This window comes from Platalea leucorodia (genome assembly GCF_965183815.1).
Source record: "Platalea leucorodia genome assembly, chromosome: 2".
Lineage (NCBI taxonomy): Eukaryota > Metazoa > Chordata > Aves > Pelecaniformes > Threskiornithidae > Platalea > Platalea leucorodia.
In genome coordinates this window covers 104,355,786-104,498,818 of record NC_138824.1, presented here as the reverse complement: position 1 = coordinate 104,498,818, position 143,033 = coordinate 104,355,786, and the positions used below count along the sequence as shown (strand labels likewise).

At 41.2% G+C, this 143,033-nt stretch overlaps 4 protein-coding genes and 1 long non-coding RNA gene across 12 annotated transcripts; 3 read left to right on the top strand and 2 right to left on the bottom strand.

Annotated features, from left to right (window-relative positions):
• Window positions 1-34,789: 34,789 nt before the first annotated feature.
• Window positions 34,790-44,532, bottom strand: MRPL39 (mitochondrial ribosomal protein L39). Of its 3 annotated transcripts, XM_082337887.1 has the most exons (11): window positions 44,461-44,532; window positions 43,769-43,975; window positions 43,282-43,421; window positions 42,707-42,806; window positions 42,006-42,073; window positions 40,573-40,685; window positions 38,275-38,340; window positions 36,916-37,069; window positions 35,928-35,975; window positions 35,293-35,355; window positions 34,790-34,927 (listed from the first exon to the last, which is right to left on the bottom strand). In XM_082337887.1, exons 1-10 carry the CDS (start codon window positions 44,510-44,512, stop codon window positions 35,302-35,304), a joined length of 1,002 nt encoding a protein of 333 aa, XP_082194013.1. In that variant the 5' UTR covers window positions 44,513-44,532; the 3' UTR covers window positions 34,790-34,927; window positions 35,293-35,301. The 3 variants fall into 3 exon arrangements, with proteins under 3 accessions (XP_082194013.1, XP_082194012.1, XP_082194014.1); XM_082337886.1 differs by lacking the exon at window positions 35,293-35,355; XM_082337888.1 differs by lacking the exons at window positions 35,293-35,355; window positions 44,461-44,532 and adding an exon at window positions 44,207-44,422.
• A 7,356-nt stretch (window positions 44,533-51,888) lies between these two features.
• JAM2 (junctional adhesion molecule 2) lies at window positions 51,889-90,266 on the top strand. Of its 2 annotated transcripts, XM_082333167.1 has the most exons (10): window positions 51,889-51,974; window positions 75,135-75,200; window positions 79,652-79,765; window positions 80,987-81,139; window positions 82,965-83,170; window positions 84,652-84,754; window positions 86,453-86,560; window positions 87,374-87,389; window positions 88,325-88,358; window positions 89,524-90,266. In XM_082333167.1, exons 1-10 carry the CDS (start codon window positions 51,920-51,922, stop codon window positions 89,554-89,556), a joined length of 888 nt encoding a protein of 295 aa, XP_082189293.1. In that variant the 5' UTR covers window positions 51,889-51,919; the 3' UTR covers window positions 89,557-90,266. The 2 variants fall into 2 exon arrangements, with proteins under 2 accessions (XP_082189293.1, XP_082189294.1); XM_082333168.1 differs by lacking the exon at window positions 75,135-75,200 and having other exon boundaries at window positions 51,912-51,974.
• A 462-nt stretch (window positions 90,267-90,728) lies between these two features.
• Window positions 90,729-95,485, bottom strand: ATP5PF (ATP synthase peripheral stalk subunit F6). 3 transcript variants are annotated; one of them, XM_082335549.1, is made up of 4 exons: window positions 95,381-95,485; window positions 94,402-94,590; window positions 93,039-93,163; window positions 90,729-90,852 (listed from the first exon to the last, which is right to left on the bottom strand). In XM_082335549.1, exons 2-4 carry the CDS (start codon window positions 94,569-94,571, stop codon window positions 90,824-90,826), a joined length of 324 nt encoding a protein of 107 aa, XP_082191675.1. In that variant the 5' UTR covers window positions 94,572-94,590; window positions 95,381-95,485; the 3' UTR covers window positions 90,729-90,823. The 3 variants fall into 3 exon arrangements, with proteins under 3 accessions (XP_082191675.1, XP_082191673.1, XP_082191674.1); XM_082335547.1 differs by lacking the exon at window positions 95,381-95,485 and adding an exon at window positions 95,109-95,171; XM_082335548.1 differs by lacking the exon at window positions 95,381-95,485 and adding an exon at window positions 94,960-95,100.
• Window positions 95,486-95,559: 74 nt separating this feature from the next.
• GABPA (GA binding protein transcription factor subunit alpha) lies at window positions 95,560-124,600 on the top strand. 3 transcript variants are annotated; one of them, XM_082335516.1, is made up of 11 exons: window positions 95,620-95,707; window positions 96,263-96,321; window positions 100,243-100,343; window positions 101,966-102,110; window positions 103,029-103,113; window positions 108,391-108,636; window positions 113,123-113,317; window positions 114,124-114,180; window positions 115,225-115,365; window positions 116,726-116,918; window positions 121,895-124,600. In XM_082335516.1, the coding sequence occupies exons 3-11, from the start codon at window positions 100,267-100,269 to the stop codon at window positions 122,121-122,123; spliced, it is 1,368 nt and encodes a 455-aa protein (XP_082191642.1). In that variant the 5' UTR covers window positions 95,620-95,707; window positions 96,263-96,321; window positions 100,243-100,266; the 3' UTR covers window positions 122,124-124,600. The 3 variants fall into 3 exon arrangements, with proteins under 3 accessions (XP_082191641.1, XP_082191642.1, XP_082191643.1); XM_082335515.1 differs by lacking the exon at window positions 96,263-96,321 and having other exon boundaries at window positions 95,560-95,707; XM_082335517.1 differs by lacking the exons at window positions 95,620-95,707; window positions 96,263-96,321; window positions 100,243-100,343; window positions 101,966-102,110 and adding an exon at window positions 107,906-108,004 and having other exon boundaries at window positions 103,052-103,113.
• A 1,899-nt stretch (window positions 124,601-126,499) lies between these two features.
• LOC309603700 lies at window positions 126,500-133,155 on the top strand. The gene is made up of 3 exons (XR_014230801.1): window positions 126,500-126,547; window positions 127,400-127,471; window positions 130,778-133,155. It is a non-coding gene; the product is annotated as an uncharacterized lncRNA (long non-coding RNA).
• The last annotated feature ends 9,878 nt before the right edge of the window (window positions 133,156-143,033 follow it).

The window sequence follows — 143,033 nt, the reverse complement described above, 5'->3', positions numbered from 1 at the left end:
ACTTCTTGGAACCAAAAAACACCTCCATCTTCTTAGAAGTGCTGGAATGGCAGTCACAAAGGCTGCTTTAAACAGCACTATTTTGATTCCTCTTTCTACTCCTTTCTTCCATGTGTCTTCTGTAGCATTCACACCTGATTGTTGAATTCTGAAAATTCTTCAGAAGCCAAACCTCCAGAGACAGTTCTGACAGTCTTCATAGTCACTGAAATGTTGAAAAGAGAGGCAACTAAATAGAATCATAAAATCACAGCATCATAAAATCATTTAGGTTGGAAAAGACTTTTAAGACCATCAAGTCCAACCGTTAACTTGGCACTGCCAAGTCCACCTCTAAGCCATGTCTCTAAGCACCACATCTACCCATCTTTAAATACCTCCAGGGATGGGGACTGAACCACTTCCCTGGGCAGACTCTTCCAGTGCCTGACTACCCTTTCGGTGATGAAATTTTTCCTCATATCCAATCTAAACCTCCTCTGGCACAACTTGAGGCCATTTCCTCTTGTCATATCACTTGTTACGTGGGAAAAGAGACTGACACCCACTTTTCTACAACCTCCTTTCAGACAGTTGTAGAGAGCGATAAGGTCTCCCCTCAGCCTCCTTTTCTCCAGGCTAAACAACCCCAGCTCCCCCAGCTGCTCCCGGTATGACCTGTTCTCTAGACCCTTCACCAGCTTCGTTGCCCTTCTTTGGACATGCTCCAGCACCTCAATGTCCTTCTTGTAGTGAGGGGCCCAAAACTGAACACAGTGTTCAAGGTGCAGCCTCACCAGTGCCGAGTAGAGGGGGACGATCACTTCCCTGGTCCTGCTGGCCACACTACTTCTGATACAAGCCAGGATGCCATTGGCCTTCTTGGCCACCTGAGCACACTGCTGGCTCATATTCAGCTGGCTGTCAACCAACACCCACAGCTCCTTTTCCACCAGGCAGCTCTCCAGCCACTCTTCCCCAAGCTTGTAGCGTTGCATGGGATTGTTGTGACTCAAGTGCAGGACCCAGCACTGAGCCTTGTTGAATCTCATGCAGTTGGCCTCGGGCCCATTGATCCAGCCTGTCCAGATCCCTCTGTAGAACCTTCCTACCCTCCAGCAGATCGACACTCCCACCTGTCCTGCTTTCAGCTGGGATAGAGTTAATTTTCTTCTTGGTAGCCGGTATGGGGCTGTGGTTTGGGTTTAGGATGAGAACAATGTCGATGATATACTGATGCTTTGGTTCTTGCTAAGTAGTGCTAAGTAGTTGCTAAGTGGCACTCACACTGGTCAAGGATTTTTCAGCTTCCCATGCTCTGCTGGGTGCACAAGAAGATGGGAGGGGGCACAGCCAGGACAGCTGACCCAGACTGGCCAATGGGCTATTCCATACCACATGATGTCATGCTCAGTATGTGAGCAGGGGGAGTTGGCCGGGGCGGGGGCAATGGTCGCTGCTTGGGGGACGTGCTGGGCATCAGTTGGCGGGTGGTGAGCAATTGTACAGTCTATCGCTTGCTTCGTATTATTATTGTACTATTATTACTTGTTATTATTATTATTGTTATTATTACTATTACTACTGTTCTATTTTTATTTTACTTTAGTTATTAAACTGTTCTTATCTCAACCCACGAGTTTTCCCCCTTTTGCCCTTCCGATTCTCTCCCCCATCCCACCGGTGGGGGAGTGAGCGAGCGGCTGCGTGGTGCTTAGTTGCCGGCTGGGGTTAAACCACAGCACCACCCAACTTGGAGTCATCTGCAAACTTACTGAGGGTGCACTTGATCCCTTCACCCAGACCATTGATAAAGATACTAAACAGGACTGGCCCCAGTCCCAAGCCCTGGGGAACACCACCTGTGACCGGCCGCCAACTGGGTTTAACTCCATTCACCACCACTCTTTGGGCCCGGCTGTCCAGCCAGTTTTTTACCCAGCGAAGATACACCCATCCAAGCCATGAGCAGCCAGTTTCTCCAGAAGAATGCTATGGGAAACGATGTCAAAGGCTTTGCTAAAGTCCAGGTAAACAGCATCCACAGCCTTTCCCTCATCCACTAAGCAGGTCACCTTGTCGTAGAAGGAGATCAGGTTAATCAAGCAGGACCTGCCTTTCATAAACCCATGCTGACTGGGCCTGATCACCTGGTTGTCCTGTACGTGCCATGTGATGGCACTCAAGATGATCTGCTCCATAACCTTCCCTGGCACTGAGGTCAGGCTGACAGGCCTGTAGTTCTCTGGATCCTCCTTCCGGCTGTTCTTGTAGATGGGCATTACATTTGTTAACCACCAGTCAACTGGGACCTCCCTGCTTAGCCAAGACTGCTGATAAATGATTGAAAGTGGCTTGGATAAATAAATCAAGGAGCCAAGACAGGTGAGATCATAAAGGTTTTCATCTATTTTGTTTCTGATGAAGAGAGAAAGGTTTGGAATAGAAGGAAAAAAAGAGGGTAGAGCCAATGAGGAAAGCAGTATTAAAGTAAGAAGTCGAGGATTACATGTAAGTAGTATCTCTGGCCATGAAATCTAGTAGAGGACTATTATTCGTTGTCCTGGAAGGTGAAAAAGCTTATGGAGGAGGGAACAGGCTGTACTGAAGGAATTGTTGGATTTCCTTCAAAAATGCTCAGCCGCAAAAGAACAAAGATGGAGGAACTGTGCACTAAGGGCTGAGTCAAGGCTCAGGATTAATGGGATAGTATCTTACACTGAGAGGAAGGCATGGAAATAAGAGAGAAAGGGAAAAGGAAAAGGTGAAGGGAATGAACATTTCTTCTACCGAAAGGATGTAAGAGCTGTCATGGGGTCACTAAGGATGATAGAAAAGTCCTCCATGTCCCCTGCTGGAGGTTTTGGAAAAATTGAGAAAAACAGATGTGGTACAAGATGAATGAACATGCAGCTTTGGCATTTGGACAGATATGCAGACATCGGGATTATCCAGAATAAGAGTAAGAGCTGGAGAAGAGGTGAAAATTTTCAAAATGTTTCTCAGCATTAAATAAAACCTATATATTTTGAAACAAGTGTCTTAGTGACACAGTAAGATGGACTCCCCCCATAATCAAAAATAAGGCACGGTCTGTGAAATAAGAGTCCATATTAAAAGAAATGCAGAAATAACAGTTGAAGGGGAAACTTTTTGCTTTTCTTGTGTGTGACAGTTGAGAGATGAATGCCACAGAAGATGAGTATTGTCAGTCAAGAAAGAGAAGGAAACCAGTTATGGACAGAGGCAAAGCAACAATTACAACAAAGGTTGGAGGAATATGTAGAACCTGTGGAGCTGGATGAATGGCTGGGAAAGTGAACGGTAATGATGGAGATAACAAAAAGGGAGTGTAAGCTGGGGGTGATACAATCCAATTCATGAAGTAGAAGTAGAAGTGACAGTGAGCATAATATGAAAGAGTTGGAGAAAAGTAAAGGAGAGAAGGAAGCTCAGAAGAAAAAAAAAATTAGGAGAAGAGGAAGATGGGAAATCAGCACAAGTTACTGTAATGAGAAGGGAAGTCAGAGGGAATTGCTTGCAGTGCAGTCTTTGCTTTTCTGCTGCACTAGTATGAAGACACCATTCCCACATATTGCACAGTGCAGTACCCCCACAGATTTGGACAGAGGGAACATGAATGAGGAGCAAAGTGAACACATCACCAGGCACACATTTAGGATGATAAAGTCCTGATCTTCACAAGTGGGCTGAGATCAGAAATATGCTGAGATGCAGAAATTCACTTACAAGCACTCTTTTAGAATTACCCTTGTTCAGTGGGAATCCCCATTCAATGTACAAAATCAACTGAGAATTGCCAGGATGAATCACAGCAGTGGTCCAACCTGTCCTAGCCAATACCAGACATGTTAGGTTCCAGAAACCTTGGGTGTAAGATAACTAAAAAATATATTGCTCTTTAAGTCACAGCCCTCATTTGCAGTTATTTCTGTATGTATTTTGATTAAAAGTCCCCTCTGTGTAAGCCATGTTGCTTCATCATAACTCTAAGATTGCAGTAAAAACACAGGGATACATTTATTTATAAATATATACCAAATGAATAATTCTTTTAAAATTGTTGCCTGTAGTCTGGTGGCAAACTTGATTTTGATATTTTTTTTTCTCTTTGTGGGAAAAGCACAAAGGTTCACAAAAATTCACAAACATTAACATAAGCAAATGTCAAGAGATGAAAGAGCAAAAAAGTACAATGAATCAGTATGACCACTGAACTGTACTCACATGCATCAAACAGTAAAACATCTCCACCCTGGGACACAAGAAACAGCTGGAATTATCAGGAAACTTAATGGCATGTAGGTATCCAGAGAAAATAATTGTTCTCTTATGAACACCACCTTCTCTCTCCACCTGTGATTTAATGGCCTTCAAATACCAAAAAATGACTCATTACAAGTGTATCTCCTAAGAAGGAAACAGACTACCAAACCAAAAATGAGATGCAAATGTCCTTTAGGTAATGGCATTTCTCAAACGTGTGTTACAAGGGATCTAAAAAATTATTTCACTGTCTTCTCCTGTGCACCACAGTGATCTCCATGAATCCTGCGGAAATTCAGGCTCTGATCCTGCAAAGAGATATACTCCACTTTAAACTTTTGAGTAGTCCTGCTGGAATTACTCTTTCACATGAAGTCAAGCACTGTTATCAGCATTTCTGTGACTAGAGAAAATAGTTTCCAAAGCTCATTAAGTATTTGTCAGAGAAGCATGTCGCTGAGTAGGATTCTGCCAGGGCACTAGGAACGAAAGGGAGATGTAGGCCACAAACAACCTAATGTCACCTTGAGGAGTACTCCACGAACACTGAATGTTACTGAAATACCTCATATTTTATCCAGATGTGCTCCTGGAATACAATAATTTGAAGTGTATTTGAGGAATTAAAAATGAACTAATAAAAAGAAGTCGTGAGAACACAGACAAGCAAGTTATCATTACTTTCACTACTCTCAATGCTTCACAAAAAGAGAATAGATGCACTCTCCTCTGACATATTAAACAGATCAGTTCCCATTTCTGTTTGCACAACAATTCACACTTCTGTTCTGCCAGGAAATACTGAAGGTTTAAGTCTCTGGTCATGCCTGACAATTTGCCTGCATACAAAACTGCCTAGTGAGTAGTAAGAAGTATGCTTTAAATACTGCTTTGGTTAAACCACTGTGAACACTCACGGGAACCCAGCGGGGGCAGCTGGGATATTATGCTAGAAATATAAACTCTGCTTTAAGTAAAATATGAGTATAACCATTACATTATGCAAAAGAAAATTTCTTAAATTTTGTGTCCCAGAACACCACAGAATGTATTTAGATCAGTATTGTTTTGAAGGCCCTAAGTCAACCCAATGAAATGTCACAGGCCTATCGCCCCAGCAAAAATGAAGGGAAGGCATCACTTTGTCCTCTGTGAGAGCAGAAGACAAGTTTGGGAGCTCACCTCTCCCCTGTGGTTGGTAAGAACCCTGAGTAATTTCATGTGAGTACATGAAGTTTCGGGATGGAAGGTGTAAAAGTGAGAGAAGTTTTAGATTTTCCTTGTAACGTTCCCAAGAGATATATCAAACAAACCCCACACCAATTTGTTTAATGAGATTTTCAGCTTAAAATGACTGCAGGCCACTGCAAAAATCAGATTCATTTCTTGAACAGAAAGGTGGAGAAGGAACATTTGTGTAAGACTCCATATCCTTGCGACTCAAAATAGTTTGTCATTCTGGGACCTGATTTTCAATTTTGTATAAAAGATATTACTTGAGTGTCAAGTTTAATAAAAAAAAAAAAAAAACACAGATGAGATTTTCTACTTCAAATAGAGAAATCTGTTTTAAAATCACTTATCTAGCTGTTGAGTTACTGGCTAATCGAAAATAAGTAATAGTTGTGTGCAAGAAAAAATAAGGTTACACAAGACTTTCTATTGAATTTAACAGTACGTTTTCACAATTTCTCTGAGTAAGTGCATATATCTTGCAAAGGTATGTATACAATATATATATTTCTTTATTCTTAGAAATAATTCAGACTCTCTGTCTTCATACCTTGGATCTAGCTTTCACTGAAGTAAATTCACACTGAAGCAAGCAGGAGTCTTCCACAGATACCACATTAGGATATATATGTGCGACCAGCATGAATGAATTCATTATTTCTCTCTGGTGAATCTTTATTAATTTTACATAATATTCAAACAAAATAAATACTTGCTACTTCTATGGTACATGCCCTATGGGCTTCAGCATTAAGAACACAAGACTTTAGTTAATACGTGTTTGAATAGCTAACTACATTTAAGAATCCGTTCAGCTAATGAAGTAACAATTATTTGTTGTTAATACCACATTCTATCCTGCAAGAAAATTGGCTTCCTACTCCATCAGTGTTCCATCTAATTATATACTCCAGATGATATTCTAGAATTTGCTTGCATTTAATTTTATTTTATGTATTTTCTAAGCAAATCTGCTCCAACTGAAAACTCTGGAGCTCTCGTACTGCTTTTAGAAAATTAGTGGAACATGTCCACTGTCCAAAAAGTTTTATTGTTGTGTTTTTAAATTAAATATTACACCTGTGCTTGGTATTTAGTTGACAAATTAACTTACCTAGTACCCTACCCCCACGGAGGAACTGAGCATCCCAAATTTCCACTAAAGCCATGATATAATTGACTGGAATGAAACGTCTTTCATTTTCATTGAGCTCAAATACAAAATCCTCTCACTGCACCAAGCCCTTATTGGTCTCCCCACTCCCCAAGTTTTGCTGAAATCCAAGTAAGACCCTTTTTTTTAAAAATAATTACTCTTTTTTTCCCTGTGCATGTGCATGTCTCAGAAGTCAGTCAGAATATAGTAATCTTGTTTCACATTGCAAATGTTGCGGTTAAAACACAGTCCTGTTTTGAAAAATCTGACAAATTAAGTGGCATTTCCTGTTTGAAAGAGGGGAGCAACAGAATCTTTCAGGAGCATGCAATGCTGGTGACATTCAAGTGAGGCAACTGCTTTCATGGCACAGTGCTCTGAGCCTAGTATATGGAGTAACTTTAGTCTACAGTTCAGAATGTAAGAAAAAGTATTTCCTGCACTCAAAATAATACAAATGTGTTCATGCAGACATTCAAACCAAATATCACCAGGTTCACGAATGAATTCAATTCTCCTGCAAGACCCTCATTTGCTGCCATAACAGAAAAAAACAGGCCGCCAAAATCTTGTGTCGTCAAGCAGCTTGCGGTGTTGCTGAAGCTGATGTCTATGGAGCACTGTTCAGGTGACACCCTCCTTTGGTTGAATCCTAAATTGAAAACTTTTGCCTTACCTATTTACCAGGAGGTAGGAATGCAACATTAGCGTAGGCCCTTAGATGCACATCTAAATAAAGGTATAAAGTGCACTTCTGCAAAGCTGTGACTCAATCCCTTCACTATCAGCTCTTTTTACCTGTGGCTTTGCTAGATCAGGGGAGTGGACAAGCAGGCAGTAAATCCAGTCTACTAACTTTAAACAGAACTGATCATCTGAATACGACAAGCCTTTAAGAACCAAATACGGTTATCAAAATTTGGACTTCTGCATATATATATCCACAGAAATCTTTCATGTTTAGATCAAGACAAATTTTCTTACATTGCACTCCATAAATAAGGAACTCATCAGTTAGCTATAGCCACTGCCTGCCAAGAATGCTCTCACAGTGCCAGAATATGTCCAGCCTGTCTCCGTATTTACAGTCTTTGGCAAATAGAGATCATTACAGGTACATTTGGTCAGATGATATATTTGAACCAGTTGTAAATAAAACTGCAAATTGATAAATTCCATTTAGGAGCTTTGATGAATGGATTTCAGATGTTTTCTCCTGAGATTTTTAATTTTTAATCATGGAATCTTATAGCTGTATTCAGATCATGTCACAGTAAATTCAGGTATTCATCTGCAACATCATATGTTAAAAATAAAGACAAATAAAAATTGAAACAGCAATTTCGTAAAGTAAATACACACCCTAAATCTTGTAGAATAACTCCACAAAAACTTTGCAATTGTGTTTATTTTGCTAGTGTTGGCAATCAGTACTGGATCTCGATCACTATAGCTATATAACCCCCTGCCTAAGGAAGATGCTGAGGTTAGTGCACTTCACTGTGCTTTTCTGGTTAACTTTTGACTTGGCCTGGGCTCTGTGAATAGGATTCACCTGAAGAAATGTAGTGTCTAGCCTAAGTAGACCTCAGCATCTGAGATAAAAGTATAAATTTTCTGTATAGTCATAGAGATAAATAGGTCTTCTAGGGTACAAATCATCTCCATCTAAAGTAGAAATCTAAAACAGACCAGATGAACTGTGTCCAAAAAAGTCTGTTTCTTCCCACTTACAGACCTTACAGTGAATCCACGGTAACTAACGCAGACACAAATGTCAATACATGAAAGTCCATCTTACATGAGATGAATCCCCTGTCAAAGGTCTAAAACTGCTTACATTCAAGCCCAAAGGGACTTCAGAATTGTCCTCCTCCTGTAGAAAGACCCAAGTCCATTAAAACGATTGTCCCTGGAATGTCCCTGGAATGTCCCTGGCAACAGTGGATTCCACTAACAGACTTGTTCACCTGCATGTGCAGCAAGTCTCGAGCAAGGACTGACCTTTCCCATTAACTGAAACCTCCTCAGTTCTAGTTTTCATGTGAAATAGTGATACCCTGCCCTATATCTGGCATGTCTTATCAGAACTTTCAAATATCCGGTAGCCTGTGCTGGCAAACATGCGGAAATCTGGGAGATCATCACCTGCAGCAGCAGGGCAAGTAAATTACTATAAAAATTACTTTATCAATCACCTAAACCATTAAAATTAGGTCAGCAGTAAACATAAGATAAAGCCATCCACCTGTCATATGACATACAGGAATTAAAAATACATGTGCCTTGACAAGCTGGTTTTTAAAATTCTGTTTTGAATGTGTGTTTTTTTCTAAGATAAAGCATCCAAGTGCCCAGGCAACAAATGTTATGCACAAAATTCTATGCAATAAGATAAATGGTGTTTCTGTAAGTAAATGAACACACATCCTTATACAGGAATTAAATTAAATCTAAAACAAGAATGAGTATGTAAGTTTATGAATAAGTGAAAGTACACAAAGTAAGGCATATGTAAACTTATCTTGTGTTATATGAATCATTCTTGACATACGACTGTAACGGCAGCCTTCATTAGAAAGGGGAACAGCAAAAACTTCTAAGAAATGAAGTAGGAATGCTTCCTAACGTTCAGCGGTTTGGCATTCTTTTTAAGAAGGTGAAGAAAGCATAAACAGAGCCTGCAGGCATTTCATGAGTCACTTCAGAAATTAAAAGTTTTGCGTATGAAGCTATGTCACTTGGAAAAGAGGATATGATATATATGTGGTGGGCATGAAAATACTAGATACATTTCTTGTTGTTAGTTGTGGGCTCTGCTTTATAAATGCTCATCTTTCAAAGGATGAAATTTCAGAGAAACAGGTAATATTTGATACCTGAAGGTCTTCATTTTATGCTGGAGTGTAGATACATCCTATAGAAAGGAAGTTGTCATTGGAGTTTTAGGGACTCGGGAAATAAGAGTGTGTACATGTGTGGTGTAACCACGTATGTCTTCTTGGATCATGAACTAATTTACAAATCTACTGATCCTCCAGCTGATGTTGTCTTATCTTTCCTGAAAATCATTCATAGATACATTCAGAGATACATTCTGAGAAGTGCCCGTATGGCATACAGTCATCTGGTGGCCTACTGCAAACACTGCCATAGGCTGGGGCGGAGAGGGGAGGGATATATCCATATGCATGTACACACTTATAACTATCTCATTCAAACCTCCAACAGCAAACTGAGCTACATCTTTACAGTGAAAGTCCTAGAAGAAACGGACTGTTATTTGCAACCAGCTTCCTCATCCCAAACCAGCTTCCCTCAGGTTGAGGGGTTTTACAGGTACTGGTCTGTCTCATCTCCTCCGACTAGATCATCCCTTTTCATCTCATCAGCACTGCTTTGGCAGCAAACTTTCTGGCCAGATGGGTGTTGTTGTGCACACTGAAAAGAACTGGAAAAATATGAACTGCTCTTTCAACCTCTCAGATAAATTTGCTACATTGAGATCCTCTAAGACATGGAAGTGTCATTCCAAAATGGTTTCTTTCATTGAGAAACATTTTTGAAATTTTTTTTCAGTTTTGGAACATTGGAAACATGACTGGTTATTCATAGCAATTTATCCCTTTGTGAGCATTGAATACACAGCAACATAGTTGTTTGATGTTTTAAATGATTAGAAGGGAATATTTCCCTCCTAAGTTCCACTTTGTGCTCAGTTGTCAACTACTGCATGGAGCTAAAGTGACAGAAGGAAATGTTTTGGCAGATACCAAATCTTCCTTGCTTTACTCTGCCACCTGTTCTTCCTGCAGGATACAAGAATGCAGGGAAAGGGAGGACAAGCTGAAAGAACGAAGTTGTGCAGTGGCTATGTTTTGCTGGGCAGAGCGCAGCACTGAAGTGTTGGGATATTAGGTTTTTCTTAGCAAACTCAGACTCAAGAATTCTGCAGTAACATCATACTTCCAGTTTTCACTTAGGGAAGCTTGCAAGCCCTCACAGTTGTGCACAAACACACTGAAAACATGATCCTAAAATGCAGAACACATGAAGGAACAGGAAAACCCATTTTACCACTTCTAAATCAATGTGCTGGTATTTTGCTTCTGAGTTCAGGTCTTTGCACTTGGAGACATCACATAGAGTTGGTAAAGAATCCTGCAACATAGTGCAATTTTATGATGACCATAAGCCTCGTGGAAACATTTCTGTTTCAAAAGACTTTCACTAAATAGCAAGCAGCATTCCACCTGGTTTCCTGCCAGCTCATCTCTCTGCTGTGAGCTCTGATCACTGAGGTTTGTGGCCCCAGAGTACCACTTCCCTCCCACTAGGACTGCCTCAGGACAAAACTGCCCCAAATTAAAGTAGGACTTTTAGGACGCCTTAGCAAAAGCTCCAGCAGCTCTGGAGGGCAAGAGAACCCTGCTCGACGAGGGTTTTCACGTTCACCACTATGGAGAGATGTATGGAATTTTTTCTGAAGCCAGACTTTCTCTGGCTCCTGGGCTTTTCACTTCATAGCAGGGATGTGCTCAGAAGGGCTTTCCAAGCACTCCTGGGTGCCAGAGACTCCCTCAGAGTTCAAATACCTACCTGCAGCCTGCCAGCTGCTGGGAGCAGTCCCCGATTAGCCCAGACCTCCAACCACATCACACTTGCCGAGTCTCACCTCCAGATTCACTTTGCGGGGGGCGCAATCGTGTGTGCCCGTGTTAGCCGCACTCAGGCTGATGAGTTAGTTTGAAAGTCTAATGGATCATTCACAGAACCAAGACCTACGTGGATACAGATATACTCTGCTGCATTGTCACACTGTTAGCCAGTTCATTAGGTATAATGCTACTTCCCTGTACATGTGTTTGCTGTTGAGTCAGGCTCTGGTCTGGGGTACTTTTCTTTGTTCTTCTCCAGTTCCGGAAATGTAGGAGGAAGAGATGGTCCAGATCCTACAGTTAACAGACACCAGTGTAATCTTATTTAACCCAACAACAGGACTGGCCATGTGAGGAAGTGCTCCTCACCTGAGCAAAACCACAGGGTATCCAGTCCTCAGTGCTACCATGTCCTTCTTTAAAAACAGAGCACGCTGTTACAAATGCAGCTGTAACTTTTTCTTGGTGCAGGATTGTGTTGCTCTCTTTCGAACAAGATAGATATATTCCTTCATTCCTCCTTCTAACAGAGAAGAAATCAGTTGAGGCTGTGACTCAAAGTAAAACTGTTGGCCCCATTGAAGATCACAGCCTCTCCTTTGAAGGCTATGTAAGATGTGACTTAATAACATGATTTTTAGGCACATAATTACTAGTCGGTTTCTCAAGACAACCTGATGCTGGTAACACATGCTGTCAGACCCTCGAGGTTTGATTAGTCTAATTCTTCCATTGCCACTTACAGAAAGTTGTGAGTAGGAGCCCTAGGGCTCCTTGTGGCACTGAAACACCCTCATATATAGCCTTCCCTGCAGCCACTAGCTTTCAGGGTGTCAACCTGAAAAACGGTAGACTTGATTTTTTCTTTTTTCTAAAGAGCTAAAATAGAATTATAGTTATAGTGATACTGATCATTCCCTACCCAATGAGTTTCTGCTCCCAGCTACAACTTAGTTTTAAGTGTGACACTGTCCCACCTAAAGTCCTTTCTCAGACGTGTGTTACCTCACTGAAACCAGCCCTCTCCACTCATTTTATTTATGTATTGCTTTGGTTTTACTTACCTATTCATACATTTCTTGAATGGAGAGTGCTTATAATTAATGAGAATTTTTAATTACTGTTATTCAGTAAATGAGTTATGCATTAAACTATTTAGTTGTTGTTACTATTGTTACTGCTGCTGCTGTTATTAATAAACCTTATTGACATGTATTAATAAACCTTACTGACATGTATTAATAAACCTTACTGACATTTAAAGAGAAAATGCAATTGTGTAACCATGCTTACAATATGTTTAGCAGATTTATATTCATAAAGTTATTCAGTTTTCCTAGGAACATACAAGAGAATAGAAGACATCCAAACATCTAATTTTTCATTCAACATCTCTCTCTCTCTGACATAAAGATACTTATTACCATATTACCAGGCAATCTTTTTTCTTTTTTCAATCTCATGTCTCTGTAGTGACAACCAGTGTTGTCATTAAGGGGATTCTGGGAAGGAAATATTCATCACTGAAAAAAGCACAAAATCCCATGTACTTTACAGAAAGAAAGATCATTGATTGGAGACTGAATTCTTCAGAAATTTCTGAACTTGTGCGTAGCTTGCAAAAATTCCCCACCCACATTATTCTTTTTGAAGCACACTCTCGCAGAGCTGCTCCTTCCATTTCTTGCCATAAAACTGTCAGCTGAGTGTTTCATGTTGTGATACAGCTCTCTATGTTACAGGAAATTGACCTAAGTAGTTTTCCTGTGAGTATAAAAGAAGCAGACAAAATCCATTAACCCTTTCAATAAATGATATATTTACACACTTGTAACCTTGCAGGTCTTAGAACAAAGAAAAACAGTCTCAATGGGGAAGAACAATGGTTGCAGGGAGGGTTTTTTTCTTTAAGAACCCTTTTTCTACTCATTGGGTAATTTTTTTTATTTATCCACAAAAGATATTTGCGGATGTTTTCATGACTGGCCCTTCTTTACAACATTGCTGTTTCTAACAGCTGCAAGATAATTTTTTTCATACTAAACATTAGAATACTCTCTCAGCCTAGAAAATAAACATCTGGTTTTCTTCTTGATTTGACAGCCTGGTATGTTGCTGTAAAACAGTTGTGCCATGAGCTCAGATCCAGCTCTAAATTTTCAACGTGTGGTAAGTATTTCTGATTTAGTTCTGGCTGAAACCTCTTGCTGGATTGGTAAAGTTATGCATACAGGGTGGTTTATCAAAACACCCACTCACTTAAAAGCATCCTAATATTTTACATGAATAAAATTTACTTTGCAGTCTAAACTGGAGAAGACAACAAAGAGACTCTCAGCTTAAACCATAATAAAAGGTGAGCAGGGATCTTAAACTCAAGATCCAAAACCCAAAATGCATATCGTTAATTCAATTTATCAGAAATTTTTGTCTACTACCTATGAATTTTTCATTCTTCTCCAAGAAATCCTTCATCTGTGCTATATTCTACAGTGAGCTGAACTCTGCTGTCAGAACCACTGAATAATATCAGCTTGGAAGGAACTTCATGCTACAAGACCACCTTATCTCACTGCATCTGACTATACTGCAAAGCAACTAAACAAAATCATTGAACGGGTACGCACATGCAGCTCAGAAAGGAACAGCATGAGAACCATCTTCAAAAGCAAAATAGGTCATATTTCAGGGAAAGGATTTTTGACCTTGAAGTGGTACTCACAAATAGCTGCAGATAGCCCCTAATTCAGATAAAATATTGCCAACTCTTCTCTTGTGAGGAAACATGAGGCTCACCTAGCCTATCTTTTGCTTTGTACTCAGTTTTATATTCTCCTAAATTCTGAACTGCAACTTCTCGCTGTTCTACTTCCCACTCTCTTGTTGAGGATATGCCCCCATGTACCTGTGGTATATCATAATTTTTCAGTAAGTTCAACAGTTAATGGCTATTGTTGAAGTCAGCTGTCCCTTAATCCAATTTCACATCTAAAACTATTTATCTTGGGAAAGGCAGGAATAAGAGAATACACAATTTCTTTCACAGTACCAACCTGGCTTATGACGAAAAAACATTTACCACCCTCAGAAATACAACAAACTTCTGAAATAATAAATTCCACAGAATGGCAGTTTTCTTCAGACTAAGTGATCAATAATCTATAAAAATGTTCTTCTGATTCCCAAAAATGTAATTCTGATTTTTCAGGAGGAAATAAGAACTGAAGGGTTTGATACCTAGTCTGTGCTTGGGGGCACTTATGTGTGTGTGATCTACACATTTTTCTGTGTGGCTTATATAAAAATCATACAAGTACTGCCCTGACTATTCAGGGTACTTATAACAAGTAATAGAGTAGTTCTCAAATGCCACGTAAGGAAGACATATAGCGTATAACCTGCAGGTAGAAGGAGGTTCCACAACACTGAAGGCAATCAGAGTTTTCTGCACAGCTCTGATTTCTTTTCCCGTTCTCTGTGAAAGTGCAAGTGCAACAGTTGGGTTAGGATGGGAGAAAAATTTCTCTTTTAGTTTTAGGTCTAAGCTTATCTCGGGCTCCCAACTAAGACACCTACAGGATGTTTTAGCTTATTGAGGGATATAAGTGATTTGTGAAGATCATTTCTCCAAGCACGAGTTATGTTAGTCCCTTCAGCCCATGCCTACAAAGACTGAGGGGAAAAAAAGCAGAAACATAAAACTTTCCTGCACAAGGTTACATATGTCTTTCTATAGTTCCAGCTTAAACATAGACTAAACGCACTTCTGTGGTGATTAACTTCCTCAGTCATATTGTCAATGGCTACCTCTTGCTAATGTAAATGCAGACTATATTACATAGCTGAACAGGAAAGTTCCGAGAAGTTCTAAGAAGCCATGAGGAGATACATGCAAATTCAATTTTTCTGAACTCAGCTACAAAAGCATTTTTTATTATTTTATTATTTAACGAATGCTCCCCTCCCCTCACTCCCTTTTCCTCCTGCCAAATCCAGCAGAGATTTCTCTTCTACCTGTCATATATTGTCCCTTAACCTCCTGAGAAAGAGAGGCTGAAGAGGTTTATGGGTGCCGCACTGGCAGGGAGCATTGCCAGCGGCCCGCCATGCCCCCATGTTCCTCGCCAGCTCTCCCCCGGGTTGGACGCCCAGGGGGCTGCCCCTGGACCCTGCCCCTGGCAAGGTCCTGAGGGGACCACAGGGGCCACACTATATGTGCACCTGTGCATGTCCAGGGCTGTTCACCATCAAGTAGTGGCTCTGAGTACCAGCCATGCTGCCTCGCACCACTTGTGTGAGGAACTAGTCTGCCTGAAGAAATAGAAGATTCCTACAGGAGATTTCTGCAAACCAGAACAGTGGGCAGAACCCATCTGAGCGAAAGGGTAGCAGAAATCCAACCAGCTGCTGTTCATACACAGAAATCGCATATAAACATAATCAGCAAAAAATGTTGCATTCCCCGACAACGTTAGGAAGATCTGAGAATTACAGAAATGCACTAGATGGAAGAGTATGGGCATCAGACTACCTTGTCCTCTGGCGCTGTGGTTTGCAGCAATATTCATATTCCCTCAGGTTTCCCATAGTTGAAAGGATGACAGCAGTTTTTACCACCAACAAAGTAACAGGAAGGGACTTCCAGTATGTCAAAATTATTTCCAATTCATGTTTTATTGCCTTCTTTCCTAGAATCAAAGTGGACAAGGCATGGAAGCTAAACATAATAAAAAATAAAGGACTATCTCACAGACTGGTAGAAATTTAAATTACTGGAAGTCTGGGAATAAAAGCTATCAGTTCTCCCCCAAGAATAAAAAGCTATAATAAAGAAAATACCCAGAAACTATGAGAGCTGCAACTATAAGTTGAGAACACTGTTAGAAGAAATGCCATTAGGACACAAATCCAAACATTATTCTTTGATATCTGGATACAACTCAAAGCACCTAAAAATTACACACAGTAATTTGGCATTATTAAACATACTTTTAATTATATCTGAGTTCTATTCAGTCACACTTAGACTTATCCAAGATGCATTAAAAAAGGTATTTTATAAATATAGCCCATTCTGCCATGTAAAGATAATCTGAGGCAGTTCACAATGACATCCGTTCCCTTTTTGTATTAGAGTCCTCCTTACTACTTCCAGTTTTCATTGCCTTCCAGGACTGAGTCTTTTCCTTTCCTTAAAGAAGTAGAAGGAAACTGTTTTCCCTAGGATGTAGCTTTTAAAGCAGCTTTCTCCATCACTGCTGCCTTCTTCCAGGGCCTTCAGCGCAGGGTCTCTGGAGTTCATGTGCAAAGCCTGATCTCCGGCTTTTTCAGTGGAATGGCCTCCAAGCTGCACTCTAGTGTCTGCGCCACCTGGCATGTCCTCCTGGATTTCTCACTGTCAGTTTTGACATGAGTGGAGGAGACCACAGGCAGCTCATCTGCTTTTCCTGAGCCTCTCCACCTCCTGGGGTACTGGCTCTAGCCCTAGTTCCTCAGATAAGGCCATGAATTCCACTGGAAAATAGGTCCCCCAGAACATCTTCTTTGTGTGTCATCTTTAGAAAGCAGCATCTCCATTGCATGGACAAGAGAGACTGTAAAGAAAGGGAAGGCACTGTTCATCAGTGTTTAAAGCTGCATCTAGGATTTATGATCTTTGAATCAGAAAAGGAAGGTAGATCTGAGCAATCGTGTTCTGGCTCTTTTATGGCTCGCCAGGAGGATTTCAGTATCACAGACGCGACAGGCGATTAAAGAGTAACTTGGGCAGAATTTTAGTGCCCACAAGAAAAAACTGTTTTCCTGTAAAAGCAACTCAGTTGTCCTTAAGACCCACGACTGCACAAGTTGAAGTGCCAGAAGGTGTTGCAAAGGAACAGAGGAGAACAGGGAGCAATGGTTTGAAAAAGCTTCAAACATCCATCTCAAATTACCTTTTAGACATTTCACTAGGCAGTGTGACAAGAACTGCTAAACCATATAGAATAATTTTGGGGTAATTGAAATGTTACCTTTTAAAGAACTTTTGTTAAAAAATGTCTCGTCTAATCAACATCACAATTTCCATAAAAGTATTAAAAGTGTACTCAAAATACAAATTTACAGTCAGCTTTTATTGCAAAGCCTAATTTTAGCAATTTTGGAACTTTCAACTCAAAAAACTCATTAGAAGAATAAAACAACTTATTTCAAAAAGGAGAAGAAGATGAGTCTGGAAAGTCTGAAGAAAATTGCAGCTAATTAAAAGAGAAGTTTGCTGCCTCTAGATTGTTATTAGCTTTTCCAGTGACCCATATTTTAAACCCCTGCAGTTACTCATGAACTAGCTCTATTTGAAGATGGTACTTCTGTCATTATACAGTTTTAATTAAATCTGGGGTTTCCACCTTTTTCATTGTTTATTTTCTAACAGAGCTCAAATTGCGATCTGCATCTGTCTCTGATAGATGTCATTAGGAGTCTTAACCACTATCTTAAGTGAAATTAGTATTGAGTGTTATGGGTCTGACCAGTGTCATACTAGTATGAGTTCAACCTCTCCTTGATTTCCATAAGTTTTGGACCAGAGTCTATTGCTTGTATGAATGTATTGCCCTCTGTTGGTCAGGCATATCTCATAGAGCATCACAGAAGACAGGAAACCTAACCATCTTTAGTACGTCAGTTAGGAAATTTATGTTTCTATGTATGCTGGACAACTAGAAAGACTCCAGGAATTCAAAAATACACGGCACACTTTTAGAAACGGATTTTTCTTTTTTAAAATGACCCTAAAGGTTCTTTTTGACGTTCTTGCAAGGCATTATGGTTTTGCGTCTCTCAGTGTAGCCGCTGAAATCATATTCACACACTTGAAAATACAAAGGGCATTTATGCTTCTCCCAGGAAATTATGCTAAAGTTCTGTGCCGTACTCGAGTGCAGAACCACAGTGATAATTGCTCTAAGATGCAAAAAAGAGTTTAGGGAGTGAAACTCAGAGGAGCAGGAAGAGAGCATGGGACAGCCCCAGCAGCGCCCTGGACCATGGCGATGCCACCAGACCACCTCAGAGCACCCGTAGGTCTGGGCATTTGAGGCTGATTGCCTGCCTGCCTGCCTTCAAACACAAATGCACACACATAACCCTAATCAGGCTCCCCATAATTAGACATCAATGCCTAATTGACAGCTTTTCTGCTATATTACCTGTGTATATTGTTCTTAGCAGCATTAAAATTTTATTTGCTCTTTAACCCAAAATCGTCTATTGATTGATGTATTAACTGGTGTTTTCGTGCATTTAACGTAATCCCTTACAAACCAGGTCATTTTGTGAGTGGCAAAATGAACAAAATCTAGTTGCCTATGGATTTGTAATTGAGTTCCCATGTGGATTCTGTAATAATTAATGAGTTGAACTCCAATTACCATCCTTTCCACAAGTGGGAATTTTAATAAGGTCTTTCCTAATCTGCTCACTTGTTTTCACAGAAATCATAGGAGCTTCATATCCTCAAGATATCCCTCTGTCTTTATGGGTTCAAATTAACCCATGATTTCAAGTCATTAGAGAGGAGACCAACAGATATGCACACAGATGTACACATGCCAAGTGTGATTCCAGAAGTTTCATCTCCTTAGGAATATAGGTTTCCAATTTTTACTAAAAACAAGTAAAAAAGCAAGCTAGAAAAAGAACTTGAGGTAAAAGTTAAGATTTTTGTGTTGTAGTATAATCAGGCTGGAGACAATCCCAGGGTTTAATCTCACTGAAATGGAGCCTCCCTTTTCTTCCCCATAAAAGCTGGCCCCACGTTTTGGCCCTACATCAAGTACCAAGTAAGAGAAGACATTTGAGAGAGAGAACCAAGTAGCTCAGTGGTTTTTCTTTCTCCTGGGTAAGGGCCCAAGAGAAATCCAGTCTCCTTCTGACCCACAGGCATAGGAAGAAAACAGAAAGATGACTGCCATAACCTCCCCACCCATCCAGACACACAAGCATTAGAGCACAGCCAGGCTTACTGCCCCCTTCTCCTCCAGCAGCATGGGCGGTGGCAATGTCCCCAGAGCAGGGGACCTTGGAGATAAAACTAATTTTTTGTGTTTCTCAGAGCTGCTTTGCCTGGGATGTGTCAGAGAAACATCACTGCTCCAGCCACAGCTTCAAACTTTTCTCTATAACTATGGGAGCCAAAATCCATCATATTATTAATGAGGCGTGAGGGTCTGATGTAATCATGTAAGCGCAGATCTGCGGATAAGCACCCAAAACTTATATGGGCCCAACAGGGAAAAGCAAGACATTTCTAATTACACACCTAAAAGAAAAAGAACACTGTGTGCAAGGTGGAATTTGACAGATTTTTTTTATTTCCTTATATTTCAGTGGTTGGCACACAGAACTATTGTCTTTCAGCCATCTTAATGAGTCCTGAAATGAAAATATTTTTTTAAAACATCACTGAACTTCCAAAGCATGAGGCAAAAGAAATTCTGTTATTCACAATGAAAATGTAGTGTTTTGAGAGCATACAACCCTCAGTGTCTGAAGAAAATTAGGAGGTAGCAGCCACGCCTTTCCTTGCTGGAAATTCACATAAAATGGATTTTTCTGGGAATATGTTCAGAACATAAGAACTGTATAAATTTTTATCTCCTGTACATTTAGACCAACCTGTCTTTCCAGTCATCTGCAGTGGTCTTTCAAGAACGTTAAAAATGCCACATAATTTTAATAACAAGCTTCCACGATCCACGGTTTTGCAGTCTTCCATGTACACCTTAGTTTGGCTAGAACTTGTCTCTGGTTTTAGAGGTTTGCAACTGTTCCAGCTACAGCTGTCAGGTGTCTCTGCACATTTCTTGAGGACAGGGAGAGTTTTGCATCTCTGATTATTATTTTTTTTTCTGCCTGGTTAATTGTAATACAAAAAGTCCACACAGGATAGCTCAGGATGAAAAAGTAATACAGAGAAAAGTAAGAAACAGCTCACCACAGTGAAATCCCTCTCCAGTTAGATCTCTGAAGATACCGGCATGAACTCTGTCTTGCACGACATACCCCTAACTTGTTTAAGTGTACCGTCACTACTAAACAATCATCATTTGCATTTATTATTATTACTCAATTCAAAGGCTGATGCCAAGCCGTCTGAGGGAAGGAAAGTACGTGGTGTATTTTCAAAAAATCCTCAGTTTGATTGGAGTTTTCTGTTTTCCTTGGGTTTTCTCATCTCGTTTTTTTTCTTTTTTTCTTTTTTTTTTTTTTTTTGAAGCTCTGTTCTAAGAAAAGGAAAGCAGGGGATTTACTAAAGGCAAGGCAAGTCGGTTAGTTATGAGTCACCTTCATGACTTATAAAGGGTCTCAAGTTGTTTGGAGCGGGCTTTCTTCACCTAACTTGTGCTGCAGGGATATCAGGCGACCAGCCAGACCAACAGACTTCTGAGGCAACTGTTCCTGCCTCAGTTGTTTTTTTTTTTTTTCTCATTTTTCATTTGCCTTATTTCTCTCTCTCTCTCTCACTCTCCCTCTCTCTCTTTAGAAGAAAAAAAAACACAACCCAAGCTCAGTGATCATGGTTAACCTGTGAGATGGAACAAAGGAAGTCTGTGGCCTTCTTGCTGCATTGGTTTTGCTTGCATCTCTGTGTAAAGAAACTGCCTCATAGCAGGTAGGTTTTTCAGTTTGGTTCTTTGGCTTTTTTGTTTATTTTTACGCGTGTGCTCTGTTTTTTTTAAATGAGAAGCTCGTATGTTACAGGAGATGGGAGCAGGCCAAGGGAAGGGGCCCTAGGGCAGGATTTAGAAGCCTCAAGAGCCAGAGAGGCTAAACTTCAAACATTTGTACACATGCAGAAATACTCAGGCAGGCATCCTTATGGAAATATGCCTTCAGCCATCCGGAATCACACATGGACAACCAGTCTCAAGTGAATACAAACCCAGTCCCCTTGCTGTCCTTGCATTCACTTTTGTAGGTGGCTAGACCTCACGTAACTGAAGGGACAGTACACACGAGAAAGGTGTCTGCAGACAACTAAGAGGACATGGGGGATGCATGCTGCTTTTTCGCTCCTGCATCCCTCCTTTTTTTGTTTTGAGATGAATAGTTTAGAAGACCATGCAATATGGAATATAATTTCTACAGTGTTTCAGTTATCTATTTGGAAGAGATTTATAACTAATCTGCAGTTATTCTCATGCCTACATCTTGCCAGAGACATTTTGAGGTGGGGAAATGTAACTGTACAGGCTAGTTTGACTTATTTAATGTTGGCGATACAAGTAGCTTTGGACATGGGAAAAGTTCTGGTCCTCATTTCGTAAATAAGTAACAGAGAAATGCCTTCTTTAAAGTATACCCATTAGACTTGCATAATTTAGTTATGGTTTGTTCTAATTCTTTTTAAAATGAAGATGTTTAAAATGCCCATATAAGAACTTTATATAACTTTCTTGAAATGCATATCCATACTGACAGAAGAGGAGCTCTATGCTCAGCATTAATACCTGTCTGGTGAAAACTCTAAGATTTAATTTGGTCACAAAAATTTGCTCTGAACTCAAATTTGGCAGCCAATATCTAAGATGAATAGCTTCTTTTATTAGCTTTTTAATATGGCAATTTTTAATTTACAAAGGAACAAGAAACATAGCTGAAATATAGTACAAAAAAAAAAATCCAACTACTTGATCCACAAAGTGAAATAGTGGTACTGGAGACATTTTATTTTAGAGGGAAGTCTTCAGCAGAGAAAAGCCTCTTCTGTCCACATACACATCTTTGGAGCTCTTCCAGCATCTTAAGTTAAAGGCTTAAGTTCAATATTTTTCTAAAAGTGTTTTAAAACAAATAGCTTTATTTTCTGAGAAATTAGAGGAGACTAGAGGACTTAAAGTCCTCTTGAAAATGTAAATAGGGTACCTGAAAAGGGATGTCTGGTGTACTGTTTATGTATAACAGCCTTTTGTAGGTGATTAAAAGAATTATAAAATGTGCTAATTATATTAACCCTAATTCTTTTTCAGTCTAAATTAGATTTCTGCTATTCAAGGGTAAAACCATCTCTGAAACTGGTACATTTCATTTTGGTCTTATTTTTTACAAAAAGGATTTTTTCATGAGTGCAGAGGAAGACAGATTCAAAAGCCACCCTCATATACCATACTAAATTTTAGTTTTGACAAATAAAAAGAAATAGGCATCTCCAAAGGGCCATTTGCCACGTTCTAAGAAAGACAGAAAATAGTTGAAGTATGTTACCCCTTGGCCAGTGCCCACTTCTCTCTCTCTCTGGTGAATGTTAAGGGAGGATACGCAGATAGACAGCATAGACTGAAGACTTAGTTTTTCTGTAGCTGCAGTTGAGTGATGCGAGTCCCATGTCATGTCCCCTATAAAGCTATTCACACAACCTGCTTGCTGGCACATCTCTTTCAAGACCCCGAAGCTCCCTCAAGTTTTTTCTCCCAGAATCAGGCCTTTAGCTTATTTTCAGCAGGTAATCTGACATTGTGCTTGTGAGCTATGTCTCATTTACATGCAGGTAAATGGAGATAAAAGACTGGGGCTCACTCGTTCTGTCTCAAAGCCTATTGTGGTCAGTGTGGGTCTCTGTTCTTTAACTTCAAAGCATCAGGCTTGGGGTCTATCACAGTCTGTTTCCCCCAACATGATCGGTAGTGTACATACTCATGTGCACGAGCACTGCAGATTTCTGGCCCTGGTGAGTTGCCTTTTCTCCCTCTCACCCTCCTACTGAAAAGGGCCCTTGTTACACAGGTGATTGATTGCACAACCCTAAGCACCTAGGCAAAGCTCTAAATTGTTTCTGCTGTTTGGAGAACACCTTTTATCTTTTCTAAACTGGCTACCAATTTTTGCAGAGCTGGAATTACTTTCTAACCTGCATGTGGTTTTCATAAAAAAAAAAAAAAATATTGAAAAGTACTGTCAAAGCTGGCGTGTCCTCTTGCTACCAATCCAAAGACAAAAGGTTGAGTTTTACTCCAGATTCATGACAAAGGATCCCCTCCGGTTGACTAGTAGGTAAATAAGAATTTCATCATTTGGACTGGAGAGGCAAAACTGGCTAATAATCACATAACTAGACTAACAAGCTGGATGCTTCTAGTCCATCAGTGGACCAGTGTAAGTCCACTCAGACCCTTGAGGTACCATACAATGATGTACAAATGTACAGGTGGGGAAAGGAGCACTTGTCACATTTAAACTAAGTAGTTTGAACTGTATTTGTGGTACTCCTTCTGCAGGGAATCTGAATATAGACTATGATACGGATGAACTGATTGACAATTGATATTTCACTGACCAAAGAAAATCCTAGGTTAGAGAACAATGAGCTGCCTGCACTTGAGCAGACTTTTTAAGTGCCTCAATAACTCATAGACTTTTTTTTTAAATATATGAAATATACAAAAATAGCTATGAATACGATGTCCGTTCTCACACATTTTGGAAGACAGATTGCAAAGTAAAATTACTGTAGTCTGTAAAATTAGTGGTTAACATTTATTTTTCAGTAATGCCATAGGTCTCAGTAAGGTCTCAATCAGTTGCATTAATATTGCGACAGAAATGACGATAAACATTGTCACATACTGAGGAAATAAGAAAGAGAAGAAATTAAATGTATGTGCATACATTTAATGTGTACATTAATGTCACATTTGTATGTGACAAAATCTTGTCAATGTTTACTGTTTTTACTTTTGGTTTTATTGCTTATATTTCAAACTAAATCATCCAGCCTCTCAGTTTATCCCAACTGCCTCACAGGCCCTTCAGAAAGCACTAGATTTCTTGAAGCTGTCATAGCAGAAGTTGACCTTTAGGAGGTATTTGAAATAGGATAAAGGAACTGTGGAGAAAAAAATGTTTGTCTGAAGGAGGGTGGTCTGCAAAAAAGTATGAGGAGAAGCAGAATAAAATAGAATATTTCAGTTGGAAGGGACCTACAACGACCATCTAATCCAACTGCCTGACCAATTCAGGGCTGACCAAAAGTTAAAGCATGTTATTAAGGGCATTGTCCAAATGCCTCTTAAATACTGACAGGTTTAGGGCACCAACCGCTTCTCTAGGAAGCCTTTTCCAAGTAGATGAAGTACAGTAAGGAACATGGCTGGTGGAATAGATCACTTCTGTATAGTATTGACAGAAAAGGCAGTGGTAAGAATTGAATGCAAATGGAGAATAACTGAAGCAGAGGTGACACTGGAGGAAAAATTACGTGTTGCAGTTTGTAAGTCTTAAGTCAAGTGTTGCTACTAAGAAATCCAGAGGGACATCTTAGAGGAACAGGCAAAGTCAATGATTAAATGATGGCTAAAAATACAGAGACAGGTCTGTGGCCACAGAGGTGAGAGGAGAAACAAGAAGCAACAGTCACAAAAAGGCAAGGTGGGACAACATTTTCCTGTATGTCTGACTGTCAAACAGGGATAAAATAATCAAAGGGTAGAGCATCTAGCCGAAAAGATCAATTCTGATATAGACAGCTTCTGTGGAGGCAATAGCAATGAAAGCAGATATGAAGTTTGAAAATTAAATTAAAACACACACCTATCTGAGGTCACTACAGCAGATGAAGGAACAGAAAAGCAGATGAGTGGATGCAACCTGATGATCAGAGGTCAGCACATAAGATATAGGAAGAATAAATGTGTTATTCTGATGTTAGTGACTGAAGGAAGAGAATACTGGAAAGAGGAACAGGGAAATCACACCAGATCTTATAAGCTTTTTCTTTTTTAATGTTGCAAGGGAAATAATAGGGGATTTTATTATATTTAAGCATGAGTAGATGGTCATCATTTCCATTGATGACAAGGCCACATTTTTAGAGCTATGTGAGCAGACAGGCAGCAATATATGTATTTGTTCATGTAATGGAAATCTGACAGCTGTACAAAAGGCTGTTACAAAGGTTCAGCAAGAGGAAACACGTGTCATTTCTCACCACTTCCTGATAAACCATGATTTTTTTTTTTGCCTTTAGCGCACAGAAGCAAAACAGTTGGCAGCGTTGGAGATGCTATGTAGCTTTTAAACCTGAAAATTAAAATGCTAGGGTGCCATCCTAGGCAAAACTATTCCATTACATAAATCCGAGATTATGGGAGTAGAAAGGCACCAAAGGCAAAGGTTTGTCTGTGGTTATGGCTACCCACTTACCCACTTTTGCCTAGAAGGGCTGCCTCTGGAGTAAAGCTGCAGAGAGCAAATGCTGCCTGAAGTCTCTCCCTTCCCTCACTGCTCAACAGTAATGTTGGAAGTAGGCATGTGCAAGTACAGCACTCATTCAGCTTCTTTAGAGAAACAATTATTAGATCTATTGAAGTGATCGATTTCACAAACATCCCTTCTCCAAGACTGAACATAGGAGAAGGCAGGCTGAAGAGGAAAGTGTCATCAACAACAAATGGCTGCTGCAAACCACAGATAAAATATGCTCTTTTTTAGCAAAACCTGTAGGAGTCTCTAGCAAACCCTAAAATGATAGGAAAGAATTATGGTTTGCTAAGCATGGTGTAAAGAATACCAACCTGGAATATATTTAGGATAGTGCAAATTTACAAACATGTTCAAATATTCTTGGGGCAACAGACTCTGAAGTGACAGAAGCTTCTTGTAGCAAAGCTCTTGTCCTACTGCCTGGTGTGATCCTGATCCAAAGCTTAATGAAGCCAAATTTAGTGTTCCCACTAGAGGAACAGATGTTTTGCATCAAGCCTTGCATAAATATGCATGCCCACTGGGTGACAGCAAGTGAATAAGGAGTCAGGGACTTAGAGACATTAAAAGCACAATAATTGAATCAGAGAATAATTTAAGTTGGAAGGGATCTCTGAAGGTCGTCAAATCCAAACCCCTGCTCAAAGCAGGTTCAATCCACAATAAATTCAGATGAGACAATAGCCTTTTATTGACAGTATTAATTTGTTTGCTTTCTTCCTAAAAAAAAGAAAATTAATACCTTAACTTGCATCTCTCATCCTCCTCCCCTGACCTGCACCCCTCAGCCTCCACACACATACCACATACGCAGACACAACATTTGGAGGAGTATCAAGGTATAGATTTAGAAACTGTTCACTTCATTGCCCACAAATGCAAATGTTACACCACAGGTCTCAATGTCTGACTTCAGTAGGAGTTTAGCCTGAACACTCATCAGAGCTCTGAATCATCATTTTAAATTTGAGGTTTGGAAATTTCTAAACCACTTTTTTCTACCTACCAAAATTTTATATTCATCTTGGAATTTTTGTTTGCCACTTACATATCACAACCATGTACTTGGCTGGTTTCATTTAGAGTGGCACAAAGTGAAAGGTAATTTCCCTAAAATCTCTAAATTAGATCACAGTCTTACTATGACATTTTAACTTCCTCTTAAAACATGTGCTAGTAAGAGTAGGGAAGTTATAAAAGTACATAGGTTTCTTTAAATTTACATACAAAAAAGATCTCCAAAATTGTGTCATATATAATGTTTCATTTCCCATACTGTTTTTCTTGTTACTCTTTTCTTAAACAACAGCAAATGTTGTTTTTTTTAAAAAAAAGTGGTTACTGGGATACCAAACAGAAAGCAAACAAGATTCAACCATTTCTGAACTCTGCCCAGGAGCCAATACTTTATTTTAGAAGGATGGGGAAAGGAAAACATATTTCAATCAAGACATACTTAGCAGAGAACTAACTGGGCATTATTTAGGCCTTTTTAAACCGACTTGGAATGACTGTCTCAACTATCCATCCTTATTACTGATGTAAGTAACTGAAAATCATACAAAAAATTCAGATAGTTGGATATATAATGGGGATTCTCTAACCTTTCTTCTACTGAGTGCATTTCTACTTCATTATGCGATTTCTTTGCAGATTTTTTGAAATATTTTATAGAATTACTGATTTCTAAAACTATGTTTTCCTTGTTAGTTTTCAGGAGAGAGCTCATAACAGGTTGAAAGAAGTAAAAAAAAAAATGTTCAGCTTTGGTCAAAAAAATTCAGCGCTTGCTTATTAATTTTATGGTCAAAGCATCAGTGACTGCTTATTATTAAGAAGCAATTAGCTAACAATGTACTTTTCAACACAGACAAATATAGTCATTAATCTCCTTCTAGCCTACTGGAACGAGGGTATAAGAGCCCTGTATGGATCCTAGACTGGCAACTAAATCTGTCCAACGACAGGTATTCTCTCCACTCAGCACTCACTTACTCCAGAATCCAAAGGAATATTTATTGCTTAATCAGAAACAGCGCATACTGATGAAACTATAATTATTTCTCAGCTCTGTTTCTTACATCCTGTTAAAGAGTCAGCTCTCCTGATAGGCATTTTGTCTCTTTAAGTAAAAATAAATCCAAGTAATTTTTGCTTTTGTTTATCTTGGGTTCTCAACTTTTTGAGGAACTTGGCTGATATTAGAAGTCTTCATTAACTGATATGTAAAGGGATACAAAATTAGGCAAGACCATGCTACAATCCGTATTCCTTCTGCTCAGTGCCAGTAAAGCAGCACAAAAAATGGAATAAGCAGAATGATGGAAGTCCTTCAGAGAAGAATAGTGAATGTACTCCAGTTCTCTTACAAAAGTAACTAAAACAATTGCAGGCTTGACTTTTTTTAAATGTACAGCAGATGGTTCCTTTGTATTTAAATAACTACAATCCTTTTTCCTCTGATGTCTGTCTTTTCTCTGACATAATTTTTTTATATGCATTTCTGTCTTTTTTCTTGTCTTTTTTTTTTTTTTTGTAGGTATATCAAGGGGAAAAAAACAGTGGTTTCAGTTCTTTATGTCTCATACTCCAGTCTCTGGAGTTCTTCTGTAGGCTGTATGTTGTTAATGCTAATCGTGATAGGGGTTTTTACCTCTGACTGACTCCTACATGTTAGCATTAACACTGTATCATGCCTCTTACCAGAATTCACATGGAACAAACTGCTACTGTGGGAGGAGAACAGAAATCGTGAATCAGTCAGTACTGTGCTGGGAAAACCTCCGTTCTACGTGTAAAAAGATGAGTTGTTCTGCATACAGGCATGTTTGCTAGAATGTTTGCTAGGTTTAGAGTCAATGGAAAAAGCAGTGAAAAAAGCAGCTTTGTGTATCAATAAGTCCTTACTAAGATGCAAAATGTGTAACATTTTGAGTGCAGCAACCTGCTTTTTATTTTGTTTTCTTGCTTTTCAGGTCTTCTGGCTTTACTTCTCACAAAAATATTTCATTTCTTCATTTTATTTAGGAAAGAAAAATGATGAATTAAACTTTTTGCATGTATAACTGTGCATTCTATTCATTCCTACAGAATTTTGTTATATGTAAGAGAAAAACTAACAGAAAATGTTTCTCTGAGACTTTATTGTCAGTTCATTAGGAGAAATGGGTCAATGGGTCATTAGGAGAAAATGAAAATATATTTATTTTACTCTAGGATTACCAGTGCATTCCCAACTTTTAGAAAAAAAATCACAGAAAATTCCAGAGACATACGAAAGTATTGTTATATTTATTTTGTGGTAGGTGAAAATAGATACTGAATACTCACAGTCACATGAAAACTGAGTGGCAGAGCCAGTCTTTAAAACTCACTCTCTTATGCTCTAATGAAATCTGCTTAATGATTAGTTTAGTTATGAAATATTAGTTTGATTGGGGAGCAGAAAGGGAAACAAAAAAACCTCAAAGTACTCACCATTAATTAAGAAAAGGAATAAGGTTAATGTTTGTGCTGTATCAATACATATACCCTTTTCTGTTCTCAGTGTTTTGACTGTGAACCCCCGGCATGAGGTATGATTACAGAGCACCTCGAGACCGCAGACACTTATGAATCAGTGGCCTCACATATAAAACAGTCTCACATATGAACAGTCTCACTGAAGATGATTTTTCCACTCAGACAGAACCGCTGCAGGGTGTAAATGTTTTCCAAATCAGCCTGTCAGTTCAGTGGCTCCCCTGGGGATGCATACAGCCAGGGGCCATGCGCACCAAAAAGCAAAAGATAGCTTCATCCCTTCCAAATCAGAGCCATAGATCTGAGAGGGGATTCTCAATGTGGTGAAGCACATTTTGTTGAAGAAAAATGTATTCCTATTCATTTCATAGGAAAAATAGCTTTGAAAGTGAGGAGGAAATTGTGGTGAAAGAGAGGAGGAAAGTTGTTGATAGAAATTCTCGTTTCTTGGGACTAGGGTGAAACAGTGCAGCGCAGTTTGATTTCCCTCTCCTTTTGAGGCACAGTTTGGCGGTATCAGTTCTCTTACTGAAGCCAAGGTGGTCCCCAAGCCCCTAGGAGCAGGGGAGTCCCAGGCTCGCAGGTCACAGCTGCTTTTCTCCCCTGTGGTGCAGTTACCAGAGAACTGGCAGCAAGCCCAGTGCTGCCCTGATGTGGTTGCAGTACTACGGAGCACCTAGCTGCATTACTGACATTGAAAGTCAATTTTAAAGCTAAGATTTCTGTGAAATGCAGAAATCTGGAGATGCTGTTAAGCTTGTCTCCACAGCTTAAATTCCCCCATGGGATGTATAGATTAAAGTGAAGTATTAATTAAGTGATTACATTTATTATGTCAATTGTGCTCACCAAAGGAAGATGTTACTTGATATTTTCCTTGGTTCCTCATTGCATTCAAAGAAGTCTCATTTACCGCACAGCACCACAGGCCTGCAACCAGTAAGAGATTTTTTTCTCTTCTTCAAAGGCTTTAATTAACATCAGAGCAGTGTAGCTGGAGTACAGTACCATCCTCAGTGCTTGTGAATGACACAGTACTGAAACAACGACCAGCTGTGACTTCCTTACTTCACCCCACCTTTCCACTCCCCAGCCCGGACTTCCCACTTCTATCCTGTATAGACACATGTTAATAGAAGGTATATTAAGGAAGAAAACAACTCTTGCTGTTCACCATTCTTTCTGATTCATAGTCATGCTATAAAAATCAGATGTATGTTCCCTTACATTTTCTCTCTTTAAAATGTAAGTAAGTTGAGTGACCTGCAAACTTCAGAAATAAATAGCAGATATAAATATGGTCATTAGACCATTTATATGTATTTTTTCTGTATAGCTGATTCCCCAGAAAAGCAGGCAGATTAAGTTGTAGATATTATAACAGCAGATATTAAAAAAATAGGTTTCCTTTTTACTCTGAAAAAATGTTAATGCTGTCCATGACTGGGGTTAAATCTTGTGAAAGACCGCAGCATGATAGCATTACCATTTTCAGATGGCTGGTGTTCTTCAAGAAATAGCCACTGCCAACTCTTCCCATCAAACACCGCTATGATATTGAGTTCCTGTATCTGGATTCCTTAAAAAAATAATAAAACAAATGTAGCTGCACTAGCAAGTTCATCGGCTTCAAATATAGCAAAGTATTGCAATAAGCTGAGTGGTATAGCATTAGATAAGTTACCAACCAGCCGTAAGAGATTACTTTTCGCCAGAGGTTAAAATAGAAAGGGAAGCTCATTCTGGCTGCTGTCATAAAAGGACTCAACATCTACTGATGATTGAGCGTTTTCATCACTTGCATGTGTTCAGTTTCCCAGGGAAGAGTTTCACTTTCTTGGTAAGAAAAAAATAACTCTCTCTTGACATTCAATTCCTTCTGTTATGAAGGAAGTCAGACTAGATCATAATTGCCTTTTCTATCTCCAATATCTATGACAACACGGATTACAGAATATTTCTTGGGGAAAAATTCTCACTTGGTTATATAATGTGTATACAAAGCTGGAACTGACTCAGCTCAACCTTCCTACTGCCACCTTTATAATCAAGACACTATGTAGCTTTAACCTTGGTATGGAGTTCCCTTTTTGGTTATCGCCAATAAATAAAAGGGAAGGCTCAAGAGTCCTAAGCTCGGAGCAAAATTTCTGCAATTTAGGAAAGTTTCACCTCTCTTTCAAACAAGAGGTAGAAGGAGGAACAACATGAATATGAGAAGCCACGGAGCTACTCCTGAGATGTGCAACAAGGAAGAAGACTTCAGTTCCTGCCTTCTCCCCTGTAATCATAGAATCATAGAATGGTTTAAAGACCATTTAAAGATCATCTAGTCCAACCCCCATTCCTTGGGCAGAGACACCTTTCACTAGAGCCGGTTGCTCAAAGCCCTGTCCAACCTGGCCTTGAACACTTCCAGGGCTGGGGTATCCACAACTTCTCTGGGCAGCCTGTTCCAGTGTCTCACCACCTCCATTGAGAGAGGAAAAAAATTTCTTCCTATTTACTCCTTATCAGAATCTGGCCAGTGTCAACTTCTGCTCATGCATGTTGGCCTCGATCACCCCATCCTCCCCTTTCTCCATCATCTGTGTTTTGCAGTGTGGTGTCTCCCTAGATTCTTCCTTACCTTTATCTGGCCCTGCATTTCTTTTACTGGATGGATACAGTAAAAACTGCCTCTTTAAACATGAAAAGCAATTTAATAAAAAAGAGAAATAGCCAAGGAGGAGACTTTGCTTAATCTTGTAGTCTCTTTTGTCCATCTACCCTCCCATAATCCCTGTAATCTCTGGGATCTACAGCATTCCGTATAGAGAAATAACAGTATCTACTTTCCTGTCTCTTTTTGAACTGACCTACAGTGGTCTCTTTTGACTGCTTCCAATGCAGATAAAATATAGAAATGGTAAAGTACAGAAATGGCCCCGAGCTCAAGGTCGACCAAATCTCCCTGTTGCTCTGTGGCTGCCATGAGCACGTTCTCATGCTCATCCAAGAAACACTCGGGACTTTTTTTCTAGTAGTGGCATCACTTCATACAGATTGGGTAGGGAGTACTCAGAATACCTTATGATCCAGCCCCCAAAGATGTTTCCCCCTGCAAGTGTGGCTCTGAATCCCTCTGTGGCAGAATAGGAAAATGAATCTACAGCTCTTACTTCTTTGGAAAGTGCTGTCAACGCCATACTGCTGGTAAGAAAGAAGTGGACACTACTTTCTATACCTGATTCTCGTTTAACTGCTGTCTTCTGGGAGAATCTGGTGCTTTTAAAAGACGTCCTCCAGCTCCATCTCTCCCAAAGGAAGACCTGCCTTCTGGAGCCCACGTTCAGCCAAGGTGTGAGCCAGCACCAAGTTCTGCAGAAGTTTGAGCTTCCATCTTTTTTTTTTTTACACACAGACCTCCGGGGAAGGAGGGGGGAAGTTTAATCTCGTGTCAACTTCAGCTAGCAGCCCTCAACAGCATTTTCGGTAATGTAGTTCTGCACTTGCAAAAGCCCCTTCCATGGGGCTTCACCCCAGCCGCTGCGGCACCCCCGGCTGCCCTCCAGCACCGCCGCTGCCCCAGCCACTGCTCCCACCCAGCGGCAGCAGCCCCACAGGTGCCCCCACCTCTGCTGCAAATTCCCCGGCCCAGCCCGCACGCACTTGTCATAGGGCCGGGAAAGGTCAGGAAAGGGAAATTCCCTCTGCAGATTTTTCAGCCTAGTCATACACCTTTCAAATAATTTCTTACACTGAGCACTATAAAAGCCCCACCCCAAAAAAAAAAAAAAAGAAAAAAAAAAAAAGCTTTGAAACATGAAATTTCTGTTAAATTTCCTAAGGGGAAGCAGCATTCTCACCTTCCTCTGCAGGCAGTGGAATCCAGGAGGAATTCTGAACTGGATTCCCAAAATACAGAGCAGGCATCAGGAGACTGCGTGGGTTGGTGAGGTAACTGGTTTAAATTCAAAACAGACCACCTGCATCGGTTCCCACTTGCATAATTTCCCTGTGGTCTTGGGTTAACCAGAGATAGCAGGTACCTCAAAAAAAACCAAGCAAATTTTGTGTTCCTCAAGACAGGAACCAATGCCTGCTTTTTCAGCAGCACCAGAGCAACAGCTCCAAAGCCAAAGTATACTCCCAAAGGTTAGGTTTAAAAGAAACACAAATATTTGAAGTTCAGTGCAAAGATCATTTGGTCTTAAGAAAATATATAGAATGTGTGTGTGTCCTTTTAAGTTAAACCTTGAACCAAGAATCTTATTTAAAAAAATAAGCATCTGATACCATTATAAAAAGCTATCTGCAACATTAATCAAGAGGAAAAAAAAAACAACATCAGTCTTTCAAGTAGCCTGAGAAGGCACGGGCTATACTTTAAAGATGTGTTGTATTTAACAGGAAACTAAACCAGAGGTCATAGCCTGTTAGCATATTGACAGACTTCAGCCTTCGTTGTATGCCAGTAAATTTGAATAGCTAAAGATTGCACTAAGCGCAGAAATGCATAGGAGCAAATGTATTTTAACACACGCCTCAAGCAGATTTCTGCAATTTCACCAAAAGCTACTGTTACCGCTTGCAATTCTTCTTCTGTGCTCTGACACATTCAGTATTTACTTACTTATTATTTAGTTCGATTAAGCTAGGTAAGATTTCCTTACCTAAATGTATTTTGCTGAACTGCTACCCTGCTCTTACAAAACTATAATGTCAATTGATTAGAAAGCACGTGATGCAGTTAATGGTAAAAATAGTAATTGGGATAAAATTCAGAGAAAATATTTGCACTTCACATAGTGATAAAAATCTCTTCTGGTATAACGAGAACAACTCTAATGAGCTAGGGATGAGAATACAAAATGTCAGAAAACATCATCTAACAAAAAGCCCTTGTGAAATTTAATTGAAGTCACCATATTTAAATATCAAAGAATGAAAATGCATCACAAAACTTACTACGCTGGGGATGCAAGTAATAGACTACATTGCCGGTACTATTCTGGAAAATGATCTTTAACTGCACTTGTACAGCAGAAAATATTAAAACTCAACCAACTTCTCAGCTTTTACATTCTGCTATTTTTGTATTAGTAAAGCAACGGCAATTACAGAGTTGGCTACTGAATGGAGTCTTTTGAACCGGAAACACAATAGAGTATCTAATTTCAATTCTGACAGGAAATCAAAATGAGTAAAACAATAATCTTTTGTAACTCTTCATGGGCTTCTGAAAGGTTTTTTTTTTTAAATTTGCTTTATTTTTTTTTAAAGATACTATTTGTCTCAACTTTCTATTGCAGTAGGCGAAGAACTCAGTGGAATTTCATCAGGAAGTTCCAGCAAGAAAGAAACGCATCAGGTCAGAAATTAGAAAGAAATACTTTCTTCATGGAAGACCAACCAAGGGGTCTTGAAATTATATCAAGATAAAGGGGATGGCCTTTCCAGCTGCCAGTTCAACTACAGCCTGTAGGCCAAACTGCACTAATCACACAGGACAACATATGGACACATGCAATTGTTGTTGAGATAAGGACAAAAGGTAACTTGCAAGATGAGTTATCGCAAAGAAAACATTACTTTTTTTTCCTCCCCCCCCTTTTTTTTTGAATTGACATTCAACTGGACTGAAGTGTCTGATACTGGCATTAGATCTATCCGTGATTTAGGTCCACAGAGTTCAAATGAATTAACCAAGACATTTTTATATGCAGCACAAAAGTCATGTAAAAAATACACATTTTATTATGTACATTTAGAGGTTAAAGTTAATTTAAATTGATACAGTTTTTCCTTCTTCAGTTCCATCTTTTGCCTCACGACATTCTGCTGCTGCTTCCAAACATTTTTCTTCAGTGACCTGCAGAAACATAACAATTCTGTTATATTTTTAAACATTATTTAATTCTCCTTGATCCTGGAAAACAATTATTGTCTCCAAAATTAAACAACTTGAATTACAAGCATCTTCAAACTAATATCATAGAAAAATATCATGGGTTAGGCTCCGAGCACATCCTTGGCTAACAAGTTTCCGTAGACATACAGCATTTTTTTCTCTCTCTCTTGCCACACAAGTACATAAAATATTTGACCTGAAGGCTCCTAAACATCTACTGTTTAATTCTTATGAAGATTTCCCATGCTTAAGCATGCCTTGGAAGTGAGTCTCTGGTTATATGCAGCTTAGGATATTTTATAGTTCCATTTATCTTAAGAACTTACCTTTTGCATTTATTCAGTCATTGTAAAGCTTCTCTTGGATAAGTACGTTTCAACTTTGAAACACTGGTGGTTTAACAGAAGTATATTCGCAAGAAACTTATTTTCCATGTATGTTTAAAACAGCAAAAAAAACCCTCAAACTACTGCATTTATGCAGCTTACTGAAACAGCATTCCCTTTTATCTCCAGTAACTTCCACCTAGGTTCACCCAGTGGTATTAGATTTCACGCCTGCATTTACTTGCAAGAAACATGTTCGTATGTGTTCTCTCAAACCCGTGGCAGAAAACTTGTTACTACCTAAAATCTAGGTAAGTGTAAGTACATTATTCCAATTTTTAGTTTTCTTATTTCATGTTCACAGTTAAAACAGGAAAAAATACTTTGAAATTTTACACACACAATACCAACATTAATTCTAGAGACAAATTTGAAAAATACTAATCTAGTTTAAAGTGATAATTAACAACAGCTTAGAGATTTCGTGTGCATCTGATTTTTCTTCACCTGTGAACATTTCTAGTCCTAAAGATATGTCCTTGAAGACATTACCCATCTCTAATCATTCAAATTCTACTCTATCACAGCATATCTTTATATTTGGTAAGCTGTACTTCACTGCTAATGAGACTTACCAGCCTCTTCGATCTTTCCAGAAGTTTGTGCCACACAGTGTGGTGAGCCTGTATTAAATGTCATTAAGTGATAAATGTTGTTACTGGAGGAAAAAAGCCCAACCAACCAACCAAAAAAAAAAAACCGAACCCAAAAACCAGACTTCTTATAGAAAAGATTCTGACAAGTGTACAGAAATGATGGCACAAAACCATAACAATCCCTAATTCAGACGTTATAGGTTATGATTTCAGTGTTCAATTTGCCCATATTCCTTTGGGGGACTTGAATAAATGTCTGCTGATCACACCCATTCATTGCGGGGGTAATGGGCAAAAATGGGAATTAAAATAGAGGAAGGGTACACAGAGACAAGGTGAGGAATCCCCGATGCCCACTTGTCCCTTGAAAACTTCCCCGACTGAGACAATAGCCCATGTGCTAGACCACAGGTCAAAATCATCTAAGTCAACAGAAATGGGAAGAAAGACTCCTGCCTCCACCTATAGTTCTGCAAAGCCTTTGTTTAAGACTGATTAGTGCTAAGACTTTTTTTGTTACTGTTGTTAAGTTTTACTTTGGTGTCATGAAAGACTTTGAAACGGTATCCTTTATCATGAGTATAAATTCAAAGTTCTGCTCTTTCCCGAATATGAATAAACACTATCAGCAGCCTCAATTTCAGAAGATTAGCATGCACAACTAAGGCAAGGTGAATGAAATATCCATGCAGAAATTGCACAATCGAAACAACACTTTCAGTACTGAAAAATAACATCAAGGGCCCTCTGATGCAAACTTTTCTAGTTCTGATTTCACATCCACAATAGTTCCAAGAAAACAAATCCCAAATATCCAACATAGTCATCATCATGGACTTTCCCTTTCTGCTGCTGTTCTCACCTCTGAATAATGTTCGGTGACCAGCACAGCATATAATAAAGATCAGAAAGTCAGCCAAATGCACTAACTTAAAGAAGGAAAACCTGTACAAAATGGATTAGTTACCTTCAAATGGATTGGCAGGGACACACCCTGGAACCTCCTTATCAATTCAGATTGGTTAGTCTGAAGATTATGGGCTGCCGTTATCTCATACTGGAAACAGAAACTTGTCCTTGGAATATGAGGGCCTTCAGTAATATCTACAAAGTCACCAAACCTGATGGGAGCAAAAACAAGCCCCTATGTCAAATATATTCGGAGAGAAGTACAAGCCTATTTGTTTTTTATTAGCAAATTCCTATCTACAGAACAGATGAAAGAAAATCCAGACAAATTCCAAACCAAATCTAAACAAATCCCTAGTTCAGCATTTCCAGGTTTCATGAAGCAAAAGTACAGGTCATACAATTTCCTAAAATGAGTTTATGAAATTTAAACCTCAAGTCTAGAAAGAGGATCCTAGGTTTAACAAATCTTTGAAAGCATGTTGGCAAAGTGGGATAACTGTCATTCACCAGAAAAAGATTTGTCACGCATTTTCCACACCACACTGTTTACAACCTGCACAGATATTTCCCTTTCAGGTCTTGGAAAACTGCAAATCAATTAAGAAAAGTAAGAGACAAAAATATTTACAACAAAAGAACATTCAGAACAAACCTCTCCCAGAAATCAGTGGGTAAGCCCATTTTCCCTTTTACTGAGCAAACTAGAGAGTGGGAAGAAGGAGGAATAACAGACACAACATCATTCTAAAATTTCAAGAACCGTCACTGCAAAGACATCTGTTCCTTTAGAGAGATGAGGACTTCAAAATCAAATGCAGAACAATTTAGATACCTAGAAAACTGAATATCCTACACTAGCCTAAGCTAGTCACAGATTCTTTTAGAGGTCCGAGATACAACACAAGCTTCCTGCCTTCAGCAGGAACTTTGTATCTTACACTGCATCCCAGGAGCCAGCTCCATTCTCATCTCCACCACTACAAGGCAGCAGCTTGCCAGTTAGGAAGATCTTGACAACTTTGGAAGAAAAACCCACTATACAATGCTAACTCTTGTTTTCAAACAAGTATTTAGTTTGTATTTTATTTAACCTGTCAAGCTGTATATATTTATTTAGATCTTATGTAAAAGCATTTAAAGCAGTCACACTTCTCTGGCACTTACCACCTTTAACATAACAAGAAATAGAAATGTGAGATCCACCAAGTGTTAACTATCACAAAACAATGATTGTATTAAAAAAAAAAACCAACACCCAAATAACAACTTAAGACAGATTACAGACAGCAATGAATACAAGTGATTTCTAAATTGAAAACCATCACAAGTAACTCTTCTCACTTGCAGAGAGTACTTGCAATATAATCAAATCTTTAAGTGAATCATTACAGAATGAGAGTTCAGTTTCGCTCACCTATGTAATGTTACAATTCCTTCCATATTCTGAGAAGCTTTTCGTTCTATCATCTCCATTTTGTATCTGAACAAGACAAAAAAAAAGACTTAAAAAATCCTCACCTTTAACACCTAGTTCTTATAAGAATACTTAAGAGATTGATTTAAGGAGCATTCTTAAAAATCATGCTCATATTTACATGAGCTTTGAAACAGGTTTAAATTCTTAATTTTATGTAACACGTATTGGCATGTTTCATAAAGCACGTCATACAGACCTGTTAGTCTAACCTCAGTTCCTGGAAAAATTATGGAGAAGATTACACTGAGTACTATTGAAAGGCATTTACGGAATAATGCAATCATCAGGCACTGTCAACATGGGTTCACAAAGGGAAAGTCCTGTTTAAGTAATTTGATATCCTTCTATGATAAGGTCACCTGCCTAGCGGACAAAGGGAAGGCTGTGGATGTAGTTTTTCTGGATTTTAATAAGGCTTTTGATACTGTCCCTCACAGCATCCTTCTGGACAAGTTGTCCAACTGTGGGATAGGCAGGTTCACTGTGCACTGGGTGAAGGGCAGAGCTCAAAGGATTGTAGTGAACGGGGCTACATCTGGTTGGCGACCGGTCACCAGCAGTGTTCCTCAGCGTTCAATTCTAGGGCCAGTTCTGTTCAGTATTTTTATCAACGATCTGGATGCAGGAGTTGAATGCACCATTAGTAAGTTTGCTGATGATACCAAACTGGGAGGTGCTGTTAACTCTCTTGAGGGACCAGAGGCCTTGCAGAGGGATCTAGAGAGATTGGGGCATTGGGCTATGATTAATGGGATTAAATTTAACACGTCGAAATGCCGGATTCTGCACCTAGGATGGAGTACTGCCAGGCACGAGTATAAACTGGGAGAGGAGTGGCTGGAGAGCAGCCCAGCAGAAAGGGATCTGGGGGTGCTGGTCAACAGCAGGCTCAATGTGAGTCAGCAGTGTGCCCGGGCAGCCAAGAGGGCAAACTGCATCCTGGGGTGCATCAAACACAGTATAACCAGCCGGTCAAAAGAAGTGATTATCCCTGCTGTATTCAGTGTTGGTGCTGCCTTACCTAAAGTACCGTGTGCAGGAGAGGTTTAGACTAGACACTAGGAAGCATTTCTTTACCAAGAGGATGATCAAACCCTGGAACAGGCTTCCTAGAGAGGTGGTCGATGCCCCAGGCCTGGCAGTGTTTAAGAGGCATTTGGACAATGCCCTTAATAACATGCTTTAACTTTTGGTCAGCCCTGAATTGGTCACACAGTTGGACTAGATGATCGTTGTAGGGCCCTTCCAACTGAAATAGTCTACTCTAATCTATTCTATTCTATGTATATGTCATAGGAGTGCCATGGTCTCTCACCAGTGTTTTCTTCAGAAAGATAAAATGAACCTACTACTTCAAATAAAAATAAGAGGTTTTCAAGTCACATGTAAGACCAGAAGACACTATCAGTGTTCTCTGCTCTTCCTACACACACACACACACAAATACACATACAATGTCTAAAGCTATTATCAAAAGTCAGCTCCCACCTGCTGTCAATGCTTGTCAGCCAACATAGCGAAGAGATGCTAGTCCATACGTCACATTAATAGCATCTTCATTATTAAGCTAAAAAACTAGTTATTTCTGCAACTTTAGCTTTAGCATAATTTTATTTTGGTTCCCAACATTATAAATTATTTATCATTTCCCCCCACCTCTCCCCAACCGCGAAAAAGCTGTGGACCAGAGAATGTTTTTCCCAAAACATTGCTTAAGTGTTTTTTCAGCAGAGAAGACTGGAGTGTTTTGAACAAGCCTTCTTTTATAGCACAAGCCAGAGTATTTTACCCATTTTCCCCCTGCAGAGCTCCAAAACTGCATTTCATCAAATCTTCATTTGAAGATACCAAGATATGAAAAATCTATATTTCTTTGACTATGAAAGCCTTTCAGCAAAGGCTAAGAGTAACTAGCACATCAAATCTAACCACCAGAGCTTCAAATTAAAAGCAGTGAAATCCTGAAGCTCACTATTAAACTAAGAATTCTACAGTCTTTCCATTTGTCACAAAACTGCATCCAGTAAAGGTGCCTGGTGTTGGCCTCTGGAGAGAACATTAAAAATGAAGTAAGGTAGTGTGACAAAGAGAACAGAGGCATGTTCATTCAGAGTAGTCAGAGAAGTAATTTCTTACTGCACCTGTCACATGTTATTTTAGATTTACAAAAACAAGCAGAGATTTAAATTAATTTCTAATTGCCTTTCTAAAGGAAAGGCAAATTCAGACACTTACCTGTTATGTTGAAACATTTCACGTGCTACTTTTGCTTCAACATGCAGTGTTTCAAATGGCAGGTCTTTATGAATTAGCTTTCTGACATCCCTTGTAAGAGAACGGAAGTCGTCCTAAAAAAACAGTTGATACATATAAAACTGTCACCACTGTTTCACAGCTGTACTGAATAGACAACACATAGGAAACACTAAATATTAGTCAAAACAATAGGGATCATCTGCTATAAATCCTAAATATAAGAATATTGCTGTAGGATTTTAACTCTATTTATCTGCAACAGATTGCTACAGATCATTGCTGTTTGAATGGACTGATTCAATACCCAGTGAAATCAACACGCATTTTTCCATCAGAAACAATACCTATTAATTGGAGTTAAACTTCTCAGGTTTTCCCAACATGATATACACACATACAGTCTTGCTACTGTTAAATATTCATCTGGGTATCCTGTTTCTCAGAGTCATGATTCCACTTACAAATGACCTCTATTCTGATGGAATCAAAAGAAAAAAGTACTAAATAATTAATAAATAGACATTGATCACCTTGGTCCTGAACCCAAAGCTCTGCATACTCAGATTTGTCGATAAATAGGAAATTGTTATTAGGAGAAATTATATCTATAATGTCACTTAGAAAACCTTTCAGACTAGGTTACTTCAACTACAAGATCATATTGAAGAAAAATTCTGCATTGTACCAACATGGCTTTGTTAGCCATACACACCTCTGCTAATATTTGGGCATGAGAACAAGAAAAGACACCAGACGAGTAAAACACTCGTGATCACACCAGCTACCAAACATTTATGAGACTTAAAGGTTTTAGATTGTTAGATTTACCGAAGAGCATGAAATATAAGCAAGCTATTAAGGAAAGCTTCAGCTGAATGTGCTCACGGTTCTTTTACAACAATAAACTCATTATGCTGTAAACCACTAGGTGAAAATACATACATTACACACATTTTTATTTCCAGTGGGCTTTATTCACAAAAAGGCTATACAGCTATGTTTGCATCTGCATTACCAGGCAAGAGTGGCTGAGTAGGAGCAGATGTGTATAGTAACAAAGATGGCACTGAGGTCCCAACAGCCACGACAACTATTTTGGGAATTGTATTTCAGACTAGAGCTACTCTAGCCCCATACACTTAAAACCTGGAAGTATTTGGAGGACAGCTCTAGGTTTAATTTCATCTGAAAGGAACCCAGTTTGTGTGCTCTGAGACCACGCTGCCATGAAAGCCAGTATGCGGTAAATGCAGAGATTAGTTTCCAAAGAGTACTCCTGACCTAAAATAAAATACTAGTGTAGATATACCCTATGAAAAGGAAAAAAAAAACTTGCTGCCCCCTCTCCCCCATTAGAAAAGAACCACTGGGCAAACTTTATAACTTTTCGAGGAAGAAGTTATTGTTCTTACATTTGTTGGTTTCCAGTCATTCAGTCTATTGTCCAAAATTACATCGTAACAGAAAGCTCCAGAGATCACTGCAATTCCAATTCCAAAGAGAAAAATATTCATGTTTGTAACAAAGTACATATTTCATTGACACAATACACACTTGTATCAAAACAAACGAGAAGAAAAACAAAATGATTTCAAGAAATCCATCACAAAATATAAATTTGCAGCTATGACTATACAGTCAAATGGTAGATTAAACCTGTATCAGGTCACAGAGGAGCAAAAGCTGTTACTAACCCCATTTGTATTTCAATAATCTTCCAACTTGATGTATACATTGTAATTTTTAGTATCTCAAGCGCTTACAAGGTTATGTAGTCATTAGGGCAAATTTCACAGCAACACATCACATCTTCTAAATACCTTACTCATGTAACTTCACAATAAAAAGATTATGTCCTCAAGTTATTAATTTAACCTATAAAATCCTAAGTGGTCTGAAACCCAGTTGCCACAGACCAATTTTGTGTGCTTTGGTAACAAAATTGTTTTCAGTGCAATTGCTATAAATTAAAGGCTACAACAGCATGTAATACACAAATCAATGCTAAGTACCTTCAATAACTGGAAAAGGAGCCTCTGACTTTTTTGGTAACATTATTAGACAGTCACTTAAGAAGCACCAAAAGACAATCAGTATAAAACACTTATATCACCTGGCACTTCTGGAGCTTTGATCAGATTCACTGAGTACTCATCTTTGAATGCCCGCTTTAATACACATGCCATGATCATGGCACAGGAACGCCAATAGGCCTATAAAGAGAATTTCAAAGCACAGATTTGTTACCTAGAAGCTAACAACCCATACCAGATGAGCATCAGCTATTTATTCCAAAAGAACACGAACATTTAACTGAATTAGGCACAAACGTAGCTGTCAACCCAAGCATTACTTTCTCTAGTATTTAAACTTCTATTTGGAGATGATTCTCCATAGAGAATCAATCAAAAAAATCAAAACTGCATTTAAAATACAAGCCAGATGTTTCCCTGGAGATATTTAAAACTGAAGTCATACAATAATACAACAATATAGGTTGAAAAGGATGTCCGCACATCACCTAGCCCACACCCCGGTCCAACTAACGATAACGTAATGTGCCAACCAACTATTAAAAATATCTGAACTTTCACAACACCAAAGTTCAAGAAAGCAGACAGAAGGGGGCATACAGAATCAAGTGGTCATATTCAGGCTCACCTACACTAGGATAAGATACAGACTTACCTTGTTTACTTCCTCTGGATCTTCATCTTTGAAAGTAAGGAACTGAATTTCACATGATTTGGTCAAGGGTCTGTACATATCCCAGACTTCACCATCCACAAGAGCTAGAACAGATTTCCTGCAATGCCATTCAGTTAAGTCTAAAGAAAATGAAAAAAGTGTTACACAGTTACTAACCATACTCCTCAGAGTCAGGAGTTTAGAACCCTGCATTTGTAACAACAAACTGCAAGTTTTACTTTTGTGAATGGCTTGGAAGGATGAGCTGTTAACAGAGCCTCCAAAAATTACCTCAGTTTCTGATGATGTATTTTAGTACAAATGTACTTTAAACATACCAACTACAAATATTCTGAATGCACACCTGTTACCTCGGTCGTTAAAATGTCAATATCAACATTTCAAATTTGCATGACAAGTACTTCAACTGACAGCACAGCTTTCATCACCAGGGGCACAACGTTAGTTTAGGAGTCCATTCACTTACGCATGGCACAATTGTATGGAGTAGACAAAGCTTTGTTCATTACAAACACACTGCCAGGGTGAGACTTCCCAGTGTATTTTACTTCGATTTTCTCGATTCGTGGATACAGAGATAACTGTCTCTCTTTCTCTTTGGTAAAGAGCTCATTACGCATCTTAATCACCTCCTCTGACGTCAGTCGAGAAACAGTCGGTGTGGACATGAACCCTGGTAAAAGAAATAATCTGAAATAAGCAATAAGGAGTTTTTAAGGCCTTTTTATAAGATGCTTGTTTCTACAGAAAGGAAGACAGGCCACTGCACTGCTAATCCATGTGTTTGTCTCAATATGCATAAGGTGAGCCCTTCAGCAGCTCCTACCGCCCGTCCGTTCTTGGTCCCTGCAATGCCTGCCTGCAGTCACAACAGAAAACTCTGAAGCAACGAAAGCTGAACGACCTTCTCCGGCGGCAAAGGCTCCTCCCTCAGACAGGCCCCTGCGGACCGCACCCGCGCCTCGTCCCCACGGCCGCCGCGCCCCGGCCCGCGCCCACGGCGGCCTCCTGGGGCCGGGGGCCCGAGCCGCCCCGCACGGCCAGGCCCGGCCGCCCCACGCCGGGCCCCTCAAAGCACCGGCGCAGGACAAGCCCGCAACCAGCCCGGCGCCCCGCTGCGCCCGCGCAGGCCCCCGCGCCCGGCCCGCCGCCACTCACGGCACCCTTCCCGCCCGCCCCGCAGGCGGCGGGCTGCCCAGCGCGCCGCCATGCTCCGGCCGAGTCCCGCCGCCCCGGTGCCACCTCCCCCGGCTCCGCCGGAAACAGCGGCGGCGGCAGCGCGGTTCCGCCCGGCGCTCCTCCCGCGGCCGCCAGGGGGCGCCGCGGGGCCGGGCCGGGGCCGCCTCCCGGCGCAGCGCGGGGCCTGCGGGGCGGCGGCGGCCCGGGGCAGCGGGGCGCTGGCCCTCCTCGCCCCCAGCCTTTGGCCCTGCCATCAGCGGCCCCGTTACGTACATATCAGCTCCGTGTGGCGGGTTGACCTTGGCTGGACGCCAGCTGCCCGCCAAAGCCGCTCTATCGCTCCCCCTCCTCAGCGGGACGGGGGAGAGGAAACATAATGGCAGGCTCGTGGGTCGAGATAAGGACAGGGAGAGATCATTCACCAGTCAACATCATGGGCATAACAGACTTGACTTGGGGAAATTAGTTTAATTTATTACCAGTCAAACCAGAGTAAGGTAATGAGAAAATAAAAACTAAATCTTAAAACACCTTCCCCCCACCCCTCCCTTCTTCCTGGGCTCAACCTCACTCCCAAATTCTCTGCCTCCTCCCCTCCAGCAGCGCAGGGGGACGGGGAGTGGGGGTTGGGGTCAGTTCATCACACGTTGTCTCTGCCGCTCCTTCCTCCTCAGGGGAGGACTCCTCACACTCTTCCACTGCTCCAGCGTGGGGTTTCTCTCATGGCACACAGTCCTCCACTGGCTTCTCCAACGTGAGTCCTTCCCGTGGGCTGCAGTTCTTCATGAACTGCTCCAGCATGGATCCCTTCCACGGGGTGCAGTCCTTCAGGAACAGACTGCTCCAGCCTGGGTCCCCCACAGGGTCACAAGTCCTGCCAGCAAACCTGCTCCAGCGTGGGCTCCTCTCTGCACTGGTCCACAGGTCCTGCCAGGAGCCTGCTCCAGCGTGGGTTCCTCTCTCCATGGGTCCACAGGTCCTGCCAGGAGCCTGCTCCAGCACAGGCTTCCCATGGGGTCACAGCCTCCTTCAGGCATCCACCTGCTCTGGTGTGGGGTCCTCCATGGGCTGCAGGGGGACAGCCTGCCTCACCATGGTCTTCACCACGGGCTGCAGGGGAATCTCTGTGCCAGCTCTTGGAGCACCTCCTCCCCCTCCTTCTTCACTGACCACCAAGGTCAGGTGTCTGCAGGGTTGTGTCTCTCACATATTCTTACTCTTCTCTCCGGCTGCTGTTGCACAGGCTTTTTTTTTCCCCGTAAATATGTTATCACAGAGGGGCTACCACCATCATTGATGGGCTCAGCCTTGGCCAGCAGTGGGTCCGTCCTGGAGCTGGCTGGCATTGGCTGTATCGGACATGGGGGAAGCTTCTAGCATCTTCTCACAGAAGCAACCCCTGTAGCCCCCCCTGCTACCAAAACCTTGCCACGCAAACCCAATACACTCCGGTATGCTGTGCGTGTAATGCCTAGCCCCTCTGCCCTTCCTTTGCCTGAACAGGCCTCATTTCACTGGGCAGTAAGGTCATCCCTGAAACCAGCAGCTTTTGGATGGCCTTAAGGTGTATATTCAGCCAGCTCGTAGCAAGGATCACAGATGTGCAGTACTGGGGTTACAGCATTAACATTAACAGCCCGGTGGCTGGTGGAAAGGGTCTTTGGTGCCCGGCTCCCTGCTGCGGCAGGGCCGCCGGCAGGCCCTGTAACCGCAGCTCCTCACCGCCAGCTCCCCTTCGCCATCACTGACCTCCCTACTGCCCTTCCTCCCCAAAAGATTGAAGCCGAGCACAAACTAGCTCCTGCCCAGGTAGGAAAACCATGGCTTGCATTAAAATTTGTTAAAATTTGTGAAATTACTCAGCATTTGTTTCAATGCTTTACAGTTTAGCTGATGGTGGTCTTCAGCCCAATTCCCAATTGGCAAAGGTATAACAACAGCCATCAAGAATGCCAATGTCAAACAGTTACACTGAATTAGTGCCATTAAGAGCTAAAGGGTGTAATTAAAGTCAGCATCAAAAAAAAAAAAAAAAAAAAAGTGTTAATACTGGCAAGGGCCGGCAACAGACACAGAATTTTCCACTGTGGAGACGCGGCTGCAGAGCAGCAGGACAGCTGGCTCCTCCTGGTTCGGTACCTGGCACTGGCTTCCCTGCTCACCCGGGCTCTCATCCAGAAAACCAGGTGTGCGAGTTCAGTAGCTATTTGTGCCCTTCCTTACACTATTTGATAGATTAAGAATTTCAGCAGGTCAATCATCCTGCTTCCTCATTTTTTAAAACAAGTTAAATACAAGTTATTTTTCAGTGCACCAGGCTTATTGTAGGCTACATACTTGTGTGTGTAAAACAGTTTATAGCCTTGAGGTGAAAGGTCCTGAGAAAACACAAAGATGCTATTATTATTTATATCACTATAGCTCAACTGCACCATTTCTTCTATTAACTTTTTATTCTACGGCTTGAGGAATCATATGCAGTCAATGATCACATCACATAATTGTTTTGTTTTAAACGGTAAAAAAAACCCAACAAATTCACAATGTAGGGTGTAAAAAGAACATTTTTACTCTATGAGGAGATAAATTCAAAATGTTTGGAGAATGAAAGAGAAACAAACCCTATTCTATCACTCTGAGGAAGTCTTGAACAACAAGAGTAAAATCCTATTTGATACTGCACACTCCTTTATTATATGTCTCTCTCTCTGTTTTAAATTGCCACTTTCTAATCTCTAAATCTTCTTTTGTACAAGTATTTGCAACTTTTTGTTCAGCTTAATCTTCAGAAAAATGTGGCAGAATATCTGGTCCCTCCTTCCACTTGTTTGATGTCACTCTGGAAGCACAACGCAGATAAAAACCATCTGGGACTCATAACATGCTGAAGACTACAAGAGGAGCATAGTCATAGCCCTCTGCCTTTTGGTAATCCCTGTCCAACAGAGTGACAGTGCAAAGCTTTGCCCCCCGGTGGAAATCAAAAGACATCCAAAGCTGCTGGAAATATCACCCAGGGTTCAGCTGGCATCTCTACAGCCCCTGGACAAAAGCAGAAAAGAGGAACAACAGTGGCATAGATTTGGGGTTAATTAAAAAGTTCAGTCTTCAAGCTCATTTTTGATTCATGCTGACACAGCTGGCTCACAACTGTAATATCATTTCTCTGTTTACTACAGTATATTTACTTGAGGCTTCTGTGAGAGGGTAAAAACCCCTGGGTCCACTCGAACCCCACGGACTGAGCCGAGGGCCAGCTGGGGGTCACTCTCAGCTGCCAAACATGGCCCTGTCAGCATCCTCTGGGGGGGGACGTAAAGGCTCGGTGCAATCCCTCACCTATCAATCCCTCAATGCCAAAAGACAAAAGCCTTCTGACTGAGAAGTACTCTGGGAAGGGTTTGGCTGAAGTCCAGCAGCTTTTAGTGTGTCACAACATGGAGCATGTTTGTGCTACCGAGAAGAGACAAAAAGGTAACAAAAGTGAAAAACAGTTCAAGAATAATTACAACGCATCAGACTTCATAAAGCCTTTTGACTTTCAGGCAAACCGTGGATGTTATTTTATAACGTACAGAAGAAAATGGGAGGTTGCCCTACGAGGCAACAGTAACCCCATTAAGTGCTCTTATGCCAGAGTATGTGATGCAACCATCACGGGTAAGTGACAAACCGTGACGGTTTACGGCTCTCAGGGAAGCAAGATTGCCTCAAAAGCAAAACTGGCTTAAAAACTCCTGCCCCTCCCTCTGCCATTCTCATCCATTTCTCACTGCTTACCCTCTAGGTAGACAACTGTGGCAGCGCTGTACGAGGCGCTGAACACGAGATCACCGAAGTGGTACAAATTGCAGGATCACTATTGCTGAAAGATTATGTTTTATTCACATTATTTCACTGGCCTGGCTTAAAGTGCAGTTTCATATATGCATTCCTGTGCACACTGTGCACGCTGTGGTGAAATAATTCTGAATCTACCACCATCAGCATCGTGGCTCACAATTTGTCCACTATTGCTTAGGTTGAATTAGGAAACGTCCTACAATGCCATCCAATTTGGTGGATCTTTTTTAGAAATGTACCTTTGATTGCTACTGAGCTGCCTGCTCAGTGGCAGTAATCTTGCAAATTCAATTGAAAAAAATGGCATTAATACTGTACTTTGCAAGTCAAAGATAAAATTATACAAGATATTCCAGAAAATGGAGGAGGGGTATTCACAGAAAAAAGCTACTGAGAACAAGTAACTTGTATTACTGTTATCTTGTTCTACCCTCACATTTTCTGGATTTCCTGGTTCAAGTTTGGCTGGCACATTAGATATGAAATATTTTAACAGCCTAATAGAGATGCAGTGTTCTATCACAGTGCTCTAATCCTTTTCTTTATAGCAAGACAACTATTAGCAGTTCTAATTTGTTGTACTGGTTTTTTTATTATTATACCTCAAAGTTATTCTAGAAATCAGCATGCAAGGCACAGAAAACTAAATCTAAGGTGATTTAGTTTTGTTCCCCCTACAAAATAAAACCTATTTTGAGTGGAGAAATCACTGAAATGAGTATTTTCTTAATATAGATTAATTTCTCTGTATTAATATTTATCATCCTGTAGCTAAGAAAAATGAAATGTTTCCAAAGTGAAGTGTCAGAGTTTTGGCTTATACTGTTTCACAGAATTTTTGCAAATTATTTTTCAAAAATATTTTCACACAGAGCTCTTTAACAGAGTGATGGTACCATATTAAAAGAGGTAAACTTGTATTGTTAGAGCAGATTATCATCAGCACTCTGCATTTGCAATAGAAAGTTTAATTAAAAGGAGGAAGAATTCCATTGCAATGTAAGAATGTAGATTTATCTAAAATATAATCTAATGAAATGAGGGTAACCTTTTGGTTTATGAATTATTGAGATCATTAAGAAGCAGCCACGTCTTGAAATCATGTTGCACTTCCAAGCAATTCTTAAAGGCTTTTCTACACAAAGAACTTGACTAGAATAGTTATTACAAAATCAGAGAGCTATTCTTGATCAGCATTCTGTGTGCAGATGTTAATTGCAGACTATTTTTATTATTCTAAAATGGAGTCTCTATGGAAAGCGCTCCAAGAATAACTGTTAAACTGAGTATCTCAAACAAATTCTTCCTTGTTGGGCTCTATGTGCTGTTTAATGAAAATATTTTTACTACATTTAACTTAAAAAGATTAGAAATATGGATAGCAGTCTTGTACTCTTCTAACAAAGTACTTAGAGTATTTTTAAGAATACCATTGTTCAGCAAAGTACATACAGAAAAAGTATATACATGAAACGAACGATATGCATTACAACCAGTTTTCCAATAATTCTGTAAACGCATTCAGAATACTCTCGTTTAGTTGCTGGTGTTTCCTGCAATTGTATAAAGCAAGCAGAGAAACCGTGATCTAGTTGTTGCTGAAATAAAAGAGAGGAATGTAAAGAAACTGTGAACGTACTGCAAAACTGTACTAGAAAAAGCCAGAGAAATGCTGGGGAGGCAGCCCTGTACACTGGATGTTTGCTTCACTCAGAAGAGAAACAAAACAGTGAACAGAAAAGGAATTTGACCATATGCTTATATAGGCCCTAGGCCCAAGTGGGTTTACTGTGGTATAAGTCATGTTAATGAAATCAAAATTAAATCCTGTATGTGTCTATGTATTTGGGCAATTAGAACTGAATGTTTACTGCGGTGGAAAGACTACTGTACTAGCCTAAACTTCATCCCATCATCTAATGGGATACCTTCTCCTCAAGATTCATCTCTTCATTCCCCTCATCGATTCCTTGTCATTACGTCGGCTTTAGTAGTCATCCTATGAGCTATCCCTTAATTTAATCCTGTCCTGCCATGTCTTAATGTTCCCCACCCATACACCCTTTCCACCAGGCTCCTCCCATGTATTTAAATTTTATATCAACACTGTGTCTATCGCCGTGTGGCTTTAAACAGTAAAGCAGTGCTACTGAAATCAAGGAAACTTTGTATATGCTTAAAGTTACCATGTGCTGGGCCACGCAAAACAAAGAATTTTCTCTGTCGCCTATGGAATAGTTTTGATTTTATTAAATGTATGTCACCATTATACTGGTAATGTATACTGGACGTATATATATGCACATTTTTTGCAGAAGTATTACTTGTATTCTATATAGATTTTTGCATGTGAAAAATAAGCTAAGAAGATCTTGATATGAAGAGCATCATGGCATGCTACTTCGTTGGTCTCCATTAAAATAGCTGCTAGAGATTTTATTTATAAACAATCTTTCCTCATTTTGCTACAGTGTAACAAAACATAGCCAACATTGCTGTTCTGATTACCAAAGAAATGCTTAAGATACTTTTCTCGTTATAGAACCGTATTACATCAGTGGTAATGTATTTTTAAGATGTCATTAGAAACTACTCAGATGCACTATTAGCTGTCACAATGAGTAATTTTCCTTGATTCATAAATTTAAAGGGCCATTACACCTCCTGTATATTTAATCAAGAATCGCCTAGAGTGGTATAAACTGTTAATACAAAAGGCTTGGAAGGTCACGGCGCAGTCGGCCTCCTGCCGGCTCAGGGATGCGGCCCGCGGCGGGCGGGATCAAGGGGTCCCTCTGACTTTGTTGCAAGTCTGCAACTGAAAACCGCGCCTCATCGCCGCGTCGCTCTCGGTTATTCCGCAACATCTGAATTTCTGTTTCCTGATTTCACCCTGTTATTCCTGCTTCCATCCCGGGTGGGTTTGACTTCGGGAAAAGTACCGTCAGGGACTATGGTCTGCTTTGAGAAGTTTAAGCTTTTCGTAATGAAAGTTTATTCTGTTGCAACAAATGTCCTTGGGCTTACGAGGACCTCAGAGTTTAAAAATAAATAAATCGGAGGGAAGAGCTGCTGAGTACAACACGGTGCAACGCAGCCCCGGGATGCGCGGGGGCATCGCGCTGGCCCCACGGCGAGGAGGAGGAGGAGGGGGCGGCGGCGGCGAGCGGTGCGCCCGGGGCTGGCGCGGAGCTGCCGCCCGCCGCGGAGCTGCCGCCCGCCGCGGCTCCGCCGCCCGCCGCGGCTCCCCGCCCCGGGGCGCCCCAGGCCGGCGCACAGCCCCGCAGCCCGCCGCCGCTCCCCGCGCTCGGAGCAGCCTCCTCCGACGCCTTAAAACTTTCGGGGTGGCGGCGGCGGGCTGGCTTCGCCGGCGCGCAGGCAGAGCCCCGCGGGCGCGGGCGTTGCGCCCCGGCTGCCGCACCTGCTCCGCGGCCGCCTCCCCGGGCGCCCCCGGCCCGCCAGGCGCCGCCCCGTTACCCCGGGCCGAGGCGCGGCCGGCCGGGCCGCCCCCCCCCGGCCGCGCCTCACGCCCCGCCGGCGTCGCCCGGCGGTTATTAACCGCTGCCGCCGGTGGGGAGCGGCCGTTGCCGGGAAGATGGCGAGCCGCAGCCTCCGCCTGCTGCTCCTCGGTTACTTGGGGGTCCTGAGCTGTAAGTGGCCGCGTCCCTTCCCCGCGGAGCGGGCGTGGGGGCTGTCGCGTACCGCTCCCTCCGGGAGCGCCCCGGCCGCTGGGCTCCGCGCCCCGCTACGGCGCTGGGCTCCCCGGCCGCGGGGGGGACGGGGCCCCCCAAGTCTCCGTGTGCGCGTTGAGGGGGGAGGGCCCGGCCCCTTCCCCGGCCGCCGGCCGCGCCCCGCCGAGAGCCGCGCCCGCCCCCGCGGCGCCGCCGCCCGGCCCGGGGAGCCTGCGGGCAGGGCGAGGGCGAGGGGGGCCGCGGCGGGACGGCGTTTCCCCTCCCTCGCCCCCGGAGCGAGAGGAGCCAAGCCGCCCCTCCAGCGGCGGAATAGAAGCGGACGCGTCCTTCGCTGCAGCCGGGGGAGTGCGCGCTGATTACTTCCATGTGTCTCTTGCTTTCGCACAGATGTAACCTGTTTAAGCCGGGCCTGTTTCAGCGCAAGCCAGTGGCTTTCTGCAGTGATGCAAACTTTAGGATGCAGGCTGCGTAGTTTGCTTTTCTGATGGCCTTTGCAAGATGAATGAGCAGGTGACGGGAGCGTGTTTTCTGTTGCCAGCACTGGGTGCTGCAGCTCTAGAACAGACTTAAGTTTCCGATATTTTTGTGGTCCTATTGTCTAACTCTTAAAAACAAAGGGGGTGGGGGAGATGTTAAAATAAATTGGCAAAAGCTGCGCCACCCAGAAAGCCCATGGAAATAAGAAAAAAACAGATCGTGGGGCCACGTACCTGTGAAGCAGCAGTGAATTAACGTACAGTGTTAACAGTGCCAGCCGTGTGCTAAGGCTGTCACTTTCAGATCACGTCTTACTGTGCTCCTGTTGTATGCTTCTTGTGTCTTCTTGCTGGTGTTTTAGGGAAAGAGGCTGTACATGGAAATAATGTTTTGAGAAGAGTTATGTAGCACAGTCTTGCAATGAAGTGACCACCTGGGATGGGTTCTCAGTCCTCAGGCTGCTCAGCTTCCTGGGTAGTTGTGTCTGTTGGCAGTGCTGGCTTTGACCAGTGAGGAAATGATAGAGGGTGGTTTGGAAGCAGTACAGTGCATCGAAGTCTGGTGCCTACGTTGGTCTCAAAAATGCACTTTTTTCTTCTTCCTGTCCCAATTCCCAAGAAACGCCAGGTGGGGAGAAAGTTTACCAGCAAGGTGCTGATAAGAAGTCGTCACATGGAGAAAGTGACTGTAGGTGGGTGTGCAAATGCTGATTGTTTGTGTGAGCCAGAGGAAATCCAGGCAGAAATCCAGGCAATCAGGAGTCTGCTGCTACTGAGCATGTTCACATTAACAATAAGACTGAGTAATACCGGCGTCCAACTCGGATGTATGGGCTGAGCAGTCTCCTATGTCGGACTGGGGCACAATGTGCCATGGAGATAGTGGGGAATGGGCAGAAACTAATGAGGAAAAGCAAGTAGTGGTTGATACCTGAAGCGTGTGAACGTTATGCTGTGGAGTAGGTCTAGAGAACTTGGTAGGTTAGCTGCAGAAATTAAGAGTTCTATAAGTTGGCCAAAGGAAGTCAGCAGAGCCAAGAACAGTGCTGAGGTAGATGAGGTTTGGTTTGCTTTTCAGTGAGAATCTACTAAGAAATACTAATGACCTGCAGAAATAGTGGTCTCTCTCAGTTAAAGCTTCTCTTTTACCTTTAATTTAGGGGAAAGTAAGGGAGCTGGAGGTCTCCAATCATATTCTCTGTCAGCAGGAGCTCCTGAAACTGATGTTATCTGGGAAGTTTTAAAAGGTGCCACAGAGTAAGACCTGTGAGCTCTGTTGGCAAGACAGAAAATGTACAGGAATGATTGTTATTAATCATCATGGCTACTCTGCAGGAGATTAGTACGTACTGATGAACTGGCCTCTTTGTGAAGATTCTAGGTGTGATTTTTTTATTTTTTTTTTTCCTTGCATTAATGTACATTAGAAATTAAGCTGTTGATGCTGGAAGCAAATCCAGTACAATGTGTCTGTGTGAGGACAATGCAGAGGCAATAAATAGTAGTCTTACATAAACATTTGATTGAGCTCACTGGGGTAGTTTGAGCAATAAATAAGGTGAGGTTTTGTTTGTTTGTTTTTGGCGTTAAAACAAACACTCCTTAGTGCTCAGGAATCTTTCAGCAAGATACAGAGGTTCTAGACCAAAAAAGCCTTTTGTGTCTTCCCCCCTCACCCCCAACAAGAAATCATAAAGCATAACTGCATTGGCTGTAGGAATTGTCAGTGGAAGTCTTTAAACTATGCTTTCCTGATGATATGTGATGTACTCAAAATTGAGAATATTGTCAACCCCCGGTCTTCTGTTGAACCTTCTTGGTTTGCTGCATTAACTTGGCAGGGACTTACTCTGATCTCTAAATCAGAGTCCGTGTTCAGGTGAGGTGGTATTTCTTAAGTTTGTAAGACTGCACACTTCTATCTGTACACTATAATGCTGTAAAGCAGACTACCTATTTTTTGGAGAAGGAGTGGGGGGAAGAGACATCAAAGGAAGGTTCCTTCTCTTGCTGTTTTAATTGAGAAGCAGTATCTCTGCTATAGACTGCTAGTAGCCTACAAACCTGCACAGACTCTTAGACACCATAACATAGGCTGTGAGATGACAGTAAGCTTCTTAAATATAAACAAACAAATGAAAATTAACTACAGAAAAGCAATGCTTGTTTCTAATGTTCAACCTACCTTTTTTCATTTATCACTGTGGTGACACTGCACAAGATACCCAAATGCTTCTAAAATGGATAAAAATGGAGGTCTTGGTTGGAAGACCTTCCTGTCTTTAAAAGGGAGACATGCTCCTCTCTCTAGCTTGTGTTATAACCTTCACAATTTTACCCTCTTGGTCAGATCCTCAGGGCTCAGAAGAAATTTTGGCTGTGAGTTATTGGCATATCCCTCAGAAATCATGGCCTTTGCTGCATTTGAGCAAGTCACTCTATTTCCCTTAAACTTAGGAATGCTACTTGGAAGGGGCTCTCTGTTTCTGAGAGGCCTCAGCCAGAAGCAGTTCTGTTTTGTGGTAAGGGCTTTGTGTCTCTCCTCAATCTCTCCAGGTCCCTGGCTGGCCCTGCGGTATCCTTAGGTCAGGTTACTGGCCCCGCAGCCTGCTATGGGATGTGCAAGAGGAAAAATGAGCGCGACTGTCTTCCTTCACTGCATACAGGAGAGAGGAAACGTACCTGGAAATGTCATGTCACAACAATCACAATTCCTCTTCTTTTCTTCTGTTTAAGGTGGATGTATGGAAGTGGAGGGCTTGCTTTTGCTGTCGCTTGGCCTCTAAGGTCCTGTTTTCTCAGCTTTAATGTTGCAATAGTTCTTTATTCATGTCATAGGACATGTATTTCTGATAATTGTGAATACCACAGGGCATCTGGCATTAATAATGAGAGTTAAAACTACCACTGTGATTAGCAGATCTAATTGAGCCTGGATGAGGTCTTCTCATTGGCTAGTTAACTGAATTACACAAAGATATTTTTGTGATTGTTTCCTGTATTATACCTATATTTCCTACTGCAGACAGTTTTGGCAGCAACATGGTAGCTGCCAGGTTCTGCTGCAGAAACTGGCTGATGAGATCACAAATGATTAGGTAAGAACTCACAAGTAGTTGAACTTTGACTTCACCTTTTCTCTTTAGCTGGTTGACTTAAAACAAGTGGGATCATCTTTCATGACCTAGAGCTACCAAACTTGTCCGTGTCCACTGACTAACCCCAAATGTTATTGGGGGTGTGTGCAGACTTGTTTTTAAAGCAGTGAGCTAAAAATGTTGGAGAAGGCTTTTACCCTTCCTCAAAGGGTGCCCCAAGTGCTTTAGCTTCTTCTGAATTGCTGGTGGTCATGAGAGAGAAGTCCTCTTCTTACCTATGGGAGAATCTTCTTGTACAACTGATATTAAAAAAAAAAAAAAATCCAGTTTTCTCCTAATTTCACATGAGTAAATAACAGTGATATTTCTTCACTGAAGATGGACAGTGACATGCATGTGAATCTTCTGCAGTAGCAGTACGCAAGCTTCCCTTGTTGGGGGGTGTGTAGGTTTGGGGTGTCAGTGCTTTTGGAGGGGCAGGAACAACTAGTAATTTAGTTCTGAAATTGGGATTTAAAAGTTTACCTATGGTATGGTCTACTTATAGTCCATCAACACTCAAAATATCATCTTTCTGTTTGAGCGCTTCTGCAGGCAGTCTGTTTATCACTGGTTCTCTGCAGCTGGCGATCTCTTTTAGGAACACATTTTGTTCTCAAAGTAAGGCTTAGTGTCATACTTTCTCTTAGCGATGCTAGAGGTGACTCCAGTGTAAATGCTTATGTAAAGGAAGATTACTAAGAAATGTTCGCACAGCCAGAAATGTCATCGCAATATAAATATCTTGTATATCAAAACAATTGAAGCACAAGGTTGTCATTGCAGACTATTTGCCTGGGCCATATGGAATGCCTAAATTAGGGTTCCCTTGAAGTTATACAATGAAATCAAACAAACAAAAAAATGCTTAAAACAGTGTCCCTGTGGATGTATACAATGAACTATCTTATTGCTGTTTTTTCTTGTTTGGCTGGTTGGTTTTTTTTGTTTTTTTTTCCTCTACTGTGATAACTTTGTGGCACTATTGCATATATATGGGCAAATAGATGGTTTACAAGTTCTTACTTTCTAGTTTAGTGGCTAATTTACAATGGGGTGAGCACTTTAATGGAAACTGAGGGAAATCTTATGGGGAAGCTGAAAGGCAATTCATTTACCAGGAATTAATTCTATTCCAGGTAGCTCACCTCCTCACCCCCAATTTGGTAAAGCTAGCTTTGTTACAGTGTTACTTTCTGGCATGTCTTTTCCCATCCGGAGTACGTTTCAAAGAACTATCAGTTTTAACAAAACATTTTTGCAAAAAAGCCGGTCGCATCTTCCTCAAAGCCTTGTATGTGGTCATGCTGTAATTCCACCACAGGAAGCTTAAAGCAAATATTATGGTGTCTTGTAATCGAGACAAATTATTTGCTTCCTTCATCTAAATGCTGTTTTTTTCAGGGAAATGAATATGTATTTCAAAGAATGAGACAGCAAATGAGGCTGGAGGAGCATTTGGATGATTGCCAGTGCTTGTGCTCACCTGTATTTCCAAAGCCACTTTTTTCTGGAGGGCTCCAATGGGTTATGTCACCTCTGTGCTCACAGTATATCATTGAGCACTCAAGTGCTTATATAAAATTTCTTAAATGAGGCAGAAGGTGAGCTTGGCAGCTGAACATCTGGTCCTGTTCACTTGTCGATTTCTAATATACACTGGGAGGTGAAGGAGCTTTTGGAGAAGGAAGAAGGGGAAAATAGCCATTTCTGAACAGCAGCAATAAATACAACAGCAGTAGTTGTTGAACCATGAGTAAGTCTGTAACCCCTCCTGGTTAACAGGAATTAAAGCAGGCATTCAGTTTCTCTCAGATTATCTGCAGGGGAAAACATGATAGAAAAATCTGGTAATAAGCCTTTTTGAATGCTTGCTTTTTACAAGTTCAAAACTTAGCAGTTTTCAGTAAGAGATGGTAAGTTCAAACTTGCATTGAAATAGCTACAACTTGATCCTGGCTGTTTAAAAAAGTAAGAAATGGTCAGACTTGAGCTAGAAAGAACTGACCCTACAGGTATGAAGTTTCAATAGATATATTTACATAGCTTTTATTTGGATTAACTTCTTAAAAGTTGAACACGCTCTCAAGCCTGTCCAAACCACTGGATCAGACTCAAAGGGAAACAAAACATATTATCTGGATGGAAAGTGATGTATTATAGGGTTGTTTTGGGACCAGATAACATTAACAATAGGGGCTATATTTGCTGTTCACAAACTGCTAGCGTAGTACTTGGAGGTAATGATGGAACATGCATTCCTGAGAAGTGACTTTTGCTCAAATTAATACAATAAAGAAACAAAAATTATTATGTATTGTATCTCAGCCTGCAGAAAGTGCCCAGTATGAATTGGGAAAAATTCTTGGGGGTGGTATGCTAAAGACTTGTGTATGTTGGCTAGAGCTGGGTTAGAGTTGGAGCAGTGTTTGTGCTTGGCGTACTTGTAAACATATGAGGAAATGATATGCAGAAACCTGGAGTTTGAATACATATTATGTGAGTTAGACAGTAGTTTACCACTTGAATGTATAGACAGTACTTATCTCCAGGAGGCCCTGGTTCATAACTGAAGCCTTCTAGTAGCTGTTCTGGCAAAAATGAGTAAAAACACATCATCTGGAATGATATCTGTTGAACGCGTAGGTGTGTTTAGGTGCATGTTATGGCTAGCTTTTGTGCTCCGGTAGCCTTTCTGTTTCTATAAAATGGTCTTAAAAAGTAAATATTGGTGCTTTGCCTTTTGACTGTTGGGCCACCTAAACTGATTTTCTACCCCTCCTCCAGTCTTTAGGCTAGTCAACCACAAAGGTGAGAAATTATCTCTTCAACTCCTGGCTTGTTGTTTGGGGCTCTTGTTTTATGTACCCTTGTGCCAGATTGACTGGGATTTCAGGGAGTGTGACAGGGCTTTGCAGCTTTGACACCATTCAAACTGGTGGTGGAGAGCACTGCTGAAACTGGGATTCAAACAAGCTGCCCTATGTATTTAATAATGAAGGGCTCTACATCTGTATTTGAGGAGGCTGCTCCCCTGCCTAAATACAGAAAAATCTGAGAGGGCACAGTGGCTGGGGATGAGAAGTATGGGCTTTGGTGTGCCAAGACCCGTGGAGGGCTGCTGGCTGGGAGCCCCTGCAGCTCTGGCTTGAGGCGCGGCTCAGTGGCGTCGGCTGGGGCATTCTGAGCTGCCGTTTTCATGCTACAGAGCTTTGCTGGGTCTGATTGACTGGTGTTAAGGTGTTGAGCTTGCTTGAGAGCCTGAACACTTTTTAAATGTAGATTGGGGGAAAGTCAGACCCTGCTGAGAATAAAACGCTTAGCTGACCCATGCTATATGAAAGGTCTGTGTGTTAATTAAGTTAACTCTTAGTTAATTCTGAACAGAAATATATGCTTTCTGTAATAAATGTGACATGACTGGAGACTCTTTAAATGCTGCTGCTGAGTTAAACAAATTTTAACATGGTATCTTGCCAATTAAGATGTTATATGTCAAGATTTGGAAAGGGTATGAATTTTAGTCACTTCCAACAGATAAATGCATATATTTCATTGCTTGAGACTTAGAAGATTATAACTAATCTGTGACTTATACTGTGTATAAACAACTCCAGCTTGTTTCAGATGTTTGCAACTCCTAACTGTAGGAATAATTAAATAGAGGACAATTATCTCTAAAAGTGAAGTAGTAGAATATCAAAGGAAGACATCACTGGTGTCTGCTTAGCATTGTTCAGAAACAAAAATATGTGATAAATGTTGCTGGGTTGAGTTCTTTTTTTGTGTGTTGTTGGTTTGTTGGAGTGTTTTTTGTGTCTCTGTTCATCCCCCCTGCTTTCTTTAAAGAACAAACATGTATTACAGGGTTCCCCTTGGAAAGTGGGGAAGGGGTGTGTCTTTTTTCCTTTCTTTCTTTTTCCTCTAATGTCTACATAAAGTCCAATTAAAAGATCATTAATAGCAATGCTTAGACATTGGAAGAGTTTCTGTAGAAAAGATCTTTATCCTCTGAGAAGACTTAGTAGCTTTCCATTTAAATGTCAGTAAATATTTTTATGTGAAAGGTAAATATTTTCTTTTTAGTCAGTATTTGAGTATTCTTTGTATCTTGCAATGAATGCTGCTGTTGCCTTCTGTTCACCAACGTAATGGTCCTCCCTGGTGTAATGTGATTCACTGATTACACAAGAATGTCATAATCATTTGAGAGGCTCCTGAAAGGAAAATCAATATTCAATATTGGAATAGAGCAATACAGCATCTGAAAATGTAAAAGAGAAGGAAGGCTGAGACAGCCAAGTAGTAGTAAGGGCTCATAAGATTTTTAAGATGATGCTGTTGTAGTATTGGAGTGACTAGTAAAGCAAACAAATTCAGACACTCCAGGTTCACTTGTAACGTCACAGTTGGTGCCTGGGAGAGGAGGTAGAGAGAAGTAAGCAGATGTGTCCATAGTGCAAGTATGCTTAGACATCAAGAAGTGACCCTTTGGGCTGCATTAGTGTGTGGTTTTGCTACTTGCCATACAGTCTAAGAGGCCTTCACATCATTCCATTTGTAAGTCAGTCAATTGCTTTTTTTTTTTTTTTTTTTTTCTCTCTCCCTCCCCTAAATAAGACCTACATCCTGGACATCAACTAGTGCTGTTTGAATCAAGTGATACAGAAGTCTTCTGAAATGTATTAGGCATAAAAAGTAAATGTGATTCTCTTCTTTCTACGTGTTCAGTTTAAGTGTTGTTGAAATGATGGCTCAGGGGTACTTCCAGAAGTTAACGTACTGATAGCGCTCATCTTCAGAACCTTTCAATAAATAATGTTCTAGGGGATAAAAGTCTTCTGGGGAAGCTGTTTAACAACAGGGAATCAGCACCATATGTAGAGAAACTAACTAAAAAATTGTTTTCGGCTCTACTTTTCCACTGTCACTGCATGCTCTATCTGTTTCTTATTTCATTCATGTTCCAGTTGTATCTCTAGCTGAGCCCTCAAGACTGTAACAGTCCACACACAGTTGCTGTTTGCTTTCCAACTGTGTTCAAATTCTTAGCCCCCTTTTTTAGCAGGGAGAAGGAAGGGAAAACGGTGCTACAAATGCTTTGCCTAGTTGCTAGAGTGCAGTAGCTTTCTAACATAAATAGCTGTTGGGAGAATGCACTGATTTTTGTGAGAGAAGAATGAAGTGATGCTTCATAAGCATTTAAACTTACTTAAAGTCTATTTGAAGCTTTTGAAAGCTATGTAAACAGAGAAAGAGGAGTGGGATGGCCAGTTCTTACATGTACAGACTTCCAGGTGCAGAACACTTTTCTAGAGTTAAAGCAAACTTAATGTCTTCTATGGAACATCAAAGCAGTGCAGAAGTTTTTTTTCTTACCTTTTTAAGCTAGTCTTCAGTCCAACAGAAAAGTCACGGAAAACTTACATTTTCTTACGAAAATGTCATAAAACTTTAAGACAGATACTGTGTCTTCTAGTAAAATAATCAAACCTAAAAGAATAACATATCTATATAACAAAATCTAAACCCAAAAGATAATTTTATGCTTCACTTTGGAAAGCTGGGAATAAGTCAGTATTTAGGATCGGCCTAGCATTTGATAAACTCTGAACACAACTGGTTTTAACTTTATCTAATGGGGGGGGGGGGGGGGCGGGGAGGGCAAAGTGGAACTTGAATCTTATTGGCATCTTTAGCAATTGATTGTATACATCAGTGTCCCCCCAGCCCCCAAAGCAAAAGAGCAGCTTGGAGGTAGAACACGATGGGCAAGGAACAGAGCTGTTGTTCGTTACTGAAGCGATGCTGTACCTATGGATTCCAGCAGAAATTAATGTTACAAGCAGTGAACGAAATATTGGGAGGGGGTAAGGAGGAGTTTGCCCTTCTTTTGAAGCTGAATTATCTCACGTTACATGAATACAAAGAGAAGGAGAGGGATAAGTCATAACTAGAGAGAATATCAATTGAACTAACAGTGTAGCTTGTGTGTCCAATATGTACATAAAGAAGTTGACTTGGGCCCTAGTAACCCTGTTTACAGGCATACTATTTAAAATACTATGTCCAATACAGATATATTAGTAACTAAAACACCTTCAGTTTTGGGGTGGGACTAATCAGCTGAAAACTAGAAAAATTATCTACTGCATCATGTTGCTGTTAAGGCTGCAATCCTGCACCTATATGCTGCATTCGGATCCCTTATAACTTTATGGAGCCCTGCTGAAACCTTGTATGTAAAAATGTGGTATGAAATCTGATTATTTTAGATTATTAATTGTTCTTTAGCTGCCTCTGCCTTGGGATGGGAAACGTGTGCTGGGTGGACAGATGGTATCCTAGGAAGCTCCTATGGCTAAACGTGGCAAGGGGCTTAGTTAAGAAATCAGACTGTTTTAAGTAGAAAATATGTGTAGACTTGGCTATGAAGAGTTGCATATCTGTGAACTCTGAAGTGGATACTCTTTCCTGTGAAAGAGTAATTACTTTTTTCTTGTAAGGAACCCGTCCTAAAACAATACCTGGTACTTGTAAACATAAACCATAAAAACTTATGGGCTTATTTTACAAAGGTGCTTTCAGGAGAACTGTTGAACTTAGTTAGTGATGAGTTCCTATTCTAGAAGAGAAAGCTGGTAGCAATCTATTATTCAACAAGCCATCTGGTTCCCCATCTTGATTTCTTGACCACTCATAGCTCTGCTCATGCTAGCTCTGTACCATCCAGGCACATTGCAAGAAGCTCAGCCCTGCAACAACAGTGGGAATAAATACGTAAATGTGCCCAGGTCCTCTTCTTACTAAAACATATTGTTCTGTGAATTTAGAGCTGAACTCTAAAGACCTTATTTTGTGTTTGGGTTCCATGTGATCACAGCGCTTATGCTGATGTGCGTCTGCCTGTATGATCTGCTTGCCAGCATAGTCCTTGGCCTGTTCTTCAGTCATCTTTTTCAAAAAGAGATCCTTAAACCGAAATTAGTTGACCTGAGTTGAAGGAGCATAAGCACCTTCAAAGTGGTATTATTTAGTCTTATTTCTAAAGGAAAGTTCAGTTTAAGTAATAGTAGTGTCACACAAGTTTCTAGAGCATCAATATCTCATGAGCAGTTGGTTATAAAGGAAATATCAGCAGAAGTAGGCAAAGCAGATGGCAAAAGAGTAGTCTAAAGCAGCGTATATGCCTATCTGGGAGTCATGGTTTCATGAAATGTGTTGATCTATTGACTCTAACAAGTATTCTAGAAAGGTAACACACAGTTTTTGATGATATTGTATCTTATGTGTGTTGTAGCGTATTCCGGATACAGCCATTTCAGCTGCCAGACTTTTAAGCACCAAGTTGTGCTCGAGAAGGTAGTGACCCAGGGGGCTGAATTCTTAATCAGATATAGTTTATTCTAAAAAAAAAAAAAAAAAAAAAAAAAAAGCTCTACATGTTCCTGGTACTGTTTCTTTCTCTGAACTGTGAATGGATTGACTGATTCTGACAAGATTATTTGTCTTCCATACAAATTCTGTCTCCTGGATTATTTTTTTGATGTAGTTTTACAGCACTACAGAATTGCTGGCATCTTTTTTGTTTCATTTTTGTGAGAGTGAAACAGCTGGTACTTTCTTAGTTTAAGTACCTGCAGATGAGATCATCAAGTCCTATTACATGAAGCAGAAAACCGGTGAATTGTGAATGTTAGCTCACATACTGAGATTTCCCTTCTTCTGACGCAAAGCAGCCAAGTGTTCATACCCAAACATTCTGGAGGATGTGGCTTCTAACACATCTCTTCTGTTGAGAAGCTGTGATGATCACCAAGTTAACATTTATGCTTGATTTAAAAATAAATAAAGCACAGAGTTACCCTATTATGTTTATTCCTGTTTCCTGTGTAACTTTCCATTGTTGTTCTTCTAATGTTTTCTAATCTGAATATCCATATGTTGTTTTGCTTGTGTAGCTTTTAATGTGATGAAGACTGTAGTCGGTTTTTTTGGTTTGTTTGTGTGGGGGGGTTTTGTGGTTTGTTTTTTTTCTTTTTTTACTCTCTTCATCCCCTTTAAAGAAAACTTGGCACCTATTATACTGTGACCTATTGTTCCTAGCTCTACCTTCCGGAGGATTTCTTCTAATCACCCTTCTCCTTTAAGTGTACAAAACATCTTCTGTTTGTTCTAGCTCCTCTTGATATGTATCAGCCTTAATTGAATTGAAGGAGTGGCTTCAGTCTTGTTCAAATGTGCCAGAAGGTGCTTCTATAAAATTTGATGTTAAAGAACTAAATTATATATTAAAAGCCTGTAGAATTAAGGCTAAAGATATGCATTCGTACTGTAAACTACGATGTTGATTGAAAGTAATAGTCATCAAACATGACTGTTAGCTGCTTCTGGCAAGAAGAGACTATTGAGCAAACTTGGCAGCGTTAGAGATCATGTGTGAATGAAAATGGGATGAGCTAATTTGGCAATTGCATTTGGATTATTAGGAAGGGTTCACCAAATTCTTTTGGCCAGGAGAGAAGTGTTCATCATGTTCCCAGCTCACATTAGCGAAGAATCTGGTCAGTAGTCTGGAGGAAAAAAGTTAAAAAGCCAGGTTCAGTGCTGTTTATCACTGTTAGGGTGCAGTCCTAAAATTCATGGTTCGAGTGAAATTTGCTCACGTGAAAACACCACCACCACCCCCAGTTATTGGAAACATCACCTCAGAAATCCCAAATTCATAAAGCATTGCACAAGGCTCTTGCTGAGTATTTGTATTTAAAGAGCATCCTACTGTTTTTGGAAAGACTCTGACTTTTTTTTTTTTTTTTTTTAAATGGACATGCTAGCTAGAATGAAGTCATGGCATGTCCCAAAGTCAGCAAAAATTGAATGTGAGAAAGCCTGTGTAAAGCCCTTTTTAAAACCTAACCACAAGGAATTATTGTTACATCCATTGCATATTTATATAGAAGTATATTCTAGGTCAATATTTGCTTCAGAGATAACAATTTTTTTTCTTTACGTAATGTATTTCAGATATATCATCCCTTTCAATGGGGGCCATAAGGTGAAAATGATGACTTGGCTTTGCTGAAAATGAGACATTTGGGTGTAGTTGGTCAAATTAGCTATCCTACCTGCTACTTAGGATCTGTTTATAATGCATGGTTCTGGTTAGTTAGCTACTCCTATACCTTTAGAAGCCAGGACTTAATACGTACTCACACATACTCATCCTCTGTAGTAAAAGTGCTTTGTAGAAATGCTTAGATTAATCAAAAAGGGGTTGGGAAGACCTACTGGGGAAGAACTGCTATAAACTTGAGAAGCAACTAAGGATGCATGGGAAATTTGGTTCCAGCTTAAATGAGTAAGACTAACTATGGGGAGACACATTGCTTTACTATAACAATGTATTTACTTGCAAGAATTTAAAATTGTAGCATCTTAATGTTCTTCCTAGCATCTGGAAACATGATCCTACAGTGAGGGAGCTTGGATGACTTCACTGGTTCTGAATGAGCAGGGACTCCAGTTTTGTATGGTGTTTACTGGAATTGTAACTAATGCTGGTTGGCACAGTTAGAAAGCAAACTAGATTTGTTTTCAGGCTCTTTTAGATAAGTAATGTGTGTATTTGTACATATATAAATGACGCGACTTCTTGAAAGTGTTTATCCTTTTCAAATTGCTTGGCAATTCCAGAAGAAGTCACTTAAATGTTGTAGGAGATTTCAGAGATCTTTACCTCAAATTGAGGACCAGAATGGTTGTGCAGGTTTTGGGGGGGATTGTTCGTTTCTTCTAGTTTCCCAACTCTCCTCTGTTTCAGGGCTGACTTTACAGTTGATGTAAATTGGTCCAGTACTATTGACTTCAGAGGAACATGCCAGTTTGCACTGGGTACCTAGCTTTGTTTTGTAAATTTAATAATCATTCTACGACAATTTCTCTAGGTATTTGCACAGGCAAGTGTTTTGCTGAATTGTTACACCTAGTAATGCAACTGGAAATCTGTTTCTTCAGATTGCTGCTGTTGTGTGTGATATGAGGTGGGCGGGACAGCAGTGGCAAGGGGCTTCTGCTCCCATAGCCTATTCTCATGGTCTTTTGAAACATGATGGTACTAGCCACAAGTCGCCAGCACCCTGATGCATCTTAAAATAAGCAACAGCTGAAGCAGCTATAGGCTTGCACTGCATTTACAAGCTGTCTTTGAGCTGCTGCTGAGTTGCTGTGGAAACCAATGTTGAGCAGGACTGGGAGAGGGCTGGAAAATAGGCTTTTTTGTGAGAGCCTGACTAGTTTAAAACCCCATCCCCCGTTTTCAGAAGCTCCCTCTGAATTGCCATGGAGACAAGAAGAGTAGCAGAGTTTTGAGTCTTGTAAAAGTGTGAGCTATAAATATTTACTTGTTTAATACCATGTGCTTTCTGGATGGCCTCTCTGTTGGAACAAACATTGAGCCTTTGCAAGCTGTGAATTCAAACCGTTCCTCTCTTCTGTGTGAGTAGAAAAAGAGGAGGCAAAAAAAAAAAAAAACAACTTTGAAAGGAATTGAATTTTACATTATGATTATTAATTATATAAAATAATTATAAACCTTTTTCCCCAGAATTTCCCACACCATCTCATGAAGTAATCTTTCAATGTTGGGACTGCTGAAAGCACTTAAGAGGTGGTTCAGTTTGTGTGGAATTGTTGTGCTTTGGTGTTCAGTTTCTTCAGAAAGGCTGACCTAAATAATCTCTTCCTTTCTTGTCCCGTGCCACTTGATTTCTATTCCCTACTTTCTCCTCTACAAGCACTTCCAGTTTTGTGTTTCTAGGGCCAGCTGTCCTTGGGACTCTGCTTTGAAATGAGTTATTAACATGATCTTAAACTCTTAGGACTACTACTGATAACTTTAGATAATTGGCTCTGAAAACTTCAGTCTCTCATTACTTTTACTTTCAAGATTTTTTTTTTTCTTACCTTGACAGTTAAGACAAAAGGCACCATCAGCTGGTGTGCTAACCTTCCAGACTGCACTAAACAGTACACACAAAGACGAGGATTAACGCATTCTTAGGTTGGCGTTATAAATGAAAACCTCTTTGCTAGGCTGCTCTGTAGTTGAGGCATTTAACACAAGAACTTCTTACCCCTGTGAGACTGAGAGCTTCTCACATCATCCAGTACTAGCTTTTAATACAGGTAGAAATCCTGCTCTTAGTCACTTTCTGGCAAAGCTTCTCTTCCCCTGTTTAAATAACTCCTGGCTGGATGAAAATGCAGTTCTGCATTCTGTTTCTCATGTGACTTCCATTACAAAGGCAGAGTTACTGAAGCTGATTAAAATCCACTTTCTGTAACAGATGTGTGTGAAGGATTGTTTTTATTTTTATGCTACATCTAAATAAAATGGCGCCTTTTTGTATTAGGCTCGTAGACCTCTGGATATGTAATAAGTAGTAAATCCAAGAAAAACTATTTGAACTTGAGCAGCTTGGCCACTGAAACTCTGTCACTTTAGCCAAAGTTTTGGTTGGTTTTGTTTGTTTGGGGGTTTTTTATTGTTGGTTGGTTTGTTTGTTTTTTTCTGAAACAACCTCCTACTTGTCAGGTTTTTCTGTTTGGAGGAACTACCGTAAAGTACACTTCAAGGTGACACCTTACTTTGTTGCAATAGAGGTCCTGCAGGCAGGATACCTTAAAACTTGACTGCTTTGTCTTACTTGGGTATCTGTAGATTTTTTTTTTTTTTTAATTTGACGGCTTTTGCTCTTTAATTAAAAGATCTCAAATTAAGAATGTGAAGAGAGTGTCTGCTGACTTCCCAGCAAAACACTTAATGTGTGTGTTATATATCTAACCGACCTACCATCTGGTTGCTGGCCTTGTTATCAGCTTCAAATGTACAGCTCTGCTCAGGAGAGCAGACAGAGTGGAGGATTTCTCCGTTGTGCATGGCTCTGAGCCTGGACTAGAAGGGGGGAAAATACCTTTGGGTTTCGGGGAAATTTTTTTGGTTTCGCTGGGGGTGGGGAGAAAGTCAATTTTGTGTGCGTCAGATACTCGGATGTAGAGATGGAATTTTAATTTTGTAATAGCTGCTCTTCCAAAAGAGAAGCCAAACCAAATACTGGATTTAACTATTTTCTTCCTCCTACTCCCACTGCCCCCACTCTTTCCTTGCTCCAAAAACCTAGTCCATTTCTCCATGAATAAAAAAGTTGTTAGGAGAGGGCTTGTATAAAAGGTGAGGAAGGAAAGCTAGCAGGTATCTATGCACACAGATTGCGGTTAATTACAAGGCTTTTCATGAGGCTTTTAATTAAAAAAAAAACGGAAAGGCATTTTCCTTATGGAAAAGCCACTGCCTACAACATAGAAGTTAAGCTGTGCTACTCTGCCAGTGAGCTTTTGTTCCCTGCATCCCCCTATTCTTTGAACTTTCTGAGTATCTAAAAGCCTGCTTCTTCTGCTGTATCTCTGTCATTCCCAAGAGTTAAGACCAAGATACTGCATTTCTAGTACTAAGGAGTGAAAATAAATAGCCATATTTTTTTCCTGATGCTTGAAACACTACCAGCACAGATACACTAGAACAACTTCTTTGTAGTGCCAGGAAACCAGCACTGCATCTGCTCCTATCGAGGAACAGTTTTCCTTATAATTGTAAGGACTAAAAACTTAACTTGTTTGTTAAGCGGTTTCTTCAAGCTGCTAGAAAAACTTCTTTCATTTGTCACTGATGTCGGGATAGCACATGTGTACATAGTGTAGGATCCCTAGGTTTTCTTCCCTGATTAAAAACATCTGCAAGGTCTAGGTCCTAATTAGCCAGTAAGAGTGTTGAAAATCTTGCCACGTATTTCACAGCATGTTAAGCTACTCACAAGAGCTGTATGTGCTACCGCCAGGTCTCAGAGTTGCAGCAGCTCCCGGGTCTGAACAGCTAAAACTTGGTATGTTTAAGTCTAGCAGTTTCCAAAACACAACAGAAGTGCTGCTGACAGCTACCACATAAGGGAAGGGGTGGCTGAGAAGCTCTTTGAGTTCCTTTTGTGTTTTAGACCTCTTTAGCTGGTCAGCCAGAAAATGTGCCTTCTCTCTTAGGTTACCATCCTTTATGCAGTCACACCATGCCTATTAAAATACAAACTCGCTCTCCGCATCTGGGCTTAGATGGGTTTATTATTCCCAGCCTTCAGACCCCCCCTTGAGACTACTCCATTATTTGTTTTCTGTGGGTGAAGATAGGCGGGGTTGGTTTTTTGTGAAGTGGATAAACTCTGCCCACAATAAATCCTGTTCTGTTATTATTCTTTAAGATTCAAGAAATTTTGTAACTCAAGATAACAGAAAGACTGAAGTTGATCTTTTTCCTCTTTTTTTTTTCTTTTTTTTTTTCCCCTGTGATGTGGGATAATTTCTTCTAGCCCTTTTCCAAAATTTGAAGTCTTAATGCCATGTTTATGTTATGTTTACTTAATGAGGCTGGGTTTACTCCAGTTATTTCAGACTATGTTTTGGTGCCTAAATTGCGAATTTTGGAGATTGGTTAAGGACTCCAGCCAACACAGGAGACTCCTGCAGAGGCTGTGAATACTCCTGATCTCTCTCCAGCGTGTTTGCTGGAGGTTAGCATTCGGCAAGCAGAAGTGATGGAGGGCAAAGGCTGCTTAAATGCTGACCACTGACAGCAACGTTGCTGGGAAGAGTCGTGGGTCTGAGCCCTGGCTGCCTGTTGCTAACTGTCAGAGTTAACGTAGTTTAGCCTGCCAGTGCCACTGTGAGCAGGCTTGGTAGCATTTCAGTTGTAGCAACCACATCTTAGACTACTAAGAAGAATGGGAGCTAGTCTTTTTAAAAAAAAAAAAAAAAAAATGTTATTCAGAACAAATTTTGTGCAATGGTAGATAGCTTCTCCTCCCCTTTCCCCATTTATGGATTATGTAATCTATGGACTACTTCTCTTAGGCAAAAATATGGCAACAGGAGAGCTAAAACAGATGTGAGTGTTTAAATGGTGTGACTGTGGCAAAACTCTAGGTATCATTTGAGTACCTTGTGGCAGGTAGTTAACATAGCTGAGAAGTCCTGCATCAGCATCTAAGCATGTTGCTGATGGTTTATCCTGAGGTGGTCGTATGTCAGAAGGGTGCTAACACCAAACAGATGTCTGGTTTCCTATTCTCTTTCAGGGATTTCAGTAAGAGAACTGGCTTCATTATCACTTTATTCTCGGGACATCGGACTTCCTAAACTTACAGCATCCTCTGAAATCCTTTGTTAAGCTTCGCTCTAGACCACCTGCTATTTAGAACTTGGTAAAACAAATACCACAAGACTTCTTTTTTTTTTTTTTTTTCTTGTACTTATAACTTTGTTTTGATTCTGTTCTCATGTAATTTCCTCCAGGCACACTGTTTCCTTTGATTTGGTTTGACTAATATGCTTTTCCTTAATGATTCCTCCAGCTAGTAGTATCAGCTTACAGCTGTGTGAGTGATTATTAAATGGAAAGTGTGTATTTTGGGGGTTTACTTCTAAACAAATGAAGTTACTGACACGTAAGAGTAGGGTTTTTTTCAGTCTGTATAAAAGCGTTTGATGAACGAAAAGTTTACTAGTACAGTAATATGTTATCTTTTCACTATTGCTCTTTACATGGTGAATTAAAATCCAAAGCTTAAATTTGGGGTTCTGAATAATTGGCAAAGGCATTTCTAAAATGACATTTTAAGGAAGAGATGCTCTGGCTTTAAAGAGCTCTCCTGTCTTTCTGCCATGTCAGAATATATAATGGTTTTAATTTGATCAGCTGTCTTTGCACCACCTTAAGTTACTCTTTGGACTCTACTGCTGCTTGAAGAGGGTCATGTGTATATGTGGTTTGTGTGTGTGAGGAGGAGGGCTGTGTGTATGTTGAACTTCTTTCTTTTTTCTGACCCATTTTGTACTTATTGCATTGCAATAGGATCTTCATGTATTCTGTAAATCCCTTGATGCAAGGGGAGATATGGAGACTTTGTGCAATTGCAAGCTCCCAATACAAAGTATGCCAAGTAATTTCATGATAACCTCCATAGTGAGAGTAAGTACCATGATCCTGCCCCAGAAGTCATAAAACATGTTTTCTTATTGTGGCTTCTAGCTTATGAATACTTAGACCACGACAGCGTGCTGTGTGACATCTGTATTAAAGAGGAGAGAAATTTCCAAGTCTCTGAAACAGTGACTGTAATACAGTGGTGAATTGCATGTATTTGAGCTGTTTTGCATCCAGACAGAGAAGGTTGATGTGCCAATAATTTATAAACGGCTTTACCCACACACTGGAGTCCTAGGAGAGATTCCTACCTAAGTGTTAGCTGCTGTCAGAGCCTCAGAACAAAATGATCCTCCCCATCATGAACACATGAAGGAAGATGTTATTTCAATAGATAAACATGATTTGTTATCTATTGGCATATACAATTGGGGGAGCGGGCAGTTATTGTTCTAGAAACAACATGGTTTGGGTAAAAGTCGAAAGCTAATTTTCTTTCCATAAATCTAAATAGAGCTTAATAGGTTAAAAGGAATATGACTTAATGACTTCAGGCTTTATTCTAGACCAAGCTTGGACAAAAACAAGGAGATGGGCTCTGTGTGGACATGCAGAAGTAACAGTTACTTTGAGAGGTGCTGGAGAAGCAGTTCCCTTCTCAACAGGGTGCGTGGGGGCTCATTTTGTTTTTCTAATTTCTTTTTTTAAAGTCCAGCAGGAAAGTTTCCTTTCTTGATGGGGTGGAAAAAATTTCCAAGTGCTATTTGTAATGCAAATATTTTTTGCTATTTCAGTATTCTAAGGGTATGTAAATGTCATTGCTGGAATTGTCGTCTTCACTTCTTATTTATTTTCGTATTGTAAACTTCTGCTGTAACTATTTTAGGGTAACACAAAGGTGATGATAAAATTAAAACATATTAAGGACAGGGTAGTTGCACACAAATTTGGATCTTTTGGTAATGTGCACATACAAAAATTCAGTCTGTTGCCAGGTGTGAAGCTGTATTCTCTTAGAAACAGGAAACGTTGGACATACATTTGGAGAGGGATGGTGAGATATCGAGAAAGCAACTCTGAACAGTAATGCAGGGGTACGGGGTGCGGGTGCGAAGCCGCTGGCAGGGGGCTGCAGGGCGGCCTCTGTGAGGAGAGGCCGGGGCTGCCCGGGGCCGGACACAGCCGGTTCCAGCCGGCTCCGACGGCCCCACCGCAGGGCACGGCTGAGCCCCGCAGCCACCATGGCGGTGCCTTGGGGAAAGCCTGGGTAAGGAAGGGCAAAACGCTGCCCGGCAGTGAGGGGGAAAGTGTGAGAAACAGCCCTGCGAGCCCCGAGGGGAGAGGAGGAGGATATCCTGCAGCCCATGGAGAAACCACAGTGGAGCAGGTATTATTGCCCTGCAACCCATGGAGGACCGCACTGGAGCAGATATCCACACTGCAGCCTGTGGAGGGTCCCACACTGGAGCAAGTGGATATACTCTGAAGGAAGCTGAAGTGCATGGAGGATACATGTAGGAGCAGGCTACTGACAGTATGTGGCCCATGGAGAGGAGCTCACACTGGAGCAGGGGAAAGTGCGGAGGAAGGAGCGACAGAGGGGAGCTATTATGGACTGACCACAACCCTCATTCCCCACAACACCTGCACTTACATTATTTTTAATTGGCAATAAATTTAATTATTTTTCCCTAAGTGAGTCTGTTTTGCCTGTTGTGGTAATTGTTAAGTGATCTCCCTGTCTTTCTCTTGGCCCATGAGCTTTTTAATTTTATTTTCTCCCTTGTCATGTTGAGGAGGGGAAATGAGAGAGCGGCTGGGTGGGTGTCTGGCTGCTGGCCAAGGTCAACCCAACACAACAGGATACAGTGAATGAGCAACTGAACTTTTCCTACAGTGCCGGGGACTCAAATACCTATTCTGACTGTTGCTCCGTGACTCACAGAGGCAATGGTTAGAGATGCTGACAGAACCACAGTCTGTATTTTTAAAGGATGCTGAAAAAACCTAGAAAATTATAGAGGGAAAGGGCCGTAGAACAGTTTGGATGGAGAATTCCCTCTGTAGTGCCAGACTTGAACAATAAGTAATGATCTTTAATTGAGAAGAAATTCATGATGTGTATTGGACCAGTACTGTTTAATGTCTTCATCAATGACATAGACAGTGGAATCGAGTGCACTCTCAGCAAGTTTGCAGGCAACACCAAGCTGAGTGGTGCAGTTGATGCACCTGAGGGATGGGATGCCATCCAGGGGGACCTGGACAAGCTTGACAAGTGGGCCCATGTGAATGTCATGAGGTTCAACAAGGCCAAGTGCAGGGTCCTGCACCTGGGTTGCGGCAACCCCCCCAGTACCAATACAGGCTGGGGAATGAAGGGATGGAGAGCAGCCCTGTGGAGAAGGACTTGGGGGATTCTGGTGCATAAAAAGCTGGATGTGAGCCAACAATGTGCACTCACAGCCCAGAAAGCCAACTGTATCCTTGGCTGCATCAAAAGAAGCATGGCCAGCAGGTGGAGGGAGGTGATTTTGCCCCTCTACTGCACTCTGGTGGGACTCCACCTGAAGTGCTGTGTCCAGCTCTGGGGTCCTCAGTACAGGAAAGACATGGAGTGGGTCCAGAGGAGGGCCACAAAAATGATCAGAGGGATGGAGCACCTCTCTTATGAGGAAAGGCTGAAAGAGCTGGGGTTGTTCAGCCGGGAGAAGAGAAGGCTGTGGGGAGACCTTATTGCAGCCTTCCAGTACTTAAAAGGGGCTTATAAGAAAGATGGGGACAGACTTTTTCGCAGGGCCAGTAGCAATAGGACAAGGGGCAAGGTTTTAAACTAAAAGAGGGTAGATTCAGACTAGATAGAAGGAAGAAATTTTTCACAATGAGGGTAGTGAAACACTGGAACAGGTTGCCCAGAGAGGTGGTAGATGCCCCATCCCTGGAAGCATTCAAGGTCAGGTTGGATGGGGCTCTGAGCAACCTGATCTAGTTGGAGATGTCCCTGCTCATTGCAGGGGGTTTGGACTAGATGACCTTTAAAGGTCCTTTCCAGCCCAAACCATCCTATGATTCCGTGATGGTACCTTCATACAAAGAAAACAGCATGCTAACTCAGAGCTGTGAGTATCCATAGCTGAAAGCCCAAATAGACTCACTCAAGTGAGAAATGAGGCACATGCTTCAACAGAAGTAACCAACTGTCAAAAGAAAACAATAAGAAGCAAAAGGTTCTTGATCTGTTTGTGTCTTCAGATCAAGGCTGGATATCCATCTGCTTGGTTGCAACTCTTCCCCCATTAGGCGGGGGAAAGGGAAATTAATCCTTTGAGGATGAACAAAGGTCTGTGTGTGTGAGAGGTAAACAGCAAGATTAGACTAAATGGAGTAAAGCAAGACTAGTTTTTATCAGTCAAAAGAACATTATGCTCTTAAGCCATGGTTCTAAATACTGGTGATGGGGAGAGGGGCTGAGTTCTTCTTCATACCCTCTGTAGCGATTGTTCAGTTGGCTGATGCAGATAGAGGAAATGTACTGCATTAGGAGTGTCCATGCTGTCTTCAAAACTGGTCCTAAACCCAAGGGAACGTGAGATGCTTTTGGAAAAAAAAAAGTTAATGTAAACCTGTGTGAAGAACTGTATTTAGCCGTTCTTAAGTGCTTGGTAGACTTGTAGCCTGCCATGGAGTAATCAGGATAACTGTGATCGACTCTTGGGCCTTGCAGGAATGCCTCTGAATTGTGAGAGAACACAGTGGAGGCCGTTCCTGGGAAGAGAGCAGCTCTTAAGAGAGGATGTATAGTGAGGTGCAGTGCAGGGGGAGGTAGCTGGGTGGGGGTTGATGTAGGGCTAGTGGTTATTTCACTTGTTCTTTCTGGAATTTCAGTATTCCCGATAAAACAGATAGCCAAGAATGTATGGGGTTTTTTTCTCTCTTTGATATAAAACTACAGAAACGTAGACTAATGTTTTCCTTCTCATTTCAACAAGAACTTGAGGTAACTGCCAATTACTGCACACTTTTTTTTACCCTGTAGAAGCTGTACATGGTATTCTTTAGTAAACATGCCTGCCTTGTAATAGGAATACAGTGGAAAACACACTTATGGATTAATATATGTCTCCCCAATTAGAAACAGAATGAGACATTACCACAGTATAAAACTACGCCTACTGTTTATATAGGACTTCTCACATGTAAATATTATCATTGTATTGTAAAGAGAAATATTACTATTTTTTACAGGTGCCAGGGCATGGAGAGGAAGGGATGAATTGTTCAAGGCCACCCACATGGCCAGCCCTGGTCTAGCTCTTAGTCCTGTGCTCTCTCTAGTACACAATATCTAATCTGTCCAGTGTAAGGAGGTCTCAAAAATATGGCTTGTAGCTGCTGAAGCACATATGAAATTACAAGTGTTTATTGCTAAATTGTCTTTTTTTTTTTTTTTTTTTTTTTCTTTTTTTCTGTCCTCTTGCAGATCGTAAAGTGTCTGGAATTTCCATTGAGACAGATAACAAAAACGTAAAAGCAGAGGAGTTTAAGGGTACAGTATGGGCATTGCTATGATTATTTTTAATATATACACAATGCATGCAAACTATGTATACAGAAGCTGTGCAGCTGTTAAGATTGTCTTCCTCTTTCCTGAGGGGTCCTGCTCTTACTCTCTCTGTTGACTCTTTGTGTAATCTTGGTCTTGTCCCTATTTTCTCTTACTTGGTGTGGGGTTGGACTGGACACTCCCCAGAGGTCCTTTTCAACCTCACCTATTCTGTGATTCAATGACTTGTTTGTCAGTCCTGGTAGCTCACTCTGTAACTTCTGCCTGGTTTCCTTCCACCCAAAATGATGGAAAGTGATGTAAAGGAGAAGCATTCATTATCTGACAAGACAGAGAAGTGAGGGACTAGAGCGAGAACAACTGTAAGTCAGCTAATTATCAGTAACTATAATTTAATGGCTATTTTTAATTGTCAGTAACTATAATGGCTATTTACGTATTTATATATGTATATGCCATATGTAAAACAATAAATGACTTCCAATAATGTGCTAGAGAAGTTAAGGAGGCAGGGAAGAAAACCTGATGTTTGCTGGGTGGATGAGAAAGGGATCCTAGTAGTTTGTATGTGAGGTTTGTGGGTTATGTGGGATTTTTTGTTTGGTTGGTTTTTGCATTCCGTTGGAATGGAGAGAGATGGGAATTTGGGAATCGAAAGAACTGTTTGCTGAGCTTTAGGCTTTATTCATCTCTTTGAGGTAATAATAAAACATTTTGGAGGTCTCTAAAGCTGTTAGCTGGGCTCCTGTCAAGTATTCTTTTAACTTTTGGGGAAGAAAAACTTAATACACTTAGAGCTCAGGACAGGCAAGAGGAGAAGAAGCTCTTCAGGTAATATTAAAGCTTGATTAGGTTCTGTCTTTTTATATGATATATGGCTTGCGTTTTGTTCTTTTGTTATTTGTATGATAGAGTGAGATCAGTTTAACATATCTCAGATGCCATGCTGAGTTCTTTTTGTGTAGCAGCACTAAGGGAATGGCAGGGGCTGATAGATATAGCCATTCAACTGAATGCAGCTGATCTGAAATGCATTTTTTCTTTCCTCCTGCAACTTCTGTTACTGTAGAGGAGGGTGGTCGGTCACTGGAACAAGCTCCCCAGGGAAGTGGTCACAGCGCCGTGCCTCTCAGAGATCAAGGAGTGTCTGGACAACGTTCTTAGTCACATGATTTAGTTTTAGGTAGTCCTGCGAGGAGTAGGAAGTTGGACTCAGTGATCCTTATGGGTCCCTTCCAACTTCAGATATTCTATGATTCCATAACCAAATGATAGCCTCCAGACCAGATGTAAATGCAAATTAAACATTGTCCAGACCTCTCCAAGATCCTGGAAGGTTCTTCCAGGCCTGGCAGAGCCTGTGCTGATCCACAGCATCCTGTGGGTCTACCTTAATGCAAGTCCAGTAGACCTGTTCTGGAAAATACCTCTCACTGACTCCGTTACTATGCGAAAAAGCGGGAGAGGGTAACTATAACTAAGAAGGGTTTTATTATGTTGTCTCTGTTCTGCGTGCGCTCCCTTTCTTCCATTCTGTTCCCTTTCTCTGAATAAGATTAGTGGGAGGGCATCAGTGCTAGCTTTTTCTGAAACAAACAACTGTGGCATACAAGAAAGCGGCAGCTCGTTCAAGGTGGAGGTGACTTGTGCAGCTGAGAATGCTTCAGCTGAGCTGTCTTTATGTCAACTAATATAGGCCAGCTCATGAGACCAGCCAACTGTCACAAGGTCAGTAGCAAAAGCAAGCTGAGCTTGAATGATGGTTTTTCTTTGTTAGGATACAAAAACAAAATGGAAAGGAAACTTTAGCAAATCTTAAGATTCAGGAAGCCTCCACCCATCCACTCAACCTGAAGTCAGGAACCTCGGGCTTCCTGAATACACAGCATGTTTTTCGAAGCGGCCAGTGCGTGTGTAACGTGTTTCTGGCAAAGAATGCCCTCCCACCTCAATTTTTCTTTCAAGTCTGGACATTTTTTCCACTATGAGAGATCACCAAGGCTACCAGTCTGGCCCCTTGGAAGCTTTTTTGTTTCTCTACAGGACAGACCTGGGAAATCAGACTTTAAAGGGTGAGCAAGTAGACCTGTTGGTAGCTCTTAATTGTCCTTCAGCCTTGCTTGCTGAGCCTGGAAAAGAGGGTGCTGGTTAATGCAGATTGACTGTATGTTTGAGAGTGGATGCTTGTCTCCTGAAAGCTAGACAGGCATTGCCAAAACTATAAAGGCTTTTGATCCTTTATACTCTGGCTTATATTGGAAGATGAGCAGCCTAAAGGTGGCAAGATCAATATTGTGTTTGTTTCTTTTACAGAAGTTTATGGGAGATACTAAATTTTACTTTAGTAATAGATTTGGAGCCAGTCAGATATGTGGTTGGATTCTTTCCTCTGATGTTGTCTCCCAACAATTCTTATTAATATCTTGATATAAGAGTTATTTACCAGGTAAAAAAAAGTATATATTTCATCATGCTGTTCCATGGAGAATGGAACTACTGAAACACTGAGTTTGTCCCACTAACTCACCTATACAGTTTGCCATGTCTTCTCTCCCTCTTTAGTTCCCCCATAATAACTATAGGCTTGACCATAGGCCCCAATTACTATGATGCAAGGTACGTATTAATGATGGCATATGTTGATGCCCTGCTGTGATGGAGGAAAAAAAGAACAGTTGAGCTTCCAGTATGACCTGTTCCTCACTAGGAGCACTAATTTTGGTTTGTTTCCTAGCCAGTTATGGCAACTTTAGCAATAATCAGTAAGTATTGAAATCTCAGCCTCTCTCTGAAATTTGGTTGGTGATGCCCACTATACATAAGTCAGGGAAACTTGAGTGGACAGACAGAAAGGTGAACGATTGTATGAACCTTCTTTTCTCGAGAACTTAAGAAAAATAAGAGGTAACTGCCAAGGGGTGATATGAGAGGCCTCTGCCACCAGCAGCTCCGGGGGCCTGGGGGTTCCTTCTTGCCCAGCCACTGGAGTCCAGCCCAATGCTCCTGGAGACCTGGGAGTCTTTGTCCCAGGCCGATGGATACAGCTGCTGCTTTCCCGTTTGCAGGTTCAACCAGTAGCAAGGCTGCGCGTGTGCCCCAGGGATGCATGCGTGTGTGCGCACATCCACGCATCCACACACTCGTAACACTGGCACTGCCAGCTACACGGACCGCCACAGGCTAGGTGCTGCCTTCAACAGCACCCACATATAACACTGCCTGGGCTTACATAAAGCGTTAAGTATAGACAGCTGAGCCTCCTTCCTCCTCTCTGACTGGTGGAGATGGAAGTTCAGTGGTGAAAGCCCTCACACAACACTCTCTAGATTCACAAGCACGTGCATGTTCTTGGATCCCCTGAGCACCAGCACAGCCCCTCTGCCCACCTGCCACCCCTGCCCTACTCACCAGCTCACCCAGCTTGAGGTTTGCTAGTGAATTGCACATGCACCTCCAGGCACACCAGGTTTAGGGAAGATAAAAACACTGCACGTACCCCACACACCTTCACTTCCAGAAGTCAGTACCACAAGCCCAGGGGTGCCTACACCCCCACTGTGACCCCAGTTGCTGGCCCTATGTTTACGCAAGCCACCCCTCTCTGCCCTGATAGCTACCACTCCAGGCACATGTGCTTTGAGACTCACCAACACACACTCCCAACATCTGTGGCCCCTCCAATTACTGATGCACAGACCCTCAGTTGCTCCAGTTGCCCGCACCACAGTCCCATCTGTTTGTTTGGAGACTGGTGGTCTTTGTCATCATCTCTGGTAGTCCCTGTCTGTCATGTTTGTGTGTCTGTTCTTGTTTGTTGCTGCCCCCTTTACTTATTGCCTCTTTTGCCTTGAAAAGGTCCTTGATTGGGAAACCTTAATGAAGCAGACTCTCACCTTTCACATACCCTTACAATAACCAATCTGAAAGTGTAACTAAATACATAAGTTACTTAGGAGAATATTTAACCATCTTACCAGTATGTTTTCCATCTGCACTAAGTTATATATTTAAACAGTTAAACTACTGATACTGAATTCAGAATGGTAATTCACAAAATATTGCTGGTAACAGGGTCAGAGTCCTTTTTTAATGGTGGTCTGCTCACTGATGAAAGTATTTAGACCTAAAATGAGGGTAGTAATACAGAATCTGTGCCCATCCAACATGGGAATATCTAGTCCCCAACATCTGAAGTTTGATCCAAAGGCCACTGAACTCCGGGAAAATTACTAGTTTCTGTTTCCCCATGGTGTTTGTGTAAATCTGGCGAAGGTCTGATGGCATCACTTTGAGAAGTAGATCTGGCCCTTGCTGACTGCTCAAGTTCTTTTGAAGGTGAAATATTATTTTCGTGGAGCCTGAATGCCAAACACAATGCTAAAGTCTCTAATTTTCTCTTTTGCATTCTTTTTTTTTTTTTTTTTTCCCCCTAGAGGCTATTCTTAGTTGCAAGCACAAATTTTCAAAAGGGATGAGCTTAAGAATAGAATGGAAGAAAATCCAGTCTCAAGGAGTCTCATTTGTCTACTACAGTGGTGAATTTACAGGTACAGTACTACAAACTTAGACTGGTGGTTTAACATGTCATTCTCTAGCACAGATATCAACTCTTTCTTGAGGAATAACGTTAGGAAAATGACTGGAAGAGAATGTTCTTGACTGTCCATACTGAACAGCTGTCCTTTTGAGGAAAAGAATTCTTTCCCTGCGCAGGGGGGAGAGCATTTCTTAATAAAATTGTCAATGATTAGTTACCTTTTTAATGAAGTTAGGTATAGTAAAACTCAAGGCTAAGAAAAATGGCACTGTACATTCCTTGACATTTTTAAAAAATGAAATTACATTCAGATATAAACTCCCAAAAACTACTGCAAGCTCTGCACTCCTATCCTACAAAGAGGTTTCTGAAGCCTCTTGTAGAGCTGGAGGCTTAGATATGAATAATGCAGCAATTTTTATATACATAAAATATAAACTCAGCTGTATACTTTAAATTATTTGTATTCTTTTCAGAAGTGAAATTTCTGTTTATATGTTCTGAAAAGGACTTTCCTCAGCTTTATGTGTCGAAGAAAATATGGGTCTCTGGTACCTTGTACACAATAAATGAAGGTTGAGAAGTGAAATAAAAGCACAGTGATTTTGTTGGTTTGTAGAGCTTGCAAGATGTGCTGGTCTTGTTGATGAACTTGTTTTTTTCTGCATATATTTAATTTAGACAAACACTGGAACTCATGGTTCTGTGTGTGCATGTAACTTTAATTTCATAACAAGCTGTAGAATGAAAAAACCTCATTGTAAGAAGTCTGATGGCAATATCTTTGCTAAATCCATCAAGTTTTTCTTGCCAAGTTAAAATGTCAAATACTTTGCTGTGGTTTCGCTTACAATTCTTTCTGTAAGGTAATTAAGTTAGTCATTGCCATCCCTCTCTTGGAAAATTATGTCTCTTTTGTCACCTGACTCTTGCTATACATATTTTCTTGAAATACCTGGAGAAAAAAAGCATTCCATCTTCCAACTAGAAAATGTATGACAGACATAATTTTTTTGAACTGAGGGGTTTTTTTTGACTAAACGGACAAGTTGTGGAAGGCTCTTACTGTCTTGGGATGGGGATTACATATTGCTCCTTGGTGTTAGATAACTAACGCTGAACAAATGAGCAATAATTCATAAATTGTATGTAATTTCAGAACAAGCCAATGAGACGTAGGCATTTGCTATAAGCAAAGAGCAGAAACCTCTCCGTCTCTTCTCCCTTAAAGGTGATCTTCGAGGCCGAGCAGAGATGCTGAACACAGGAATCCGTATTAGAAATGTGACTAGAAAGGATTCTGGGACCTACCGCTGTGAAATCAGTGCAAAGAGCGAAGAGGGGCAACGCCTGGGAGAGGCTACTATTACTCTCACAGTATTGGGTATAAACTTTATTACTTGGCCTTCTGTAAAGAAATTGAATGATGGCAAGGGGTGTTGAAGGTAGGGTTGTCAATATGGTGTGTGGCTGCTGGGTTTTTGGGTCTTCTTTGGGCTGGGTTTATAAACACATGTGCACATGCATATTCTACAACATACTTCACAAAAGAGCTTTGCAAAATGCACACTTGCATTAGAAAGGAGTATAACTTTTTGTTGCTATAAATGTGGGTTTCAGTTCTCAGAACTTAGAGAGTACGCTGATTTATGTGATGTTGAAACTTCCATTTCTACTAAAACTGAAGTCACTCAGTGGCTGAGAATCTGGGTAAGCTGATCATGGTGTTTGGCACTGGAAAGTCAGCATCTGTCAACGCTTATCAAATATTCCTAAGGAGCAGTTCATTCCAATATGCTACAGTCTCCTCCTGTTTTTGGAAGGAGAAACTGCTGCAGTGTCTGTGCAATGCCAGTGAGCAAGCTAGCAATCTGTGGACTTTATTTACAGGAGAGGTGGTGTTGGCTTGGGGTGCGGGGAGGCGTTCTTTGTGGCTTTTTGTTTTCTTTCCCAGTTGGGGAAAGTATGGAAAAGTGAATACTGAGCATATTCTTCTTACATTGTTCCTGGTATTTTTCCCAGTGGATGAGTGGTAGAGGTTGGTAGTTTTCTTCTTTTCTCCATATAGGGAGAAAAGAAAATATTTGCTTTTGTAGTTTCTATATTGTTTTTTCCTATAGAAAAATAATTGATATTTTAAAATCATAAATGAAGTCTCAAAATTCTTCATAAAGGATGATAAATTTGTGAACTTCTGATTAGCTCCAACAGTGAGGTAACCCCACTTATTTCTTCCTTCTTCCACTTTCTCAACAGCTTTCCTCTTTTAAATGTGGCTTCTTAATTTGAAGTTGAAATCTTAGAGCCCAAAGGAGAAAGTGTGTGTGTGTTGCTTACAAACCTTTTTGAAAGTTAATGTGAATTAGTTAGTATTTCACTTGGTTTTCTTTATTTTTGCTTTTTATTTTAAAATTAGCCAAGAAAAAACTATGAATACTTTTTAAGGTGTCACTTGTGCTTTTAATGTTCCATGCATGCCTCTTCACCCTTAGTTTTCTTCTGCATAGCTTCAAGTTACAAAAAGAAAAAAAAAAAAAATTCTTTTTCTGTTCACAAAATAAAAATCGGAAAAGAGACATTCATCTTTATGGCAGAAGGAACAATCAGTTCTCCTGCATCTGTGTGTGGGAATGTTTGTTTTAATTTAAACTGAAATTTGGTAGCCAACTGTTTTTGGTCCTCAACCTGCGATTTACACAGTGGCTGTGATGATGGCCAGTCTTGGTAATTCTTTCTGACAATCATTTTTCAAAAACCAGTTGACTTCTCTTAATACAAAAAAAAAATGTTTTTTCTCTTCCTCACCTCTGTTTTTAAATACTGGGGTGGGAAAGGGGGGAACTGCTGGATTATGGATTCCCTGAGTTATCCTTCCTCTGTCTGTGAGCAAGAGGCCCCATACAAGAAACAAGGTGAAACAAACTCTGGGGTTGGATGAGAGTGTATAGATTGGAGACAGGATGACACAGCATATGGTGGGGGAGGCAGGGAGCAAGCCTCTTTCTTGCATTTTTAGCAACTCACAAATTTTACTGTGCTCTCCAGTAGCAGGACTCTGCTTTCTACCCCTCCTCCAGCACCTCGTTTCATTAATGTGGTAGTTTCTAAGCACGTACACAAGTGCTCACCTCCTCACCAGTGACTGTCAAACTGTTGTCATATAGACAATACTGATAAGACTGTGTAACAAGTGCAATTTCATTGTCCAGTTGCTCCGACCACTCCGGTATGTGAGGTACCCAGCTCTGCAATGACGGGAACAGTAGTGGAACTGAGCTGTAAGGAGACTGAGGGGTCTCCTCCATCTGAGTACCAGTGGTACAAGAACGGCGTTGCCTTACTGGAAAAGAAAGGAACAGGCAGTGCTAGAGCAGCAAACATAACTTACACCATGAATAAAAAGTCTGGCACTCTGGTAAGTGTAATAACCAACTCTGTCATAACCAGCTATCAAGGAGACCAAATTTACTGTTTTGTACTACAATGATGCACAGGGATCTTAATCCAAAAATGCACAAGGTCTTTGCCAGAGATCTATGTCATGCTGAAATATGTGCTAACAAACATAGAAGGTGGTTTCTGGCTCAGACCAATGACAAGCCATAGATGTTGAGTGATACAGACAAATTGGGTGAGTTGCAAGGCTGCAGTAATGATAAGTGAGTAGAATCTAGAAAATACATGACAAATTTCACCTTGTCGGTTAGCTAACTAGTGCCAGATGAGAATGATCTCTCAGTATGTCAACAGAGTTATATCTGATAGTGCCTCAAAATCTGAAATAGCAACTTCACGCGCTTCAGTGGGAGTGCAGCACTAAGGGCAGTCCAGAATCTGTGCAATCCAGTGGCATTTACAAGTTCCAGTTCAGTACTTGCGAAGTCAGCGGGAATGAGTCGGGGCTGTAAATAAGCTTAGTGGGGTTTTGGTTTAGTTGTAGTTTATTTTGTGGTGGTTTTTTCCCCCTCAGAACTGGCTGTCTCTTTCTCATCCCTCCCCCATTAGCTGATCCTTCTAAAAAAATTGATACATACTACTTATGATGCATTGTCAGCTGAGATTTTTCAGAAGTAAAGAGTTGTTCTAGGAACACCCTACTCTTGTGTGTCATCAGACGTGGAAACTGAAATGTGACTAAGCATTCAGAGGTGCTGTGGATCTTTCAGCACACTGGAAATTAGGTGGACTACTCAAAATTACTAATCACTTCTGAAAATCTTAGTTTTAAAGTATGGGATATATTAAAGGGGGAAAAAAGTTAACCAGTCTAATGATTAAAAAAGAAATACAGAGAAACACTGGAATTGACATGAGGTCAGTTTCTGTCCACCTCTTGCTTCCTCATTCCCATTTTTACAGTAATAGTATTTGATAAATAGTGCAGTTTAGCATTTCTCCACTGGAAGATGAGAGAAAGTGCCATTTCTGAGGGGGGGACCCACAAACTGTCAGTGGGAAATATTTTTTGTAGCACGTGATTTTTTTTTTTTTTTATTTTGTTGTTGTTTTTTTGGTAAAATGAACAAAATGTTCTGATTTCAGGGATTCTGAAATTAGAGCATGTCTAAGAAAATGTATTTTATTAGAAAGTACTGATCCACTGACAAAGAATCTCCTTGCAGATACACTCCATCTAGTTAAAATGTCTATCTAAAAGACTATCTTAGACCAGAAGCTGAAGTTAAGGACCAGGGAATGTGATGAGGGAGCTGAATTATGAGGTCGAACTGGACCAGAATTTCTCACTTACTTTCAGGGTTTTTTTGTTTAAACAAACAAACAAACAACGCCTGTTGACATGTCAAAATTTCTATCCTGCAGGAAATTCTGTGGTTGTGTTTGTTTGTTTTTTTTTTTTTTCCATTCTGATAATGGTTTTGGGCTCTGTCTTAACAGCTATTTAACACAGTTACAAAGAATGACACTGGAGAGTATTTCTGTGAAGCCTCCAATGGGATTGGATTATCTCAGAAATGCTCAGTGAAGCGAATGCAAGTTGGTATGTGTCAAAGAAAATCAGGGCGGAAAACAGTCTTGCAATAGGAATAATTTTATTGCATGATCCAACTGAGAAGCTAAGACCAGACTGAATTATATCTTTTTGTTTGATGATGGCATTTTGGGGGAGGAATAATAATAATATGAGTTCCTTATATGTAGTTGCTGTGGCTACTTAAGGCATTCCTTTCTTACAGCACAAACATAACTCACTGCATTTCACAGAAAAGCAGCGAGTTTAGTACCTTAAAATTATTGCGGTAGCCAGCCTTTAGGTTGCTAAACACCAATCTTCACAGAACAGCAGTAGAGCCTTAATATTTCAGAATGCTTTTGTGGAAAGTGTACAGGATACTGTGGCAGTCTACAGGGTTATTTTCTTTATGAAAGGCCTCCCTTTTGAGATGCACTCATGTGAGATCTTAATGTAACAGATCAGAAATTTAACTGAATGACCCATTTATACCTGCCAGAGGAACAGTGAACAAGTCAGTGTATCTTAAAAAAAAAAAAAAAAAAAAAAAAAAAATCCTGCTGCCTGTTTCTTTTCCACTTGCACAGCGTAGGTGAAGTGTAACATTGGTTAGCTAATAAAGAATTTAGCAAAGGTTGGAGGGGCAGAGTCTATAATAACCCAAAATGTATGAATGTTTTTGCAAAATATAAAACTAGCTCTTGCAGATGTGATAGGAAAGCAGATGGTAACAAATCCTAACAAATACTGCACAGAAGTTCATGTCCAAGTATTCCATAAAGCAATTGTCTGGTGCTTTCTTAGACCTTAGCTGAAAATCACTGTATCGTGACTTTTAATGCATTCCTGGTTGATTCTGAGCAAGCGTTCCACAATCTACCAAGATAGAATCTCTCTGTTGTGGAAATATTCACCGAAGTCCTAAATTGCTGTCAACCAATGCACAAAATTTGATACGTTTGGGGGTAAAATTCCCAGCCATATATTACTGTGTGCTTAAAGTCAGGATCCAAAGAAGTCATTGGACGTATAACAAAAAACATGAAAATATTTCTGCTTGTTGATGTTTTTGTTTTTCCTAAAATGGATGATTGTCTGAAGCTCTTAGTGATTATATCAGGAAATGAGCATGGGTCATCACCTTCAAAATAAAAATGGCTAGATGTTTCAGTACCCCAGTCTAGAGTCTAACCTTAGACATATGGGCTAAAATATTTGTTGGCCTTGATTGTGTTGAATTTTAAAAGCCTTGCTGTTTAAAAATAAAAAAACATTGAATTTTAAATAACTCACCTGAAGAGTTCTTCAGGACTGGGACCTGACATTGCCATCAGCTGTTTCGGTTATTTTAGGCAAACTAACTATATGAAAACACTTGTTTTAAGGCTTTTAAAGATTTCAAGATATTTTCCCTTAGAGACATGACTTGAATAATACTTACTGGGGATAGGTATAATGAGGAGTATGTATCCCTTGACCCCTCTTACTTTGTCCTTACTTTTGACCCGAACTACGCAGTTGAAGTGTATCAAGTGCTCCTGTTAGTGTGGCAGTGATACAGCAGTGCTTTTGGACTGCTTAGCTACATCTAAGTGTTACTAATTAACTTCTGCAGCATGGGCCAAAGACCACCTATAGATACAAAAGGTGCCTGTAGTAATTAGGGAAAAAAATCCAGCCAATTTTTACAACTTAAAACATTGGACTTATGTTTTATAATTACAGATGACCTTAATGTAAGTGGTGTCATCGCTGCTGTAGTATTTGTGGCTCTGGTAATGGCATTGTGTGGCCTTGGAGTATTTTATGCCCAAAAAAAAGGCTACTTTACAAGTAAGTAAAATAAAATCACTCCTTCCTCGTGTCAAAAAAAAATGTCTCTACTTCTGTAACTGTAACATGTCCTCCTTTTCGTGAAGGCTCTGACTCCATGGTACTAAAGCTAAAGAGCATTACAACAGCAACTTTTTGGTGCAGACATTTTTATTCTGCCAACTTCTACTGCAAAAGATACTTCCAGAATGACACGGAGACGTTTGTGCAGTTGCATAAGGCTACCGAACAGCAGCCGAGGGAAGGCAACGAGCCGAACCCTGGTTCCTGCAGCCTCTCCGCACTAGTTTTGAGAGGGAATGGCAAAAGGCAACATAAAAACAAGCCGTGCAAGTTCACTTTCAGCCTAAAAGGTCTGAGCGGCTGAGTTCTGAAGGGGAAACTGAGTTACTGGCTCCCTCTTCTGGGTCGTGGTGAAAGTGCAGGTGGCGAAAGTTTGCTTTTAAGGATTGCTGCAAAAAGCTCGACACCAAGCAACCCTCTCTGTAGCGGTTTCACTAGTGCCTGTGGAGCTCAGCACAGCAAGAAGGGATGCCAAATGCCGGGGTCTGAGAAGGTCCCCTGCCTGAAAGCAACAGGCTAACGGAGCTGCTGTTAGAGTCCATGTTCACTTGGAAGTTCATTTACCTTGGAAAGCAACCTAATCTCTTTCCGTTTAAACTCACTGCACCAAAAAGAGACGTTTCTGTTCAGAAACTCCTTCTAGAAACTGAAGAGTTGAATGAGCTGTGAATAACTATTTCAAAGAACTTTAAATCAGCTAAGGAAACTGTTCTTGTGCTAATTCTTTTTTTTTTTTTTTTTCTTTTTCAGAGGAAAGCTCTTCCCAGTAAGTATCTTGATACAAGTAGTACACAAATCACTGCAAACTTCATTTACATTTCTGATGGTTTAGTAACTGTGATGATTGTTTAAGGCCTTTCTCACATGGTTCTTGCACAGTGGCTTTTTTGAACGCTGAAATAAACCTGATCCTACACACCAGCTGGTTCCCTTATTAGAACCAATGTGCTGGTCAGAAAATGAATTAAGCATTATTACTGTGATAAATGTGCAGAGATGTATCTTTTTACATAGTTATGGTTTACACCCCTAACTCAGCTACAGGCATGCATTTGTCTCCTCTTCAAACTAGACAAAAGATGATCAGAACCAAATTGAACTGTCCTCATATTCCTGTCTACAGATTATTTCAGGAAATGTTTTGTAAAAATATGACTGGTGGAAACTTTCTGAGTATGTCTGGTCTACTCCTTTGATATGGATATATTTCATGCACTTACTTACATTTCTTAGTAGCAAGTCAGAATTCCTCAAGCTATTTTAGTGCTCCCACACAAGGCTAAAATTGTGTGCTTCATTGGAGGCTAGCCTCCAACTTTTTTTTTTTCCTTTTAAAAAAGTTTATCTTAGCACTTCTAGGTAATAGCAGGTAAAAAAAAAAAAGAATAATGTACTAACGAGAAATACAAATATTACTTTAAAATACTCTGTGATTTATATTGGCTACGAACTAGACAAAAAGCATAACTGGAAGACTTGAAAAGGCAAGCTAGGGAAGGTAATTTGACAGTGGTTCATGAGATAATGACCGCCGTCTAAAAATATTTGATGGATTTGTTATTGTAACTTTTTTCTAAGAAGGGAAAACCCTAAGGATTGCTGGAAATCTGGAAAAATGCATCCATAAATAAGGTTGTCAAAGGGTTAAAATATCAGAAAAGTCACTATTTAACCTATGTTCCTTTCCTGTTCTGTTAACAGAAAGAAGACCAACTATCAATCTACGAGTGAAAAGGCAAGCATTTTGCATTCAGTAGTGTGTTTAAAAAGTTTTAGATGTCTTCAAAATTCCTTAGATCTGTGGTGGTTTTGCACACATACACACCCCCCCATACCCGCCAAACCGTACATGCCATCAATACCTGGAGACACCTTCTCTGTTTGCATTTACAGCTTCCTATTACTCAGTCTCAAGTGCCATACACCTACAGCACCTTGCTCCATACTTTGCCATCTTTACCACACTAACCAGGTTTTTACCTGGTTGTCTTTTACCTTCTTCTTCCTACGTTTCCCTTTTCTATTAGCTTCTTTCAGTCTTTTTCTTTCCCATTTTTGTGATTATTTTCCCTCTATCAGGTAAAGTAAATAGGTAACACCTTTGCACTATTTGGCGATATCATCTCTATACTGTCCACTTAATGATGCCATTTTTTGTGAAGACTTCCACTCTGCCTTGCTTGTATGTATCAGTTAACCAAGGAAACTAACTCAGACACAGCCCGAGGCAGCAGTGAGATTAAGGCTGGGCCTTAACTCCTCCGAGATTAATGTGGGTCAAAAGGCTTGACTAAGTATAGAAGCTAAACGTACTACTTTTTTCCCCCCTTCCTCATTGAGAGGGCTCAAGGGTTTTAACTGCGCGTACATTGCTCCAGCTTTTCAGATCAGTGCAGAAAGAACGGAGCTCCAGTGAAAGCTTCAACTAGGAGCAACTTAATTTCGCTATCTATAGTTTAAGGCTAAATTAGTAGTCTTAAAAGCTTGCTGAACGCCACCCATTTCTTTAACCAAAGCAACAAACTAAAGAGCATAAACTTATTCCTTCACCTAATATGTATATAAGAAACTGAGTGAGGCCAGCTACCTGGTTGCTCTGGGTGGGAAGGAGCGAACTCTGAAAAGCTGTGGTATCTGTTGATCAGTGTTAATGCATTCAAGAATCAGATGCTCACCAGAGCTGATTGAGACTTCCATGTTTTAATAGGTTGTTACTTCTGTTCTGTGTAGCAATGCTGTAGACCTCCCTTTTCCAGAAAAGAGTAAAAGTTAACTAGCAGTGCTTCAGGCATGCTTCTTTTCAATCTCCATGCCTTAGTTTCTTCTGAAATGTACACTAAAAGTTAATCTGGTTAAAATCCTTGAACTATCACTTATGTAACTTTCTTTGCTTCATTTAGGATTTCAAGCATACCAAGTCCTTTGTTATTTAGAAGATTTCAGCCTCTGTGAGGGACATCAAATGACTACTTGTTATACAAAAGTATCAAAGGGATCTTTTGACCTCTACTCTGTAAATATTGTTTCCACGTACTACATGCTGAAAATAGAAACTGCCCATGTTTAGATCTAGTCAACCTGTCTGTGATTGCTTTTTTAAAAAAAACAAAACCCAAAAAAACTTAACTTAAAGATAGAACTAAATTGAATATACAAGTCAACTTGTGTGAAGACTTCTTATTTTGTCCATGTATACATGCAGCAATACAGGATTCACTCTTACAGCTTGGAACAATCTATTCAAATAACTTTGAAAAGTTATTAAAGTTCTGAAACCTTTAAGTTTAGTAACTTTTGAAAAGTCATTAAACCACTACTTCTACTACTTATGTCTCCACCACTGTCAAGGGCTCAAACTCTCCTGCAATTCTGACGTGTTAGTACCTTGACATTGTATTAGATTTGCCAAAGCCATCTGTAAGTGCGTAAGTAGTCATGCAGACATAAACTCACTATCCTGACAGAATAAAGCTTCCTGTAATTGAGGCTCAGTGTTTTATTGTATAATATAAAATGCCTACAGCTTCTCTCCCACAAGGAAGTATCTCTCTCTCTCTGTAGACTGCCTATGTAATTTCACTCTGAAGAAAAATCACGCTAGTACAACTCAAGCTGTAGTATCTGGACCCTAACTGTTGAAGTGTCACAAATAAATAATTCCTCAGAACCTGAAGTGTTCGTGTCAATAGTTCAGTTACTGAAATTTGAATCTCACAACCTCATTCACAGGTTTCAGTTGCTTGTGTAAGAGTAACACTTCATCATTTGTGTGTTCATTGATGCAGTGTAAAATTAGTGTATTTGTGCCTATGGTTTTGGCTGTGCAGGTCCATCACTACCATAGCGCTTTGCTACAGATTTAAGGTTTGTGGGGTTTTTTTTCTGCAGCAGCTTTTTGGATGTAACAAACTCAGAAAAAACACATAGTTCCTTCTTGGTGTTATCATTATCAGTGTTATAACTTCTCGGTACTAAAATGTAGCTTGGCAAAGGAATTTTGCAGCTAACATCATTAGAAACACTACCCAGATGCCTCAGTCACTTAAAGAGCTCACGATCGTAGCTAACTGTGCTCACCATAAAGAACTTATTCACACTTCTGAAATCAAACTGAAACACTGCATTTATTAAGTTACAACTGGTGCCATGTTCAGCAACTCCATTGATGTACACTGCTGTTTGCTGTACAACCTGCAGAGATCACTTTGGAGTCTCCTCAAAGTTGGGCTCTAAAGGAGGAAGGGGAGAGAGAAAAAAAATCATATTAGTCTCTTTTTGTTCCAGCCTCAAACACCACAATTCATCTGTTATTCAAAGGAAAGTAAAGACTAAGTTGGCAAGCTAAAGCAAGCTCTTGTACCTTGCAGTCTACACCATCGCTTACTTTGTATCAAGGTATGATTAGTTGTGGGCAGCACTAAAGAATAAACTACGCTGGAGAGAGGTCTTTTCCACCTTGGAGGAGTTATGCATAAGGTTTAAGACACACACGCACCTTAGTAACATTCTGCCATAACAGCTTTTAGCAACACCTGGGGTAGAGGAGAAAGCAGCAGAGAAACTGAAGTCATCAACCAGAATGTTACTGGACACAACGCTGGTATTTCCCACACAGCTCTGATATAAGAACAAGTAACCAAGCTCTTCTTTCCTCTTGATTAGTATCTTATAGCTGATTAAGAGAATGGAGCGCACAGTTTCAACTCCACTCAGCAAAAGATATTCTCCACATACAAACACTGAGGAAGGAGTTCTTGATGTCAAAGGTACCAACTCGGAAGGGTCAGAGCTTTTGACAGGTGGGCTGTTAACGCCTGTTCTCCTTGCTACAGAGCCTGAGAGGTAAGGCTCAGCTTATCATAATCTTCACTAAGACAAAAAATCAAGTATCTAACCACTTAGTCTTGAAAACTTGTTGAAATTAGATTAAGGATAGGCAACAGTGGTAAAAAAAACATGGTCTCACAAATTTTGCTTCATTATGAAAAAAATCCTACACTTTAATATGTATTGTTTCACATATTACATAGAAATAAAACTGAATATAAAGAAACCACATCCCTAAAACTGGGGGAAAAAAGAGAAACACCACAGATCCTACTTTACAGATGATCCGTTTCATTTGCACCGGTAACAATCTGACACTAAATTCTTCCTTAATCCAACTGAAATACCACCAAAACCCAAAACATTTTTAGGTGTGTTTCTAGCCTAAATTAGAATTTCCAGTTATTCTGATCAGAATTACAAGTCACTGACTATGGTGGCTTGACCTTGGCTGGCTGCCAGATGCCCACCAAGCCTCACGCTCCCTCGCTCTTACGCTCCCTCTCTCCCTCCCGCCCCAGGAGGGCTGACGACAGAGACAGCGTTTTTCACCCTTTTTTAAATATCTTGTCACAGAGGCACCACCGGCATCGCTGGCTGGCTCAGCTGTGTCCTGCAGTGCGCCCATTTTGGAGCCAGATGGAACTGGCTCTGCCTGATGTGTGGACACCCCCTGGCCTCTCCCGACAGAGGCCACCCCTGCAGCCCCCCGCTACCAAAACCTTGCTGCGTAAACCAAATACACTGGCACGTTGAAAAGATCGCTGAATCCCAGCTACCAGCTGCTTATGAGAAAGACAGCTTACCCCTCACAAAACCTGACGTTAGCTAAAACTGCAGGTAAGCAATGAAGACGTCGAGCTGTACTTACATACGCAAGCAAAAGAAACAAAGAACTATAGAAACGAGCCTGTCTGTAAAAAAATTAAGTTGCCTTTATGTCCTAAGGCAGACAGACTGTGCAGTTTCTTTGCGTTCTTGATAAACCAGTTGTCACAAGCATTCTTCTTGTCGTAATCAATCTGAGTAATACGGAAACATGCTAACACAAACTAAAAGCAGTTAAACAGAAGTCATATCCAAATAACTGAAGAAAAAAGTTTAATATAATTTAGTCACAAAGTGATAAGTAACAAAGTTAAGTTCTGTGTTCATTTTCTGAAACCACCAACTTCCCAGATGAGTTTACAATATTTACAAATTGCAGTTTGGATGACATAGACAACTCATTTTCAAATTATAGTCTGCTGACCTCTTTGGGAGGATGAGAAAAAAATATAAAAACAGGCCCTGTGCTATTTCTATTTGGGCTATTTGTTTAGGATCTGTGAAGGGTAATTAAGACAGCCTGATCTGACTGCAAGTTTTGTTAAGCATCAGTATAAATAAGTCCACATCTCTACTGGAAAAGGCAAATAATCAATAAAAGGAGTCAGATGTGAACTGTGCGAAAGTAAGGAGATTCACTGAAGGCATCTTACATGAAATTAATGGTCCAAACAAGAACTAAATGGGAATTAGTTAAGAAAACCGGTCACTGAACATGTTCTTACTTGCAATTAGAAATTCAGTAAGTTTGTTAACTCACCCTCAAATTTAAATTCTGGAAACTTGGTTAGATCTCCCTCACCATACGCCCGCTGAAGTCTAGCAAGGGATTCATTCATCTCCTTCTGAAACTCAGGGCCGGCATCCACAGGCCCTCCAGCTTGCCTAAAAAACATCAGAAGTTCTTATTAACAGTTCAGTTCTGAAATTTCATGCAGAAGTCCTACATTTTCAGGGCCACTGACGAATTAAAAACCTTTTTGACAACAAACTAAAGTAAACCTTTTAAAATACTTCCAAAAGTCAAGATATGACACCCCTTAGGGCCTACTTACCTTACACATAGACAAAGTTCTCAGGGTAAAGTACAGGCTTTCTACTATCAATGATGAAAATCCAAGCTACGGAGGTGGCCTTTTGAGACATAAAACTACACTGAGTATCCAGGCTTCCAGGGCTCTTCGTTTCACTTGTTCCAGGTGTGATTCCTAACAAAATTGTGATTTGTACCTCTGCTATTTCTGAGTTAGCAATCTTGGTTAGCAAACCTTAACTGTTCTTGTGAAGAGAACATGTTTTGAACACTAAACAAGCAAAAAACCCCAAGAGACAGGGCACCTTGCATTCATATAGATTCAAACAGGAATTTCTTGGGATACAAATATAAAATAATTAAAATAGTAACTCTTTAGATTACCGATGTTGTACCAACACAAATATCACTTATGATTGGTAAAGCCACCAAAAATATACTTGCCTACACAGGCTAGTTTGTAGGTGCGGAAACACACATCTTCCTCCAGTAGAACTAAGAAGTGGCTTGTTGCCTTCCCAAAAATAAATTACACAGAATTACTATAGTTTTAGATTCCCGTTAAGTAGTTCATTCAAACATTATTAGAATCAAAGATTCCATCTGAATGAACTGCTTATTAACTTAAGATGTTTAATGAATCAGCCTCACAGTTCTATTAATTCTCAATTGCTTTTGGAGTCTATTTCCATTCAGCTTCTGGAAACAAGACTGAAGAATAGCTATTTTCCCCAGACAAAAAAAAGGGCATTTTTTTTTCCCTCCCTATTTACAGGGCACATAGATGAGTTAAAATTAACATATTAGTATGTTCACATAGTGTGCAAAAAAAATTAATTGAGTGCCTTAACTCCCCAAGAAGAATAATATCAGCTTTACTTTTTTTTTTTTAAAGGGGAAAAAATGGACATTTTCTGTCAAGTATGCCAGAACAAGCCTTCTCACTCGTGACACTATCAAGAAGTTTGGCAGGAAAGCATACCTTAAGTATTTAGACACCAACCTACAAAGCTAGCATATTTTAGCATTTGTCAAAACCAACATTTTTCCCCCTTTTGCCATCAGCCTTAAAATAATTTCCTTTACTTACTTGCTCTTTGTATTGTATTCTCTGATCTTGTCCACGAAGAGCTTCTGAACTGGATCGAGCTCTTTTGTCTTATTAAAGACAATAGCAGAAAGCCCTATGTTTCTGCGCAAGTGAACAGAAACAGCAGAGCGAAAAATGGAAGAAAGTCGCAGAATCTGATGCAGAATCATGATGACACTAATGTTTCAGCTAAAAAACAAAACAAAACAAAAAAGCCAAAACAGAAACGCAGAATTAGTTGGACTCTTTCTGGAATGTAAATGTATAAAGAAGCAAAAAATTTAGTTCAGAAATGAGCTTTAAACCAGCAAGAATGTTTACACCAGCATGCGAGCTGGGGTGAGAGCTCAAGCAGCCGCTGAACCCAAAGGGCACCGCGCCACCGAGCAGGCTGCCGCACGTCCCCTTCGACTGCGCGCCGCGACCGACTTTGCTCGCCCCACCACCGAGACAAACGGGGAATTTCAGGCTGTGCCTTGTTTAAAGTTACAATTTTAACCCAGTCAAAGCCAGCAACAGCATCGACCGCCGGCCCCCCCGCCTCTGTCTTCATCTCACCCGCCCCGGGAACCCCCCCGCAGGCGGCGGGGCCGGGAGGCTCCGTTAGCCCCCGGGCCCGGATGCCCCAAGCGCAAACCGACGGAGGAGGAGCCGCCTCCCCGGCGCCCACGGCCGCCGCGGGGCCGCCCCGGCCCAGCTCCAGTCACCTTGGGAGAGCCGCCGCCGCCGCCGACCCGGGCCCGCCCCGCCCCCCGCGCAATGCACGCCGGGAAGCCGCCCCATCCCGCCCCATCCCATCCCATCCCATCCCATCCCATCCCGTCCCGTCCCTGCGGCCCGGTGCCGCCACAGCGCTGAGCCGCGCGGCCGCGCCCACGGGCCCCCCGGGGCGGCGGCGCCCGCCCCACCGCACGGCCCCGCTCAGCGGCCAAGCCGGGGGGAGAGGGAGCGCGGAAAAAGCCCCCGCCGCAACCGTTACCACCGGAAGTAGGCGAGACGCTTCCGGGTGAGGGGAAACGGTTGGGCGTGAGAGGCGCCGCCGGCCCCGCCCCCCGCCCGCGGATTGGCGGCGCGCGGGGGCCGCCGGGAGGTGTAGTTCCCGCCCCTGCGCGGGGGGTGGCGGTGTCGGCGCGCCCTCCCCGCCCGGGCCCGCGCTGGGCCGCGCTGCCCAATCCCGAGCGCGCGACGGCCTCCTCAGGGCGGCGGCGGCGGGACCCGCTGGAGCTGCGAGGGCCGCGGCCGGCGGGAGGTGTCGTGCGGCCGCTCCGCTCGGGGCCGGGGCGGCGGCGGGCGGCGGCGGCAGCGGGTGAGCGCGGCGCGGCCTGGCCTCTCGGCCCGGCCCGGCCCGTGTTTTGTTTCCGTTTCTCCCCGGCGCCGCGAGTCTCATTTCCGTTTCGGGTTCAAACAACGACGAGGCGCCGCGGGGAGGAGGAGGGGGGGAGCGGGCGGGGTGGCGGGGGGAGAACCGGGGCCTGCGGGGAGGAGCGGCCTCGCCCGGCCGCGGGGCTGCGCCGGCCCGGCTGCGGCGCCGCCTGCCCGCCCGCGGGAGGGCCCGTGCGGCGGCGGCCCCGCGGCCGGAGGAGCGGGCTGGGGCGCCCCGTCCCGAGGGGCCTCGGCGCCTCCGGCTCAGGTCGCCGCCAGCGGGAGATGGAGCTGGCGGCCGCCGGCTGCGGCGGGGCGCGGGGAAGGGCCCCTCGGGCACCGCGGCGGAGCTGGCGCGGCGGAGGCGGGAGGAGGGTGAAGGCCTCCCGCCGCAGGTCCCGCGGTCGCGGCCGGGGGCGAGTCGGGCAGCCCGGACCGAGCTCCGTGAGTCCTCTCCGGGGCGTCAGAACTTATCTCCGCTTGTAAAAACTCATTTTAGGTGAAAACGTAAGAGGGTATTTGGCATCTTACATCGCTTGCTTCCTGGTGTTCGGCCAGGTACGTGCTGCACAACCACTGCTCCCAGTTAGGATTTATTTTCTAACTTCTGACTGTTGATAAGGAAGAAAAACGCTTGAAATCTGGCATGACTCCATCCCGTTTAGTGGCCCACTGCCTTTTTCTTACATCCCAACTGGCTGATAACTTGCAAAAGCTGATCTGTTGTTGATAGGTTGTCTGTGTTGGTATTTACCAGTTTGAATCATAAGAGGGATGGGTGGTACCAAATGTGCCACGAACAGCTGAACCCACCAGAGCATCTCGGGAGCACAAATATCGCCAGTGATTGGGCTTCAGTATCACTGATGATGCATATGGGCTCCACTAGTTGCCCCCACTTCACAACTGCTTGGTAGGATAACAAATGCTAATTCTAGTAGTAGAGTTTTTGCCCCTATCATGATGGGCTTGTTACTTGCTTACTTCCTTGTGTTCCAGGGAAAAGAAAAGATAGATCTTAACAGAACAATGGGGTTTCTCCTCTGGCTGCAAATGCCAAACAGTGAAAGATACTGGCGTTGCACTGGGCTGTTGTGCAGGGGAAAAAAGGCTCTGTTAACAGGTGCCTTCTCTTACGTTAGTGAAGGTCTGTGTCAGGCATTATGGTTAGAGTCCTTGGATAACAGGTGAGTCTTAGGGCTTTTTAGGTTGAAGGAAAAATAAAAACAAACAAAAATTGGTAGGCTGTAACTTCCACAAATCAAGCACAGTTTTATGTGTTCCTCCAAACAAATGATGCTGTTGTGGTATTCTTACCACACTGACCCTCCTAGCAAACCAGGCTGTTTGAGTTCTCTCGTTTCTCAGCATCCTTCAGGGAAGGCTCAGGAAGCTTAGTCCCATCTGAACCTATGTACGCTTTCAATCTCTGCATCATCCTGTAGCAACAAATTTTGCTAGACTTGGTGTGAAATGTTTGTATCATCAGGAGTCTCTCTATTCTAGCATAGGAAAGAGTGAATAATTTTCCCTATTAGGTGTCTCTGAACTGTTAATGACTTTACATGTTTTCATAATGTTATTCTACCTCTTTCCACCCGTCATCTCCCTTGCTTGCATCTGTGCTCAATGGAACCATCTTTCTTCCTCTTTCTGTACCTGCTCTCTGTGCCTGTGTTCCCCTCTCCTACCTCCCCAGGGCAACCAGAAATGTAGTAGAGCCTGCAAGATGCAACCACAAACCGCCTTTGAAGAGTGAGTGAACAGTTATTAGTCCAGCTGCCAATTTGGAGTCCAATCCATAAGGACTTCAAAATGTCTAACCTCATTCTATACAGTTGCTGTGCTGTTATAATATTTACTCACTGTGCATCACTTTGCATTTACCAATATTGAATATTTTCTGCCAGAAATCATACAAGATGGTAAGTTCTTTCTGCAGGTCTGCACAGTTTTCTCAATAAATAACTTATGAATATGTCAAGGAAAAGAAATCCTAACCTAACCCCTTTTGTGACCTTACTGGTAAACTCCCTTCCTCACAAAAAAACGATAACTTATTCTTGTTGTTTTGGGTTTTTAATCTGATTGCTAACGTAGGAAAGAATTTCCCCGTTTTATGGTACCACCTAGCTTCTTTGGGAGTTTTCAGTAAGGGACTTTGCTCAAACCTTAATTTCAAAAAATGTTTTAACAGTCAGCCAGATCAGCTGTAACCATGCAGGTATCAGTTCTTTCAGATATTTAATTAAGCTTGTCTGCATTCTTCAGAAGTGGTGTTTCATTCTTCCTCATTTATCATGAAGATGATATACAAGATAAAGTGATGCAGAAATGGGACTCCAAGGGCTCTGTTCAGTGGATGCTACCACTCCAGTTCAACGGACCCTATGCTGGCAGTTAGGGGATTTTCATGGAGCCAGATCTGTGAGCAGAACAGATTCTGGTTTTACTTCTGATGGTGAGGTATTAATGAGGTGCTGTTGACTTCCTGTCCAGCCCTGGTAGCTTCTTACAGATTGATATCACATGCAGCACTTGATTTCTTCAAAACTAATTTTACATAATAGTTTTTGAAGGAGATAATGAGTAGTTTGAATTTCTTTAAACCTTTTCTGTAATAACTGTACAAATTAGTTGGTTAGTATTCCCTTTGAGAAGTTCTAAAGTTTAATAAGTTCCCTTATTAACTTGCCTTTAATAAATTCTCTTGCTAACAGTTGGGTTTGGGATAGAGTAGTCCCTGGGAAAGAATGATTCCAGGATGGAAACCTTGCTAATCTCTTCTGTTGTGGATATTTAAATAGTAGTATCATTTGCTTTTTCTACTGTGATTTTTTTTTCCTCTGTACTGCTACTTCCTACTCCTTTTCCTATGAGTTGGTGGTGTTATTTATTGTAAACTGTTAATATAGTTTGGCCCAGTTCTTCATTATATGTATTTCATACTTATGATGTACGGGATGGTTAGCGAAGCATGATAATATTATACAAACGATGTCTTTACAGACCAAAGGCTGTAATTCTTTCTTTCCCCCTTAAGTTCCAAGAGACGCCAGTATTCTACAGGGCGTGAAAATCTGCAGTGTCAATGAGAGTATCGTCACACAATAGCTTTCCTTTTAATTGCTAACATACTGCATTAGTTTGGGACTTAACAAGATGCATTCATTATGCATGTATCATCACGTGATCACCCATGAGAGGGATGGGTGGAAAGATGGGATGGTCAATAAACACTTTATTGTTGAGTTTATTTACCTATGAGAAAATCATGGATCTTCTGTCTAGCTTCCTATTGCAGCATTTTGTATAGCTTTCCAGCCTTGCTAGGAAGGTAGTATGTAGCTGAATCTAGACAGCAAAATGCGCATAACTTTTTCAAAGAATTTTCAGAAGTTCTTTGCAACGAGCTACTAAAAGCTGTAGCTGGCCCATAACAAAAACATTCAGTAAATTTGGATGCCTCCAAGAAAATCAGGCTTTGGGCTCTGTGCTAATATCCATTTATAGTCCTGGATTTGCCCCTAGAGCATTTGTTTGAGAAACAGGTATTGTCATCATTGGGTTGGGGTAATCCCCGGTATCAGTACAGGCTGGGGGATGAAGGGATTGTGTGCAGCCCTGCCGAGAAGGACTTGGGGGTACTGACAGATGAAAAGCCGGACATGAGCCAGCAATGTGCTCTTGCAGCCCAGAAAGCCAACTGTATCCTGGGCTGCATCAAAAGAAGCATGGCCAGCAGGTGGAGGGAGGTGATTCTGCCCGTCTACTCTGCTCTGGTGGGACCCCACCTGGAGTGCTGCATCCAGCTCTGGGGTCCTCAGTACAAGAAGGACATGGACCTGTTGGAGAGGGTCCAGAGGAGGGCCACAGAGATGATCAGAGGGATGGAGCACCTCTCTTATGAGGAAAGGCTGAAAGAGCTGGGGTTGTTCAGCCTGGAGAAGAGAAGGCTGTGGGGAGACCTTATTGTGGCCTTCCAGTACTTAAAGGGGGCTTATAAGAAAGATGGGGACAGACTTTTTCGCAGGGCCAGTAGCAATAGGACAAGGGGCAATGGTTTTAAACTAAAAGAGGGTAGATTCAGACTGGACATAAGGAAGAAATTTTTTACAATGAGGGTAGTGAAACACTGGAACAGGTTGCCCAGAGAGGTGGTAGATGCCTCATCCTTGGAAACATTCAAGGCCAGGCTGGCTGGGGCTCTGAGCAACCTGCTCTAGTTGTAGATGTCCCTGGCAATTGCAGGGGAGATGGGCTAGATGACCTTTAAAGGTCCGTTCCATCTCAAAGCATTCTATGATTCTATGATCTATTTTGTGGAATCTGTATTAGCATTTGGCTTTATTTTTTATACGAATTCTTGTCTTTAAAAAGCTATCCTGGTGTTTGGTTTAAAAAAGTTCAGTATGACACAACCCATCGTATAGTTTTGTTGGTCTGTGACTTACAAAAAAATTTCTTTTCTGTTCATAGCTCTGTTCTTAAGACATTGTAGCCATGACTAAGAGAGAGGCAGAGGAGCTGATAGAAATAGAAATTGATGGAACTGAGAAGCAGGAATGCACTGAAGAAAGGTATGTACTGTCTTTGCTTTTTGGGGTCCTACGGCTGCAATTCATTTATTTATTTGTTTTCTTTAATTGGTTTCAGATTTGTGGCTGCCCACACTAAGTTTGGTTATTCAGATTTATTATTGGGTATTGTGTAATGATTCAGAGATGGCCATGGTTATGAAATAAGCACAAGTATTTTCTAGCTAGGCGAAAGAAGTAGCTTTAAAGTGGCAGAACTAACTGGCTCAGTATGACCTCCGTAATCCCGCTGTTGATTGTTTCCACAGTTTTTCAACTTTCTTGCTGGATATGAAGTTCTTAGTTTTGCTTGTGGTCTCTTCAGTTTTTCTGTTTCTTACCTAATTAAATGGTGGTTTTCTTGAGGTGGAGCTGTAGCTGCTATAGGAAACCGGTATAGTGCTATCATGTTCTTCAGTCTTAATCGCTTAAATCCCAAACTGTTTTGTTTATCTTTTGCTATGTTCTTAGTAGTTGTCTTCCCCTACTTTCATGTCTGTAGGAATATGTCTACGTGTACATGCTGCAAACCTTTCAGCTTCAGTGTATCCCTCTGTAATTGAGATGAACCTTTCAGTTTCTTCAGTCCGTTGCTTAACAGTTATACAGGGTCATTTGTTTTTAACAGAGCCGAAATGATGTTCTGTATCTATTGACTATATTGTTGTTAGGGCCATTGAAACTGCAAATACCGAAGTCTGATATCCTTTGACTTAATTACCTCAACCTGGTTTTTTCTTCCTAATGCTTCCCTCCTAATTTTTACAACTGCTTTTGAAAGCACAGAGAGGCAGTTAATGTGTTGGATAGAAATAGCTGAGGCTGGTAGGTGATCTGCTCCTTAAGTACCTGTTTTGGAGAACTGATTCAAAACCACTTATTAATTTCTTCTTATTCTGAGCTCCTTGTATATTTTTGCTGCTTACAAACTGACTATGTATACTTTGTGATTTCCTTCTGTGTAAATGCAGAGAGACCAACGGTCTAAGGTCATTGTTAAGACACGAGTCCCATAACACTGATGTTTCTGAATGCCTATGCCAATACTGTCATCATTTTAGTGCAGGACAAGCATGATATGTGACTAATGTTTCCTTCAAGGCTCCATGTTACTGTAGTTCCTTCTGGTTCTCTCTTGTAAGCGTTAAGTTTATCCTTGTGCTGACTGGTGAAAAGACGTGGACAATTACTCTGTATGAGGGTGGATGTTTTTTCTTTCTTTTTTCCCTGTCTGTTAAGTTTCTGTGTTTGTTTTTAACTGGAATGTCTTTTAAATACAGTCTAGGCAAGGCAAATAGAATTAGTTTACTCTACGTGCAAGTTAATAATGCATAATATACTAATCATGACTTAATCTCTTGAAAACAGTGATCTGAAAATAATCTTGGTATTTAACCTAGCTTTTTAATGGTGACAGGGTAAAAGAAGAGTTACAGAACTGTAAAATCAATGGGACCAGATTTAGTTATTCACTCTACTCAAGCTAAGAGTTTTTCTGTGTGGTATTAAGATTTCAGAATCAGTATTACCTTTTACGTAGTTTACTTCTAACTTTTTTTAAGTTTTCCTATACCTACTATGTTAACATGTAGGTAATGATTTGTTGTATTAATTTGGTATTTAAGCATTGTTGAGCAAACCTACACCACAGCAGAATTTGTGAGTCAAGCTATTGACATCAATGAACCAATTGGAAATCTTAAGAAGTTGCTGGAACCCAGACTGCAGTGTTCCTTGGATGCACATGAAATTTGCCTGCAAGATATCCAGGTAAATTGAAAGGCTATGAAAGATTTAACCTCTTAATGGAGAAGCGTTTTACATACTTTGCCTTTCTTCCATTGTTCATGGAATTCATGCTTCATTTGGTATATTAATTACAATTAAGAGTTTAATTTTATGTCAGGTTCATTATCATCAGACCATTTAATACGTACACACTAATGCAGTGTGAATAAAATAAAAATATTTTGGGGTTCTTGGTGTGAGGGTAAGAAAGCAAAAATTTACCACCTTGCAAGTGAAAGAAAAATGAGGGCAACAACAGTACTATCTTCTCTTGAGGTAGCCCACATCATTTGTTGCTGCCTGAACTTCTGTGACTAATCTTGTTTTGAATCTGAATAAAGCGAGAAGGTATTTATACTATTCAGGTGCATAGGTAGCAAAACATTACTCAAGAAATTACACACACACACACACACACACTATTTTTATGGGCATCGCCACGTGTTAGACAGTGTAACTGTTTCGCATGGTGTTTAGGTGCATGTTTTATTTGTAGTTATAATCAGACATCTGTGGCTTCTCCAGAAACAACAGGGAGAATACTGCTTTAAAGACAAGAATTTTTATGAAGGTGTTAAAAACTGAGAAAAGGAACTGTAGATACTTTTCACAAAGTGAAGGTACTTCCAGGTATTGCATTGCTTTTTTTTAGGTTAAAAAATGTCCCTGTAAGTGAAACTACCTTAAAGGGAACAGGGTGGCGAGTTTCAAATTCCGATCAAATTCTTTGTGTCATGTACTCTGTCTATGTAGTACTAAAAACATTTGCATGCTTCTTCAGAAAATTTGCTGCAGACACTAAGTGTTTCTGAAGTTTAAAGGAGAATAAGTTTCTTATAACTGTGAGACTAATACATATTTTTAATTTTTTTTTTTTTTTTTTTTTTTTCTTTTATCAAGCTGGACCCAGATCGAAGCCTTTTTGATCAAGGAGTAAAAACAGATGGAACAGTGCAACTCAGTGTGCAAGTAATATCTAGGCAAGGTAAGCAGTTATGTTTGTCTGTTCTACAGACAAATTAATATTGTAGGAGTGCTTGTGAGCAAACCTAATCCCCTAGTATTTCTAGCTGTAAAATTGAGAAAATCACTGAATGGTCACATAGCTTAAGAATGTCTCTTTCATTGTGTACTGTGGTTATAAGTAGTAGTAATTAAAACAAATGTCATGAATTGATGCTATTTGACATGTTTTTTATAGTAACTTCATATCAATTTCTAAGTAAAAAAAAAAACCCAACGACAAAAAAACCCACAACAAAACCAAACCCCAAACAAATCTCAGTCAAATAGTGACAGTTACAGTATGAGGCTTAATTCATTAAGGGTGAGTAGTTACTCATACCAGACCAAGTATCTAAGCAGACAAAAGATTTTTGTCTAAATAGGTGACAATTTCATCTTTGTGAGGTGAGTGAGCTTGTGTGCTCTGCGAACAATTCGATTATGAGAGTATATGTAGCTGCCTGAAAATTGGTATGAAAGGCTGGGATCACTATCTATTGTCTCTTTTCTTCGGATGAGAAGTCAGAGTAAACCATTGTGACAGAGGAGCATTAACCAGGTGGGTAGGGATTTGTTGATGCGTAGTTTTTATTTGCTTGCAGTATCAGGTATGACAGGATTTCGCCTTGTCGAGTCCTCAGGAATTAGTAGCTTCATTGTTTTGCTTTTTGTCCTGTTGTTCTCCTTTGCCCCCTCCATATGTCTTGAGTGGAAGGACTGCCACCACTCACTGAAGACAATGTTCGTGTTGGGCTCTGGGAACAGCTACAGATGTTTGTTGCCTTATTTTCAAACAAACAGTGACAACAAGTTTCTACTGGAGTAGGGTATCTTTGATTATCAGTTTTGAGTTATGTCAGCAAAGCAGATTAGCAAAATTTGGGGAGCACGTTTTGTTTTCTTGTGGCTTCAGTGTCAATTAGACAGAAGAAAGCCTTTCTGGTTTGTATTAACAGTGTTGAGACTGATGATTTGCATTTAATGCTGAGTGTCAGGTGACTAGTGCTAGGTTGAATCCTCAGCTCCCTGTATGTAATGGGGATTGAACTACCTTTCTGGTTTTAAAAATAGGGTAGAAATATCCTTCAGGGAACTAGAATAACTGGTCTTAATTCATGCCCAGTAACTTGTAGTATGCAGTGCTCAGACTTCCATTTTCAAAAGGATGCAAGTGATAAGTATCTTTACTATTATCTTCTATTTTCTTCCTGTGTTTTTTTTTTTTTCTTCAGTAATGTAAAACTGAGGTGCATGACCATATAGCACAAGGAGCTGCCTTTCCCCCCCCCAAAAGAAACACCTGAGTATTAAGTACTTTTGTATAAGTTTGGAACGATCCTCAGTGTTGTTTTTCAGACCATGATACTTGACACTTAAGCAACTCATAAGAAACCTGTTGAAGGCAAGTAAAATATGGCAGGACAGAATATCACAAAACAAACAGCGTGGATATAAATAATAAAAGGAAGATATTTGGATCACTAACACGGAAATGGACTTGTTACTCTGACTGTAGTTTCCCTTTGAGCCAGAGGGAAAAAACAGCTTCTTATGCCATCCACATATTTTTCTTGTATGGAAGAGGTATTGAAAGATTCTTGATTTACTTATTTTTATTTTTTCCCAAACTGTATAATACATAGAATTGTATAATATATAGAATATAGCTAGCGGTAATCAGTGATGCTAATCCTTGTGATGGATTGGACTCCTTTATTTCTTAAGAGAAAAGCTGTTATGTCAGTTCAAGTGTTCTATCAAATTTTGATTAGCCATCTGAAATTCAAAGGAGTAAACACCAGCTGAAATATAGTCCATTGTAGTTCTTTTATAGCATTTCATACAAAGATATCTTAATATAAGTTACAACAGAAAAATATCAGTACTGTTTATTCTTTTTACTAGAAAGATGATTCTGTCACTCCACCTTGCCTTAACTCCTTTCTTCTGGTTTGAAGAATGGAGATGTGACTTTCCTGCCATTGTGAGAACAGCAATTTTGAATGCAGCCCTGTTCTGTACCGCTCTGAACTAAGCCTCTCGCAAGTCTATGGAGATCTGAGTAACTGCGTTGCATCGTATGTCAAAGAATTTGAAAAAAGCTTTAATTTTGAAGACCTCCATAGCAAATATTTTGGTGGTATTTTGTTGGGTTTGGTTTTGTTTTTGTTAATCCAGACACAAGTTATATCTGATCAAGGCTTTCTCCTGCCTGTCTGACTATAGATAGTATCAGGTTAACGTTTTGCCATCCTTAAGCTGTTAAGGTTGAGCAATGAGGTTTTTTTTCTTGAGATATGATACAATGGATTCTGACCCTATCTTTAGTTGCTTGCCCTTTTTTTTTTTTTTTAAAAAAAAAAAAAAAAAAAAAAGTGGGTAGGGGTGGAGGGAAGATAAACTTTTCAGGTTGTAAATTCCGGTGCTGGGTGTATGGCATAGGTTGAAATCTTTTTTGGGAAAACTTCAGAGGTGGAAGATCTGGCTGGCAGTCTGTCACCTGAAGGAATGTTTTCTTGCTTTTTCTACTTCCTTAATCAACAGAGTAGAGGCAAGCTTGAATGGAAGATGAACTGTTGGAGACAGAGATACTAGTATGAGAGCAGCGATCTCTGACAGTCAGATTTGAGCAATAGGAGGAGAGAGACCTATATTATGGAGGTGGACAATGTAATTTTTGCTTTCTATTTCTTGTTTGCAAAGTATACAAACAGGTAGTCCAGTTAACCTGCCATTCAAGTCGTTCACATACTGCATACACAACCTTAAAGGAGTCAAGGCTGTGTTTGTGAATGAAAGTGTCTATAGCTGCTGTTTGTGTTGAGCTCAGTTCTGTCTGTAATGCACACCCAAAGCACACGTGCAAGATTAGCGTTTTCCCAAACAGATGCTGTTCCACCTACTTTTAAATGCTTGACTGACATCAGAGGTTAGTGTCTAGCTGCTTTGAGAATTTCTGAGCATGTGTATGTAGCTGTACTATATAGATACTTATACGGATTTTGGACTAAGTGGTGGTTAAGCACAAAAGGTTCTTTGGATTTAGGTAGCTGAAGTCTGAGTCCTGTTTTAAGTGTGTAACTCGTCGTTTGACTGTGGTTTCTAAACTGTTTTTTGCAATAACTATTTTTAGTGTGTAAAGGAACAATTCGTAAGTGTAATGAAACATACTGATTTAGATTAAAGGTGCAGTTTGACTAATGTCCTGTCTCTGGCTGTGGTTAATACTAGACATTTCAAGGAAAAAAAAACAAAACAAAAAAAAACCATGTCAGCCTGTAGGTCAGTCTTAACCCTAGTATATTCTCTGGCTTCAGACAATTGGCAGTGAAGGAGCTTGTACTGGCAACATCTGGACATGTCCCAGTAGCTAATATCCTTGAATTTTTGTACTTTTTGTACCAGTTTATACTTCTGGGGTGTGTGACATTGTCACATTGTGTTCCACAACTTACGTGCTGTCCAAGGAAGACTGGACATCTGTTTTCTTACGCAGTAGGTAAAGGGAGAGATGTGAGAAGAGATGCAGACAAACCCAGTGAATTAATGTTGATCTAACGTTGCAGCAGGTCAGGTGGCAGACTGTTACTTCACAACATTTTTACTTATAAGCTGATTCCTCTACAGAGACTCATCACTTTGATCTCCATGTTTGCACTATGGATAAAGCAGTAGATTCACAGTTCTTCTGACATGTTGTTATTTGACAGATAGTGAATTATTTTGTTGAGCAATAGTGAACTGATCCTCTCTAGAAGCTTTTTTCTTTACTTTCTTTTTTTTTAAGATCAAAAATAGAATCTTAACCCTTAGTGTTTTCCCTTACCCATTTCTATCTGACTTTAAAACAAGCCTGTGCTGCACATTTTAATCTTAGATGGCCTAGCTAAAACACTTACTCGCCTAAGTAAGGGACTTATTTGCTTTTTCTTCATGTTTGCTTCTTCATCTAATCAACCACTTACTGGTTGTCTACATGTATTGTTACTTCCTTAATTTCATATTGCTGCATGTTGTACTTACAGTCTTTATAGTGTTCCCTTTCTAATATTTTTCTCAAGCTGAATTCCTTTTAAAGTCTAGAGGAATACTTGTCTGAAAAAGACTTGGTTTGTTCTTACTTGTACTACAGGTAAGTACTCCATTTGTTTTCCCTTATAAACTGTGAACGGCTTGTGGTTTTAGCTTTTAAGACCGTCGCCTACAGAACCTACCATCTCACATTGAGCTGTAACATAGATTAGACAGGAGGGACTCAAGGTAGTATCTTACGGCACAAGATACTGAAGTTATTCTGGCCACGTGATATTCTGCGAATCCTACTTTCAACTGCCTAACCCTAGTCAAGGTTTTCCAAGTCATAATAAAAGGGAATTTTACAGATTTTTTTTTTTTTTAATGTGCAAATATGTTTGATAAAAATGTCTTAAAGAAGTGTGGTTGTTAGTTGTTATTATAATGGAAATTATATGTCACAAAAACTGAAAGCATTTCTTTCTGTTTAGCATATTATAATGACAAGAACCATCTTCTGTACAATGTCAGAAATTTGGTGAGGCACCAGTTGGACAAAATACCTTCTCAGAAGATGACGGAGTAGCATTAGTGAATGTGTTCTTTATTGCTGCAGAATAGATACAGACATATCTTCCAACTCCGTGTTGTAATATCTTAAATGACAGACATAAAACCAAAATAGCTGATGAATCTTAAAACACAAAGAATTTTCTAGTTTTCTTTTAACTTGCTGTTGAACACACTGCTTCTTGCAGGGTACTGAAAGAAAATGTTAACTCCTGTGTGTAGACTGCAGAGATATCAGGGAAACACTGTAAAAGCTGAAAGAAATGCCTCGTGGTTGGGAGAAAGAGGTGGATGCTTGTTCTGTTTTTCTGGGGTTTGCTTTCTTTTTCTTTGGTTCAATATATTTCTTACGGACCAAAGTACTCATTCTTTATGCCCACATGCTGAACATTCTGTTCAAGATATGTGAAATGGATCACCTAAATAGAACAAGAAGCTGTAATACTGGAGGAGGAAAGAGGGACAGCTTTCTATTTGCCGTATTAAAGTATATACTGTATAATAGAACATGTTGTTGTAATTTAGGACACTTGCAGAAATTTGATGATGCTTTTGTGTCATGCTTCTTTCCTAAGTATGCTAACACCTATTAATCAGAAAGCTTTAAAACAATATTTTTGTCATATTTGCATTGCTGTCTTTTAAGTTTTGTGTGTGTTCTTTCTATACCTAGGGATAGAGCCCAAGTTAAACATCCTTGAAATCGTGAAGCCTGTGGAGACTGTGGAGGTAGTGATTGATCCAGATGCTCATCATGCAGAGGCTGAAGCTCACCTTGTTGAGGAAGCTCAAGTGATAACCTTGGATGGAACGAAACATATTACAACAATTTCAGATGAAACCTCTGAACAAGTGACGCGATGGGCTGCAGCGTTGGAAGGCTACCGAAAGGAGCAGGAGCGCCTTGGAATACCCTACGGTAATAACATATCACTCTGTGTGTGTGTGTGTGTGCTCATGTGTGTTCAGGTAGGGGCTGGGTTCTTTTGTTCATTTGGTGTTTCTTTTGTTCGATTGGTGTTTTTTCATAAATGATAATTCATTTTGGTTATATAATTAAAGTGCTCCAATACCTCAGAGAAGGCTTCTCATGGTATGGGTAAGTACAATGCGAATATCTGCATAAGAGAAGTAGAACCAACGCTTGTAATAGTTTTATTAAAATAGTGCTTTTTGCCCCATAACCTTCATGTCATTGCAGTTTTTAGAAAGCAGTTTTCTTTTTCCTCCCCTTCTTAAAAATGTGTATGTTCGTGATAAAGCTCTTTTTCATGTATGTCTGAATTTGAACTAGACTCAGTACTTGGTGGGGGTTGCCTCTAAAGATACTGAAACAAATTGTTCATGGGTTGTAGGGTGCCAAGTATGGTGTTAAATCAGATTTTGCATAGAAAGCCATGCTTGACTTTAACATACTGGAAAAAGATGATTTAGATCTGAATATAAGTATTCCAGTAGGTCGTCATCTCTTTTGAATTAATGTTGTTACTTAGCAGGCTGCTAATTTAATGTTAGCTTAGAAGCACCATCTCTGAATGCCTGCTTGGGATTCAACTGAAACTGTGGGTTTTAGATCTACATCATGTTCAGGAGATTATCCAGCTGAGTTGCTTGTTGTGACTTGCAGAAATGTACTGTCAAGGCATAATCAGCACATGAAGCTGTAGTATCTAAGTAGACCTGCAAAATGAATATATTTGGCAAGTGGGATATTTGGAAGTGTTTAAGAATTCCAGTGAAGTCACAGGTCTTTGCAGGACATGTAGCTTGCCAATATTTTGAGTGTATTTTTGATAACTAAAGCAATGGCTTTTTCGTGCCCTTTTGTTGTTCTCATTGGCAAGCACTTCCAAAATAGTTTTCATCATGCTATGTCTGTTGATAATCAGGGATTTGACACAACATATTTGAAAAAAAAAAAAAAAAAAAGTGAGGCGTTATCAGAAGCAGACTGATATTTTTGAGCATGCTCTCCCATTAATATAAGAAAAAAATAAAACCATGTTGTTGTTATGTTGAATAATGTTGTTAATAAACTTCAATAATGTTGTTGCTTTAAGAAAACCCTATAGCCCACAATTGTGACTTTTAAAGTTTAATGTCTTTTGTGTCATGGGAGTGCAGATTTTCCAGGAAAATCATACTAGTTCATTATGGCAGAGATCTCTGTATTAAGAATAATAGTGTTCTCTTGATATCAGAAAAATGTGCTAAACTGCCTCCATAGAAATAATAACATTTAAAATGTTATCTGAGTTGATGTTGCAGTGGCTTGGGTTGAAATAAGGCACCACGAAGTTCTATGTTAGGATGCTGTTGGAAGTTTCTGAGAATAAAGAATGTTCTTAAGGTTCTTATGTAGTCCCCCAAAAAAGCCTTCTCCCCCCACCCATTTATAAATATATCTCTTAAAAAATAGAAAAAGAGGCCAGTTTCCTTCAAAGAGTTGTGAGGCTTGGTTCTGTGAAGTTCTCTGAAATTATGCATCTGAAATTATTCCTTGAATCTTTTCAAAAGGCAGGGTATGTTGATATTAAAAGTCAAGTCCAGTCAGTTAATAATCATCATCCAGAAATGTAGTGGTTCAGTATCTTCATCCTTACAGGTTTCTCTGTTTTGCTGCAAATGGAATATTAGCTTTTAGCAGGTCTTTAAAATGTTGTGGCTTTCCCTTTGTGTTATGTTTTGGTGAGTTTTACTAGAGATTACAAATCCTTAGCTGTTAAAGGTATTTCTGCTAACAGAATCCAAACATTTTGTACCATTGCAAAGGTCCCTAGGAAGAAGGCAGATATTAATTGTATGAGAAATAAAGCCAGAAAAGGGAGCAGTAGAAAGCTTGGAAACCATGGAACTGGTTAGAGAAAGCAATGATTCATGTTACCTTGCAGATTATGTTCTCTCAATGAGAACAAACTACCAGCTTTTTGATGAAAATTGACTGCTGATAACATTTTGAAGACCAAAACCCTTTTGGTGTGGCTTTTCCCAAAGAGTTACGTTGCATGGTTTTTGGTAGCATCAGTGAAAAATGATGCAATGTTACTGTCCTTTATGAAGCAAAATGGAATTTGTGGCTCCTAGATAATGTTTATAGACTTAGAAAGCTTTGCTTTCTTTAATTCTTAAAATAAAAACTTTTCAAGGTCGACATCTGTTTGGGGTATCATAATTTAAAAATACGTAATTGTTCTGCTCCTGTTTTTTGCCCTTGCAACAGGGAAAGTAAATATCCCTGGTTTAGTTTCTGTTTCCAGTTTGTACTCATTGATATGTTTTAATGTATTTCATACAATGTTAACAAATTTTGAAGATGATACTTAGATTTACCCATCCTCTTTTTAGCTTATTCACACTGATACTGCCTGAAACAGACTTTTTATGTTAAAATGTCTTGAGTCAACAAATCATGTATTGCATATATCTTCAGTTGATTATTTATTACCATTTCTATATGTTCCTCTGCTGTGTGAGTTGCCTGTACTTTTGTGTGTTTGGTACTGGCATTTAAAAGATGTGCATGTTGTGTTCTGTTGAAATGTCAAACAGGTGTCCCAAAACTTGATGCTGTGGCTTGTTTGATTCAAATGCAGGCATACATTGGGTCCTATTGTATCAAATCTTGTTTTAATGGTTTATTTAATGTGGTCTTTCTAGATGCAGTGTATTACACTTACTGTTTTATATTTTTATATATATATATATATAGTTCATTTTCATTAGCCCACCTATGTGGTGGGTTGATCCCAGCTGGCAGGTGAGCCTCCACCCAGTCACTTGCTCACTTCCCCTCCAGAGGTGTGGGGGAAAGAATCAAAAGGGCCAAAGCGAGTTAGAAAGAAAAAATCATGGGTCAAGATAAAGACAATTTAATAAGCTTTCCTGGCTGCATCCCCTCCAAGTTTCTTGTGCGCCCCCAGCCTACTCGCTGGGGTGGCCGAGTGAGAAACAGAGAAGGCCTTGTGTCGGAGTCTGACCAGGTTCTTTTAGATATTCCATGTGTGGAGGGTGTAATGGTTAATATCAAATTTACTTGAAGATGGTGGATGTTACATGGGATTTCTGATTTAGCAGAGTGATACAAATTATACTAAAAACACAATACAAAGGGAAGTTACACTTAGAAAAATACAGCAATTGCAATACACTGTTCAATCACAATACCAGTGTGATTCCCATTACTGGTCTCTGCATTATGCTCACCATCATGATGCTGGGTGCCCCCAGTTGCCAGGAAGGAATACATGGGTTGAAACCAGCCCAAGCTCGTTGCTCTCTTCAGAATTCTTTTGCTAGTTGTCTAGTTTGTGTACTCTGTGTTGGGCTGAGCAATATATTCACTCCCCACGTGCTGGTCTGGCTGACTTGGGGAGACTTTTATGCCACCAGTTGATCCACTCAGCTGTTGATAGCTGTTTATCTAAAACAAGGGCCACCCTCTGCCTCCTTTTGGTTGAGATAAAGTCAGCTGCTTTGCATTATTCTCTGAGCTGCATGGGCACTTCATCCTTGCCCATCTCCTCTGAGCCTTCTTCCATTGTAGGGGAGTCACGTTCCACCCCTAGGGCTTCAGTCAGTCACACCTTGACTCTGCAAGCACTGCTCAGCAGTAGCTAAAACATCAGTGTGTTACCAACACTGCTTTGGTCACCAACCTAAAACACAGAGCCATACGGGCTGCTATAAAGAAAATTAACTTCATCCTAGCCAAACCCAGTATGAGGGTGATTTTAAATAGTTTAGAAACTGGGATAATGTGAATGAGTTTAGAATGTAATATTTCATCATAATCACGTGCTGATCAACATATTTGAGGAAGAGCATCCTGGTGTCAGAGAAACTACTTTTTTGAAACGAAAGACCTATGGAAAAAGAAAAATAATTATTTTCTGTGTTTGAGAAGTGTCGGGTGTAGTTCTGATGTAAAAGTTTTTGCTAAAGAAAATCCCTTTTTTGCCCTTTCCATCTCTCCACCAAGCAACACCACTCCATCAGCATTTTAAGAGGAGTCAACTTTCCATCCAGTCAGATTTGGTCACGATAACTATACTTATTGATGTTAGGTATTTTCTTTTATGGAAGTTATTATATAATTGAAAACATACTATTATTGGACTTTAACTGAATAGCAGCACTGACTGGGCTAGAAGCAGGCCCTTTTTTAAAAATAAATCAATAAATAGATAACAAGAACCCCCTAAATAAAGTTTTTTAAAAGGCCTTCAGAAAAGGTCATACAAAAAAAATGAACTGTGGGTTACGTTTATTTGAATGCTGTGTATCAGTAGCCCCTTGTACTTCATTCTTGTTGTCAGTTACAGTGAGGACTAGCTCTGTACCCTCAGTGAGGAGGAACCTTGCAGTATATGATGGGATGATTTGCAGTTTTGTCTCTCTTTTCCCAGACCCGGTGCAGTGGTCGACAGACCAGGTGCTCCACTGGGTGGTGTGGGTGATGAAGGAGTTCAGCATGACTGACATTGACATCAATGCGCTCAGCATTCCCGGGCGGGAGCTCTGCAGCCTCAGTCAAGAAGACTTTTTCCAGCGTGTCCCGCGGGGAGAAATCCTCTGGAGCCATTTGGAGCTTCTTCGAAAGTGTATGGGAGATTTTTCTGTAACTGATTTTACTTATTCCCCCCTTCTCCTTTTTTTTTTTTTCCCCATTCTTTAAAGATGAAACAATTGCGAGCAGTTGTTTTTCCTCTATTTAATATTGGCAGTAAAAATGAGGGCATCAATACGAGATAACAGGAGGTATTAGTGAGAATGTCTGCAGTTATGAAACACGTCTGCATACTAAACGCTGTTTGCCTGCCTTTCATCAAACTTCATAACTAATAGGGAGGAAGTAGTGACTGATGATTCCTCCTTTGTTTCAATAAAGATTTTTAGTTTGTGCATCTCCTGAATTTGACAGTTTTATAATTAAATATTGATTGTGAGTTATTTAATGTACATCTCTGTGTCATACAGAAATGAAGATTATTAAGCATAGGCAGTGAAATCCTTAGATTGTACACCACACAACTGATAAGTGATGCACTGTATGTGTATAATACAATAATTTATATGTGCATTTCAGATTTACCATGCCTGGATGTAACTTAGCAGACTAAAAACTATTTCCATCTTCGTTTACATGATGTAGCTAAAGGTTTTAGGGCATGGAGAATGCATAAGATACCTTGAAATTCACCCTGTACATCCTTACTTCTAACAATGGAATGACAGATGTTAAATGTCTCTACTCATAAGACCATGAGCTATGCATGTGTCTTGCAAACTGATACCAAATTTTGGCTTTTTTCCTCTATGAAATATGAAAGTTTTTGATCTTCAGGTGACTTGAAATTTGTGGGTTAAATAAAAACTGACTTTTTTTTTTTTTTTCCCCAATTTGCAGATGTGTTGGCTAGCCAGGAACACTCTGGAGAAATAGCAACTGTTACTATTGATCAGCGTAAGTGCTTCTGCCAGCAGTTAATTCACACAATTAACTGTGTGCAAGTTTAGCACTCTGCTTCGGTTCAGCGCTATAATAGTACAACATCTAGAAAATCAATCGAGAGAGTAGTTTTCCTTGGTGAGGGGAGGAGGGCATACTTTAAACTTCAAAGCAAAATGTTGAGTTTCTCGATGTTTTGTTCTTGGCTGGAAGGTCGTGTATGACCTGAACTATGAAAGTTTCTAACCTTTATTTTGGATGGTGGGTTTTCCACTCTCTTGAAATAAGTTGTCTAGGATACATAGTTGAGATCTTGAGTTGTTTTGGTTTTTTAGGTTATGTATTGCATTAATGAATAGATATATTAAAATGTTACGATTTCAAAAGAAAGCGTTTCCAAAAACTGAAAGGCAGTGTGGAAGAGAGGACTTGCTTGGAAAGCAATACTAGAAAAAATACGTTAAAGTAACTTTCCAGTTATTTGAAACTCATTCTTCCAGCTGAAGCAGTGTCATGAATTATTAAAATGAATCCATTTTCAGAAGACTTGTAAGCAGCTTATATGTTAAATAGGTAGACAGTGTGTTACATCCTGGGTTTGTGTCTAGTTAAAACAACCTAGAATGGGGCATTTGCATCCTTTTAACCATTGCAACAGAAGGGTATTTAATTGCTGTTTGAATAGCAGGTATGCAGCATTGTACAGTGACTACAGAGAAAAGTGCATTAGGGTAGATCATATGGGAACAGCATAAAGATGAAAACAAGGGCATGAGAGGGGTTTTTCTATTGAAACATGTAATAATACACAGTAAACTGAAGCTGATGTTTTATCTGCAATGTGGCATCTCTACTATGAGTCTGAAACCACAATTTCCACTGTAAGAGGTAAAAAGTCTTTAAATTATTTGTAGCATTGTGACTTATGCAGTGTGTCTTTTTAGCAAATGAAAAAAATTAGCTCCTAGATGTTACAATAATACAGGTAATAAATGATATATGCCTATTCCTGTGCCAGCAATTTATAATTGATGTTCTGCAATGTTCTCTGCTTTACAGCTGTGCAGATTATTCCAGCATCTGTACAGCCTGCTACCCCAACCACCATTAAAGTAATAAACAGCAGTGCAAAGGCAGCTAAAGTACAGAGAGCTCCAAGGATCTCTGGGGAAGACAGAAGTTCCCCTGGGAACAGAACAGGTATTGTCTCCATGATTTTTAAATGCAAATGCAGTAAACACTCATTAATTTGAATTACAGTTTTGTAGAACGCCTCTTTGTCACTCTAAATGTGAAGTCCATAGAAGTCCATGTGGTATGAAGCGAACTGTAGCTACAAAATATATCACAAGCCCACGCAGACCTGGCAGGTTGGTTAGCTCACACAGGCACTATGTTAATGTGGTGCCACAGCTTTTGAGTCCTGCAGTAAATGCAGAAAATTGTTTCTCTTCCTATCACTTAACAGTCTGTGCTCTCAAACCACTGCATAGCATTTATTCAAGCTGTTGACTTCTTTCCTCTTTCCATTTGCAGAAAGGGTAGAAAATAAACTGTATGTTGTAGAATCCTAGCCTAGCTACTACTTGCTCTACTTGTACCCCTCCTCCCCCTCCCTGCAATGTGATGACTTTAGAATTTAGCAAGTCTCAGATTTCTTGTTTTGTTAAATGAATGCACCTTCTGGAAAACTGCACACTAAATCTGCAGTTTATTTTTGGAATTACTGTTATTCGTAAGTACTCTTTGATTATTAATAACTCATCCTAATTTATTTATCTTCTTTTCTTGCTGTCATTTTTTCTTTGATTGTCTCCACTGTTGTGAATTTTTTTTGTTAAATCCTTTCCTCTCCTTCCCCTCGAATTTTTATTTGTTTTAAACTCTCCATAGAAGTCTATTATGATGTCATTCAGGATTCTTAGGCCAAGATTTTATTGGCTGACATCGGTAGGGAATACTCTGTGTTTCTCCCTTTAGACATTAGGTCTACTATCTGTATCTCATTGAGAATGTAGGAATTTAACTGCAGGTACTTGAGTTAAAAAAAAATCGTAATGATTGGACTTGAAAGATGTTATACTGTTGTAAGCTGAAGTTTGAGAGGTCTTTTTGTATTTCTAATATTTCATGTTGAAAATTGGAGATTAAACTTTTTTAAAAAAACAACTTCTATTATGTATGTGTGTGTGTGCGCATACCTGAAGAGGAATAAGCAGCTCTTGCTAAATCTGTTCTATTTTAGGGATATGTGTCTAAATGACTATGGGTAGTGTTATGTATTTTTTTTTTTTCCCTAAGTTCTAGGGACAGATCTATGAGAGATCTTGATTGTGTTTTTTCTGTGTTCATCAGTTTCTTTTTTAATAGATTAATACCAACGACTTTGCAGGAAAATGTTTACAAAAGAATAATTAGAAGAAATAAACTAAGTTCAAATTTTCCTTCCATCACATATTCTATGTTGGTCTGCTTTAATATGTTGGTTGAAAATTTTTAGCTATGAGGGGAACATAAAAAGGACTAATTGAAATGGATCTTGTTATTCCTATTTCAACAGGAAACAATGGCCAGATCCAGTTGTGGCAGTTTTTATTAGAACTTCTCACGGACAAAGATGCTCGGGACTGTATTTCTTGGGTTGGTGATGAAGGAGAGTTTAAATTGAATCAACCTGAACTGGTTGCGCAAAAATGGGGACAGCGCAAAAACAAACCCACGATGAACTATGAGAAGCTTAGTCGGGCTTTGAGGTAAGAAACTTTAGGAGCTGATCAGGTATGAAGTGATGTGCTTCCGTGTGGCTACTTTATTTTTAACTATCATAATGCAAGACTTGCAGCTTTTTTAATAAAGGAATAAACAGATCCTCTGAAGCTACTCCTTCGCATCAGATCGTACTAGTCTTAGGGGCAAAATATTTGTTGGGGTTTTTTTTTGGTTTTTTGGTTTTGTTTTTTGTTTTTTGTTTTTTGTTTTTTTTAAGAAGAAGCTAGTACAATAACTTCCTGAAAATATATTTCCTTTTTTCAAAATTATTGAACACTGACATGATAGTTAATTTAGGTAGCTCGCTTTCGGAAATATACTTCTTCCAGATGTTATCTTCAGCATTTATGCTTTCAGTAGTGTGCCAGACAATATTGATTATTGGCGAAAGATACAGAAATATGTGAATACTCTGAATTACTGACTTATTTTTATATTTTTACAGTTTACTTGTTCATGTTCCTCTTGCTCTTATGGGATAAAGCAGATACTTTCCTGTAGTTACATAATCATTGGTAGTTTTCTATATGTAACAATTTTTTCTGTATGTAGCAAAACTTTTTCTAAGTTCAAATATTCATTGATCCATTCAATTGTTCTTATGGTAGGGATGTTAAATTGAAAAATACAGTTGACAGGTAAGTTTCAACAGTTGTGATTCCAACATAGTGAACTTTTATCATCTGAAGAAATGGAAGCGTTTCAGGCTGTCTTCATTCCATCCTGATTTTGTAGTTTGACATTGGTAAAAGGGACTTGTATTATTGAATCACTGTAGGTGATGTGCTTGAGGAGGGGGAAGAATGCAAGTACCTGAATTTTAGTCTTTCTTTCCCTAATTATTTTGGCCTCTGGAATCATTTGAAGATTCATCCACGTTCTCTGAAATCATTAAGATTGAACTGCTGATTTCTTATTCTGATATGGTTAAATATATTTCTCTTGATTAGTTTTCAAGAAAGGTATTTATTACCTAATCCTGCAAATTATTTAAGCAGGTTTAGGCACTCTTTTTATATGAGTGAGGTTGCGTATTAGTTGAAGCCTGAGATCTAAGATTTACTTTTCAGCATTTCCACTTTTGGCTGCATTATTTTTCTTAAAAGGAAGTAAACTAATCTAGCATTGTTTAAAAAAAAAAAAAAAATCAACTTCTGTTTAAAAATACTGCTATGAGAAGTGATAGTGAAGTTACCATATTCTGGCTTTCTTTAGTCTTTTAGGGAGGATTTAAATAAAATCAATATGCATAAGGCTGAATGAGTACTTTCACTGGGGGAGATCGAAGTGTAGAAGACCATGAATGGCATCGAGTCAGTAAAGAATGATTGCTCAATATCTTATTTACATGAACAGGAGGCATCAGAAGAAACTGGCAGACACCAGATACACAGCTTAACTATACCCTTTCATTTCTCTTGTAACTTATTTAGGCATGGCATTGTGGATGCCAGAATTATTTTATGAGTTTGAGAGGAAAGTGGACAAATTAGTGAAAAAGAAATATTTGGATGATATTAGGTGTGGAATCTTCTAGATGTGCCTGAGCCCCAGAGCATTGAAAGCAAGGAAGAGCATCGATATGTGCTTACTCTACTTCCATGCTTTTTCTTAGGCATTCTCTTTTGGTCTGTTAAAGTCTATATCCTGTTCTAGATAGATCTTTAATCTGGTCTTGTAAGGCTGTTCTTGCATTATTTATATATTAAATTAGAACGTTACTTTTTTGGTAGGATCACAGAATCCTTGGGTGGGAAGGGCCTCAGGAGGTCTCTGGTCTAATCTCCTGCGCAAAGCAAGGCCTTTCCAGTAGAGCTGCTCCCCAGCCTGTGTTGTTGCAATACCATTCCCATATTTCCAACCTGTTTTTGTGAACCTCTGCGTTTGTGTACGAAAGGTATATGTGAAAACTTTCTACAATATAAAAATTATGTAAATGATGCTAATGGTTTTTGGGTTTTGTCAACAAACTCCGCAGAAGATCTCAAAGGCAGCTGAAGAACTTCAGAATAATGTTCTTATCACTGGGACATTAAACAGATGTCTGCACAGTAATTTGGATGAATCGCTATTAGAGAAGTTTTGCATTTATATTTTAGTCACAGAATTACAGAAATCACATTCCTCAAAATGTTGCCATTTTGGCAGCTGCATCAATATTGACATGTTTTCTAACACTTGAATGTCTGAAGGGATATTTAATGCCTCTTGCTACTCCCATGAAAAAGACTGTTGCCAAGCTAAAGTTTTATTGAATCTTAATATGTTTTGTTTACTAATGTACTGAAATTAGCATGTCAGTTGTTGGTTAATACAGAAAACGATGTTGATATTATTGAGAAATGTGCTAGGTCTTCTGCCTAGCTGTAGGAAAACCAGGCAGTATAGAAACTAGAGCAGGGTGAAAAACAGAAGAGCAGCTTTTTTTGTTACATACACCTCGGTAAATTTTCTAAAATCAACATCTGTTTAGTTACCCACTAGGAAAGTGAGACTTGAAGAAAAATAATTAATCTCCTGTGTTATTCTGAAACAAAGTTTTCATGTGACTCGGAACATTCCAGTAACTAAGGCTTTGTAAACTTGCATGGGTATTTATTTTTAGTTTCCCATATTTTTTGAATAAGCAAATGCTGTGACCAGAAATGCGTTCAACCTAATATTGAAAAAATCCTCTCAGCACATTGCATCAATTTTAACTTGAGTGTTTCTAGCATGAGATGTGGGAATCTTGCATGCTGTTGGGCCTTTGCATAAATGCGGACTAATTTCTTGTGGTCCTTTTCCTTTCTGATCATATCAGTAATGTGGACTAAATCATTTAAAGAAATTTATTCAGCTTTGTAAAGCATTTTTCTACAGCATTATTTTGAGACAGGCATTATCATACAGGATTGTACAATAAAAGTAAATGCTTGTACAGAGTTAAATAACTTAAAAAAAAAAAAAAAATTTGGCCAGTGGCACTTGACATACGCCATGGCCACATTTTACAAACTCTGGCTTTCTGCAGGTGCTTCGTGTTGACCCAGGTGAGCAGAGCTCCCAGTTCCCCAATTTCTCTATGTCCAGTACCCTGTCACATTCAACATGAATGCCTGCCCAGTGTTCCCACACTCTAAACTATACTGTATTTCACATGCGAGGGATACACCAGGATATCTCTCATCCATCCCCAATTTTGCCCAGTACTGCAAGACTGTACTTCAAAGCTGAACATAAATTACCATCCCACCCTCCAGGCTACAGGGTTCATCTGACCTGTTATAACTGACCCTCATTGCCTCACTAGGAGGCTGAATGTGATGGACACCATACAACAACAGATCCTTCAGCTGGTGTCAAGAAGATTCTTTGGAGGATAAGGCTGGCGTGGAGAAGTGCTGAGTAGCAGTGGAGTAGCGGTTAAGAACAAGCATGATGATGTGGAGAAGAAAGCAGAGAGATGAGGGAGGCACAGGTGTTAGCTTGGGGGGTGGAGTGAGGAGAAGGACTGAAGAGGAAGCTTTTCTATAACTGTATGTCATTCAGGAGAAAGGTGAAGGAGAGCTTTGGCAAACGGACCAAACTTTCTTTACCCACAGAGCAACAGCAAGCTATTTTGACCGTTCTTGTACTCCATAACAGACCTCTGGCTTCGTGCATGATATCAGTAACCAGCAGGCTTGCCAGCATTTTTTCTACATAGCCTATCATCCTGTCACGCTTTGGTCCTGTTGCTTAGACCCTGTCCCTCAAAAGTAAGAAATTAAAAGGCTTTTTTTTCAGAATCTGAGGTGTCTAAAGAAATTTGGTTGGATTCTTAGTAACTTACCTCTTTTCCTCTAGAGGGAAGACTTGGGAGACAGAAGTTAGTCTTTTAATTGACTTAGTTTTTCTGGTGAATGAGAATCATCTTTGCTTTACAAGCATGTAACTCAAAGGATTGACTTATAGACAGTCATGAAATCTGGGCTCATTTGTACTACATTTGGATGACGGTTTTGAGGAAATTAAATTGTGTGATTCTTTGTGTATTTGGTTGGTTGGTTGGTTTTGGTTTTGATGTTTTCCAAGCTTTTTAAGCTCATCAAGTCCAAGTTATGTCCCAGCCACTTAGGTCTTCTTAATGAGAAATGTGACATGCGTTCTGTTAATGCCTGCAGTGAGACAGCATCAGCAACAAAACTGTAGAAGTCTAACTTTTGTTTTATTTTATCATCTAAAGTTTTACAATGGTCTCTGGAATACAGTGGGTCATACAGACTTTGTTATCTTCACTGCATTTCTGCCCAGTCTGATAATTCTTTTGTGACACAAAGTAAAAAGTATTCATAGTTAGAGAAGTCACTTTTAGTTGTAAGTAAAGTCAAAGGATGTAGTTTTGCCAGCACGTGAACTATTTAAAAAAAAAAAAAACAAAAACAAACAAACAAATGCTTTCATAGTTTTACTTCCATCTTTGAAAACAATAGGGAGAGAATGGCTGCTTTAGTATCGTAGAAACTACAATGCTAATTTTCACACTGTTTCCAACATGATTTTTTTTCCTCAGAAAAGCAGAGACAAGAGTAAAGAAAGCAAAGGACAATAATGAGGGGGGAGACAACATTTTCTTATTAAGGCAAAGCACTATATAAAACTTATTCCCCCCCCCGGCTGTTTCTAAACTGCTCCAAGACCTTCATTTCTGAACTGGTGCTTCCAACTGCCTAAAAATAATTACTATGTTTTGTTTCTCCTTAACGTATCAAGGCGCGGGGACAATTTTCAATCCTCTTCCCTTTTCTCATACAAGAAAATGCCTAAACAGTATCTTGGTATATGCAATTATATGAGAATCTTGATGAGAAAAAGATTCATATTTTGGCCTCCAAGTGACCTTAAGTAAATAACCGATGCATAGAGAAATTACAGATGCTGAAAATTTACATTGATTTTTTTTCTTTTTTTTTCTTTTTTTTTTTTTTTCTTTTTACAGGTATTACTATGATGGAGACATGATCTGCAAAGTGCAAGGCAAGAGGTTTGTGTACAAATTTGTCTGCGACTTGAAAACTCTCATTGGATACAGCGCAGCAGAGTTGAATCGGTTGGTCACAGAATGTGAGCAGAAGAAACTAGCCAAGATGCAGCTCCATGGCATTGCACAGCCAGTTACAGCAGTGGCACTCGCTACAGCATCCCTGCAAACAGAGAAAGATAATTAAGCACTAGGACCTGAAAGTGGGAGCCTGAGGCCTCTCCTATATATATCAGAGCAGTTGCTGCTCTTACCTTTATCAGAATTGGAAACTTCTTTTGTTTCTTGACAGTACAATATAGAGCATGATTTTCTATAAAGAACTGGGACTCGCATAAATTTGGATCTTTTAACAGCATATATTTCAATATAAGTTAAGGGATCACCACAACTTCTGCAGCTTTGAGTCAGGGTCTCTATGGTATGCAATCTGAAATTGGTGAGAAAGGTTGAACTGGTCAGCGCTCTGTGCCCAGAGCCGTACAAAGTAATTTTTGCAAGGCTTTTAACAAAAATGAAGTACCTACAGCAAGCAGGCTGATCAGTTGTCTGAACTCAGTCCTTTCCAGTCTTTTGTTCTCTGCTGAACTACCAAATGGCATTTGATGCTTTCAAAGTTAAATATGTTCATTATCCTCATTTAATCAAGCAGAGCCGAAAGACACATTAAACATTACAAAGCATCAGGTTCTTAAAATAGCTTCTGTGTTTATAAGCAAAGGAAACTAAGACTAGACTGAACTGAAGATCAGTGCTGACAAAGGAGATCCAGGTTTAGCTCTGGCTTAGGTGAAAAGCCAATTATGAGTATTTCATTGTAATATGTAGATAATATGCATATATGAGGGCAAGTACTTACCTGTTTCGAAAGACATTGTTAACGCTAGCCACTTAGCAAAAAGCGAAGACAAACTTCTTCCCCCGCTACCACCCCCCATTAGGTGATTTGAAAACTTGAAAAAAATAGCCCTCACCCAAAGAGTAGTTTGTTTTGGTGGGGGTTTTTAATGCTCTGTTCTGCCAGGTGCTTATACCTGCACGGTAGTCAACCTTATAACTGAAGACTTAAGTTAATCACAGTCAGTAGTCCCTGTTTAGAAACAAAATGCAAGTTGAAAATAGTTTTACAGAGAACTGAAGTTTGATTTCCCAATTATTGTACAGTCTGACATATATTAAAATACAAAGATGTATTTTTTTATTTAAAATTAATTTCTCTTTGAACTTCAAGGGATGTTTTTGAAGCTTCATAAGCCAAATGCATGCTCCAGAGCTGGGTGCAATTTGAAGTCTGGATGATGAATAGAAGTAGCTGGAATGTATCCTGAATTCTGAGCTATGGAGAGTGCTTCATGCAAACTTATACTTGCAGTAAAAAGTAGGCTGCAACTTTTGAGCTTCTGTACTGATGCCTATTAGACTATTTCTTTTGATGGCTGAAAATGGTGCAATTTTGGGTTTGCTTTTGCCCCTTCATGTTATTAAACAGTATAAATATTATGTCACCATGCATATTTTCCAAATTTTTACGGGTGAAACCCCCTCTGGTAACACTTCACAATTAAAATGCAAGTGTGTAAGGGAAAACCTTTTATTCTGTGAGGGATCGAGCTACTCTTAAACCTTAAATCAAAAGTGCTTGTGCAGTGAGGTTCTAAACATAAAATGTATTTATACTGAGTAGCGAGAGCACCGGACTGTTGCTCTTGATCTGAAAAGGAGTGGCCTTACTTGCAGGCAGAGGGCAAAGAACACTGAAGACTCATCTTTATTTTAAAGATGCATTGAGGGCAAAGCTTTTTGTTTATAGCTGGATGTTCATCTGCAGATAGTTTTTGCTTAACTAGAAATCTTGCGTGTGGTTCTAGCCTACTTTTTTCAACATCACCGTGATTATAATTTTTTTTTTTTTTGCCAGATTCTTTCAGTAACTCTTAATATCGTTTTCATTCTTGAGCTCTTAAAGCACTCCATCTACTGGGCATGCTGTTTTTATTTGTTTTTTTAAAAAAACCTGAAGCCCTGAGCAAAATATGTAAATGCATCTGTCACGAGAGGTCGACCATCAATCCATATATTAGTGTTACAGTAGTCTGGTTCCAGCCGTTGGCAAGTGTTTGAGGTGACTTATGCAAATAGATGCAGGTTTGCTTGCTAAAGATAAGATGAAGCTGATAGTTCAGTGGCAGCCACTGTGCACTGCGCCATTACTAAACAGAAGTCCAATACAAGTCACTAGTTTTATTTAGCAGAGTTCATGAGAGGCCTTTTTATTTAAAATACAGTATAAAAAGAAGAGAAGCTTAAAATACCGGCTTTCTAGATCACACTGGACTGTGGGAGGATAAACTAACAGCAAAATTGAAATGTAGTATCAATACTTGATCCTCCTGAATGTTCTTGTTACATGATAAGCCCTCTAGGGGAAACTTCTGATACCACACTTTCTTTGTAAATACCTCCGATGATTATTTTGCAGCTTTTCAGTAGGTATGATAGTCCTTTGGGTTCTTTGTTGTGGGATCATCTGCTTTTCCGCTGTGTTCTAATTAGTAAAGAAGGAATCTTTCAAACAGTATAAAATCACTGTCACATTTGCTGTAGCTGAGGGAGAAATCTGTGACTAACTTGATGTCTTCAATAAAATAAAAGATGTAGAATATATTGTCAAAGGTTGTTCTGTTGCTGCCAGAAGGAGAACATAGAAAGAATATTCCCAATTTTTTGTAAAACGGAAGGTTTTTTGCATACTTTTTACTCTTTAAATAAAGACACTTATACTCTGCTAATAATTATGTATTTCTTTTGTGTTTTGCATTTTTTTGGTAATTTTACATGAAACAATTATTTTCTATTTTTACTCTTGATAAAATATTTGTGCATAAAATGTCAATATAGTAAAATAAAAATGTTATACAGCTAATGCCTGTTGACTTCTTAATTTTTCAGAAATTCAGTTGCAATGTCATTCAGGTGCAGCTGGTTTAAAGATGAATACATGCACTTTATTCTCATTCCTCTTAAGATCACAAGCTCGTTACAGGAAGAAGGCAGACTGTCTTCTTTTTCTGAAGATGCATCCTCTTTGGTTCAATACTTGGCTACGTGTTTCTACTTTTAAACTGGAACTCGGTGTCCTTCATTACTTTAACAGCTTTCGTTAACATCTTAATTGTAAGTCTCAAAACAGTGCTTTGATAAAAATAATGAAGGAAACTTAACAGTAGGACAAAATGGAGCCCTGTAAAATAGTTTTGTGCCTTTAGGAGTGTTTAAATTGGAAAGGTTCATGTTGATCTGTAATCTTTGGACATCGTTTCATTCTTGCAATAGCCCTGCTTACTTCATGTGGCCTGCTAACTCAATTGTTAGTACTGTCCTTGTTAAAAAGAAGATAAAATTCTGATTATACTGTTACTATCTTATTTTTAAATCGTGTCTCGATAGAAATATTCTCACTGTACCTCTGAGCTCCTCCATCTGGACTGCCGAATTCAAGACTGAAATATTTTGTCATCTTTAAACCTACCGGATCACTTGATTTCAAAATGTTTATGTTTAGCTCGGCAGCAAGAGCATGTAATGGACTGAAAATAATTTTTCAGAACATTTCAATAATTTGTTGGCCTCCTTTTAAAGTACACTTACAGGTGTTCTGTATCTTACTAATTGAGGACCTTTTCTTTGTGTTTATAGTTATTGGTACCTTTATGCCAGTGAGTTTGTTCTGGGATTCCCATTCTCAGACTGAAATTTTTATTGGAACAATATAGGGAATTACAAACTAACAGTTTGCAGTTATCAGTCTTGGGCAAAATAAGCTGACGTGGGGCTCCATTGCCTCACAGTGAAAGAAGGATGATATGAGGTCCATTGACATAGGTTTATGGGAAGTTTTCTTTTTTTGTTTTTAAAGCAGCATGATACGAGATGCATTCGCACAGGTCTACAGGGAATATTTTTACTGACTAAACTGGTGGCGGTTGTTTTTCAAGATATTCTTAAAGGTTGTGGTTTTGATATAGCTATATCAATCAGGACTTCTACAATATATTTGGGTTGATACTATAATTTTTTTCTTTTGGAAAAGTAATTCTTAATATGGATGATGCTAAACAGATTACTTAATAATTAAAGGAGAGGAATGATTGACTGGTTTTGAGAGTTGTAACGTGGGACCCAATACATTAGACATATTATGACTGAATTACATTTTGCATCATCATTTCAGGATCAGAGCCCACAGCATCTAATCAAGCACGAAACTGAAATTTTATCATCTTGTAATTTTAGAGTATTGACATCCTAGCCATTAATAGTTTGAAACTAATGTTAAAAAATGCTGAGGAGGGAGAAACAAATATTGAGTGTCTGCCTTTAATTAAAATTGTTCTTTACTTGTGGAACTGGTCTGGAAATCGAAATTAAATGGTGCTAATGGCAGTGGTATCAGAAGAGGTATCTGTAACCCACGAAACGGTTCTCATTTGCTTGAAGAACCGGGGGAATCGGTTGTTGTGTTTGTGGTTCGTGACACACAACATCCAACTTGGGTCTTTTTGCAGGCGGTGTCACCGGGACTGGCTATGGTGGGAAAGAACGAACCCAAAGGTAATCAGTCATCGGTCATAGTTGTAAGCCACTCTACTTACTTATGCAGTTACTTAATAAAAATAAAGGCAGTTTAAAAGAGGAGATAACTCTGTGTCAGAAACAGCTGAAATCCTCCCGCAAATAATTGTCTCGTTACTAGAAAGCTGAAACTACCTGCAGTGCACTGGTTTTTAATTGCCCAACAGTTCTTGACTTACAAAACAACTGCTGGACCGCAGATAGTACTCAAATTTCAGTTTGTTCTTCATAGTCCTTTTCAGGTTGCTGGCATTGAAATGATTGTTCAGAAACAGCAGGAACGGTGCTTGTTTATTTTAGCACAGCTTTGGTGAGTGTGAAAACTTGGGGCAACATTTGATTTTGTCCGTTGAATTGCTTCAGGTATTTGCTACTAATGATCTAAATGAGCTGGGAGTCTTTCGTATTACAAAACCCCACTGTCCATAACAAGATCTGATATCTTAAGACACGTTTTTTTTCTTGCCTTTACAACCTGCCTTGTAACCTAAATGGAAGAAATTAGCACTTAGGAGCCGTATTTCTAGTCTTATGTGGGCTATGTGTCAGAAGTCACCAATCGAAGTAGAATACCTCCATCTCAGTAGACAAAGCAAATTATATAAATTATATCTATTGTAATAGAATATGTAATATATATAAATTATTGATCATAATTGAAGCAAGCATGGATGGCACTAAATAAACTGTTTCTTAGAAATTAGAAGATTTGTTGTTTATTTGAAATTCCTCCCACTTAGGGAAAGGTATTTTGGGATGAAAAAATGTTAGTTAGCCATTTCCCCCTTCACCCCAGTAAGCTAAGCTTTTTCCAATATTCTCATTTTCAAGGACTCTGCAGGAACTGCTTCACAGGAACTGGGTTTGCAAAAAGCTTCAGCTGCAGAAGACAATGAGAAACCGGTATGTTTAAAAAAAAAATCTTGTAAGAGTGAAAGCTGCAAACAGTGTGCATGGAAAAAATGAGTCTGGAAGAGAGAGAATGCAAGAGAGGAGATTTAATGAGATTAACTAGGGAGAAAGACACCCGCAGGGTGCAGTTCTTTAAGCTTCAGGGTTAGGACAGAAAAGAGATTATTTTTTTTTTCCCCATTAAAGCAATGTTTTAGTCCAGAAACTCAAAGCGGCATTATTCCCCAAATGAAGCACGCTCCCTGCCTCCTAAGGCACGCCAGCGTCTTGGGCTTCACAGAAACTGCCCCACGCAGGAATCCCTAATACCCACCTCGGGACTTCGATTTCCCAACTGAGATCAGCGAAGGGAGCTTAGAGACAGTCGGTGAGGATGCAAAACTCGCTGTGTAACTGGAATCTCTCCTGGCTCTCGTCCACCAAAAAGAGCTGAGGGAGGCAGAACTGATGGGGTAGCAGTTTGGCTAACAACCGTAAATTAATAAGATGACCTGAACTGTACCCAACAAGGAACCAGAAGCTGTAACAGGAGCTTGAACTTGTCCTCAGGAATAATTCACCAGGCCTAAAGTGAGCTCTATGAGAATGAAGAGGAAAAAAATTCAGCTGAAGAGTACTTCTAGTGTAGAGGGTTTTTTACGGAGAAGAGTCTTTCCTGCTCTACCAACTTTTCAGCCCATGGGCCAGTTACATCTAAGGAGTTACAAGCAACAAATGTTCAGGAGTTCTGTGAAACTGAAGGGCTGAGAAAGTGCAATCATGCTCAAATTGGTGTGCCTGGGCAGGAAAATAAAGAATAATTCAGCCTTTTTGCAAACAACAGTACTCTTTTGTGGACTGGTCACTTGCTGAATTTTGCTCAGCTGGAGAAGCGGGAAAAAACAGGAGAGAGCTGCAATTGATGGGCACGCGTGTGTTGGGATGGAAAGGACTCTTATTTTGGAAAACAGGTTTCAACAGTTTTTCATTAGTTTCATCGTTGCTCCTGAAATAGTCTGTCAAAAGGAGGACAGCTCTTCGAGGATGGCCGGTAACCAGCTAGAGCGCAGTACCATACCGATAGCTGATTTATGACGCTAAACTGAAAATAGCAATATTAATTTCTGAAAACAGTTGTAAAAAGCTTATAAAACAAGACAGCTAGCAACAGAGAGGAGTTTTTCCCTGGACTAGAAGGTGAGCTAGACCAGGCTGGAAGGTTCAAAGAGGACAGACGGCCTTGGCCTGGGCCCTCTGCCAGGGGAATCGAAGGGACGGGAGTACAACTGGCTTGCGTTGAGGGACTGAACGTGTCCTCACAGAGAAGTGCTGGGGGGGGGGGGGGTCCCCTAGCTTTGCTGGGCCAGATAGTATCGGGCCCTTTGGACTTCACTGTCTGGTAGACAAAGCTGAAACAGAGGAGTGCTTTTATTTTTTTCTTTTTAAGACATACCTGGCTGAAGAGAACAAACTGAGGGAAGAATAAAAACTTCTTCCTTAGAGGTGCAAAGCTGCTCAGAAATGTCAACTGTGAGGCTGGATGTGTTCTTTAATAGACTGAATATAAATGCAGGTAGAGCATTGGTGTTGGCTGAAGGTGCAGGGAAGCCAGAGGGGAGGGAAACAGAGCCATCACTGAAAAACAAAAATACAGGGAAGCAAAGAAACTCCTGACTCAGCCGCAGCAGCTCTGAGAAAAACGCAGCGAGAGCCATTGCTGCTGCTTGCTGGCTGGGAGCAGCCCAGTACTGTACGCCAAGGGACTCTCTCCTGTTGGCTCCATATCTCAGAGAGCCTCTGTAACTAAACCAGATGGTATTAGGGTAGTTCTTGATTATATCCTCGCTAGCTGCTGACCAAAGCAACCGACACTGATTATCCCCTTGGGTCAGGAAGAGTAAACAGATAAACACAGTTTTTCCTCTTTCATTTTCAACAGTGTACACCTAGAAACATGTCTTCTCTCGTTATCTGGGTTTCAGTGAAGGGTTTTGAAAAACCTGCTCTGATTAAACTTTGGGCATCCTATGCAGAATTATTTTCAGTATTGGCTAACAGATATGCCTGGTGAGCGGTGATCCTGGGGAGCAGACAGCTTCCAACAGACTGTTATATTACAGTGTGTCATGGTTTAACCCCAGCCGGCAACTGAGCACCACACAGCCGCTCACTCACTCCACCCCGGTGGGACGGGGGGGAGAAGCAGAACAGTAAAGGTGAGAAAAGTCATGGGTTGAGATAAAGACAGTTTAACAGGGAAAGCAAAAGCCATGCATGCAAGCAAAGCAAAATAAGGAATTCGTTCCCTACTTCCCAGCGGCAGGCAGGTGTTCAGCCATCCCCAGGAAAGCAGGGCTCCATCACGCGTAACGGTTACTTGGGAAGACAAATGCCATCATGCCAAACGTCCCCCCTTCCTTCTTCTTCCCCCAGCTTTATATGCTGAGCATGACGTCTTATGGTATGGAATAGCCCCTTGGTCAGTTGGGGTCAGCTGTCCCAGCCGTGTCCCCTCCCAACTTCTTGTGCACCCCCAGCCATCTCACTGGTGGGGTGGTGTGAGAAGCAGAAAAGGCCTTGACTCTGTGTAAGCACTGCTCAGCAGTAACTAAAACATCCTTTTATTATCAACACTGTGTCCCGCACAGATCCAAAACATAGCCCCATACTAGCTACTGTGAAGACAATTACCTCTACCCCAGCCAAAACCAACGCATTTTCCACCCCTTATATCATACCATTTATGTCATGCTCAGGTCCCACACTATCCCATACATCCTCATTAACCACCACCCCTCTTCCCATCCTTTGATATAATATGCAGATATCATTCCCTTAGTCTATGGACCACCCCTGTAAAATGTCCACAAAATGCCCACTGCGTTCATTTAGCCCATGACTTTGGGCTCCATCTGTGATGGTGGTCACTCAGGACAGGAGAGGTGGTGTGTTGCGTGGAGCTACTGGGCACCAAAGCCAGCTCAGGTCAGGTCACTGCTGCACCATTCTCCTCCATTGGTCCAGATGGTTCCTGCTATAGTAATTCCCGTAACATGCAACTCAAATCCCGGGTTACAACAATTTAAAGGTATTTCCATTACAATCTCCACCCCGGCCCCTTTGGGCCAGACCATAGGGTTTAACATTGCAATGACTCCTCCCCTTGCCCCTGCTCTGGCTTGGACTCATCCACAGACTGCAGTCCCCTAGGGGTGTATTGTGACTGTAGAGGTCCTCTTGCTACAGAGAAGCATGCTGTAACGCTTTACACTTTTCCACTGCTTGAGCTACTGATCACAATTTCCTTTCAACCAGCAGCAAAATTAACGTTTGGCCAGATGCTGTTCGCCGCAGAGAAATTCACAAGCTTCATACCAACTCAACCTGACTTTCGTAAGTCATTTTGGAATTACTGCAGCTATTTACTCCAGTAAGTGCTTTGCTCCTTCCCTTTCTTTATATCACCTTGGAAGCTCTTCGATGAAATGGAAGAACTAAAGGCAAAAATACTCCTTTTTCCTGACAGGGAGCGTGCTAGCTCAGCACCTGTCTTTTTACCAAAGGGCATTGGTGCCAAAACAAGTCCAGGAGTGATGTTCTCCAGGGAAGCTCAGCTTTTTCCCCTCTCCCAAAAGACGTGCAGTGTGCAGACTGGTTTTCATGGAATATTTCCATTGTCTCTTAAATTAGCTTGTGTCTAGAAAGCGTTTTTTTCCTGTGACCTTCAAGGCAATCAGTTTTCTATAGGAAAAAGGGGCAACTTCCCTTACTTGCTTACCTTAGGCAGTGAAAAATGCCTGTCACTTGCTGGAACTACAAACCTTTGGTCACTAAACAAAAATCCTAATCAGAAGCCCTGCTGTCAAGGTTGTGGTGGTTCAGCAAATCAGTAATAGATTTGAGAGTAGCAAACATCATAGGTGTTACTAAGAGGTCATACAGCTTCTTTTCCCAAAAGACGAGCTCAGCTGCACCTATGGCGATTTTTGGCTGAAAAAATTCCGTAAACATTAGTCTCCTGCCCCGAGAAAAAGAAAACTTTTTTCAATGCTGACCTGAGTCTCTGAGGATTTCTTTACCTATCTTCCTCTTTGAGAAGGATTTCTCCAACTTCACCTATCACATATTCAGAAATAAAGTATGCCTGCTTTCTTGCCAAAGAAAAAATCTTGATATATTTCCTGTTCATCTGTGTATGCCAGAATTGTCCAAGGTACTTTATTTCACAGCAATTGTTGATATCTTTCAGAAAGAAATATAGGCCTGATTTATGCCCAGACCATATGAAACACATTAGGTTCTTGCGTAGTACTATGTGTTGCCAGAAGCAGAAATTATTATAAACATGTGTTGAATCACTTAGCATTGTGTTGCAACTGCCTTGCCTTTTAATGAGAAGCCTGTAGTCTTAATATAACATTAAAATACAATTACTACCACCAGAAGGACTGAAAAAAAAAAAATCCTATCAAGCAGCCAGCCCTTCAGTATGATCATTGCCACCTCCAGCCCCCACGGGAGCTGATGCTGTAGCTTCATTCCTCCGTGACTGAAAGAGAAAACCCCACTGTGCTCAACTCTGTCCTTCGACGAGGCTGGCTGCACTGTCGCGCTCCGGTTTTCTCTTGCTCATTTCATGTATGAAGAATTTACAGTTAAAATGAATAATTAAAGTACAACTTCATTTGGTATTAATCTGGGTAATGCTCTTGAAGAGGGGGGTCATATTGGTTGCTTTCAGATTATGGAAAGTTATAATTTGCCTGGGATTTTTGGATTTCAGAAGAACTGAGGTGTTCTTCTGTGCAGCGTGGGGGGAACTTGCTTTTGGGTGGAAAGAAACTTCTTTAAAATGAAGTTCTGCTCCAGTACCAGCTTCTCCCAGCTGATGTCACTCTGGCAATGAATTCAAGCACACCAGACAGAAAAGCAGCACTCTCTATAAAATCTAATGATGCTCCTGAACCGAGGGGACACTCATCCTGGGGGCGTAGGAAGGAGATGTATTAACACATACGGCGGAGCTGAAGGCTCAGCGTGGGCACCAGCTCGGCTGCTGCTGCAGCTTGGCCAGCAGAAACGGCGCGGTGACGGGACCACTGACCACGGCCACCTGCCGCCCTTGGGGCTCTGCCCTCGCTGGCCCCCTGGCTCGCGGTGCCACGCGGCAGCGGCCTCTGCTGCAGCCTGGCCTCCACCGCTGCGGGGCTGGGGCTGGGTGGAGGCCATCGCCCGGCAGCCTGGTTGTAGCCCGCGGCCTCTCTGCAGGAAACAGGAGGGGCGGCCTGTGATTGCTACGGGTATTTGGCAGCTCGGCAGGAGAAGTTTCTTCTTGTCCAGATCTCAGTAGAGTCATCAGGCATTTGTATCCCAAGTACACCAGTGCCAGCCAAGAAACACGTGAATAATACTGTCAAGGGTGTGGAGAATATTAAATCCAGAAAAGAGGTAATAGTGAATATGCTCCAAGGCTTTGCATGTAACTTGGTTGTATTTCACATCAGAACAAAGACTGGAAAAATCTAAGAAGATAATGTGTAAATGCAGAAAGGAGCATAAAAAAAACTGGAAAGCAAGTGAAAAAGATTGATAAAGTCAAAAGCAAGGAAGTAACTAAAAATGGTTAGGCTTAGCAAGTGAGACGTGTAACGTAACACAAGATTACCAAGTAATGGCAAGTAGCAGGATGTTGAAAAGGGGGGAAAAAAATTAATCTTCTATAATTGTTGTCAAAACTCCCTGTTATGTTACCAAAATAAGACCATGACACATGGCAAAGTTCCCTGTTGAAGACAGCCTCTTTTTTTTTTTCCTGTGAGAAAGAGGTTTGTGTTGGTTAATTACTTCACTGGGTGTCTACAAAGCACCAAGGAGGCGGGGACCACGGTGACGAAGCACTCTCAGGGCCCCTGCTCTGAATTTTCAGGGAGCCTGGCACCCTGCTCTGAATTTGCAGGGAGCCTGGCACGACTGCACTGAAGAGCATGAACCACTCACTTCCCCGTATTGGATTTTTTTTTTTTTAATGCTGCTTCAGAGCATTTTGTCACGAAGTCCAGCAGAGAGCTTCCCATTTGCTGCTGCTGCACCTTCGCCTTTCTGAAGCTGCCTGGTTGGGTTGCACCTCCCTGGGGGGATGCACGTCCCTCCTCCTCCTCCCCACCACCACCTGCAGCTGCTGGCTGTGGGCAAACAGCTTTTGCCTTCCTCACTGCAGGCAAGACATGTCTTCTGGGGCAGCAGGTAGTGGATGCAATGAATCAGCTGAAAATGGTTATTTTCAACCCAGGCTTTTTCCAAGTATATGAAAATTACTCCTGTCCTTTCTAAACAAGCACTTTGGTTGTCTGCTGTGACGCACCCCGGAGATGGTTTGTCATGGTTTCTGAGCTTCGAGCTGAATTAGAGTGAGGATGGCTAGCTGAAGTAAGATTAAAATCCCAACACTTCTCTCGTCCCTAGGGGGAAAGTGTCAGGCGGTAGCATTCATACCAGCAAAACCACTGCAGACAGAGTCCCTCTCTTCACATGTGATACGGTGGTGCATCAACAACACTCTCCTCTCGATGATATTGATTTCTTCTCTGACATTTTCAGTGGTGTGCTTGAAGCACTTCAACTGAAGTAACGCAGAGGAAAAAAAAAAAGATGTGAGGCCATAGGGTCTATGTGCCTGCTGTGTTACAAAACTCTGCTCCGATGCGTTTGCTGGAGAGGCACTCAGATTTCCCTGTGACAGGGGGTGTGGCTGCAACTTTCTCTCTGCTAACCTTGGGTTGTTCTCTCAGTCTCCTGCTGGGAAAATCCTGGGTGTATGTGCCTGACAAGATGGATGGAGGGTATATGTTCTCTTATGTGCATGTACAAATTATAGGGAAATTAACAGAAGATTGCAGTATCAATAATTTGAATTAAAAAATTAGAATGTCATCTTTAAAATTCCTACTCACTTGTGCTTAATTCCAGCTTCCTAATGAGCTGTTTCTAAAGATTTATGATTTTTTTACCTCTGGCTTCAAAAGCAGGGCCTTTTTTATTAAAAAATCATTTCCGTTATGCCGTCGCACAACTTGGTGGTTTAGCGCCAAGGCTGGGAAGCAGGGGGGTTACTCTGGGGCTGCAGCTCGCAGCGCAGAAAAGAGGCCCTGGCCCGGTGGCCAGCCGCTCCGCTGGCTGCACCTCTTCTCCTGAGCGGGGCGAAGCCCTTGCAAAGCGCGTGGGCGCAGCCCTTCAGCCTCCAGCAGCCTTTTTGGGGAGGTGGGTGCTGAGGCGGAACCACTGCCGACTCCCTGCTCTGCCCTTTTGCAAGCAGCCGGCCTGCCCGCAGCCGCGGAGCTGAGCAGGAGCACGGGTGCCTCTGGCTTTCATGGGGAGCATCCCCCTGCCTTGTTTCTCCCCATCACAGACAACCGAGGAGAGCGCTGCTTCAAACGGGTAATCGTTTGGGTGGCCGTCACTGTCACCGCCTGGATTTTATGCTTGCTGTGCTAAATCACCAATGTGTCCTGGCTACAGCCTGTAGCCAGGCTCATGAGGCAACAGGATCCGACCTGCAGTCCCCGCTGGGAAGCGGTACAAGAGGCCAGTCAGAGCTAGCAACAGGGCATGGCGGACGCTTTCTGAAATAGGATTTTGTTAAAAATGCTATTCTTCGCATGAAGGTAAGCCACAGCAATAAACTCATCCAGGTTAAAAATGACAAGTTTTGATGTTTGGGCAGATATAGTAAAAAAATATAAATTTACATGTATGAAAACGTATATAGCAATTATATATGACATAATATATGATTACATATACCTAATATTTGCATAGAACAGATAAATTATTTAAAATAACCCTCACAGTATGTTTTGTTGGGGTTATTTTTCAGCTGGATCACTTCTGCGATCCTGTTAATGATGTGTCCCCGTGAGCTGTTGTATGGACTCAGTGGAGAAGACTGCATGGGGATAGAAACGTATACCTGCATGTGACAAGGGCCAGGCCCTGCTCAGCTTGGCTTTGCCACTGGCAGCAATGTCTTTGGGAGCAGCCCCTGAGAGCTGGCACAGGGCTGGTGCTGTGAGGCACTCTCCCCTCTTAGCCCTGATCCCTAAAGCTTTCCTTTATCAGTTTACTGGAACTGCGATTTGTAGAGACAAATGAAGGATCGGCCAACACCGCTATGTGTCATTAGCATGCGCGATATACAACTGCCCACATCTCCCGAATGCCGGCAGCTGCTAAAATTACACTTGGGCTCCAATAACTGGCCTAGTGATGCTGCTAGACAATTGGAGGGGATCCTTCTCTGGTTTCATGAGAAGTGGTAGGCGGCTCGTCTCGGTGTGTTGGCACCGAGTCCTGCTCATGTTGTCTTACAGAGCGCCATGCTGCCGCATGTACAGCGACTGGAAGGAAAAAACATCCTTTTCCCCTCAGATGCTTTCTGCTTTTTTTTTTTTGTTTTTTCCATTTTAAACCCAGGCTAATTTTTGTTGTTATGAAATGTCACTGTGATGATGCCAGAGCCTATAATTCAGTAGCCAGTGGCAGCCACTTCTCGCATTCAGAGTTGGAGCCGGAGGCTGGGTTAGTGGATGCCTAGAGAGAAGTTAAAATGGGATAGCTATTTGCAGAGATTGATTCACTGAAGTGCCTCAGTAAGCAGTAATTTAGAGACACGGGAGTCTCACATTTTGTAACCATTATGGTTTAAGGAGATAGAAGGTCCCCCCCCTTCCTTCAACCACCATATTAGTCTTCTATTCTGTTAAAACTATGATATTTTTCATTTTCAGAGGCTTCCTACCGGTGCCTGCAATCACGCTGAACCCCAAGACAGCACATCATGGATTTTCAAGAATCCTCTCTCTCGAGACAAGCAAGGCCAACAAACTGAAACAGATGACTGTGTGCGTTACTTACACCGCTGCTTTCTGTTCGGCTGGTGTCAGCAGTCTGCTCCAGGCTCCAATGTCAAGCAACATCGACAGACTGAGGCCATGCGTGAAGGCAGCATGGTGCAGAAAAACTGATACTCAGGCAAGTTCTCACAGCGTCTGTAGGTTCGGGCTGCTTGCGTCAAGGTGAAGCTTATTCCGCTTCAACTCTGACTGGGTAGAGGCAGCCACTACAGCAGCAAAGTGGTGTGAAATGCTGGCCTCGTAGTCACGAGGAGCTAACAGATCCTGCTGGTATCTTTTGGGTTCAGGCAGATTTTTGCATGTGGTGACGTGCAGGTATGTATCACTAGCATACTCAAAATAGGAGGCAATATCCAGTCAAGGTTATCCTGTTTTCCTACAAGTCTATTCTTTCTGACAAGTTTGATGCATGGACGAAAGTCAGTAAGCCCCCTCAAAGCCTTTCTGAGCCTTCCAAGACCATTGCCTGCATATGCTAGAAAGGGAAACACAAATATTTTGTCTCAGCAATCTGCTGCCATATACCTGAGAAGGGGCTGCTCAGCAAAGTCTTTGCTCCTGATACCTCTTAAAGGACATTGGGATAGCCTGATCCCTTCATCTTTTGCCTGGAGAGTATAAAGAAACTAAAGGCATAATGAAACATTCTTTTACACACACGAGCTGTCCGTGTAATACTTAGTACGCTGAGATACCTGCTTTGAAATTTGTTTATGTTATTGAAAAGAAAGATACAAATGGTTTAGATATAAAGGTTTGTAACCGAGATTAATTGAACATTGACTGGATAATGCTGAAAAGACTGTGTAAATCATGGACGATAAATACAGGTTGCCAGAGAGATTGCACCTGAAAGCGTTTCCTGCAACTGAAATAAGAGAGCCCTGCAATGCTGTCAGGCAGCAGCCTGGAAACGTGTGGCCAGGGAACATTTCTGCAGGCTGCAAACAGAGTAGGTTTTCAGCCAGTGCCAAGACAAATGGATGAAGCGACCCTCGGCCCAAGGAGGGACCCTGCATCTGGGCGACATGGATGCCCTTGGGCTGCTTTCGTGACTGGGATCTCTGCAAAAGCTGTGTCCTGCCATAAGGAATTGTTCGCATGTATCTCCCAGACGCACTGGAAGGCACGTGGACATATGGAAGATGTCAGGAGTGCTTTTTCATGCCTAGCTTTCATTACCAGCATCGAGGAAAGAAAATCAGTGGTTTTGTAAACAAAGGGATGCCATCAGGAATCTCTCACCAAAGCAATTCACAGATGACTTGGCTTATGCTGGCTATTTCTTTTCTCTCTTTTCCTCTCTCTGAGGAAATTTAGCAGCTACTCGGGTGACCCTGATAGCGCACAAACGAGCCTTGCCTTGAACTTTGAATTATCATTTAAACCCCTGCGGCACTATGTGTGGGATTTGACCAAAGGCATTAGCGAGTTGTTAGTGAAAACAGCAGTCTCCAGTGGGTGTTTGTTTGATTAATGAAACTGCAATACGGTTTGTTACAATTGCTGATTTCTGGTCGGAAAAGGCCCACTCAAGATCGGAAAATCAACGCTGCCCTGTGACAGGTCAAGGACTGCCATGTGCTGCTAGACCTTACGAAAGGGAATGAATGCCTGATGCTAATACATCCACTTGTCTCCCCGTGTTCATGACCTCCAAAGTCCCCTGCAGTTATGAAGATACAGTGCAATTTTTTCTTAAGTGTGTATTTTAAATTCAAGAGGGTATTATGGGCTCCCTGCGAAACAGATGGATTCCACATGCATGCTTGTCTGTGGAAACATCTGAAGTTAAAAGGGTCCGTTAAATAAACCTCATTATACATCTGTCTGGTTGAATTTATTCAGGCCTTTATAGAGCAAGAGACATCCTGTACCCCATTTTCCTGAGTTAGAGGATAAAAGGACGTGACCAAAAAGGAAAGAAGAAACCTTTCCATGTCAGCATCAATGCTGGCAGAGCTCTCCTTCAGATTTAGGTTTTCGCTAACAAAAATTTTATTCTCTGAAGAAAATACATGGGTTTGGCCTTGTCTGTCTCTCCCACTGACATCTCTGCGGGCCAGAGGTTTTTTTGTTTTCCAAAAATGGAAATATTTTGCCTGAAAAACCTCTCAACGGAGAAAAAGGCATCTCCCAGCCACGTGAGTCACCGCCGGAGGGGGGGAGCTCCCTTGGGCCCACCTCTCCCGCGCCTCAACCCGCGCTGCGGCAGCCGGGCTGGGAAGGCCGCCGCCGACGCGGCGCGCGGAGGAGCGGGACGGCCCGGCGCCGGCGGCAGCACCGCTCCGCGGCACCTGGGCTGCAGCGGCTCGCGGCTCCGCCTGTGCCGACAGCCGGGCCCGCCGGGCTCCTCTGCGGGGCTCTGCGGGGTACGCGGCCTGGGCGGGCGGCACCGGGGAACCGGGGAGCCGCCGCCCTGAGGAGAGGCCGCCGGCCGCTCTCGCGAGCGGGGTGACGCGGCGGAGGCGTTGCCAGGAGCAACCGCGGGAGATTTAAAGGGCCCCCGGCAGCGCGGCGGGCGGGCCGCGGCAGCGGGGGCTGCAGCCCGGGCCCTGCCGCTGCCCGCGGGGGCTGCAGCCCGCCCGCAAGGAGCTGGGAACGGCGGGAGCCGTGGCGTCCGCCCGGCAGAAAGCTGCGCTCTCCGCGTCCCTCGCAGCCCCGCCAGCTGCAAGAGCGGCCGCGGCCGCCCGAACAGGGCCTTGGAGGACGCGCAGCCGGCCGGGACCCGGGTTGCAGGGAGAGCCCGGTTCCAGGTCAGCGTCTGACGGCGGCGGTGAGCTCCCCTGCGGGAGATGTGCCCAGGTAAAGGAGCTGCTCAGCCTGGTGGCGGAGCTTCGCGAGGAGGTGAGGCCTATCGGGGAGCCGGAGAAGGAGGCCGGCTGGCGGAGCGGCGCTCTGCCACCCCCGAGGCAGGCGCACCAGCCAGCCGCAGCACAGGAGGCAAAGGGCCGCCTGCCCTCGCCCCACCGGGCAGGAGGGGGAGAGCCAGGAGACGGGCGTGAAGGGAAGCAGGTTACTGCTCGGGGCGGCAGGTGAGCCTGCCCTCAGCCTGCCTCACCTTCCCAGTGCCCCTGCGCAACAGGTATGAGGCCCTGGGCTCGGATGGGCAGGCAAGCGATGATGTGGACGCGGGTCCTTCTGGGATGGAGGGGTCGTCTGGGCAGCCTCCCACCGCATCACCACCGCCCATGTCAAGAGCAAAAGAAGGGTAGTTGTCAGAGGTGCCTCCCTTCTGAGGGGGACGGAGGGTCCCATATGCCAACCAGGCGCCTGAGAAGGGATTCCCTGGAGAGACCAAGATGGAGCAGATAGGCACACTGCGATCATGGAGGACCCCATGCTGGAGTGGGTGGATATTTCCTGAAGGGCTGCAGTACAGGGAGAGCTCACACTGGAGCAGAGGAAGGAGCAGCAGAGAGGAACTGTTACAATGTGACCATAACCCCCCCATTCCCCATGCCCCCGCACCATTCGCGGTGCGGGGAGAAGGCAGAAGAGTTGGGTTTGAAGGAATGAAGTTGAGCCTGGGAAGAAAGAGGGGTAAGGGGAAGGTGTTTTAATTTTTGTCTTTATTTCTCACCATCCAACTGTATTTTAATTGGCAATAAATTAAATTAATGTTTGCCCATGACAGTAAGTGATCTCCCTGTTTTTACCATGTCCCACAAGTTTTTCCGTCTTATTTTCTCCCCCGTCCTCTTGAAGAGGGGAATTAGAGAGCAGCTGGGTGGGTGTCTGACAGCCAGCCAAGGTCCACCACATTCCTTCTTTTTTTTCTTTTTTGGTGGACCTGTCAGTTCTTTGGAGGGTCAACCAGTCTGGCAGCACTGCTGGCAACCACTTGCCAGGAAGGACCACATGCAGGCCTTTAAAGAACAGGAGGGTCGCTGCTCCTTTTCACCCAGCCCGTAAATTGCTATTCCCTGCCTGGGGTCCCCATGCTGTGGCTGCCTGGGAGGGCTCACAGCTGCTTCTTGTCGCTCCTCTGTGTCTCTGGTTTTTTGCAAGCGATACGTGGAGGTATGTTGTCTCTCTTAAGCAGTTCAGTGAAAACTGCACTTTGAAGTGCTCCGTGCTTGCCTAACAGATTTATTAGCCCTCTGCAGGTCTGTCCTCACACCATCTCATAGTGAGTCATCCTGATGCTGATGAAAATGATGCTGATCAGTGAAAGCTATCATGCATTGCAGCCCACACATTTTCCTTGACGTGCTGCCTTTCTTTAGTCAGAGAATTACCTGCTGCTCCTGGGACAACAGCCTGAGCTTATTGCTACTCAATTCCATTTTTTAAAAACTAAAACCACACCATGTTAAAGGGGTCTATTTGCTTGAGGGTACTGTGCTATCCCCTTACAGATTAGAGTAACAGGATGGCAGGTACGCCACCAGCCACCTTGCCCGCCATGGGCGGTCCTGCAGAGAAGACTCAAGAGAGGGAAAACACTCTTGCCTTGTGGAAAGGAAATTCCCCTTAACCTTTTTTTTGAAGGCAGAGGTTCCTGTAGGCTCCCTGTAAGGATAGCTCAGATGGCATGATGCTGCCTGGGCATTGCTAGTGCACCCAGGCACCTAGCCTGCCAGCTATAACGGAGACAGTAATGTTCACCTGAACCCAGATCTCCCCTTACTGCATAATGCATGCAGACTAATCTACTGTGCCAGTACTTTCTGTTCAGGGCAGCCCGGCAACTGCCCTCCACACTGAGCAGCCTGCCTTTTCTACTCCAAGCCAGCCGTCATGGTCTTGGGTGCAGCAAAGCTGCAAGCACCAGAGCCCACGAGAGCCTGCAGACCCCAGCTGTCCGGGGCTGTGAGTTCGGGTGAGCTGTGCCCACAGAGGCTGGCTTTAAGGCAGCCATGGGACAGCCTGAGGCAGAGCCTTCAAGGCTACAGGCTGCTCTGGAGGATCTTCTTTCAAAAAAGGTTGGGAGCTACCGTGATGTTTTTAACTAGTCGTAGCAAACCGTGGTCCTTGCATGAGCAGTAATGGTAGAGCTTCATCTCTCCACACAGGACACAATACTCTGTCACCCGCCTCCTCCCTCCCTGCCCCAGATGTGGAGGGTTTTTATGACACACTGCGAACTGCTGATACAGCAATTCATAAGGGAGTGTTATGAAAGGTGCTGAGAGAAAAGGCATGCACAAATGTCGCCTGCCTCTCCTAGGCAATCGCAGCAGGGACTCTGGCTCCCTGTGAGATGGAGCTGTAACTGCACAGGCAGCCGCCTGCACGCTGGAGAAGCTCACACCTCCAGGGGCTGGGCAAAAGGAGTGGCTGGATCCTAGTTTGAAGTAGAGAGACTGTACAGCACCGACATCGTGGTAAGTTCCCTGATGTGTATCCTTACAGCACAGTCTGTTCCAGGCAAGGCAAGCAGTCTCTGGAGACAGAGTGTAAGGCTAAGTTGGCTTTTTTGTTTCTTTCCTTGCCCTTTTTTTTTTTTCTTTTTTGCACACGCTTCATTCCAGCATTACACTAACAATAGCTGTCACTTTTTCCCAGGGTTTTATATCAGCATCATAAAAGCCACAAAAGAAATAAATTAAACCCCAGGGGAGGTCAGGCTCTCCCAGTAAGCAGGGGAGGAGTGGGTGCTGGCTGCATGGCTGTGGCGCCCAGGGCAGAGGGAGGTGAGGAGAAAGTGCAGGACAAAGGAGAGGGGAGAACAGCCCAGCTTAGCCTCTGCCTCCTTCCTCCCAGGAGAGCTCAGAGAAAATTTACTGCGTTAAGTTATAGGATTTGGTTACAGGATTTCAAAGTGAGTTTCTCAGTAATGATCAAGTATTAACTTTTTTTTCCCCAGAGAGAGAGAGAAAGATATTTCAGAGAGTCCAACAAGCCTGTTTTGATGCCCACCTCTGACTAACACAGTGGTGTCTGAGCCCACAGCTCCAGCATCCTTAACAATGGACCAGCTCATGTCTTCTTCTGGAGACAAGAAAGGGAGTGAAATCTGAGAGGCTAGTGAGGAATTAATCATCTGCAGGCTTCTTGAGCCTGCTTCTCCTTCCCTGAGCCTTCCAGCCGCCCCGTTTCTTCTCAGAGCCAGAAAGCCTCAGCTGACAACTCCACTGGCTAAAGCCCAAAAGAGAAGATAACTCCTGGTTGTTGCCAGGTAACTGCAGGTGTAGCATCCCACTCGCTTTAGGTAGCACCAGCAAAAAGACCTGTGGCTGTCAAAAAGAGCAAGTTATCTTCTTCATGTTCTTTTTGGAAAGCTGCCTTAGTCCTGTTGACTACAAATCCTATTAGAGCATGGGGGGGCCTAACTGGGATTTGAATGCCACAGTAACTTAATGATGGTGTAAAAAAGGTAACCCCATGTTCAAAGGCCCTTTAGTGTGAGAAAGCACTTGGTAGGGAGAGAGCAAGTCCACACACAAACACAGGTATGAGTCAAAAGTGACAGTATAGGTGGCCACATCACACAGGCAGCTGCTCAACAGGAGGGGTGCAAGCAAAGAAACAAGGTCTGACCTGCCACATCCCTAATGGCTACTTGAAGACAGATCATCTTGAAGATCATCTTGAAGGCAGATCATCTTGAGTGCCATTATGCGGCACGTGTGGGACAACTGCGGGATCAGGCTCAGCCAGCATGGGTTTATGAAAGGGAGGTCCTGCTCTCCTATGACAAAGTGACCCGCTTAGTGGAT

Bases quoted from the DNA above. Each gene is read 5' to 3' on its own strand.
- MRPL39 (XM_082337886.1), bottom strand. From the start codon at position 44,512: ATGGCGGCGCGCTGGGCAGCCCGCCGCCTGCGGGGCGGGCGGGAAGGG. The intron at 42,807-43,281 runs GTAAGTCTGTAT...TTCTCTTTATAG, and splicing joins ATCCAGAGGAAGTAAACAAG to GCCTATTGGCGTTCCTGTGC. The intron at 35,976-36,915 runs GTAACTAATCCA...CATTTAATACAG, and splicing joins CCCTGCCAATCCATTTGAAG to GCTCACCACACTGTGTGGCA.
- JAM2 (XM_082333167.1), top strand. From the start codon at position 51,920: ATGGCGAGCCGCAGCCTCCGCCTGCTGCTCCTCGGTTACTTGGGGGTC. The intron at 79,766-80,986 runs GTACAGTACTAC...TCTCCCTTAAAG, and splicing joins CTACAGTGGTGAATTTACAG to GTGATCTTCGAGGCCGAGCA. The intron at 88,359-89,523 runs GCAAGCATTTTG...TGCTTCATTTAG, and splicing joins ATCAATCTACGAGTGAAAAG to GATTTCAAGCATACCAAGTC.
- ATP5PF (XM_082335549.1), bottom strand. From the start codon at position 94,571: ATGATTCTGCATCAGATTCTGCGACTTTCTTCCATTTTTCGCTCTGCT. The intron at 93,164-94,401 runs GTAAGTAAAGGA...GATGTTTTTTAG, and splicing joins GAATACAATACAAAGAGCAA to GCAAGCTGGAGGGCCTGTGG. The intron at 90,853-93,038 runs GTGAGTTAACAA...TTCCTCCTTTAG, and splicing joins TCCAGAATTTAAATTTGAGG to AGCCCAACTTTGAGGAGACT.
- GABPA (XM_082335515.1), top strand. From the start codon at position 100,267: ATGACTAAGAGAGAGGCAGAGGAGCTGATAGAAATAGAAATTGATGGA. The intron at 103,114-108,390 runs GTAAGCAGTTAT...TTCTATACCTAG, and splicing joins GCAAGTAATATCTAGGCAAG to GGATAGAGCCCAAGTTAAAC. The intron at 113,318-114,123 runs GTATGGGAGATT...CCCAATTTGCAG, and splicing joins TTTGGAGCTTCTTCGAAAGT to ATGTGTTGGCTAGCCAGGAA.